The following is a 144,179-nucleotide window of genomic DNA, read 5'->3' on the forward strand; positions in this document are numbered from 1 at the left end:
TTGAGTAACCACTGGGATACACATCAAGTGCAGGAATAAGTTTACAAGTAACTTGATTGCTATAATTTTAAGATGATCATGGTGGTACATAAAATATATTAAAAAAAACAATCCTTCACTAGAAAATATGTTACATGGCTCACTATGTAAGAAATAAAATCTGAAATTCAGCTCCAAATCTCACTGTGGTATTCACTTAAAACAGGTGAAATGCAGTCTTGAGATTTGTTTCTTGTTATAATACAAAGGACATCATTCTGATCATAACACCATCACCTGCCTTTAAAAGAAAAAAGTACAAAATACAAAATAGGACAGGAATCTATTCCAGGTGTGATGAAAGTAACCATTTTTTCATCATTGGGAATGTCAAACAAGAGTCTTTGTAACACTGCAAACATGAGCCCAGAAGGTTACGTTGACAATGACATTTAAAATGGTCGTTTACTACAAAAAAACTCACTTATACCCTAATCTATGCTTCCTAAAATCTTTCTGTAAACCCACAATTACATGACCAAAGACACACTTTAAAGAGCTCCATATAGCTACAATTTTGGTTTTTGATTAGTTTTAAATTTTTTTATCTCCATTTTAAGATAATACCTGAAGCTCATCTAGTCCGTCCAGATCAGTCCCACTCCTGCCTGACATCCCATTTTTTTCACTACCACATATTTATTGCTCTCTACAGCGTATACAGTATATTGTTCTGGCTGTTACTATTTATTATGTACTGTAGCATTTTGTAATGTACTTTCTGCATTGTGTGGTGTTGTCCATTGTACTGTGCATGTCCCAAGAGATCGGCACAGATAAGAATTCTAATGTATCTACCTCTATCTCCAACAGGCATCGCACCTCACCCCCATCCTTCACCTTGTGGGCAGCAAGCCCATTAAAAGGCTGAGTTGAGGATTGCTCTCTCCAGGTGAGGGGGAAACAGCTGCCACAAGAGGAGCAGTTTAAGTACTGCAGGGTCTTGTTCACGAGTGAGAGCAAAGTGGATTGTGGGATTGACCAGCGGATTGGTTCAGCAGCTAAAGTCCTGCTGACCCTGTACCAAACTGTTTTGGTGAGGCAGGGGTTGAATTTTCAGACAAAGCTCTTGGTTTTCCAGTCGATCTACGTCCCTGTCATCACCCATGGTCACAAGCTTTGGGTAGTAAGTGAAAGAATGAGATTGCGGTCACTAGTGGCAGAAACGAGGTTTCTCTGTAGGGCTGCTGGGCTGACTTTCTGTATTACGGTGAGGAACTTGGTAGTCCAGGAGGACCTTTAGAGTAGAGTTACTGTTCCTCTGGATCGAGAGGACCCAGCTGAGGGGAGATGAGTTCTCCAGGGTGCCTCCCACTCGAGATTTACCAGGTATGGTCCACTGAGAAGAGACCCCAGGGCAGACCCTAGAGACTCTGGAGGAATTATGTCTTCCAGGTGGCTTGGAAGTGCCTGGGAATCCCCCCAGGAGACTTTTGGGGAAAGGGAAGTCTGGTCTGACCTGATCAGCCCATGACCTCTTCAGCCCTCATCAGGTATAAGCAGTTAAAAATGAGATGAGAGGTTTTTACCATTTAATCCAAAGTACTTACATAAAGGGATCAAGAATTAGAATTTGCTGAAAATAATCATTTGTATACTGACATCACTCAGTATTACCTTACCCAGAAGCTCCAACAGTTGGATCCTTGTTAATATCATGCTACCAGGATATACAATCAGGATAAACATTTCTATAAAGGATATAAATTTGCCAGCAGCTACTGTATATCGCCCTGCAATTCACAATAATCCGAGTACAGTTAAAGACTTGTTTTTATTAAATATTGCTCAAATCACTTCCTGCTTATTTATGTCTGATGATGAGTACTTATCCACTTCTTTGTTTTTTCTAGAATCAGTCAAAAGTCTCCAGTGCGGGCTCATGTCCTCACAGTCAGTTTCTCCTGTCACTTCTCTGTTGCAATCACTGCACTAGTTACCTGTAAAACAGGATTCTAAAATCTATTAATTTACCAAGGCTTTGCAGAGAGATCATTTGAAGACATATGCTCTGTCTTTCACACCTTATGGTGAGCAGCTGCTATTCAGCTGTTCGTAACACAAATTAGGTTCAAAACTATGGGTAAGCAAGAATTGTTTTCTGTTTATGTACATAAGCCATGAAATTCTTGTCCAAATTTAAAATCAGTAAATATTTTTAAACTCATCTACTTTTATTTTATGAAAAATCATTAAACCAATCTTAGTTTTCTTGTTCTATGTAAATACACATTCTGTTGTTTTAAATGCTCTTTTAATTACTTTTTATTTTCTGTATTCCTTATGGCACTTTAGGATGCAGGTTAGGAAATGCCACCTCACAAACAGAATTTGATTGGAATAAACTTACAAGATAGTCCAGGATAGTAGAAAGGAAAGCATTAAAACCTTAGGACAAAACATATGAAAAAGCAAAGACAAAAAATGATATTGTTCAAATTTATGTTGAGGAACTTTCAAAAAATAATGATTTTAATAAATACAAGAAAATGTTTCTAGAAATTATTTTGCTAACAAGGATGTTTAAATCCCGACTGCTGATTATTGAGGCATTATACAATAGTTTTTAGTGCTCACGTTCCTGCTTCATGCACTGCTGTTATGCCTTCAAACAAGGTGCTTCACTCTAATTGCTCCAGTCCTCTCAGCTGTGTGAGTGGTTACTGGCATTGCAGGGAAAGCCACACTTTGTCCCTGTACCACATGGAGGGATTACACCATGCATTTATTAGTTAGCTTAGCTTTGAGATGAGGTCCAGCCTGATGTCCCTGGATACTTACTGTATGCATGAAGAGTTATTCTTATCAAATCAGAAGAATTACCATATACCTATATTTAAGTTTTAATTGACATGATGTTATGACATGTTGATATAGGTAATAAAACCGCAACAGGACACCAAAACGCACATGAGAATGCTGCCAGCTGTTAATTATTCTGCCCAGTGTAAAGGGTCTTTGTACAGAAACAGTTCCTTGAAATTGGACTGTGACAAGATGGAGAAACTTTGCTCTGGAAAATGCTTTACAAATGAGATTTTTCAGGAAATCCCCAGGAGATGTGCAGAAAATTAGTGAATGACAAATAATAAACCATGTAGCACCACTCAATTCTCAGAAAAATTAAACAATGCTTCAGGGAACCAGATAAGGAACCATGATAGGGTATATACAGTAGTTATATAATATACATTCAGTAGTTATTCATTGGTTTAATTCGTTACTTAATTTTCAAGGCTTTCCTGTGTTGTGGTCGCCATGATAAATCGCTGCCTCACAATTTCATTTTACAAGATTTTACAAGATTTTCATATTCTTCTGGCTGACAGTAAAATGACTCTGTGACTGACTTTAGGTGCAGTGGAGGTGCAAAGATACCAAACAGTGTTGTTGGGACTTAATTGCATTCATTTTCTACTGCTGGGGACCTGTGTTAAACCTAAAAAAAACCTCCTCTAGCTTGTCATTCAGTTCCTTGTGGTTTGTGATCAAATGTTGCTCCATATGGCTAGGTCACATTGCATCATTTCTAAAAGGAATGATGAACTGAAGGAGCTGAATCACATTTTGCAAGTCAAATATGATGTACTTTTCATTCTATAATCTTTTCTTCATCACAAACCTTTCTACAAAATGGAAATATTCTTCTAAAATTACTTAAAAATCTGCAAACAACAAACCCAGTAAATATGAGCTCACTGCCAAACTTATACACAAATCAAAAAGATAAGCGACAGTCTGTATGCTGTTCACATCCATCCTCCGTCTGTATTCTCTCGCTCACGGACCCCAGTTACTTAAAACCAGTGTGCCGAAAGAGAAATCCAGCATTGATATTCTCATGAAACAGGTTACTATTCTGTCCAGTAACCCGGTGGGCCTCCGTCTCCAAAAGTGAAGAAAAGGATGGAACTACATAGTCCTTCATTTTGCCAAAGCATCCTCTCCTGTCACGACTGCCTCTTGTGTTTCCCCTGTACCCTGTTTCTTGGAGTCCAAGTAGGGGGAAAGAGGACAGGGTGCATCCCCTGGACTGTAGCCCTCTAGGTCTTGAGTCCATAACACCTCCAGCGTCCACCCCCATCCCCTGGGAATGGCGCTGGTTAAAACAGGAGCATCGGAGGCTTTAACTAAAAGGTTACTGAAGACACGAAAGGAACACATCAAACCTGTCAAAAACAACGGTCATTACAAGCACACTCGAAGTCAGTTTACTCCCCACGCTGCTGCCTTCAGAACTACAAGCTACTGCCGCAGCCACTCTTCTGTTTTATTGAACTGGCTTGGTTGAATTCTGGTTCAAAATGAGCAGTCTGATAAAACAATTCGTTTTGACAGGCCTTTTTTTTTAATTTACATGTCGTCACAGACTTTTAAAATTACAGATATTTCTATTTCATAAAATGCTCTCTAGTTTGTACCAAAGCATAAATTATCTTTCCTAATAAAGCATTAAGTTTGGCACTAATAGTTTCCAGGCTGCTAAGATGGAAAAAGACAGTTTGTCTGTGACTGCTGTTTCACCATCTTGCCCCATCTTGTCTCATTAGCAGGGACTGATTGGGCATGAAGGTGTTCCTTTGCTGTCAGTAGATAAAGTAGATGCCTTTGGCTCTCATCTGTTCATAATTCTCTTTATCTCATCATCTGTGCAAGCAGAGACTTTCACTACAGACACGATATTATACGATTAATTCAATCTGTTATCCTCTGACTAAAAGTTTAACCTTGAATATTCTGTTTAAGATAATGATTAGCACTAATGTGCATGAAGAACACTTAAATAAAGAGGACTGCAGTTCTGAGAGTGTATTGAGGGGAAAAAAGAAAGGGGAAAATGTTACAGTGATCATTAGTTTCACAAGCCTTAGGAGTCTCTGCTCCACGTCATAATAACCACGATGTTCAAAGCCACAACAGGCACCATCATTGCCTTGTCATATACTATAGTTCAGGTGGGTAGTTGCGTCAGCATGCGTAGGCTGCAAAGGAACAAGTAATAGGTTTATTCCATGCTGAAAAGAGAAGAAAGAAAACACAAGGTTTCAGCTGTGGAGCCTTCTTTGGGTGTAAGAAAGATAGGGCAGTCAGCAAAGATAATAAAGGATGGAAAACACAAGCCAGGAGAGAGGAGGAGGTGGGAGCAGGGGAGAGAAAGAGTGGCCAATCGGGTTGTGCGAGGTCGAGAGAGGTGAGGAGAGGTGTGAAACGAAACCTACAAATGAAGAGAGAGAATTAGAAGCAAACAAGTCTGTCGTTGAGAGAAGGGGGAAGGTGTGAAACAAATTTCAGGATAATTTTAGTTTCTGATGTCTTTCTGCTGAGGGGGTTAAGAAACCCTTGTTTGAGAACGCAGACGGAGAGATCAGTGTGATCATGACTGTTAGAGGTGAAATGAGAAACTATGGGCTTGGAGAAATCTTTAATCTTCACAGCCCTGACATGTTCTCTGAAGCGGTCTCCGAGTCTCCTTCCTGTTTCCCCAATGTATATGGCTAGGCATTTACCGCAGGAAATACAGTAAATAAGGTTTACTAACTCCAGTTTACTAATTTTATTCTCATAGGTTAATCTGAGGTAATTCAAATAAACTATATTAAATAAACCAGTTATATTAACAAATCAGACGCTAGGGAAATCAGCTCATTTAGCTTGTCATCAGCTTTTAAAATCTAAAATAGCAGTTTTTAACCACAAAAGAGAGTCCATAAGAATAAAACGGGCATTGCTAAGTTGAATTACTAGGCATGGATAAGGAAGATGATTTCAGTAGTAGTGCGCAGTAATATAAAACTTCCATCCTGTTTTTCCACATGGAACATAGAGCTAATAAAACATGTTTTAAAATGTATAGAACTATACCATAGGTGTGAGTCTTTGTGGATATGCTTCCTCAATTTTTGCACAGAGGGCTGGTGGAATTTACACACATTCGTCTCTGCAGTCTTTCTCAGTCTTTGTCAGTTTGGTTGAGGATAATTGATGGACAGCAATTTTCATGTCTTGCCACAGATTTTCTACGAGATTTAAGTTAAGACATTGGTCAGGTCACTCAACGACATTCGCTTTCTTGTTAAGCCACTTCAGAGTAGCTTTGACCTTGAACATTTATCTTTCCACAGATCAAAGGTTTATTGTCCCGTGGAAAGATCAATTTTCTTTCCCGTTCTTGGTCTTTAGCGGACTTAAGCATAATTTCCACTACGATTTGCCTGAACAATATTCTGTTTTCTCCTTCAGTAGTGATAAGCTTCCATGTCCCTACTGATGAGAAGAAGCACCATAACGTCACACTGGCACCATCGTGCTTGATAGTAGGGATGATGCTGTCTTGGTGATGTGTGGGGTGAGGTGACTGGGTTGAGTTTGTGTCAGATGTTACACTTGCGACAGCCCAAGAAGTTCAGATTTGGTCTCATTTCAACATACAGTACAACCTTATGCCACATATTTTTTGTATCATCAAATGGGTTTGTCATTCCACAATTGAGGGTAGATGTGTGGGGTAACCAGGATATTGTTAACTCATTGACATTTTATCCAAACCCAGTCATTGAACTATGCAACTTCTGTAAAGGTATTGTTTAACCTTATAACCTCCCTAACCAACCAGTTTCCTCCTTGCCTGGTGGCTTGGTTTGGAGGGATACTCTGATCTAGGCTGTGCCTGATTGTGGCGATACACCCTCCACTTCTCAGGGATCGATTTCACCATGCTCAAACAGACAGTCGGTGTTTTTGAAGTTTTTAGACCCTTCTCCTGATCTTAGCCTTTCTGCAACATAATAAATGACTTGATTTGAAAGCTCCTTGGTCTTTGTGGTTAAACATGTGCTTGAAATTCTGCACAATGCTACAGGGAAAGGTGCGTTTATTCCAAAATTGTGACACACTGTTTCTGCACACAGACAGAGGCCATTCAAATAAGAGTGTGACTTATTTTTATGCACCTGAACTAATTTAGGCTTACTGTTGCAAAGGGGCTGAATACTTATGCAATCAACATATTTTATTTATTTTTATTTTTATTTGCATCTTTTTCTAATATTTAAATAATTTCACTCATAAAAGTGTTCTCAGGTTCTGCTTTGAAATACTCATGTTAAATTAATGTGCACACTTTTTTGTCATTTAACAAAATGGGTAGGAGAATTAAACACAATTCATTGTTTTGAAATAAATCAAATTAAATTAGGCTGTTATGTTTCCAGATACACTCAATTCCATGCTTGATGCTAACGCCAAAGGTCACATTTTACTAATTAAATCACTATTAAGTGATGGCGTTTGATATATATGTAGCTGGTTGAAAATTAAAGGTTGAAAATACCTTATTAATAAGATCAGAAACACATGATATCCCTGTTTATCAGATGCACAGGGTAATGGAAATGAGCTTCAAACAATTTTAATTGTAGTAAAAAATGTAATAAATAATATAATGGTGAGTCAATAATATTTTTCTTAACTGTCACTGTTGGGAGATTTCAAAGCTTAAATTATTTTGATTGATTTATGGAAAACTCAGCTCCAACACTTGAGCACTGGATTTGAGCCTGAAGAGATGCACTTAAAGTCGAAACTCAATAGTCAAATAATACTGTGTGTAGCTCTTCTGCAGCCTGGCTCTCATAATTGCCCAGAGAGGCTAAATATCCTTCAATAGACAGGAGGGGTAACAAGACCCTGAACAGTTCTATATTGTTAAATCACACAAATATAAAAACGACAAGGTTGTGCATTACACTCTGTAGTAACAGACAAAAGCTAGCTTCCTTTACTGCAGGACCCATGATCTGAGCTATGGCTACTGGGAAATTTAAGTACCTTCTACAGTACACAGGGTGGAAGCTGGGACAGATGCTGTATATCAAACCCCACCACATTTGAATTCCTAATGAAATGTTGTTGGTTAGAACGCTCTGCAAATATTTGTTATTGACCATGTGCTAGTATATATACTGTAGCCACCTTCAATGCAGTGCTTTTGCAGTCCACAAGTGATGCTGTAGAGACGCGGATTGACTAGCCTGAGTTCATCTTCAACAGTGTCACTACACAGGCAGTTAAGATTTCAAACCCTCTTCCGTATCACTAAACATTTGTGTTTCTGGGACTCATCTACTCTCCTTGCTGCTTTGTGCAGCAGCTAACTAATACCATGATGAACATCTGTCGACGTCTGCAAAAAGACAACCCCTTCATTTGGAAAGGAGACACAGACATTCTGATGTCACAAACCACTGATCAGGATTTGCTTCTAAACATCAATGCTTGAGATAAGCTGAGCAGGTGCTTCCATCTTTGCTTTAGCCTGATGGGCTGTATAACATACTATAGCTTTCTACAGAGCAGATCTCAACAAGGACTAAATACAGTGGTGCTGTATCACTTACACCACAATCTTTAACTCTGTTCTCCAGCAAGGCTTTGGGAAATAGCAGAGATAGTGTGGAGAATAGAGTGACCACCTGTGCATTTGGCACAGAGTCATAATGGGTCTCGTTTATTCAGAATCTCTTTTATACCAGCCTTGCGTGACAGAAACCAGGGAACTGCTCTCGTCTGTGGGAGACCCCTGAGTGAGACATTTGGGGAGGAGGGAAGCGGGCATAACAGGGGATTTAGACCTGATCCTCGCAGGGTATCTGCTTTCACAAAAAAAGATAAGACCCATCTACTCCAAAAGAACGAAGAATGAACACATCTAGATGGCTGAGAGTTGAGCTGGAATGAAATCCTGCAAATTCACTGACCCTTGATGCCCACCGTTGCAAAGCAAGGTTGTAAGCTGTCTGCAGACATCTCTCTGAAAAGAGCTGATGCTGTAGTTTATGGGAACAAAAGGAACAACAGACCTAGGAGGGGTGGCAATAGCTGGGAAGAGCATTCCATTTGTGATTTCTCACCTCCCCCAAAGCTGTCTGTGCAAATACTGGACACGTCTTCAGCAGTGGCACTAGAGGGGTGGTGTGCTGTAACCAGGACTTTGGAGTTCAGCCCTTGGGAATTCATTGCTTAAAGTCACAACCACCATTGTGCAGAATGTTTCAACAAACAGTAATACATTAGCCAACGAAAACCCCCCAAACTGTACTATTCTTATACACATGCTTGCAGACTTTAAAATTAAAAGCCATATGATACCTCTCGAGTCTGTGAATTTTCTATACCAAACACATGCAGACATTCACTACATTATTATTGTATTAAAATACAATAAATAAATAAATAAATAAATAATAATTGTCTGGGTCATACTGTTTTACAGCAGATTTTTAGCGTGTAATGTTATAGCACTATTTTGCAGCATCCTTTGCTCAACCAATGCTGTAGCTGAATAAACAATTCATTAGAACTTTGGACTTTTTTTCAATTTTTGCTATTTGAAATATTTAAAACATTTCTCTACATCAATACAAAACGACTCAGTTTGAAAGAACAATTTCAATAACTACGACTGAGGTCATTCCTTGATTTTTTTTTTTGCTTGAATTGGAAGAAGCATGAGAAACTGAATTGATGAGTGATTACTGTGTAGCAATTTACAGAGACCAGAACTTTTATAAGTGTGCCCAGAAGGAGGTGCTATAATTGCAAGAATATGCAAGACAATAATATTTCAGTAAATTGCTCGTCATGTAATGCATTCTAGTTTCCACTTTTTGGCCTAACTTTTACTTTGTTTCTGTATTTTGTGCAATGGAATGAACTCAAGCAGCTCTTCTATCCTGGCCTTTGAGCACACAGACTATGAGAACTTACAAATCTAGAGAAATAAAGTGTTAAAATGGCCTAATTAACCAAATAATGAGTTCCCTGAGTTCAGCTTGGTGAGAAAATAATTAGTAAAATCAGGCAATTAAAATCTCAGGTGGAGTGGAAGTCAGAAGTGTCTGCAGCCCTCAGGGATCAGAGCTGGGGAACAAAACTTAGTAGATCAATTTAATGTTTCTACTTTTAAAAAAGCCTTTTCCTGGGGGGAAATATACTCATTCTGTAACAAGTAGATCACAGGTTACATGAGCAAAAATGTTTCTTCTTGTCAAGAATGAACGAATGATATTTTGTTGATTTTTTTTTTCCTTAGGCGAGTCAGTTTGCAATAAAGAAGGATTTTGATATTTCTGTTACTCATTTAGGTTACTCAGTAAGTTCAGACCTTCAGCAGGTTGTTAACATATTATTTGTATAGCCCAGGGCTTATTAATTTGTGTTCATGTGACATAAGAATGTAAAAATGACTAATCCAGACGCTTTTTAAAAAGATCCTAGTGTCTGACCATAATCCAACAAGCTGGGATGCCTGTTCACACAGTCTTTCGGTAAAGAACTGTTTCCTGTTCTCCGTAGTAAATATATTTTTACTTTCCTGTTGTAGCCTTTGTTACCTGTTAGGGTTTTATATACTTCAAAAACATCCTCTCGATTTCTTTGTGTGGAACTGAAGAGATTTAGCTCCCTTAACCAGTCCGTATGCGGCTCCTGCTGAGACAATTATTCATTCTCATTCCTCCATATTATAACCCCCCTTTATTATAACCGTATCTGCTGGTTTTGTAGAGTTAATTTAATTGAATTCATGATAATGTATGAATTAGACTTTTTATTTTATTAAATCCTATAAATTGAATTTAAATGTACATATAAAAGCATACACAAGTAACTTAAAGACAGCAACTTTTAAAGACGGAAAACAGTTAAACAAGTCGTACTGCGTCAATTCCGTTAGTTCAATTTAGCAACCGACAGACCAGCTTGAATGAAAACCAGCTGATACTAGGGTAGTGAGGACCTACCTTCCTTAGCTGGTAATTACGTATTTCAATCACCGCTGACCTGCCGTGTACTGTTCTTGCCATTAGATGGCGATATGGGTTTAAATAATGGAAATTTTAGCATCGTACCCTCTTGAGTTCTTATTACAAAGTGCAGTAAAAAGTAAAAGCAGTGACCAAAGAAAAACGTTTCTTTTGGTCCGAGATTAAATATTTTTGATTACATTGTATGCTTATTGTTTATCTCGAAAACTGTCCCTACATTTCCACACACACACAAAAAAAAAACATCAAGATTTTAAACTGAATTTCATAACAAGAGGAGATAAGAAAGGTAACAAACGAGAGAAGGTCATTTTGCACTAGAGATTAAACTAGCAATATTGGTGTTTTTGCTCTCATTCAGCCATATCTTGAAGGAATCCGGAGTATGGGCTTCAACTCCATGCCTTGGCATGTGTTCTATACTTAACCACCCTTTTTTCAAGGAGTAGTGTCCTTTTAGATTCACTTTAAGATTCACTTTCTGGGATTTTCCACTTGTGTCCATCTTCATCATAGTAAATATCAGTTCTTCTTACATCTTGTATTCTTTTAAAAATCATTCCTTTAGCTTTGTTCTACAGTACTTCTGCCACGTAATAACAATTTTAAAGGTCTGTAGTAAGAACCCCTTTGGATTTGCAGACATGAGAGATGGCCTTAACACTCGCTTTTCAAACGTCTGTTACGTTTTGCAACAAAATACGTTTCGTAAATATTCAGACTTTTGAGAGAACAGTTTGTTTCAAATGCAATTCTCTCGGTTGTCAATATTTTCACCTAAGTAACTGTAGAAGTGGCAACAATTATCTATTTAATGTGTTGTCCCTTAAGAATAAGAATATCTTTAAATATAGTAATAATTATATTCTTTTCCAATACTTATTTTTATTTTAATAGTTGATTTTAGCACGTAAAAATGATCGTTTTCCTTTAAACTAAACAGACAACCAATGACTAATAATCTTTTTTATTTAGTTTTAAAATATTTCCACGCTTACAAATGTATCTATTATTGTATTTCTACACTAAACCTCGAACATCTGGTGAGAACAAAAAGTATACTCCGGGTATTTTGTTAACTGACTTCAAGTACTTTTAAACTTTTTAAAAGCTGAATAGGACATCAATGTATTACATTGTGACTGTGTAATTATACATATTAAAGTACAGACAAATCAAATTTTCAGATTTCCCGATACATTTTTACGAAATTAAACTGCTAACCACACGTCTTTTCCTATGATACCTCCACATAGAAATTTAAAAGTTCACCCTGATGCTATGAAGACAAATCCATCCTTCTGTCCATCCACAGAGAGAAGTTATTTTGCTCGAGGTAATCTTTTTAATTTGATCAAGTAAACCCCTCCCCCAATTCACATATACTGTATACACACACACACCACCCTGCCGGCCAGCGGAGACGAGAGAATTCTCTCTTTATGAAGTTGAAGCCGCAGTAACAAACGTTCCTGTTCAAAGATGGTCATTCCTTGATCAAACGAAGCACCCAACTGTTATGATAATACCTTTCAAAACAGGTTCTGTAGCAACTCTCATTTGTGAATCTATTATAGAGATTAATAGATTATTTCTCCCCCTTCAACCAATTCTCAGCGGAAAAATTTAACCATATGGTAAGATGAGAATTAGAATTTCATCACATTAGAGTGAAGTGTAATGAAAAGAGCCTAGCACCTGGGGCCAACACTGAAACACACAATTAAAAGATTTTTAATGAAATCAGGGGAACAAACACTTTCACGGGGGCTCCTCTTCTCGTTCGGTAGAAATGAATTTGCTCGAGGTGCTACGAACTATTTATTTTACAGATGTCAGAACAGAAAGACCTGCTTCAAAATGTCACTCGTTTAACGGTATAATTAAAATGCAACAGAAGACATAATAATAGTGTACGTACCAGTATGTTATGGCCAGATAAAAACAAAGAGCGTACCCCGATTTTTCTTCAGTTCAGTACTAAATATAGCGAAATAAGTAAATTTAACAATATCAAGATGAAACTGCTTGCTTCGTGTAATGCAGCGAAAATTTAAAATCTTAATCGGTAGCCTAAACTGTCTTGGGTACAGTGACTTTTTTTGCTCCACGCATCACATCTTTGGGTCTTTACGAGCATTTTAAAGCATTGTCATCCCATCATTTACATTTTACATCCAGCAGCACTTTACATATTCTTGCAGTTAGGAAGTAAAAATTGTATCTGTCTTGTAAACCGCTCTAGGAAGAAACTGAACAACAACAAAAAAAGTTGATCTTTTTACATCTGTTAATAAGAGTTAAAATGTTGCAATCAACTCGCACATCCCAGCCGTCAATAATTCACTCTTCTTTTGGTCATAACCGCTATCCTCAGTATCAGAGGCGTTATGAAAATCCTTATTTCCAAAGAGGGCATTTAGTGTGCTCACTGAGGGGTGAAAGTCGCCACACATGTCAAGCTAAAGGCAGTTGTTGGGTTACTAATAGGACACAACGCCTTGCAAACATATGTATTAAGTTGTGTATACAGATGGCAGTGCGAATAATAGACCCGGCGCCTTTTATAAAGCTGTAAGCAGGTCCCTCTGATCAGAACAGGGAGTAGAGACCATCCAGACGGAGGGGGCAGATAGCGCCCAGGATTGTTTGTTACCGTTTTAATCCTATTAATTAAAACGTTAACCTGATTGGGTAGAAAGCTCCGTCCCAATAGGCGAATCTTCTTCATAATAATAACCTGCTTTGAGATAATGATGTAAAAGACTCCCCCGTCTGCTGCTTCTGATGCTGCTGCTGATCGCTTTCGAAATCTCGTGAAGGTGAATCGAAGCAAGATAAACGCCAGAGCAGGGCATTTCGCTGCGCGCTGCCGCCTCCACAGTTTAGTCGACAAGTAGAGCAGGCGTCAAGATCAAGTTATAAGACAGAGCCTTACAAACATTATCAGATCTAACAACCCGAACTGTGGCAGGACAGAGGATCCCAAAAGGACTATGGACAGGAGTATGAGCATGAACGGAGCAGAGGGGGACCTCTTTCACAAAACTCTCAGCGCGGTTTCCAACAAAAAGATGGACTCTTTCAGATCAGCTGCCAGTATCGATCTGGCTTCCCGGGATCGCCAGTCACCGATCAACTGTTTCGATCAGAGTGACTCAGACCCACTCCAGCCTGGGGGTCTAGGTGGCGGTCGAGGAGGCGGGCTTGGTCTTCCGACCGGATCTTTGTGTGTGAAGTACGGGGAAAGTGGAAACAGGACTTCGGCAGCCGAGAGCAGCGGCGGGGAGCAGAGCCCAGACGATGACAGCGACGGCAGGTGCGAGATGGTACTCATGACGGACGCGAGGACAGCGGCTTCTGGGGGCAAATCTGAAGGCTCCTCAGGTAAGAAAAACAAAGAGCAGAAATTACTGAGGCTGAACATCAACGCCCGGGAGAGAAGGAGAATGCACGATTTGAACGATGCGCTGGACGAACTGAGAGCTGTGATCCCCTATGCCCACAGCCCCTCGGTGCGGAAACTCTCCAAAATTGCGACTTTGCTACTAGCCAAAAATTACATTCTCATGCAGGCGCAAGCCCTGGAAGAAATGAGAAGGTTGGTGGCTTACCTCAACCAAGGCCAGGCTATTTCAGCAGCCTCTCTGCCAGCAACGACAGCCCTGCCCCCCGGCTTGGGTGCCTATGAGCAGCCGGCTGGTTACCCCTTTCCCGCTGGAGTTGCAGCGTCCTCCTGTCCCGAGAAATGTACCATTTTCAACAACGTCACCTCCAGCCTCTGCAAACAGTGCACTGACAAGCCTTAAAAATCAGCAGAACTGCAAGAGGTAAACCACAGTAAAGCACAGCAAAAAAAAAAGTGCAGAGACGAAAAGAAACGTTACATTGGGTGAGATCAAAAGTCCAACAACCCTGTGCATACGGAAAAGGATGCCGAACGAAGCTGAGAAACTTTTTGTTATGATTCACAAAAAGGCACCCGAAGTGAGAGCCTCTATAACACACGTTTTTTTTTTCTTTGAATATACTTGATTGTGTAAATATAAATTATGTTCCAAGTGCTGGCGAGAATGGAAAACAAAACCAAACAAAAAAGTTTATGCCTGGTTGCAAACGTTAAATTATTTGAAAATCATTGTGCACTTTGTAACTGATCACTTACCATGATATGGACCCGAAGGAATTACTTGTTTTAACGACCTGACAACATTCAGCCATCTCCTTTTTTCACTTTGAAAAGACACATAACCCTTATGAACAGTTGCTAATTAACATTAACAACAACGCTGCTGCTTTTATCCAGTTTATTCTCAAAGTACGTATTTTGTTTTTAAATCGAGGTCATTTCTGGAACTTGTAAGAAACAGTGCTCTTTAAAAAGTACGTGATTAATTGACAAGACGTCATTACTGTATGACAATAGGAAATAGGACTTAAGGTGAATATCCTAGGTTTGAAATTTGGAATTTGCAGAGTACATAACCGCTTAAAGACAAAAACCTGTACAAAATACTAGTATCTTTCACGGTTCTGTATTACTTGCCTTGTCGGTTATTTTTTCTGTGTATGGACATGCTATATTTTGAAGGCCCTGTTAAAGGTGAAATTCTTTCACTTCCATTGCATAATTTATTTATTTTATGACCGCATGACACTGTATATTTTCTTCATCGCGACCTAGACTGGTGTGAAGTATAATTCATAATTTTCCTTTTTCGCACTCTTTCAGTGAGGCTGGAAAGATAACCTTTGATCAGACTGGTTGCCAGGTCAAGGATACAGTACGTGGGGTAATATCGATATCCATTAGAATTCAGATTATGACTGCCATTTGGGCCATTTGTATGTGTTGCTGTATTGGAAAGCTTTATTAAAATATTTTGAACAAAACTAATTATTCTGTGTGCTGCTTTCTGGCTTTAAAGTGGTGCAATCGCGTTTTCTCATTGTATTAGGGTAGGGACATACTGTATATTTTTTAAGTTTTCTTTGCAGAAGAAGAGAATGTAATCTTAAAATTTACGTATCTTAATTTTCTGCTTACTCTCTTAGATTTCTTATAGAAACAATAAAACTAGTAGTTTTCAGGGACCAGAAATTATTGTTAGGAAGCGTCTTAAGCCGTTGGTCTTGTTAACTAAAAGGGTGTTTTCCATAGAGCTGGAATGTAGGTTCATTAATTAACTGGTAAGTAACTTAACCAGCAGTTTGTATTTTTGTATTCTAATATCCACCTAATTGAACTGGAGGGGTATGTAGCCACCTTGTCAGTGTTAATTTGTGTGCCCTTGGTGTGCTGTTGGTTGTAGTACAGGGCTTATTTTAAAAATATCCAGCGTAGTTGTCTTCGGAACTTCACCATATGTCCTCGATGATGCTAAATGTGGAAGAAATAGAATGAATATTCTCTGCTCCACTTGCCATCGGAAAGATTAATCAGAACCTGTAACTTTTCATGAAACATAATTGTGAAGTGCCACAAAGCCCAGCGAAGACAGGCCAGACGGGATGGAAAACTGAAGCCCCGAGGCAAAGGAAAAATGTCTCTTAGCGTTACATGACAAAGCCTGGGTGCACCTAATTATGATTATTAAAACAATTTCCATGACGATGTCTAATATTATGTTAATTCGAAAACAACTGTGTATGAAAACTGTCGACTATAATACCTAAATTCATTTAATGAAACACATCGTTAAGGCAATTAAACCTCCTGGATGTGATTAAGGAACATAATTACGACACTGTTCATTGCCATAATTGGGTGTCTTTAATCACAGAGCGGAGTGATCAGCAACACAGCCATTAGTTTGTATTGTTCTGTCTCTGCTGTCCATCACGATGATTAGGAATTAACCACGGCCAAGGGGCAGCTTTCTAAAATGGTGGTGGCATTAATTTTAAACAAGAGTCGTCGCTTTTTCGCTTTAATTCAAACGGATAAATGTAGATCATGAAAATCGAGCTGGCCTCCTATAAAACAACGGTTAGAACAGCAGTCCTTCTAACTTCACAGCGGGTGGCGTAATGTGCTAATTATTAAGTAAAAATATTTAAATAGGTTCAGAAAAAAAACAGGCTCGTGATTGTGAATTTTATCTGTACCTTATGCTTCCATTATCACAGTATCTATTTATATCCAGGGTCTGTGTTTTGATGGTGGAATTATAGTTTATTGATGTTGATGTCTCAGATATCAGGAAAGGTGATGTGCAGTGTCACCGTTTTAACCTTATATATAAGCTATAATTATACAGATGGATTAGGAATTAGAACAAACCAGCGGTGTCTTCAGATAACTTTTATATTGTAAACTATACTAAATTTAAATTTTACTGAGCATTAATAACATTTAAGCGTTGCTGTTCCCAACGTAACATACTGTACATCGTGAACAAAATGCTACATTTTCTGACAATTTTACGTTAAGTATTTTGATTGCAGTTTCATGGCAACAACCAATTAACGAAGTCAAGCATAGGAATATAGAAATTATAGATATGTTGTTTTCAGCTGTTTTTAATTTACAGACCTCATACTTGCACTGTAGATGACTCACCTTACAATCTAGAAGGACATACACATTTATTTTAGGATTGTCCCAGCATGAGTGACATTCCATAACATAGTGAATTATGAAAATATAATAATGTGCTAAATAGAATCCTCTGTTTAACTGTTAGTGTTATATTCCGGACACCTTTATGTATTCGATGCTATGGTAATGTAGGACCATTCAGAAATAGATAATACGCTATCAGTCTAAAAAGTAATCAGAAGATTGGACGCCCAACCTGATCACAGCCAAACATACGCTGAAAACACAGATGACTACTAAAATTAAATGACAAAAACGATCTTTGGTTTCCTTTGAACCAACTTTTGGTTTTAAATAAAACGTTTTTATGCGAAATGGTTTAAAACACCAAGACGTTTTTTCTACTATACTTCGTATAGTCAAAGACCAGTAAAAACTTTCTCAGCACCGCACACTTGTGACAGACACTGTCTAAACTAGTATTTTTCTGAAGGTTCTACAGAATAGTGTGGGAAATGAACTCTTTATCTCTTGAACTCTTTATTTGTAACTTACCTGTCTGGTACAATGCTTTTTGATTTTCTTCATAACCTAAAGTCCACTGGGTGATCGTTATGCTTCAGATAGGAACAGGTCATACTGTATATTAGTGTCATAAGTAAGACTAATTTTCTCCAAGACCTTGATCCAGCACATACACAAACTTCCTACAGTTTATTTACTTCTCGAATTATTTCCTTTGGATTTCTGCGAGTTTGTGTGTTTTTTACAGGGAAATAAATAACTTAAATCAACAGACCACGGAAGTTAAAAATAATTCACATTAAATATTTAGAAAAGAAAAATGACGCTTCTGAATAATACGAAAGCTAACTTGGCTTCTTAATTGCAACTGTATTACCTTAAATTTTATTTACCTTGTTTTGTTCTCTATCAAGATTCTAACTTACATTATCATATATTTCAGTATGATGTAATCATACAGCATATTGAAGTGCAGACTTGTCTTTGTTATAAGAAACATACTCAAGGCATGATGTTTCAAAAACAATTAAATTTCTCAATGTGTAAATACGGATCTAATTTTCAAATCTTAGAGAAGAGGATTTAAAACCTAATGTTAACAACCCAGCAGCTCAAACTGACCAAAAGATAGATAGTCGAACGTTTAAAAAAGTACTGGTAAAAACTTTACAACTATGGTCTCCGGTTGTCTTATGTGCAGCGCACTTTTTAAGTCGTTAGTTGGGGACGCCTTTTTATACAGTACGTGGTCTTTAACTATAAAAATATTTATTCTGACCTATTGCGCGTAGCTGTACGCCATTCACCCCAGGCGACAGTTAATAATATCATTAGATATAACGGAATATTGTAAATGTAAAAACATCAAATACATTGATGTGAACATGTCTAGGGAAAAAAAAACAGCAGTATACAGTACAGTAAAGCAGTAAAAAGCAGAAATAGTACAAGATACGATATGGTCAGCCATTGCTACTGTATATACTGTGCTGTGTATAATCATTACTTCACTATGTGTTCTCTTAAATGTTCTCATAACCTCTAATGCAATCATACCTGGGGAAATTGCATAAGAAATTATACCAATAATCACGGCACAACTTGTCAAATACATGAATGAATGAATCTGTCAACCAACACATCCGTTTACTACATGCAGGTTCAGGAGGTTATGAGATAGTATAGCAATTTCATTTACGAAGGCTGGTGATGCATTAGAAGCTACATCTTTCTGACTAACTTTTGTTATGTTTACGGTATCAACATCGCTACGATACCACGTGTTAGACAGCATTAGGTATTTCAGTTTGGGACAGAACAGTTGTGTGATTTAACACTGTCTAAGCCACCTGCAAAGCGCATTTCAGCACCGCGGACAGCGGACTCCAGAGCAGCGCCTTCAAAGAGGAGGGGGAGGAGTCCAGTTCACTTCTGCTTAGCCTTTCTCAAGCCTTTCCTTGAGTTTATATTCTCACTGTTTCAATGCTCTTTCGGTTTTCACTTAACTAAGCATACTTTTACTCCTTTTATGAGTTTGGCTGTTGTCAAAATTGAGGGGTTTCGAAAGTTTATGATACAAGCCAAACAACCAAAGTTGTTTCGGACGAGATCTTGTCCGATTCTGTTCTGTACCGTAACGAAGTACAGTATTAACGAGACACAATAGGTTCTAAATTAAACTTGGTGTGTTAAAAATAGTTTAAATGTTTCTCTTTTTCTAAATAACATAATGAAAAACATTTTTGTAACATACAGCAGGTTCAGAAAATGAACACTCTAGAGAGGGAGAAGTTGAGGCCTTTCACAGGAAACCAGTTATTGCTAAAAACGTACTTAATCGACACTTAGAATGCAAGTTTCATAAACATAGTATTGTTTTAAAACTGCAGAAAATGTATAATAACACACATATTACAATACGTATGTTATTATGCATATAAAAGACGGCTTCTCGTACAAGACGTCAGCAATAGTATGTAAATTTATTACGTAATTTTCCTTTCATACCGAGATACATGTATGATAAATGTATGTACAGTACTTCACTTTTTCTGATTAGGATACCTATTTGCATACACGCGTTTTGATAAAGAGCAATTAAGATATATATATATACAAGTATATATAATGTATGAATGTATCTGTGTCAGGCGCTTATAGAAATTACGGATGTACAGCAGACAACAACATATTAACATTGGTGATAACTTAAGTTGCAGAAATTTTATCTGACAACACATTGAAGTTGAAGTGAAGTGAAGTTCGTAACATCTTTTATGGTAGGACCGTAGCTGGATCTAATTCAGAACATACAGTATATCCAGTTTTAGGTATTTCTAGTTGTGAAAACTATTTTTGTAAAAAAAAAAACAGGACATACAGTAGCATAAAAAGTAAAATGAGACTTTAAAAGGAATCCCTTTTTTTACGAAAGATTTAGAAAACTGCAGCAAACAATAATGGAGTCAATGGAAATTCAGTAAAAAAGTGTTCGTATTAAACGAAATGATTGAATTGATATAAGTTATTATTTAATATTAGTTATATATTAAATAGTTATATAACTAATATTAGTTTATATTAGTTTCCAGAATGAATAACTAGATTAAGGCCAATGTAAGTCTTAAATACATTTCAAGAATATCATCGTGTAAATCGTATGTTTAGCAATTGTGATCCAATGGTTTCATCATATTTTTACTGTATATTTTAGTTTCTTCATTTGTCCATTTCTATCTCCAGAGACTGAGCTAATACATAATTTAAAGAACTATCCAACTCGTTGTCATGGAGTATTTGAGACTGTATGAAATCCACGATGACAGAGGCAGAACTTTACAAAAAGATACTTTTATTGATTTGGTAAAATTGTGAGGCCCTGCTGTAATATGTGAAATGTTTCTGGACTGTTCTTCAAAGGAAACTTTGTTGCCATATCACAATTCATCTATCCAGCCATTAATAGAAAGCCTATTCCTGTTAAACTTTCTACTACCCAGAACCTGGCCTGGAAATCTAAAATGCAAGGCAGGATATACACCCTGGATGAGACACCGGTTCATTGCAGGGCACAGACACGCACATTATTGAGGGACACCTACCTGTAGATGCAAACTAGACAAAACTAGTTTAAATCTCCTAGATTCGGAAGGTAGTAGGAAACTAAAGCAACTGGTAAAGACTCACAGGAACGTGAGAGGAACATACAAACTCCGCACAGAAGGCACTCCAATTGGGAGTTGAACCCAGAATGCAAGAGTGCAAAATGCAATAGCAACACTAACCACCTCCCATATCACTACTAAAAGGTAAATAAGTAAAACTGTATAAGCATTCAAACAAGTCATAGAATAGGGAGTCTGTAGCAGAGGCAGGATAACAAAAAATGATTTTATCATCATGTAGAGTAACTGTAATGTGGAATCTGGGGTTACAGTGCAAGGACCCCTTTCTCTTTCTCCAGAGAATTTATACATTTGACACTTTGTTGTAGTAACAAGTTGTAAATTGGTTATTTGCAAGCTGAGGGATACCTGCATTCCATTCGGAAAGACTCTCTTGAAGATGGCCTTGATGGCCTGCTGAGTGATCTCCACAGAGAATTTTAGGGGCGTTCTTTAAATGTCATTTTCTACACTTCATTGTCTACTGTGTGATCCCTTAACAAGCAGCAATTCAGGTTGTCAGTAAAGTCATTTGTACTGTCATACCAACACCCACGGAGTTGAGGGGTGGGCAGTGCAGCATAATGGGTCAGACTCTGAACTCTTAGCTGTCGGCTTGTAAGCTGAAGTCCCTGCTGCAGACGCTGCTGTTGCACCTTCAGCAAAGTACAGTATGTTAGCCTGATTGCTGCATTCCAGTCAGCAGTATAAATGGGAACCAACACTCTGATCACTTAATGCCTAGAAACTAATACAAGCTCTGGCCTGATGAGCCATTGTGTGTGGCTCAAATGGAATTTCCCTACCTATTCTTGGAGTACAAAGAAAATAATAGTCATCTATAAGAACACAACAATGGTTACAACTGAGAGAAAGTCATTTGTCCCATCTAGCTCATTCTTTGAGTATCTACTGTAACTGATACAAGGATTTCGCCCAGGAAAGCAGAGCATTTGATTCAGATGGCTGGGCAGCTTTTTTCATACTCCTACAGTACACCCCTTTTGTGTAAAGATATGCCTTCTGTTCTCAGCTTTCCATACAATAATCAGATTATGTAATTGATAGCTTTTTGCAATCAAAGACTACACACCTTTTAAAGTAATACCTGTCATTCCGATTACGTGTAAGTTCAACCTTTAAAACAAGTATTAACCTGTTTCAGCACAAGTATTAAAACAGTATCTTACATGTGTGTTCTGTCTTCCTTTGGCGAGAACATCATCTGTCAGATGGTGATGCAAATACAGGACTTTCCAAAAGTACAGAGACTGCCAAGTCAAACTGTTATTTTTGCTTTACTGTCAAGCAATTTGTATTAGTGTTCATGTGATAAATATGACAGATAATATAATATACATTAATGTTTGGTTGATTCCATGTATACATTTGATCATATTATATTTTATGAAAATACATACTATTCATAATGGGAAACATTCCCTTTAAGTAAATTTCCTATAGTAAAAGTCAGGATTTTCTTGTATTTGCTGCATGATGCCTCTGATCCATTGATCTCACCCAAAATGTTGTGTAAGATGGTTTTCCAAGTCTTTTCTGAATTCCTCTTTAAGTTCTAGTTTGTTTTTGGGATGTTCTGACTTCAGTCTTCTTCAGCATGTCAATTGGATTTAAATCTGATGTTTTACTTGACTAATCTAAGATTTTTCAGTTCCTACTGATGCACTCCTTGTCTGTTTGTTTTGGGTTATTTTCGTGCAGCATGACAAAATGTCATTCACAAAGCATTTAGGCTTATTCTGTATTGCAGGCTAGGCAGCAGATTTTATAACCTAGGAAGCAGTTTGTTCTAAATAAACAAACAAAATGTTTCTGAAAACTTCAGAATTTATTCTGCTGCTGCCATCAAGATAACATCATATAAACCTATTCTAATTATAAACTACTACCTGCTACCTGTTCATTCAAAGTATATGACAGCTTATGCTCTACCTGATTAAGTCCATTCATTTATTTACTATAAGGAAATGTTCAAAAGTGTTTGCTGTTTTTCCTGTAGGTGTCCACTGTGACAAGTGATTTAGGTTCCTTTGTTGTCTGTTACACATTTTGTATAAAATGCCAGTGTAGCCTTCTATCAAAATCTATGTGGCAGAATGTCAATTTATCATACACAGTAGGGCTGTACTTCATATTGTACTGCTGTGCTTTCTTCTGAAAAAAATGAATTCTTTTTTTCAGATGTACTGTACATTGTAAGGCTATATACATTTGTACTTTCATGAATATCCTCTCTCTAGTATTCTACAAAGTCTACATCTATATACTAGAATAATTCAGGCAAATAATACCATATCATAATGACCAAAATATTCCAGATAGTTATTTTTTCTGTTTTATATATACATATTGTAAATATGTTCACAGCTGTGAAATTACCATAGATTATTATCTTATTTTATATTATTATCACTTACTTTTGTTTTATATTTACAGATATATAATAATAATTTCAGGTTCATTTTAGTTTTTTTTAGTCATTTCACAGAACATTACAAGGGGCATTCTAAAATCATGTGTATATTTTCTGAAAGGCTGAACATAAAGTATTGGCATTATCCCTTCACAGTATGTGGTGTCCACATTCCCACAAAAGCCACTTACCTTGGCTCTTTGGGTATTGTGTAAAATTCTGCTTTTATTGTTATGTGATTATTAAAAAGGCTATAATGGAATACCTAGACACAGATGGGAGATTTTGCCTGTTAGGTGATGTGTTATTATCCTGCAATACAAAACTTGATTGATAGCATTTATATTGCTTGTCATTCTAAAGGATCCCTAAGTATTTTCCATAGGTAAAACAAACCCATGTAATGCACCACAGATCCTTCTGTAGCCTGGATCTCACCTGGATGTTCAGGAAGTGCTCCATTGACTTACAACTCATAAAACTGTGACATGTGCAAACACCAGAATCCAAAACCATATTATCCTGTGAATGTACTCTAGGTTTCAGCACTGTTGTGTAATTATAGGTTATTTTGCATTCCCATGAATTTCACAATGATGATGCCCCAGAACAAACTATTGTCTTCTGTTTGTTATTGGTCCAGCAATACTAAAAAAATCTTTATTTTAGACTAGTCCAAATAATGGCACTGGCAGAGGGAATTTATTCTTGAATCTTTTCCATATTTCCCTCATGATGATTATAGACTACAACTCAACTATGACTCTATATCTTCTACAATTCTGCTATGTCCTCAGCACACAGAACGTCACTCAAACTCTGTTATATTTTGAAACCTGCAGACAACAGTTTTTAGAGTGTCTAAAAACAATTTAATTCAGACTGCACTTGAGGATCTGAAAAGCCATCATTTAACTGGTAAGAAATCTCAATCAGTGCACATCTCTGAGTTTCTTTAACCTTGACATTATGAAGCTCTGTTCAGCTCACGTTGTAAAATCTGCTGCCTAGCCTGCAATACAGAATAAGCCTTGTGACCCAAAACCCACTGGTCTGAATCCTGGCTGTGTCCGTGGGAGTGGTGACTGGCCCTTAACCCCACTGTTTCTATTCCAGTTTGCTGTATGGAAAGAGGCAATTAATCTAACAACATGCACGTTTGAAGAATCTGTGTGTGTGCTTTTTTGCTCCCTTTAGGTTATTTCAGGTAGTTGTTGGAGAATAAGAATGAGTAACAATCATGACATTAATATTTGAGTATGTAACAGGAAAAATACAAAACCTATATTATTAGAAATGAGATAATCTATATAATTTTATTATATATTATTATAGTACTGTATATTGTGTCACCTTGCTTTCTTTTTTTCTGCACCATTAATTTAAAATTTCTAGAGACTAGATATCTCTAGTCCTTAAGTACACATTTTCATTGTTCCACACGGTGAAAAGAGATTTTATGTTTCAGTGTTGTTTTTTTTACAAGTTTTAAACAATTTAACTTATGGAAGAAGTATTATAACACTAGACAAATGCATTTCAGCACAGAAGAGTTGTCAACCACATTGTTTTCTCACAGTGAAAAAGGAAAGCATTAAAAATAACAATACTAACTACATTTGTTGCCTATTTTTACTATTTTCCTTTTTGTCTACACAAATGAGTAGCAACTGTTTCTGATTCAATGTGTATTCTTATAGTGTATGTTTTATACATGCAAACTAACTTGCCAAGCACTGGAATAAGTTGTTATACAAAGCCAAAATTGTATTATATTTTATCAAAATATTTCAGGAAACAAAATAAGGTATATTACAAGACAGGTAATTATATTGCAGAATATACGACTTTTAAAACTCAGTATATCTTGTATACAGAAACTATTGCTACAAAAGTAAAAAGCAGAGTATGAGTAGACTTAAGGATTAACACTGTTGTTGAACTAAAGATTTCTTGGTAAGAGCAGACCAAGAAAGCACAGTGCATATTCAGGGTTCAAACCAGCTCAACAAGAGGGGCAGTGGCTCTGTGGCTAAGGATTTGTGCCAGTGGCTGGAAGGTTGCTGGTTCGTATCCCGCGGCTGGCAGAGGAATCCTACTCTGTTGGGCCCCTGAGCAAGGCCCTTAACCCCATCTGCTCTTGGGGCGCCGTATAAATGGCTGACCCTGTGCTCTGACCCCAAGCTTCCCTCTCTCCCCACCTGTATGTCTCATGGAGAGCAAGTTGGGGTATGTGAAAAAGACAAAACTCCTAATACAAGAAATTGTATATGGCCAATAAAGTGATCTGATCTGATGATTGATGGGATCTCTATAGAACCCCATCAACCCACTTTCAGGACACCAAGGAAACATCTACTTTACACAGAGTTTTCAGACGACACTCATTATATTCCAAAACAAAAAAAAAACAAGTTTCATGTTTTGCCTTTATAGCACCATTTTTACAGCAGTCTGACAAAATTGCACGATTATTCGCATTTTGTTCCAAAGGGAATGGAATTCTATAGTCCCACTCTGACATTAAAATAACTTTTTTCATGTATGTATGTTTTAGAAAAATAAAATATAAGGTGTTTGGATAGTTATTGAATGTTTTTGACATCATTCGTGATGGGCCACAGTAATGTGAGAGTGAGGACTGGGCCCAGGAGTCAGATGATTTAACCTGAGGAATGTCAAAACTGTTGAAAGTAAGGAGGAAAGACACATAAAGAAGTCCGTATTACCCATTTTTATCAAGAGAACAATAACTTCACGCTATTTATGTGTTTGAGGCTGGACTAAGTCAACTCAATGCAGTTTCCACCCAAACACAGTCCATCAATGTTAAGGCAGGATCTGAGAGACTGGGGTCAGAGCACCTCACCGAGACCAATGGGGAGGCCCAGATGTGAAGGTCTGGCACGGCGAAGGTCTTTTCACCAGTGAACACTTGCAGTGATTGATGGTAAACTGACGGCACGGTGCTACATTGATCAAGACCTGAGATCTCATTGCTGCTCTTTCTGCAGGCTCATCAGCACATGACAACATTCCAGCAGGACAACACACTATCTCACGCTGCTTGTGTAACATCATCTCTTACGAGATGACAATTAATGAATGACCTACTCACGAGACCCCAGCCCCGTGCTGAACACTAGTGAAATGAGCTAGGACACTATGCAGCATTTAGGGCTCAGAGACCAGTGAACAGGCACAATTTTGACCTGGTTTTATGAGAGGAATGGGAAAGAATCCCACAAGACAGTAACTGTATTTGTAGCCTGGAGCAAAACATGCATTGAAGATTCACAGGCTGTATTGGCTTTAATGGCGGCCCCACACGTTACCCCTGTGACTCTAAAGAAAGCCCCATGTCAATCAACTTCGCTGATGACAAATAATCAGCAGACTGAAGTTCTACTGTATGTTAAGATAACCATTATATGTGATGTCTGCAATAAAATGTCACTGTACCTAAGTCAAAAAGGATTGTAATTTCCCAGATAATTCTGTCATTTTGTTGCAATTGTGATGTTTCCTTTGATGCTCGGTATACATACAAATTATTATTGAGATAAGTCAAATGAAATAAATAATTTCATGATGCAAGATGACAAACTTTAAAAGGCCAAGGATGTAAAGCAGGGATCTGAAGTAATCCATTTGTTGAAGATATCTGCAATATGTTTCTTCTGATGCCCACTACGGTATATTTTCCATTCTTTCTGCCTCTCACCCAGCTGTTCCTAATCACAAACATTACTGAAATTAAATACACATCTATATATAACGCAAACATTTCCATTTGCTTTTGTCTGAAGCATCCCTCTTGCCCATTATTTCTGTCTTACAACGACCTCTTCCTTATCTCCTGTCTCTGAATGGGGTTCAGGCCTGCTCATCCTATGGCTGAACAAAGCAGGTTGAGCTCAAACATTCACAAAGCATCTGATTCTTGGATATTGTTGTCCCTTGTGAATTAATCCAATGAAACGTCTGCTGAAGGTATAACTGTGTTAAAGAAGTGCTGTCACCTCCTGAAATCTAGACAGTGCAGAAGTTTCCCATGGCAGAAAGCTGCTGCTGTGGAACAGGTAACTGCAGTCTGTGGTGGTGTGTGGGCTTGGAGCCCATGAACGACCGTGACTGAACCCTGACAGTGAAAGGAGAGCCACAAAAGGCAAACTGTTCATGCTGGTACACTTATATTTCCTTTTCCATTACTATTATTATTGTAGTAGGAGTGTTTGTTTTTTAATTAAAACCTTACCTTGTTATTCCACACAAAGTCCCTTCAAAGATGCGAGTTGCCTTTGCCAAAGCCCTTGAGGATTTTGAATATTCAGATCAAGTACCCTCATAATATTCACTATTTAAGACTGAAATTGTTCTGTTCTTTTAGTGTGTTAGTGTATAATATTCCCGTAAACACTGAATTGTACCTGGTTGCCCTTCTCTGACTTGTTTCTAGAGCAGTAATATCATCACTGGAAGATCACCAAAACTGTACAATCTTAAAAACACTGCAAATGTATCCTACCATACAACATTAGTAAACGTACAAAAACTTTGTTACTTTAATAATAAAACAATCAGAAAAGAGCCAGTTTTTTAGATTTTATTAAAACACAAAAATTACTTTTTGTATTAATAATGAGGACAACAGGCAAAGAAACATAATCAGAAACCTTTCCATGGCTTAGAGATGTATGGCACACAGACTTTACTGAAATTACCTCACTTGAATCCGATTATATTTTTAAATGAAAAACAATTTGCCCCTTTAATTAAAGGGCCTAAACATTAATGATCTCTCTGGAATCTTCTAGAATTGTATAGTACTGATTGTGTAAAAGTTCATATGTACGACCTACTGACTGACAAACGTATTAATATTTAAATAAACTTACATTTAAAATAATGTGGTCCAAGGGCTCCTTTTCTCTTTCTGTTGCTATTTTGTATTTTGTTTGTCTGCTGCTTATCTCATTGGGACCACATCAACCTCCAGTCTCTAATCCACAATCCCTTTCAAAGATCTGCCACATTTCTAACTTTCAATCACCAGTTAAGTTCTAGTTTTAAATTACTTCATCTGAGTATAGCTGTATTACTCTGTCGTTTCCAATACACAGTACCTAAATTATCTGAATCACCAGAGATGAATCATGAAGCAAGAAGGATGAAATAATTTCGTCAGAATGATATTAGAATGTAAATATTGCCAGCAATTAATGTTTAGATGCCTGAGCTACAAAAATGTGAATCCAAGGGATATAATTTCCCAGTATGACTACTTTTATTCCATTTTTGATTAAGGGAATATCTCAAAACACCACTATCTAGGAGTATATGATCATATTACACTCTTTAATTGGAGTTTTAACTTGCTTAGAGAACAGACTGAAGTCAATTAAGAGAGATGTAATACCAGCCTTTATTTTCCTATAGTACCTTTCCTGCTATATCATCTCACAATGCTGATTTTGTGTTTGTAATACATCCATGCTTTCCTACTAGTAAGCTTTTGGGAATTAAGTGTAATAAAATGTTAAAATGTCTGCACAACCTTTGTAAACTGGGCTTCAGAAATTTAAATAACAAATCATTTATCCATGTTAAACAGTTAGGTACAATAGCTCAGGTGTAATGACTCCTATTTCTTAATTCCTAAAATCCAATGATGTCTTCTTAAATGACAAAGCATACAGAGCAGGAAGCAGCTCTGTTACACTGAATTCTTATCTTTATTTCAACATTGTAATTATAAACATTTATTAATATTGTATTCCGTATTTCTATGTTGGTATTTCAGACTATGGTAACCAAAACCTTCTCAAAGGTTATAAGAAGAAATACAAGATCTATATAATTTGAAATTAGGTAATGCTTCTAATTCTATTATATATTATTATAGTACATTGTGCCACTTTGCTTTCTTTTTTATCTGCACCTTTAACTTTCAATTTATAGAGACAAGAAATCTCTACTACACATTTCATAGTTCCACATTATGAAAACAAAGATTTTTGTCCCAAGGTTTTTAACAATTTAACTAATGGAGAGCTTGATTTTATAAATTGTTAAAAACTTGGATTAAGAGTTGATAACAACGTGGGTTAAAATATAAGTTAAACGCTCCTAAAAATGTTTTACAATCTGCTTTCATCTGGTTGTAATTCAAAATGAGAACAGCTTGACAACTGTCTTTCAGAGATTCACAGGCAGGCAGGCAGATCATAAATAAAACAAAGATAAATATCTCCAATCATAAACCACGAAACATCTCTTTCAGGATATCACAGGTTTTCAGGACCTTGTTTAATTTTGAAGATGAAATGCATGTTATGGGTAATAAACAGCGAAACTCAGTGAAATACCCAAAGTAACAGCCCCTGCAATATTATGAAAGACATAAAATCAGACTCGGGTAATCCGAGAACAAAACTGGTCATAAATTTTAGCCCCCCCTTTTTTTTATCCAACAATGTGACAGATTTTTGCTTTGTTTTTGCTGCAGTATGTCCCTTACAAGAGAGTTTCTCTGCGGATGATTAATTTATTCTATAAGGTTGTAAAGACAAAAATGAGACACTCCAGAGTACCTTAACCTGAAACTCCTTTGTTTCGGCATCCATGCAGGATGCTCATAGACACAACCGCTCATTGCTCATACTCACTGGAGGAGTGCTGAGCGTGATGGTGTGGGCCAGAGTGAGGCAGCTGGATTTAGCCCAAGGATCAACAAGCTTTTGGGGCCTTTAAAATTCAAGGGTAAATCATTCACAAGTGCCTCTCAGGATACAGCTCTAGTTATTCCACTCAAATAAATGCATCTGGAGAGGGAACAAATTAAACCTTAGTCCTGATGCCAAAGGACTACAGATGTTTTATTAGTCCCATTATTTTTTTTATTTTCTCATAACAGGAAAAACTCATTCAAAAAACATCACCTTCCAAGTCCTAGGAAGATATACAATCAAATATCTATTAACTGGCACTGCTGTGTTTGACTGTAGATGTTACATTTACATCTACAGTCTGTGAATGATTTACCCTTGAAATTTAAAGGTCCCCAAAGCTTGTTGATCCTTGGGCTGAATCCAGCTGGATTTTAATTTATTTACTTACGGTCAAACAAAACTTTGTAGCTCCATAAATCAAACCACCAGTTCTGTTGATTATTAATTTTCTCTGTTTGAAAGAACTAATATTTTTTTTAAATGACAAGACGTCAAATATAATTATGACCTTTAATTATATAGGTTTGTCCCTTACAAGAGAGTTTCTCTGCAGATGATCAATTTATTCTATAAGGTTGGAAAGACATTACAACCACAACTCTCTTGTAAGGGACATACTGTAGCAAAAACAAAGCAAAAATCTGTAACATTGTTGGATTAAAAAGAAGGGGCTAATTATATAGGTTTTTTTAGCCCTGTTGAGTGCTATTTCTTTTTTTGCAATTCTCAATTTGGACCTGACAGTCATACCTTTACATTTTGTTGGATTTCTTTCATAATGTTTATGACATTCCTGCTGCGGCAGCAGTCATACAATCAGTGTAGATATTAACTCAGACAATCACCAAAATCTCACATAAATTCAATCATTCAAGCATGTTCACCTTAAAGGAAGCCATGTTAATGAGGCTAAAGGGAATTTCAGACTCCAGAAAAATAATGACTATTAATTCTAGCATCAGATCATGTATTTTCTCTCTTCAGAATTAAACGGGGCCAAGTGTACTTTCACTCGATAACAAAAATGTTAAGTCTTTCTTTTCCAGTGATGTTTTCTTTGTGGGATAATCAGATGATCGCTTCTTGAGGATTACAATTCCCATCAGACACAGGAGTAATTTGCTGCACTGTTAAACTCCAGATCAGATGCACAGCTCAGAGTATGCGCATATTGTGTGTTGAAGAATATGTGGCATGCCTCACCTTAACAATTTCTAACCCTGTAACAAAAATGGATGTCAGAGTCAGGTAACAGGATTCCGAGACCCGCGCGACTGTTGTCTAGCTTCACTTGTGCCTCTCCTGGAACTTCTTCAATCTCAAAAAACAGCAGCAGCAGAGAGAGAAACTGCTTTATTTCGTTCACTGCTAAATACCTGCCAGGACATTTGGTAGCCCCAGAACCAAATGGCATCCAGTAATATTTCAGTTTCTGGCCGTGCTTATAGAAGTTGGTCTTCTCCTTCCCACCTTCAACAAAACGGTCAAACTTGTAGATCTGTTTGGGGGAAGGAAGAAAATCAGTTCAACATATTATGCTGAGGTGCTTCGAACGAGCAATACTGACTAAAATCCATTTCGAAACATGATACATTATTTCCATTCATTTAGAAAGCTTACAAAACTAGGAAACACAAGAATGAATTTAATTAACACAGTATAATTACATTATTGCATTTTAAACCAAGGAAAATGCTAAGCACTTTACAAATTGAATTTAAATTGTTCATAAGAGAAATTAGACATATATTTCAATATATAATTGGCATGCAACTCCTCTTATCTTTTTAAAATTACAGTATTTCTATTGCTCTAGCTAGTTGTTGGTGCTTGAAAGTTTATAGGAAGCCGGGAATGAGAATGATCTGAAATCATTTGCATGCAGGTGGTAACCCTCTGAAGCCACATTAAAGCCGAGCCAGGGTGGATTAATTTCTAGTCTTTGATATTCATTAACTGTGGCTTCAGAAAAATACAAGGAGATGACACAATTACCCTCAGAGCTTCACTGCAGTTCAATAGATCTACGATTTCAAGTTCACACTGCCATACCAAATGATCAGAAAGTCTTGGGGAAGGAATGTAAATTTCACGCAGCAATGAACAGTACTCTGATTTCAGCAGATTTATTTAGTCCTGTTTTTAATGATGGTTTGGGGGAAAAAAAAATCCTTCGTGATCAAACTAAAATGCCATTTAAATGCATCCTTTCTGGGTTCCTCAATCGGCCCATTTGCTTAACATTGGAAAAAAAAGGTTTCAAGGGAAAGAAAGTTTCAAGGGAAGGAAATAGCGTGTTTAGGGAACTTAACAACAGCCACTGTAATCCAGATATTTTGTTTTATTCAAGCCTTAAATGATGTGAACTAAAAGACCATTCTATTGTGCTGGAAGAGTAAAATTTAGTTCCAAAAGGAAGAGTTACTGTATGATTTGGTTATTCTGCCTAGAACAAGTATCTCAGCAGTGAGAGGTGACTGAAGCACACAACTGAAAACACACACTGAATGCTGCTCCTACAGTACCTCTGGATCCTCAAAGATCTCTGGATCCATGTGCATGCTCTGGGGATAGAGCGCTATAATATCTCCCTTTCTCACGCCAACAGACCAGTCTTTGTCAAGCTCCAGAAAAAAGTCCTCCTGGGCAATACGGATGTTCATAGAGGCTGAAGACAGGCGCAAACTCTCATTTATCGCGCTCCCTAAATTGGGGGGAGAAGTACATCAGTGATTTGGATTACGAGTTGCTTAACATTTCTAGCCAATGACACAAAATACTAGCTCCACTGTCTTCTCGCGGGTTTTCCAAGGGAGGCTGCCAGGGCTGTGAATACCTGCCTCTGCCACCAGAATGTGTGGTAACCCATAAATCAAGAATACATGTCATTAAGTAAACGTGAGCAACAATAAACAGCAACTATAAATTAATTCATACAAAGCATGTTATGATTTAGTTCAAGTAGGGAGCTGTGTCAGCATGCGTAGGCTGCAAACGAACAGGTAAAGATTTATTCCATTCTGAAAGTGTTCACACCTGAAGAAGGCTCCACGGCTGAAACATTGTGTCTTTGAAATGCAATCATCAACTCCGATTCTTTCTGACCCAAAAATATAAAAATAGGGTTGCAGTTCCTCACAGTTTTTCTGTATTTGTACAGGACTTTATGACTAACCAGTATGAATACTTATAAAAATCCATAAATTGTGTTATCCTGTTTCTCACTGCTTGTTTGAATTGGATTACTTGTGTTTTAATCAACAATGAATTTTCTGGAGTAAGAAATAACCCTGAGCATAATCTCAAATGATTAGATGCATTTACATGATGCTAAAGTCTGCTACCAGTACACATTCCTAATCAGTCATTAAATGAAGGTAGGAACAATATAATCCCACACATTGCTCCAACCATAAAAGACATTACCCACTGAGAAAGTATTCAATTAAATCTGTAGATACTGTTTATCCCTCTCCCATGCCATAAAATGCGCAAAGCCTTGATTTTACCATCTACTGTATAAGCCAGATAAGGCAACACCAATCTACTGAACAGTGCTCAAAAATAAACAAAAGAACATGGGCATCAACCTAGGAAGATCAACAAAAATAGGACCTTAAAGCAATTTTATAGAAACACTCCCAAACATAGTCTTTCCTTTGATTAAATCAGACTAGAGTGTATAATAAAATACACAAATTATCTTGGTTCGAAGAATGCAGAAACCAAAAAGTAAATGACGAACGGAAATCCACATCCAGGTCTGTGCATAAATCCAAGTATCACCCTAGGTTTATAAGCACCCAGCCCAGTGTCCTTGGTTTCCCTGTGGCCTTCACCTTGTGCTCCCTGCACAGTGAATTTTATGGTTAATTTCCGGCAATTTATCCTGGCAGTTTCAGAAGAAATTCCTACGGGAATAATGTGCATAATTTGCATAAATCATTCTGATAGAATGCATATCAGCATGTAGCTCCTGTCTAGAGCTGCAACATTTACTTTGTAATCAAAACTGACTTTTTTTTTCCACCAGCACATCTAGAAGCTGTGCTATGCTGCTTGATTCTTTCTCATCAGTCCTGTGGGGTGGGGGGGGGGGGGAGAAAAAACACACACAAAAAAGGGAAGACATAAAAATCGTTAAGAAATCGTCTTTTAACAGGTGACGACTGATCGCTGTGCTAATCTCTAGGACTGGATCCAGGAAGGTGCAGGATGGCCCAACAGACACTGTGCCACCAGCCATGGTTCTTTTTTATCTATCAGCATAAACACACATAATATAAAGAAAACAACAACTGTTCTCTCTGTGAAAATTAGATCTACTGGGGTGTGCAAAGACAACAAAGTGGCATTCAGCACACTCTTGCATGAGGCTTTTCCTTAAGCGTGCATTTGTCTAAAGAAATGAGGTTGCGGTCAGCTTTGTGTGTCCAGCGCAGTGATCTAATGTGACGTACAGTAAGTCTGTGCATATTCTTTTCGACTGCCTTCGTTACTATAATCAGGAAGAGTCAAATCGGTTTTGTTGGTGACGAAGCTAGGGAAAAAAAAAAATGAACCTTTTGCAGAACGCGGCCCGGCGCGCATGGCGCGGCGCATAGCCACGAGGCACCTGACACGATAAATTTCAATTGGCAGAAACTTTGCTGCGTGCTGGAAAAACAAACGGACGAAAACAGGACCAAACCCCATCCATGCGCCAGCCACAGAAACACGCACGGCTACAAGGAGAAAAAAAAAACTGAGGACCCTGCCATGTGAAATAAATATGGTAGGTGACACGTTAAACTTTGCTTCATTCCAAGCAAATCAATTGCACAAATAAAAAGAAAATCCCCAAAGTGCAATTATGAGCAGGGTTTCCTCCAGCAGCACAATAAACACGGCTGCATCCTATTGGTTGACATCCTTTCTTGCTGCATGGCAGAGTCTGATGCAGTATCACAGATGACAATTGGGCAAGCATCTCTTATGCAGAAGTTAATCACAATAATAGAGCACAAAGTGTAGCTTCACGGTCGGACCATAAATGACAAATCTGTTTTACCATCCAGTACCAGCTACATGTGGGAGGTGAAGTTAACACAGCCTTTGAGCATTCCTGATGATAATTATTCAATGACAGAAGTCACATTATGTTCATCTGCACTGGGAAAATACAGTGTGGTAGAATAGTTTTTCTTCCTTAAATGAAGATTTTTTTTAACAGAATGAATGCGTGGCTTCCATGCACAAGCACGCAGATTCACATGTTATGAAATTGCCTGTTTTTTCTTTCGAGTATCTCATGTTGGAGGAGCTGTTCCGTGTATCTGGCAGGATAGCTTGCTAACATGGGAGGTCTTCCATTATGTACCAAGAGGTACAGTAAATTATCCAGTGCAGTAAAGCAACATCTGTTTCCATGCAAGTGCCGAGCAAACAAGGCATTTTAAGGAATACCAAGGGATAAGCAAATAAACAGCCCTGATTCATCTCCCTCTTCCACGTAAGAATCAGATGCTCAGCTGCAATTTCCATGCATTAATAGCACAACCTTTTGATACTGCTTAGCCAGGGAGGTTCAATGCAACACTCAGTACCCATCTGTCTGAAATCTGTAATAATTTATTTTTCATTGACCTCCCAATAATACAAATTAATGTGGGTCAAACATCCCGTGAAATAAAAAAGATATTACTACAGTATAACGAAAAATGGACACAACGATGGCTCGATGGTTAGTCAAAATGTTGAAACATTTTTAACATGAACGGAAAATGTACAACAATTACTAGACGTTCTTGTAGATTTTCAAACACAAAGAAGGAATAATTTACAATTATATAACGACAACAACAACAGCCATATGGGCACTGTTGTTATATTATTTTCATTTTCAGCATGATTCCAAGTAACGATTCTGAAAAAATAGCTGTGTTGCTTATAATATTTTCTATGGGTATTACAACTTTTTGATGGAGCTAAGCTAGGATTTCGAGAAAATTCGTTTAATTCTCCTTTTAAAATATTAAGTCTAAACATTAAAAGTTGGTGACACTACGACATGATTAGGGAACGCACTGGCCCACTGGGTCACACTGTTCTGATAAAATGCACATCTTAAACAAAACAGTGAGAGCCAGAGGGTGGGGTGGTGGCACTGATTCATCATGATACACACAGGAGCCTGCCAGAGTTCCTGGGGTAAAGCAAGTCTGCACTCAAAGTCAGTCCTGGTGCCTTTGTCTGCAGTAATACAGCAGCACCACAACCGTCTGCTAGGCCTTTACTTTTTGCAGAGTTTTGGAGCATATTTACTACATACAGTACGCACATCTGTATACAGCATTTTGGAGATTATGTGTTGATTGGAACTAATATTAGATGATAAAATAAGATGAAAACAAATGATTTGAAAGTAGCCAAGTCTCGGTAGGGTGGAAAGAAAAAGAAAGTGAGGGAAACACAACAGACAGGCCAATATCAGCGGAGCCAAAGAGCAAATCGAAGCAAACTTGCAAGGTCTATCCGAGTCAAAGCTGAAGTCATGTCGATCCACTTTAGTGTTTCTCGAATGTTCTCAATACACTAATAAATATTTCATCTTTAATTCCAGTTTGCTCCCCTCTGCACTCGTGCCTCCAAGCAGTTGTCTTCAGATTTCAACTGAGTAAATGTGCTCTAATGAGAAGAGGAGCTGCCCAGGCAAAGCGGAGCGACTCGAGCAGGGCCCGCCACCATCTCGGTGATAGGCAGGCAAATTGACTTAAAATGAAAAGTCTTGTCAGATGAAGCACAACATGGTAGCCCAATGTCCAGCTGTCAATCACCACCCACAACAGGGAACTCTGAGAAATGAAAAGGTCACTATAATCATTTAGAAATATTAATGTAAAAAATTGACTCTTATTTTTCAACAGAAATTAAAGAGAGATGGTTTTTATAACAAAGAATCACATACATTAAGCTACTAAGGCACCGTTTTATATGTTAATATATGAGTATAGAATCCTCATATATTGTCTGGGTACATTTTAAAATCTGGTGCACTTCATATGAAGATCTTTTCTATCATCCAATCAAATTCTGTAATTCGTGTTGCACCTTCATGACAAATGAAGTACACATCCCAAAAAAATTGTTTACAATTAAAACCGACCCACTCTCCAGAACTGTACAATTTTATACATATTTAACTGCACCCTAAACTGGATTACTTTATTTCTGCTTAAAAAAAAACATTTTGACTTTTGACTTCAAACATTTTTTTTTTGTCCTTCTAAAACAAATTGAGGTCGATTAACACATTCGCTCCCGGACTGGCTGGACTCGGTGGTCATCTGCTTCCCATTTTCATCTCCCACACACACAAGGGATCAAGCAACTCAAATAACACAAACGGGCAGTTTTCTAACTTGCGGAGAACTAGCGAGTCTGCGAGGCGCACAAGCACCCGCGCTGAATAAAATGCAGAATTCCTCCAGTGCTTAGTTCTCACACCCAAAAATGCACTCAGGCAGGACTGAAAGATTCAGCTCTATCCATCAGGAGGAAATGAAGAGATAAATAAATTACCTAAATAGAGCAGGCTGTCTAATTGTTCTCTGGTGAGGATAATGTCCTGACCACGGCCTGATTCTTCACCTGTCAGCTGGAGAGCACAGAGGATCTCGTCACGCACTGCTGCAAGGGCTTGTGGGTGCCTCACTAGGTAGTACATGGCCCAGAAGGTGGCCGGAATGGTATTTCCAACGGAGGCCCACAAAATGGAAAAATGATGTGCTGGGAGAAATAAGTGAAAAGGAAGATTAATAGCATTTATTACACTGATTAGATTTGCAGTGTGCTAATTAAAAGATGTTAGGACACAGACCCAGCCAAGGATCAGTGAATGCTAATGAGGACCAATAGGCTTCTGAAGTCTAATTTTCTGCTTAATGAGGATGGTTTAAATGTAATGTTTTGTGGGAGGAAAGTGGGGGAGGGGGAGAGAGGGTGAACACAGCTCTATTGCGATCTTTCTCATTATCACCATTAAGCACCGTGTTTTACAACCTCAGCAAAAAAAAAAGAAAAAAATCAATTATCTTAAGGGGTTGTTACAAGTTAAAAAACATTTTATCATTAGTCAATTAATAGGTATGTTAAAAGTCTCAAGGTCACACTCTCTCGCCTTACAACATGATAACCGAGCAGCAGAAAAGCAGAGAGATGTTCTTGAACGGAAAAGTACATTACCTGCTTTGTCAACACTGCCAAGTAGCTCGTACTGCTCAAAAAGCTCAGCTCTGACCTTAACGAATTCTGATGATTCTTTCCAGTGTGCCATTCTTTCTGGCAAAAAGATGTTGATCAGGTCTTCCCTGATTTTTTTGGTGGCTCCCAGGAATTTAATCGGGATTCCAGCAATCAGCAGCGGGAACATGGCGTCAAACTTGTCAAATTTTTCTCTGAAGGAAGCCATATCTGCATGCCTACTGGTGTGGCCGGACTTCCCAAACACAGTCATGAACGTGGCCTCGAACATGATCTTGCTGCAGAAGGAATACATCTTCTCCGTCCTCCACTGGGGTTCCTTACTCAGGTAGTCTTGCCGAAACAGAAACAGCAGGTTTTTCATCATGTTCTCAGTAAGGGGGCTCAGATTGTCGCCCTGCAGTAGCTGGTATCCCCTGTGTATGTGCTCGTCTATTCCAGGGAATTTCGGATTCCTGATGGGAGGATAGCCAAATGTCACGGGCGCAACCTGGTCAGAAAAGTCACGGAAATCCAATTGTTTTCTGTGCTTAATGACACTTGGATAAAGGGTAGGGTCCATAATAAAAGTTATGTATTTACCTGAAGAAACAAAGAAAACAAAATTACTGTGTGGGGAATAAACAAGACATGTAAGTAAGCAAACAAAAAATAGTGGAACCATTAAGAATTAATTGAGTGATATACTGTAGCAACAAATTGTTCTTACTGATGGGTCATTAAGCATCTATACTGTATATCTGCAGATGAGATGCTTATCATTTTCACTCACACTAATTAATTATATACTGAACTGATCTGACAATAAAGCCATTTTAGACACAGGAAAAATACAATCTTGGAAAACTGACTCATTACACTTCTTGGTAGAGCACAGGTAAAAATGTCTGACAACTGGAAATGATTTTAATATTTCATTTACTGATTACTGTTTTAAGCCTCTTTTTGATTAAAAAAAAAACACTGTGGTAATGCTGTAGAGGACGATGCTAAAGAAAATAAATTTGAAAAAAATCACTCGATAAGAGGAATCCAAGGCAATACTAAAAATATTGAACATAAAGTTGCATATTTATATATACCTTTTTCAAGTGTGGAAAGATTTAAATAAAGTTGCACACACAAGGTACTCAGGTGGAATTTACATACAATAATGCAAAGCAGCATATTATGGGAGAGTATTATCATCAAATAAAGCATGTGTGGTTTATTGCAACTGACTTGTATAAACCAGCATTTTATGCCAAAAGTGCATATAAACTATTTAAGCAAACTGGGTTTTCATACCAAGTTTAAGGAAAATGTGTTTTTGAAAGAGGCGAAATAAAAAACTCTTATACACAAGAAGCTGAGTGTAGATTCCTGGTGGGAGTAATTCACTGTGTATAAAATGTCAGTGGTAAGGTCTCAAAACATGCTTGAATTTTTAGAATATGTTCAATACATTAAGTAATAAACACGTGAAAATTCAGCTTCAATGGGTAGCACTTCACTAAAAATTGCTTTAGACCAGAAGAATATTTATTAAGATGCTTGTGCTTTCAAAGGATTTTCATTGAAACATTCTGGTTTATACACAATAGAAGAAAGCAGCAAAATGTAGACAATCACTTTTGACACTAATCCCCTGTAATTTTTTGTCTGTGTATGTGATTGACAGTTTATAATCCGTTCCAAAGCTCTTGGTTGCAGAATAATAGAAGTATAACAATCATGGATTACATGACAATACAATAATTTATTGTTCTGCAGTGTAACAAGTCTCTTCATTTACCAACACAACCGACACAGTTCATGTCAATTTAATTTAAACCACTATGAACTGTAATCTAATAGCAATGGCCAGGGACAGTCCAAAACCAATTCAAATAATTTCTGCCAGGGTACTTTAAAAATCTAACACTAATATGTATAACTGTAGAAAATGTGGTAGGAATGCCCACTTTATTTATGACAATGTCCGTGACAAAGGATCCCCTTAGTATAGCTGTGAAAGATGAAGCAGCTACAAAAGAAATCACTTACTGTATGCTGATGGTTAGCAATTTTCATTTGCCTTTTCTTGTGCCATTTTTGGAGATGACTGAACAGCGTACAAATTTGAGAAACTCTAGTGTTTACCTCATAAGAATTAGTTGATATTCTAGAAAATCTCCCAGTGTTGTAACAGGGGTTTATTCCTTAGCATCCCTTAACAGTAATGAACCTGCAAGACTGTACCGAATTATGCATGTCTAAATCTTGTATTAGAAAACACATTAATATTGATATTTACCAAATCATCTGTATAATTCTCATTTCAAGAAATTAAAAAAATGATAGCTTTTCTTTTAGTTTATTTTCACTTTTCATTCACTATATTTTTGGAGGCATTAAGAATTTGTTTAATAGTAATTAAAGGATGTTCTTTTTCAAATCCTGCCAGGACATGCATTATGTTTCCAGGTACTGTACCTCTTTGAAGAATTTTGGCATGCAAGCATTTTGCAGCATTTATTTTAATATCAATTTTAGAAAGAAATGCAATGCACGCTTCTTAAAACTGACTCCTTAGCGATGCTGATAACTGGACCTCTACCACCTAATGTTGGTGTAAAGTTTTGGGAGCTCTGAATGTACTCCTTGAGGTGGAATGTGTCATTGTATGTTCTTGAATTCCTTCTTTCACATACATGTTTTCTTACTTTTAGGTGCAAGTTCTGAATTGAAATTCACGTTCAGCATGTTTCTTTCTCAGTCCCTTCAAATGGAGTCAAAATTTCTACTTGGGCTCTGTCGCATACAGAGCCAGGCTTTCTGTATCTGATGGAACTGAGACTTGGCATCTTAGCATGGTTAATATACCACACACTATAACACAGAAACCTTTTATTCCCAGTCAGTAAATGCTTACACAATTAAGATGAGAAGGCTCCTCACATTAAAACAGCACATTAACAGTAAAATGTGATGCTGATTAAATGCCAGTGACAATATCACTGTCCTTTAAACCCTTCATAAGCTTACAGCAGGGCCTTTTAGAGCCCATTAATCCAACCAATCATTTTCATGGATATGTATTTAATAAAGAGCGATGCTCCTGAAGAGTAACTTTTTCCCATTTTGATTAAGAAATGAATACATATATATAAAAAACAGAATAAATTATAATAAGAACTACTCATTTAGCAATAAAAATGACAAGTGTTTTAACAAAGTAACACTTAAAAAGTGTACTTCATTTTGAGCAGCTGAGCACAATTCTTAATAATTCATGAAACCTTAAGTGCTAAAAACTGGATTTTACACAGAAACCTCTCATTATAATGTGAATTGGAAGTAACAACTGATTTAATCTATATCTAAATCAAAGTTATACTGTACATATGAAACACGATATGCATTGGATTTGAAATTTCCTACATTTTATTCCAAAAAGACATATATAGTACTGTACATTTACCTTCACCCTCAGATAGAAAAATTGTCCATGATAATATACAGTAGCGCATGAAACCTGCAGATTCCTAAAGAATGAATTTCTTCATTACATTTCTGTGGTCTAGTCTGGTGGGGGTTTTTTTGCTGGCAGTGTTAGTTTTGCAAGGCGAAACTGTTTGGAACATCTGAGCCTAGTTCTCACCTCCGCTTCATCAAAATTAGAAATGTAATATTAGTCTCCTTCAAAGTTTCTCTTTTCAACCTGGCAGACAAATTTTGTTTCAAAAAAGCAAGCGAGTGCCCAGAAGAGGTCTGTCGGTGGATGAGCATTAAACTGTTTTTTTTTTTTTTTTTTTAGATGAACACGTTTATGTAATCTTTATCCTATTAGGAAGATTCATCTGAACTGCTGACAATGATGTACAGTGGTGCTTCACAGAAATGACGTCTGAGGAAAATGATTCTGCTGCACCACCACACAAAACCAATTAGAGAACTATTTTCTGCGACAGGTCAGGAATTTACATTGTTTCTCGTGGAAAGATGTGCCTTTTAATTTCTTTATTAAAATGACATCCATGTCCCTACGACTTTTCAGCATGGCAATCATTGACTCGTCACGCTGGAAATGGCCATCAGTGAAATCGCAGTACGGGTACAAGTTCATGCCCAAAACTATAAGCATCGTTTTGCATTTTCCAAATGAACTGCTTCAAAAACTAATAATTGCAGTCGACCTAAATGATAGGACTCTTGTCATACACTGACAGAACAGTTGGGATGTCCAAAACCAGAAAGCAGTACAGTACAAAACTCTTGAAAAAACCTAGGTAACTTTGGCTTTTAATGGTTTACTGAGGACTGATGTTTTTGTTATCTTATTGTTTATTTATTTCTTATGGTAAAAGTAAATCTTTGTTGGGTGGTACAGTGGAATCTACTGTATATAATAGTCTTAAAAATGAAATTAACTTGATGTTTGTCCACCTCTACACCCCTTACAGTCTGTGGAGTTATATGTATGCGGTATATCTTTTATTCTTTCAGTCAAAAGTTAAAAAATAAATGACAAATAATGGAAAGAAGAAATTAAATACCTACCAGCAACATATACAGTAAAGATGTCCCCATACTTTTCCTTTTGAGCATTGAGAAATTTATAGGGATTTTTACAAAACTCCAGAGTCTTCCCAACATATGGAATCCATCCTGTAATTAACGGTGGCTCCCCATTTTGCCTATAAAAAAAAGTATATCACATAAATATTTTAACGTCAAGGGAAAATGGTCCTGCTTGCTCATTTTTGAATGAAACTTCTTGAGTTCAGGGTTATGCTACTGCTTTTCCAAAGATATACATATTCACCAAATATGAAACAAGGAAAAGAAAGTACATTAATTATTATTTTTATTATTAATACTGTGTTAGTAGTATTTCTAAATAGAGTGGTACTTATGGTTCGAGATTTGAATTAGATTATATTACAACAAAACAACTACAAAACTTATAGGAAAGGTTTCCACTCTTAGTCTAGCAAATAGCTACTACTTTACTGTGTAAAACTGCAGTATTTGCATCTGATTTAAGCTCGCTAAGATGGAATAAGTCTGCTGCAGATGAGAATGAGGCAAATCTCTTCAAATAACACAGACACTACATCCCATCTGTGAAGGTGACTTATAGTACATGCAGAACAACCCATTTTGATTAATCACAAGATATTTACTGGCTCAGATCTAATCAAAGATCAAGGGATCACAAGCTTTAACATCATACAAGGCATGGGAATTTATGCAGTGGGATTCACCTGTCATGTTCTGTAGTTGTGTTTCTAAGTGTCTGTTTAAGGAATAATAATATTCAAATTACTTCAAAAATTGAAATTTAAAATTAAAATTGTGCATTTATCATAATGTAGTGTTTGAAATGTCTCACATGTAGAATGAGTATCACGATGCATTAAAATAAGAATGAAATTAATCCTATGCATTATCAGGTTTGCCACAAAAGCTGCTTTGTTTTTTCGGCTTCCGACAAATTTACAAGGAATCACCTCTGTGTGTTTTCTGTGCTCCTGAACCTGTTATCTGTCATTCGCCTTGAAACGGAGCACAAACGTTTTCACTTTAGTGCACCCCTAGCATCTTAATTTTCAGGCCACGAGCAAAATAAGACAAAGACTAATCCAAGATTATAGAGTATATGATCAAATCTTGACCTCTGACAGTTTTCAGCATAACCTTAATTATCCTCTCTAAGCTTGTGAAGATTTCCCATTTGCAAAAAAACCTACAAAATAAAATCAAGACAAGATAACCAGTGCACTGTATGTGGTTCCACTGCTCACTTCAAGGAGGGTGTGTGTGTATGGGGGGGGGGGGCGTCCCACATACTGTACAGTAGGTAGCATTGTGACAAATTTAGATAGTCTTTTTGTCATATTCTAATTTAATGCATCTAATTTCACTCTCCATGCTCTGTCATTTGGTCAAAAGATGTATTCTTCACAACCTTTCCGCGGGGTAAAAAGCAAGCATCTCACAAATCCAGGGGAAAATTAACTTAATGCTCCTGGTCTGTGGGCTCACATCAGGAGATATTTTACTATCACCCAGATGTAAGGTTCATCACTCACTACAGTCATGTGAAGCTTAGGAAGCAATAAGCAGACCCCTGCTAAACACCAGGTCAAGACCTTGTCTACTTAGGGAAGCCAAAATAACCCAAATTCAATTGAAGACTTACTGTGCATGCTTTGAACACAATCTACCTTACCTGAACTCCTTCTGTTTTAGAAAGAGAGATCTGCAATAAAAGTCAATTCACGCTCTCCAGCTACAATAGAACCAAAAATAATACACATTTTCTGGGTAAACAACAATACCTTTACACTGTATAGTGTATGTACCGCACATACATTATGTTTTAATTGAATCTAAGGAAAACGAATAGTCATCCTATTTTTTGGTGATGTCATTTCTGCCCAGTGTAAATTCCAGTTGGTTTTAGTAGTGAATAGTATTTAGTATTTATTTTGTTTTACTTTTCAAATTGGTATTTGTCGGTATGAACTCTTGTAAAATGCTCTCCTGTTAAATTCTATTTTAAAATGCAAAAATGCTCTTCAAAAGTGAAAATGTAATAAAGGAATCACTACCAAGTTTCAAAACATTGGTTCAACAGTATATGCAGTATATGTGAAGTGTTAAGCAGGGGTAAATGGCTAAAAGAAATATAGCTACTGTATGTAACATACTGTATCACGAATTCTGATGGTGAGGTGGCAAAACTACCTGTATCTGAAGAGACATCTAATACCATTGATTATAAAGTCAAAGTTAACTTGATTATAAAGTCTCTTCAGATGGATTCATCAGCAAGGAGATACAAGCAGTTTGGCTTTTCTATGGGTTCCCTTATTCTTCCAGTGTTTTGTACTATTTATTTTTATGTTAAAACTTATTTGCATAGTCATTGAAATAATACACTTAACAGGCACACTAACAGGTTTTACACTTCTATTACCAAATCAATTAAAAATAAATGCTGACATTTTGAAGATTAACCTTCAGCTTACTATTGTCATCCCTTCATTTGGACAGCTTTATCATTAATTTCTATCCTACTTATAAAATATAATCTATGTCTACCAAAATTATACAGCATATTGCCTTGAGTAATCTTTGGTCTGATCTCTACATAATTTATATGCAGCAGCTATGTAATCTTTAAACGCAAAAACAAAGACGAAAGAAAATCATTATTTTGTCGACAAGCTGGTAAACATACTGGGTTAACCAAGAACATTATTATTCCCTAGATATCCATGGAAATGTCACTCCCCAGGATTCTGTAGTGATTCAGCTGTGTTTCGTTTATTTTTACACAGCTAAAATGGATTCTTAAGACCCCCAAGAGGGGTTTGTTATTTCACTGAGTATCAGTGTCTTGAGTGTTTTAAAATCCAATTGTTCCTGAATTTATGGGAAGTTTAGAAATATTATAACAACGATTTATAAATGTTTGTGTTTTAAGGAGACTTCTCAGATGAATTACTTATGCATTTTCCTGCCACCAAATATTGTGGAATAAATCAGACGTTTTACATCTGCTACTTAAACATTGTCAGTACCAGTTGCTGTATTCCTAGCTTTTTCCATCCGTTTGAATCTAACAGTAATGGGGAAACTTATATTGAGGAATAATATTGTATTTAAACACCATAAAAGACCAACAAATACCTGCACTTTGCATGAAAGTACAAGAGAAATAAATAAATGACTTTTTTAAATTAATAACTGTTGTGTGGTGCTCAATTATCCAAAGTTTGATAAGCATATCATTTTTATTATGAAACAAGTTAGTGACGGACAGTTATTATAACATCCAGTCATTTTCTAACTGCTTTGTCCAGGACAGGATCACAGGGAGCCAGAGCCTTTCCTAGCAAGCAATGGGCGCAGGGTGGGATATACTGTACCGCGGACGGGATACCAGTTCACCGCAGGACACACATAGACACAGACACAGACATGCACACACCCATTGCAGGGCCAGTTTTCCCTGAAGCCAATTAACAAACCAGTATGTCTTGGGATTGTGGGAACATATCGCAGCACCCAGCGGAAACCATTGCGAACATGAATAGAACATACAAACTCCACGCAGAGGGGTCCGGGATTGAGCCCAGGGCTCCAGTGCAGCGAGGCTGCAATGCTAACCACTGTGCCACCCATGACGTTTATTCTTCCGATGAAAGAAATGATAGGGAAATAAAGCCAGCTCCCACGTGATGGAATCTTTCTTTTAATTCTGTCCCAATTATGACAAATTATCATTTTTAACTGTTTTGATAAACATTCAGGTCCTTCAAGTACGTTTTCACTAAAATGACTTTGGAATTAAGGAAACACTGATAGGGCTCCATGTTGTCTGGTGCCTGTATCTCTGTGAAACGTGAGCCTTTCCGTCGTCTTCTGGAGGAGATGTTTTGCCACTCTGGCCAGTCAAATCAAGAGCAAAGGGCTCTAATTCTGATGGCGTAGCTGTCGTCTGCCCTATCACTCAGCCGCTTGCCGAGAGTTCGGTGTTCTCGCTGAAATGTAACAACGTTAATTACATTTGCCTTTTTAATGGCAGTCCCCAAGCTCTTGCCAAGGATTCACAAAATCCGTGCCACTTCACAAATTTCACTCTCAAAAAAAATAAGGGCAGAATTCAAAGGGTATGTCAATATGTGCTCGCATCATTGTGCAGCTGCCTCATGTGTATAAAGGCAGGCACCAGAAGGGTCTGGGCACAGGTCCCTCTGCTGTAAAGACTCCAGCTCCATACAGTCGAGCACACGCTACACAATTTCAGAGGATCTGTTTCCTCCAACATGGTCGTGGAAAACGAAAAACACAGAAATAAATGCAACTAAATACAAAGGGGTGATATGCCTAGTCAAAACAAGAGAATAAATGACATGTGAGAACGTAAAAAAGGTTAAAAACAAGAGGAAGCTGTTGAGCACCTCTATCCTCATTAGAAGTCATTATTGTTATAATAATATTTATTATTAACTAAACAGCTTTAATACATTTAACAATAAAAAGGTGTTTTTTCTCTTAGAATCTCTTCTTATCTTTAGACCTTTAGTTTTGATTTCAATCTAAATTCAAACCTTAATAACTGTGAACCCAGTCTTATTATAGCCATATGTTTTAATTCATCTGTTTTTTATTATTTTTGTGTTAATTATTATCCTCATGCACTGGAGGATTCTGGGAAATACAGTTATCTTCTCAGGTTCATCCGAACCTCATTTGTTGCTTATGTAATTTTTTTATCCTACACAAAAATAGATTTAATTTTTTTTTTAACTAAGACCATGATACTGTACATTCCCGCTAGAATTTGTCCAATATTTTATTCCACTTTGTTTTCCACCTGAAATATTATATATTCAGCTATGATGGTATAACTATTTGGGGATTCTAAATCTGGTATGACAGTGACAGCAGATACTGCTAATTGGCAATCTAACTAACTAGTCATTCCTTCTAGAAGGTCATTTTATAGCTGATCTGTAGGACATGAATCTACTATATACTTAAAGATCTTCAGTATTTTCCACTTAAATTACTTATGAAGCTATTTTCAACTACATTCAAAATTTTTCAAACTTGATTCCCCAGAGTATATAACAGGGTAGTTTTGCCTGCAGTGTATTATGTTTATCAAGAATACATAAAAAACACAGTTCTGATACAGTACACAGACTAATTAGTATGTTTCCATTATACACATTCTTAGCCCTAGAGGTAATTTTTCTTTGTCTAATTCTATTCCTATATACCATACTCGTAAAATACATAAAACATATCAGGGACAATATGGAGACATTTCGAGACAATGAAAGGGAAATGGTTTATTTGTAAATGAGTGCATGACTTAGTCAGTCAAAGGACACACTTCTGTATTAAATAGTAATAACACAGAAGAGGACAAGTGTTTCAAGTGCTATAAATCCATATTAAGATTAATACGTCTATAACAAAATGGCAAAATCTTAGAAACAAGTTAAAAGCATGGAATTTAAATCAGGACATCTAATGTATTAGTGTAAGACAATTTAGACTACAGTGCATAATTTTGGTCACTATGTTACAAAGAATATAAAGTATTGCTGCTCTGGAATCAGTCCGAAGAACGGCAACCAGATACATACACAGTGAAGCATAAAATAAGTCTGAAGTCTGAAAGTCTGAAGGCACTGAACATTTTTTAGTCAGGGAAAGAGTAGACTGCAAGATAACCCAATCCAACTATTCAAAGGCACTTACAATGTCAACCCAGTGAACACCTTTAAAAAATGTGTATCACGAAGCAGAAGCAGAAGACAAGTTTAAAAGGGAGTTTGGACCAATCTGCCTAACCATGTTGTTGAAGCCAATACCCTCAATACTGTAAGTTATCAAATGGGCTATACGTGCCTTCTCGTGACTGAAACCTTTCTTACATTCTTACTCAAACATTATCATCCACATTGTTGTGAAATGATGTGTCCACGGAACAATCTTTCTCTATGCTACATTTGATCTATAACTTTGCCGTACTAAATTATCCACTTCAAGAAATACTAGAATATAGGAAACAAGTAAAGGTTTATTCCATGGAGAAAAGAAAAGAGACACAACATTATGGCTGTGGAGTCTTCTTCAGGCAAGAGGAAAACCAGGAATACTAGAATATGATTTTAAAACAAACACTGCTCATCATTACAGGAAAAATATACCACTGATTTTCAAGTTAGGTTACCTGGAGCATTTGTTAGGATTTTTTCTTTTTTTTTCTTTTTTAATATCTGTGACAAAACAAAACACTTTAGACATATATTGACAGAATTTAATGATCATTTTTTTCTATTCCACTTAATATTTTGTTTCAGTTATTTCATAATCAATACATTACCTTGACATGTAATGCTCATTAATTTCCAAGCGCTGCCTTGCCACAGTGCTTAAATGATGTGACAAAAAGATTTTACATATGAACTCTGAGAAAACTTGTGCTGATTGTCTCTCCTTTTCAACTCCATAACTGTGTCATCTTTACTTTAACTATTTATGGTATTAGAATCAGACTTAGGTCAGGAGTCTTAAAAATGCTTTAACCTTCATAATAGTGTTTTATATGCATTCATGTCTCTCCCAATCCGATACAGGAGAACTAGTGTGTGCTTTTGTTTTTCTCCATGCTTAATTCCATTGATGCAGTATACAGTATCTACAGTATATGCTAGTGTATCTGAGCTGGTGTTTATTTTTCTTTGTAAATAAACCCGAGGTTCAAAGCCAATTTCCAGCAATGCCATTATCCTGAAGCAGTAGTGTTAACCACCACATTACCATAAAACCCCTTGTACATGATATTCACTTTATAACCTCAGAATATAAATTTCATGGCAGTTGCTGTTGACAGGTGTTTAAGGTCAAAGTTAGGGGGGTCCACCTTACCACAATAAAGTCAGTATTAATTTGTGCAGCATTTGCCGATATGTTACAGTCAGCATGGCTTTATTATGTGTATACAGACTGCATATAAAGGCAGTATATTTGGTATATTTGAAACTATGTCAGACAAGCATATGTGTTATTAGTTTAAATCCTAGATACGAAACAGGTATAATTAAGTTACTGTAAATAATTCAATAATAAAAAAGTCTGAATTTTCAGCATACAGATGTATATAAATTATAGTCAAAGTGCTTTAAACCAACCTTCATCCTATTTATTGTGACAGATTTGTCATGCGTACAGTGAAATAGTTCAGAATTTTTCAAAATGGTTCATTTCAATGTTGAAATTATTCTAGACCCACAGAATCCTGAAGGTATCCAGCTGCACGATGATATGAGAGTTTAATATAAAACAACTTCACCTTTAAAATAAACTTTGGAAAAAGAGTTTGTATTGCAGAGGACACAAAGGACAATCTGTTTTTAAACATGCCTGTTATCAAACTTCATTTTATATTTAATCGTCCTTCAAGTGTAATGCAATTCAAGCAATGAGCCTCTTTTTCCAGACAACATGTAAATATTTAAACAAACCACAGTTTTCCTTCAACTACAAACATCCAGAAATGTAAAAATGAAAAAAAAAAACAAATGACTTAAGGTCGATTCATGTTCTAAAGAGATTCTGTCAAGTTGCTTGTTTTATACATTTTCAGTTTTAAGCTAAATGTTGTAACTGCATAAAAAAACCTTTGACATACAGTAACATTGTTGGGTCAGAAACCACATTCATTTAAATAATGGATTTGCAATATGTTAAACACAGCTGTCTACACACCAGAAATGGAAAAAGTGAATTATAGAACACCCCTTTGTGAAAACCTGCCGCTGCTTTTTATTTTAACACAGACGTTACGCTTTGCATATGAGAACATTTATAATAATAGAATAAATATTGATAATGATAATATATTCTTGCACATAATGACTTAAAGAGAAAATTAGGCTCTTTCCGAATGACAGCTGCTCATTAAATCCTGCACTCTCAGGTTATAAGATATTATATTTAATTCAGGATTTGTATACTTTCCTCTGATTGCAACATCTGTTTGATCCCACTGCCAGTTTCTTGCATCACTTGTTCTGTATTCAATAATTTCTATTCCCTCCCTCAAGAGATAATCCAGATGAAAACATAGCGACAACCAAAACTTCTTCATATACATTAAGGATTGTCATTATGCATTAAAATGAACATTTTAACCTTTAATCATAATTCACAAAATTATAACTTATAAAACCTAACTTACATAGCATATAACGTATCATATATACACAGTATAAGGTATAAACAGACAATATATAAACAGTGGGTATAGAAAGTATTAATCCCCATTGTATTTTGCCACATTTTGTTGTGTTATACCCGGAAAAATTGATAAACCTGTATATTTTCCCTTTCATACAACAATATGGATCTACAACATCAATGTGTTTAAAAGTTTTTAGCTAAAGTTTATCACTGAATAGCAGGAATATTATTCTGGGTATCTGGCCACACTGGTGGTGTTTTCTGGCCTTCCTAAATACTCCCCTTCATTTTATTGGTAAATTTATTTCTCATTTCTCCATCTAAAGTTCTGTGTAGTGAGGCTATTGACATATATTGATCACCAGGTGGAAGCTGCCGATCAGTATCCCTTAATGGCAGTCTACAATGGACTAAGCACTGCTGAGTTTGGGTGGGTTTGGATCATGCAGAGTATCATGGGTTTACCATTCAACAACTGGAAGCCACTTGACTGGCAAGGACCCTGTGAACTCCAGTATAATAAATAAGATCTACATCAGTCTTTCATTCCCTGTTAAATGGAGGGAATCACAGTGTGAAAACGGGTGGTGAATACTTCATGGAAGATGCATACATTGCCTTCATTCCTCCTGTGCTTGTGACAGAGTGCTGATCTAAGTGCATCAATAATAGGCAGGGCTATGAGAAGTTCTTTTTTCTATTTGTCCCTTTTTTTCTTACAAATTAATTATGTTTTAGTTCACCATGAGGCTGATTTATTCAGTTTTCTTTCAGGTACATTTTTATAGCAAGGTCCTAACATTTGTGAAGGTTCGGTGCAGAAAACCATCACAAATAGCTAAATTACATATAATCATGTCCACCCCCATACTGTCATGTAATACTGTCGTGTAATGCATGGTTAAAAGACATAAGAAACTCACACTTATATGAAAAAAGTACTAATGCATTGGCTTTAGGTTAAATTTAAATAACGTTGATCAACTAAAAAAAAACAGTAATCACAAACTTATTAACATGAATCCCTCCATCCAGTGTCTGGCGGAAGCCCACACTTTCTCTCTCTGCCTCTGTGATTAGCAGACCGCCCTGTGATGAAAAGGGCAATGAAACTCTCAGTGAGCCTGTAAAGTCGTTTCCAAACTGTCATTCCCCACACTGCTGACACAGAACCTGGAGTGTTCCCTATAACATATAGACAAAACCAGCTTTTCTAACATAACATCACTTTATTAGCCCTATACAATTTCTTGTATAAGGCATTCGTCTTTTTGCACACCCCAGCTTGCTTTCCATGAGACACACAGACGAGGGGAGAGAAGCTTGGGGTCAGAGCACATTGTACAGCACCCCTGGAGCAGTTGGGGTGAAGGGCCTTGCTCAGGGGCCCAACAGAGTAGGATTCCTCTGCCAGCCGTGGGAATTGAACCGGCAACCTTCCAGCCACAGGCACAAATCCTCAGCCACAGAGCCACTGCTCCACCTTGAGATTCTGGAAGCTGGGTAGTGGATACCTGAGCAGGGGATAGGGAGAAGCTCACTCACTAATTAGATACATCTCTGATCTCTCTCTGCTGTGCGGATAATTTGAAAGTTGCGCTTCACAACCTTCACATGTGAAATTTGCAGATGCCGAGACCCTCCCATATATTAAAAAACACCATTCATCATTGTTTTATTTAATCTAATAAGTGTATAGATGCATTTATTATATGAAATCTATATTAAATTATGCATATATTAAATATGTACATCCTTAAATATAACCTTATCCGTTCTGCTTTGGAGTTTCGCATACTGTAAAGGTAATAAGTCAAAATAATTTAGGAAGGGAAAGTGTAATTTCTCACAGAAATGGTCATGTGCAGTGGCAGCCCCCACTAATTTGTAATTAATTCCCTATTTACACTGCACACAGCTTAAACCCTCTATAAAAATGCCACTTACTGTAAATCAGCATAAAAAGTATTAAATCAGCAAAATGCAAAAAAAAAAAGCTTTGGAATGTTGTAAAATTCAGCAATAACTCAAAACGCAGGCTACTGAAAGAGGTTTTATGTGCATATTCATAAGCAGCTAACACAAATTCCAACTCTAAACTAAAATCAAGCATTTTGTACTTGGTGCTTTAGTGAAAATTGAACAAAAATCATATTCAGTAGAAACCACAGATTTCATTGGCAAAGTACTGTATACCGTACTCCACTTTAGCTATAAACTCTACTCTAGTATATCATGTATATTTATATGTGCTCTCTACCTGTATTCTATTCTATGCTAATTTATCACACATTTTGTTTCTATCTCCCCTGCACTGAACATGAAGGGGATGCAAAACAGTTTTGCCCTGTACAATAAAAACATATTTTCACTGTGACTGTAATTTATACAATTATTGATAACATGTTTACAGCACATCTAACTGTTAGCAATGGAGGTGATAGAAGCTTCTTTTTGCTGTCAAACTAATCAAAGACATGTTAAGACAGTATCTATAAACAGATGCTGTCCAGTGACAAACCTGTGAGGACAAGACAGTGAGGCCAAATGTTTGAGTGACCTTCGCACCGAAGAACCTGCTGACATGGCGTTGATTTAGATGGTTGTTGGCAGTGGCCTCTGATCCAGTGGATCCAAAAACAGAAGGTATAGAAATTTAATTTTTTCTTATCTTTCCCCTTCAAACACAAAAACTGAGACTACTGGTCAGTAGGGCTGATGGCTGTCAAAGACGCTGAATTCACAACACAGAGCTGCCAGTAGGTATCACATCAAAACAGAGTTACTTGAATGAACACGAACATCTCCAGGCCCTGCCACTTTGCATCGCTCTCAACTTTCAACAGCTGTTTTTTGAGAGAATACAGATGCAAAATAATGTTAATAGCAACTACTTACAGCCCTGTTTTTAAGAAAAGGCCCCACCCAAAAAGTATATCTGTGTATGATTGCTTATGAAGCAGCGAGCTGGTTGTTCTGTTGCAAATGGAACAAGTTGTTTTTCATTGTAAAAAAAATATTGAAAAAGCATGAAAAGAGGCTGATTTAACCATATGCTACATATGTTCCCACTTTTTAATAATTACAGAGCAACAACAACAAAGCAACCCAATGAATATACATTAAGAAAAAAATAACTCAAGATAAATGCAATCCTTTCTGAGAAATGAGAGCTAAAAACACTTAAATCACAACCCTGGAAAAAATAGCTCAATGTAATTTTCACATTCACCAGTGTCCTCTGTACTATGGATTATGAAAGGAACAAAACTATACCATCATAACACTGCATGTAATTTTCAGCCTGCTAGAGCTCCATTCAGTGCTGGATATATTAGCATTGGCGAGATTTTAAAAAGGAGTATCGACACCATATGTCACCCAAGCCATCAGTGCACAAATGAGACTGCAGTATGGAGTGCATCCAGATGATACCATTGAATTTTGATTGCTGTGGAAGCGTGGCATGTCACAACTACAGTACCAGTAAAACGGATAAGCATTTAAAAGAAAAAAATACAAGTTTTAAATAAATACAATACAAAACCTGTTCTGAATTGTATCCTAAATGGATATTATAAATAGAAGAAAATTCGTTTTCCACACTTTTTCCTTTTAACCAAAGTTCATACAAAATAGCTGGAGAAAAAACATCGCAACTTCTGAAAATGTGAACTCCAAGGCAAAATACACTACTGTTTTCAGCTGATGACCCTGTATAACAAGAAGCCTAAAGGATTCTTGCATTATTGTACACTTGAGGTAATTTAAATAGCTCAAGGAAATAGTTTTCTTTCAAAGCTGAACTCTAAAGAATTGTGCAACACACCCCTATCTGAAAAACAGATACAACATTATGCATGCTATAGATGGCCAAATGCCCTCCTCTCATCTGTAACCTTTCTTGTTTTTTTACAGAAACATTTTTGTGCTCATGTGTTCTTTAAATAATTTTCATAATGGATCAGGTAATGTTCATTAATTTATTTTCATTCTCATTTAAACACTAATGGCAAAACAAATAGTTAAAAGAACCATTGGTTACACAAAATAATGACAAAGTGGGTATATGAAAACACAATTTCAACATTGTAACAGAGAAATTAAAAGGTTATAAAAAGAAAAGATGTTTGCATGGACTATAGTATAATCTTTTGTATATAGGTTCAATTCCTGAATGTTTTGTGTCATTGTGTATTGTTTTAAGTCGTGTGGCATTCTCTTAATATAATTTTCTTGATAAAATTGGGCATTTATTAGAATTATTTATTCTGGGTTAGGATATCACATTCAGCGTGTCTTTTATGGTTGATATAAAGCCTATGGCATTTTGTTGTTTGATAGGTGAATGCAGGAGTTTGTTCCAGTTCATACAGTCGCCCACGGTGGAAATACACACTCTGCCTCTACTCTGAGCTCTTAAACCATTGTCCATCATGTCCTGTTATCCTGAGTGCTAAGGGAAAGGCTGACAGGACCAGTCTTAAGCAAAGATATCCTTCTTTCTGTGACTATGCGGTTTCATTCATTTCTTTATGACTTTCACAATGTTTGATTACTGAACCTTGGTATCATTTTTTCCCTTTAGCTCATTAACACCAGCATTAAAATAAATGCTTAACAAAAATTAAACTTCCTTGTGAGGGTGATTTCTAGTCCGAAACCTGTTTCAATGGACATAGATTGCTGGCACTATAGGAACCACCCAATTTAGTACTAAGTCCTAAAAAACAATAAAAATGCCTTCTAGTGTAATAAAAATGAAAATAGAAACAAGAAGACTCCAAAACAATATCACTTTCACTCTCATTGAGTCATGTAAGAATGAATTATGTAAAATACTCAAAAAGACTTAAAAAAGAAATAATTATAAAAATCGAATACATATTTATATAATTATTTAAAACTTGTTACAAAGAAGTCATCTGACAAACAACTTGTGAGAGTCCTTGAAGCAATATACTGTACAGTATATTCAGGTATATTCTGTATGCTCGAGTCCAGCACACACTTTCTATTGCTACACCTAAAGACCGATCACTTAGCAGAGCTTGCATTCTTTTCCTGGTCAGACACAGCTCCTCCTCAAGTGGTCAGAAAGTAAGGAGATGCACAGTACTGAGACACCATAATATACCTCAGTAACTCATTCACAAGAGAAGGCTCAGTATTTTCAAGTACTGTACCTGCTGCTACACTCTGGTCCTTAGTATAATGTGAACCAAGAGCTTTCAAGTTCTCTTAAACACTCAACTCAAAAAACAAACTGCTTATTAGAGTTGTTTAATAATGATCTAGGCACAAATCATATTCTTTTTTATTTTATAGTATAACATAGTATTCACGATGTTTACAAGAATTGGCTAGTGAGTACACAATCCCCCTACAAATAATTTTCCATTTAATTTAGACCATTTCATTTTAGTGAATACAACCTATCACACAGTTCCGTTCCAAGCCCAGAAGCTTCTGGGAACTAAAGAACATGAAGCAAAATTGTATAATCAAGTTAGAAAGAAGTCTTAGGTTATATACAGTAAAGGTGAAAGAAACAAATGCAATTTCTTATTGAAATGTACAAGAGAATGGATGCCAATAGAAACATACTAACATATGTTTCATAAGAGTTGTATTACCCTATTTATGGATGTTTTTAATAAAGAAAATTGATTTTGGTTACTACTTAAACTTTTGGCATCATTTTTATTAATTGATCATTCATGGCTGACAACGATATAATAAAATGCCTTTGACAGTTACTGTACAAAGTACCTGAGTGCGAGAGTGGTTTGGACACTGGTGATGAAGGTATCTGAGCTGCTAAATGGCAAGTCTGCTGAAAGTTATGGAAGAAAACAAAGCAAGGAACAACTTTACCCTGTTTATTGAGAAAACAATACTGGGTTGCATGTTTGTGTCTGGGGTTTTCACAACCAGTAATATCTGAGTTCATAAGGCTTTATAGTCTGTAAATGATCATCCGGGTGACCACAAGTCATGACACCTTTCCAAGATCAATGAGGACGTCCAAGTGTTACAGTCAAGGCGGGAGTGTCTGTTGCTACAGAATCCCCCTTTCAATGATTGATGGCAAACTGACTTCATACTGTTATTTGATCAAGTCCTGGTACTTCACCTGCTGCCCTTCCTGTAGGCTCGTCCTGATGTGATACCACTCCAGCAGGAAAAAGCACATCCTCATGCTGCTCATGTAACAACAGCTTGCTTGCAAGATGAGAATGTGTCAGTTATGTTATGGATGTCCTGCTCATCACACTTAAGCCCCATTCAACATCTGTGGGATTAGTTGGCCAACACGTGTCATCTAGAGTTCAGAGACCTCCAAACAGGCACATCTTTGAGAGGAATGGGACAGAATCCTACAAGATAGCAATTTGAACCTGCTGCAAAGCATGCTTCACATATAGGCAGTTTATATTACTACCAACAATTAACATGTATCTTTCACAAAAGACCCAGTTCAAAAGCGTTGGTGATGACAAATGCTAATTATTAAAATCAAATGTTAACCTATGTCAGTTCTGTTCAGTACAATGTCATTGCACCTGCTACAAAAAAGGTTCCAGAATTTTCTTGATAATAGCTTTATGCCACCTTTTCTTCTGACAGTTAGTATACACATAGTGTATTTTCATTACTGAAATCTGGAAGATCAAATAAATTGATACTTTTGATACTTGGTGCTCAAAACGTATCTAAAAGCCAAAGATCTTAGATCCTAGATTGCAGATCTAGGTCTTCACTCATTTTGCCTCATTGGTCACCCTAAATCATACATTCCTAAAGACTGGGAACCCTTTAAGTTATTGAGTAATTAAGTAAGTTATTTGTTCAATTAAGGGAAATATGGTCCTTGAAGGCAAAAGGGTATTCAGATTCCTGTTCCAAATAATCTCTTATGTGAACACCTCTGATTTAACTGGTTCTGGTGAAATCAAGATATATAATTAAGATTAATTACAAAAAAAAGAAAACTAGAGCTTCCTAGGATTGCTTGCTTACTTACCACAATCATGTAGCAGGTGCTCCTAAACTCTTTAAGCTTTTTTTTTTTATCTTGAGCCAACATCCATAATAAACTGACAGGTATTATTGTGCTCTGAGAAAAATAGCATGTATGAAATCCCAGTTCTGATCAACACTGGAAATTTAGGATACCATTAAGGATTACAAAAATTGCTGACCTTGATGACATAGTCAAATGCAATGCATATTATGAAATAATCAGTTTTACCCAGACTCTTATGTACTATTTTAGAAGTTTTCTTCTCATATCACTTTTTTTGGAACATCAAGTTTCTGAAGTCTGTGTAATATGGTTGTGTAAATTTTGTTTCCCCATTGCTCCTTTAATTAAAAAGATAACTTTACAATCTCATGTCTTGCCTACAACAAAGCAAGAAAATTCACATTTGTCTTCACATTTCTGTTGATACTGAAAGGGATGTGATTCCACCCCCTAACTAAGATGGCAGATTGGATGCAAAGCTCACAAGAGACTGGACGCCACCAATCATCACAGAAGCAGGCATCAGATGTACACCTTGCCACAGGCCACATAGAGTTCCTGAAACAGGAAGTATTAGAGTCAACCAGGAGAAGATTTTAGTAGATAAATGATAGAAGACCTCCATCTTGTATTCACCTCCACACAGGCCGAGAAGCCTCTGGGCTGAGGACTCCGGCTATCAATCTTACAATCCCAGCCTCTGGGCTGACGAAAGGCTTTCCTGTTGCCACAACAGCCAGTTTGACGCAGAGCAAGCTGTCTGTATACTTTTCACTACAGCTTTGGAGGTGTAGACCTCAGTCTATAGGTTCCTTAGAGTCGTTCTTCTCCAGGCTGAAGGAAGGCTTTACTGTTGCCACAACAGCTACTTTTACGTAGCGAAAGTTGTCTATATTTCCACTACAGGTACACAGTTGCAGACCCAAGTCATACAGCTGCTCTGCAAATGTCTGTGCTGAAGAATGGCTGTACCACTGCACCAGCCATGGTAACACAGCTTAAGCTTCTGAGTCCACAATAAAGCTACCGGGATGAAATCTCCAGCCCCTTGACTGGTTTCACCAACCTCCGGGCTAAGGACTGGCTGTGCAACCACTATAGCTGCCTATTTACAGTGCAGGCTGCTGGCTCAGCAACTCAGATACAGGGATTTAGGTTGCAGTCTCAGGACACTTTTTGCATGTCTCTGCTACCCCTTGGCTGCCTTGGACAGGACTGCTTCTACGCTGTACATGAGGCATATTATATAAATTTCCGTTCAATAAACAAAAGCCACAGATCTAATGTAGGGGTCTTCAATCACATAGCCTCACTGGTTGCTCTAAACTACCTATTTACCTTTTGCTTACTGCCTTGTCTCTCTCACACCTGAAGAAGGCTCCACAGCCGAAACGTTGTGTTTTCTTTCTTCTTTTTTTTCAGCATGGAATAAACCTGTTACTTGTTCCTTTGCAGCCTACGCATGCTGACGCGGCTGCCCACCAGTACTAAATTACCCGTGCCTAAAGACAGGTAACACTTCATGTTATTGAACATTAAGTAAAGAAGTAAGTTATTTATTTATTGAATTAAATTAAATTTAAGACATGTACTGTATGGGGTGTGTCTATGATTGGGGTCCCGCCTAGAACCTGTGGCTTGTTGTGAGCCGCCCCACACAGCATCACACCGTACAAACAGTTCTGCTCAGGAAATTGCTTGCCAGATACCATGGCAGTTTATTCTAGGAATGCAACTTGGAAGAGAAACTTTAAAAAATAAAAAGAACAGTTCTCAATGACATATTAAAACAAATGGTATACAGTTTAGAAGAAATAAATACACGAATCCGATATGCTCAATGCCCCCTCGTCTGACACCAATTAAGAAACTGTTAATTTAACGATGTACAGATTTCCTTTTAAAATCTATTTTAGTTTTTTTTTTTCATGCCTAACTGACCTCATCGCCTTTCACAGATTTTCCCATCGCTCAGAAGCATCTGCTGCTGGGAGACAGGGCTGGAGTTGCTTCAGGTTTCTGAAGGCTCATGTTCCACTCAGTGTCTCAGTATAAAAGAGCAAGAATCAGAAAGGAATTTTAAAATGCGTCTCAATAATAGAAACTTTTTTTCTTTTTTTTTTTCCCCAATTTTAAGTAGGTTCTTACCAACCATTACTAACTAAAGCCCCCGTCTTGTTGTGTGTGTTGCAATTGATTTATAAGAATACCTGGAAACATTCAAATCATTTTTTGTTTTTCTCATTAGCAGTTCAAAGAGAGAATAATGATATGGACTCCAGATTCTATATTCTAGTATATTGCAATTTATAATTAATATAAGTCTTCTGAGGAATACTGAAGGCACAGGGTAGAATAATAATGTGAATTAGATGCTTTTAATTAAGTTTAAGTTAGTATTATATACACTTCTTCATGGAAAAACATTTACGATGCCAATGGAAAACATGAAAAACAGTGATAACATGTACAGCAAACTGGTTCCAGTACAAAAGAGAATTCTAAAGACAAGTACTTAAAAACCATCACTGTAACACATACTGTATTTGGCGAACCTCAAGAAATGCAAAAACATGAAAATGTTTCAGAAAGAGAAACCAAGTGCAGTAATCATTTACAGGATTTTTTAAAAACTGAAAACTGAAAAATTTAGAAATTAGAAAAATAGAACTTGTTTGTGAAAATAACTTTTCTGTTATATCCAATTCACTAAAGACCTCTCCTTTTTCACACTCTTCCCAATGGCTTGAAATCTTAAGGAGTATGAAACAAAAGGTTCAGACCACATCAGTAACCCAGAGAAGGTGGACATTGTACCTAGTGACTGCCAGATTTAAGTCCAAATTACCAGACTAAATCCAACAAAATGCCAACAGCACCATTTTCAGAATCTGTGCTTTTGTTCTCAACTGTGCTATCAACAGTTTAAGATACATAAATGAAGTTTTTGATGTCTACAGACTTTCCTTTAGCTCTCATTGTTGGATGCAGCCCAAAGACAATGTCGATGGAGCACTGAAACACTGGTCCAGATGTGGGCTGCAGCTGGAGAAGCAGGAAGCTGTCTCTCTACGGAGATGTGCTTCACTGATTTGTCAAAGGTACAGCTGGCTTTAGCACTCTGGACAGGAAACAGCAGCATAAAGTAGGCTAAAGTGCCCAATTAAACTACCAAAGAAAGAAATTAAAAGAAATATAGTGACAAATGAAATCTGTCATTTATATTGCAATCGAATAAAGGTAAAATAATAATAAACTATTTGGCCGGCATTCATATTAAAAAATAAAATTAACCTCCTATAATATTTCTTAAAGGTCATAATAACTATGGGTATTACAACCAATAAGATGAAATACATGAAATAATATTATGTGATTGCTGATATCTACCCTGCATGGATTGTATAGTGAAGTTCACATGTGAAAACGTTAAACAAATGAACAAATCTTATTTTCTTTTATTCAGCATGCAACAGTATTTATTTAAATGGAGCCAGTTACAAATAGTTATTTCAAGCACCATTAGAAGTCTAGAAAATTAAATTATTTAATGTAAATTGATACATTCGCTTTGGAGGCTTTTATCTGGTAGTAGTAGTACTATGTCCTCGTGGTTTTATTCTGAAGCATTCGACTTTAGTAAAAAAAAAATTCTGTCAAACATCACTCATTTTAATCACTTAATTTAAAGCTTCTCGTGTGTTTTAAAATTTCAAATTTGGCATTTAACTCATATACAGTATGCAGATCACCAAAGTGCTTTTCTGTGGATTGAAGGCCCTGTGTGCCTATTCACATTACAGACAACTGATATCAGTCTTTAATGCTTTCGCGAACTCTCCCAGAACATCAGTCAAACACTCCCTAACTCCTGTTGTGGAAACTGGCTCTGTGCCCTTGGCTAGATGATTTCAGGTGAAGTGATGACATGTGTACATATGGGGGAAACTTGTGAGATTGCTGCCACTGGCCACATTAAAGAACTACTGTATAGAGCCCGATACAGTTGATGCTATTTATATCTGAGGTTTAGAACACCAATCTTTATACGGACACCAATTTCACATGAAAATGCTTATTATCTTGTGAAAAGGGAATGGATAATTTACCTTTGAGTGTGTCTGAAGACCCCCAAATCTTTAACCATTCACTCTTGCTCTTTCATATTCAAAGCCTATAGGTGGCTCAGCACACAAGCAGTGAAACCCCATATACCCAAAACTGCCCTGATACTGGGGATTATTAATGTTTACATCTTCCACCAATGGACTTGCGTTACTTGTAACTGCATTATTCTGCACTTTAAACATCAAAATATATTATTAAAACATCAAACATCAAACATTATTTAGACATCAAAAATATATTAAACATCAAAAGAAACTAAGAAAAAATAAATTTCATAGTTTTGGCAAAATCAAGACCACTCACCAGTATGTAAAAAGAAATAGAATTAAAACAGCATATGAACAGCGTGAATACAAAACAGTGAAGGAAACAGTAATGGAAGATGGTCTGTTTTTCATGCTTAATGTAAATAAGTGCAATGAACAGATGACATTACTAGTTTGAGAGTAAAAAACATAAATATTATACAGTGTAGTAGTGACTGAAGAATGTAATGAAGAGCTGAGGGATTGCAGGTGGCATCTAAACAGATGGGCTTGAGCAGGTGCCAAAATGTGGCTCTGGACCGAGCACTTCTTATGTCTGGGGGTACTTCATTCCACCACTGAAGAGCGAGGGTGGAGAGTGAATGGGCTTTGGATCTGGGAGAACGGAGAAGAGGCACAGGAATTCTGGCAGACGTGGAGGAGCAGAGACGAAGAGTGGTTGAGACAGCAGCAGGTAAGAGCTAGAGGTTTCAGACACAGGTATCACTAGGGAGCCAGTGGTGGGTTTGGAGTAATGTAGGATGAGAAAAGTGAGGAAGAGAAAAGATCCTGGATCGCGCCCTAGAGGAGCCAAACAGAGAAAGTGTGAGGAGCAGAGACAGAGGTTGAACTTTGCGATCTGTGAGCCAGAGGGAGAATCAGTAACACCAGAAATTCCAATGTCAGCAGCAAGTGGTGAGAAAATAATAGACTGATGCAGCATTCAAGGGGATAGAAAGATCAAGAACAATGAAGACAGAGCAGCGTCAGGCAGCTAGAGCCGAGAAAGGAAGATCAGTAACAAAACTGCAATATAGCGTGTTGATCGAAAACCAGACTGTAGTTTTGCGGGTGGAAAGTGTGGCAGGAAGAAAGCTGACAGCTGGCTGTGCACTGCCCGCCCCAGGGTTTGAGACAGAAGTGGAAGAAAGGGGTCAGGGCGAGAGGGATCAAGGGTGTTTTCTTCTTATGCAGTCTTGTTTTAAAAAAAAAAAGAGGAAAAGCAGCTGTGAGTATAGAGGTGTTAAGGAGAGAGGAAATGCCCAGAAGAAGTGAGCAGGCAGAGGGCAAAGAGCAGCAAAGAGGAGAAATCAGCGTGAGAAATGGGTGCGAAGGAAGAAAGGAGAAAGAGTTTGAACTAGTGGGGGAATAGGAGGAATAGAGGAAGGTGCTACTCTACTACTAGAAGCATCAGCAGAAGTGTGTGGAATGGCCTGACATTTTCATTATGTCGTGCTAGTGCTCATACAACAAGAAACACATGATGCGCAAAAGATCTTGAAGCTTCAAATAAAATAAAGGAAAAAGTTGTAAGATTGTATTTGCGTTTCATAGAGACATCAGTGACGTGTAGGTTCTTAACAGACGTCACCTAGCTTTTGGTGAACATTTTCACCCCTAGGACTCCATTTAATAAACCCACTGTGGAATACCCTGTTCTAAGGGGAACATAAAATAATTTAGGAGATACATATAGAGGAAAATAATTGACCGGGGAGTAGTTTCAACATTTAAACTGTAAAGAACAAGAAGAGGTTAATTCCATGCTGGAATATGAAAAGAAGGCCATGGAGCCTTCTTCAGGGGGTGTGAATGTACTGTACATATGTACATTTACTAAACATCAAAAGAAAGCATGAAAAAATATTTAATAATTTTGTCAAAATCAAGACCATCTCCCCAACGAACATGCTGATTCTTCTTGAAGAGCACAAAGTTACCTCTTGCCTCTCGGTGGTGAGATACTGTACACCATTACGTTACTGCTCACCATATACTAGTCATGCCACTTCTGAGCTCAACGCTAGGAACTGCACCATCTCAGGCACCCTGTGACCTTCTTCAGGGCCCAGTCCTGAGCAACATCCTGCCCTCTCACTTAAGCAGAGGGGATTACACCAGAGAGCAAACGGGAGAGGTTAATTTCCAACCCTAGCCTGCTGCTATATGAGCATCTTTCCAAACCTCCAGCTCCACGCCTTATGCCAAGCCAGCTATAATCACAATGTCAAGGAAAAACTGCAGAGGCCCTGTAGCAGCAGGAATCAAACCAGGCAAATCCCATCTAAAACCACACTCGCATCGCAGATCCATCTCCATCCATCTCATCGGGGGCCTGTCCAGCAAACTGACACAGATGCGGCTTTAAGGGCCACATCAGAGCTGTTGAGCAGCCTAATCAATGACTCGTGTCGTTGAGGAATACCCCCTGACAAAATGTGGTGAGCTGCTGCCTAAGCATAAGTAACAGCACCAAGAAAATAAATCTAGAGTTTCATACCCAAAGAAATCACAACAAACTGGAGGAAACATGCTGTTGGCAGTGGTTTTGTTACTTATGTCAAGTGATAATGGGATTGTAAGAGTGATTAGGCCCCTTGGTAGCCATGGTATATATATAGCACTTGGCATCACCAAGTCTGCTCCTGGAGAGTCCCACTCAAGCAGATTTCATAGTTAACTATTAAATCACTAATTATTAAAAGCTTGGAAAAATTTACCTGCGGTCGACACTATGATTTTAAAATGCATTTACAGATCAGTTGGAACAAGTATTTTTAACCCTCTAGGACAAGAATTTAATTTGCTTAACTGATCTACAGTATAACTTAAAAGTCATCCCAATCTTTTCAAATGGGTCATTCGGATACAGGACAGGGAATCTCCAGGACCTGGGTTGGCTATGTGAATGATCATGAGATGATGTTTAATCAATTTGAAGCTTTTATGTTTCCATGTTTTTAGATACAGTATGTATGTAGTGGTATATAAATATAGTACACTTATGTAAATGTAAACAACACACACACAAATATATACATAGCACACATTACTGTCACCACTAACCAAGCAGATAGTTTCCTCATGTGTTTTTCATAACATATTAACTCTAAAAATCACAAATGACCCAGGTGAACGTCTTGTATTTAAAAGAGAAAGATGTTTCAGAAAAAGTTTGCAATTGTTTGTCTTTCATCTAGATGTTAAGGCACTTCACCTGAAGAAATACGCACTGCCAGCCCTGAATTGTGGCTGATGTCCAGCTCTTGTCAAAACCGTTATGTGTCAAGACCATCACAGAGAGTAGCAAAATGACAGCTCACAATGTCTGCATAGATAAAGCCCCGGGAAAAAAAACTGAACAGATAGGAAATTCATGCTTCTAAAGTACATCAAAGTGACTCCTGTCAGCATCATGTCAAAAGGAAGAAAAAGAACTGTTCATTTTTACAGCTCACTGTGCATTCTGTAGGGAAATGTGAAGGCAGAAATATATTACAAGAAATAAGTGATGAGGGCTGGATTTGACTGAAATACCATCAACCTATCAAAGAAAACCACGAGGTGTTCTGATACATGAATGCCCTAATGTTTAAAACTGAAGGAGTAGGTAATTCCATTAAAATATAATATATGGATTTTATGTTCATAGACATAACTAAAAGTTATCCCAGTGTTGTCTTGTAGGATTATTATACCTATGTTGTTTGCAATCAGAGACAAGTGGTCCCTGAAAAACAAGCTTTCAGGCACACGCTCACACTTGCACTGATCGCAAAAACAGCACAGGTTTTATGCAAGTTTCCTCTTGCCTTAATTACAAGCAGCATATTTTGTATGAAAAGGAACAAGTAAAGGTTTATTCCTTGCTGAATAGAGAAGAAAAGAAACACAATGTTTCAGCTGTGGAGCCTTCTTCGGGTGTGTCACACCCTTTGCAGCCTACGCATGCTGACACAGCTATCTAATTGTATTTTGTATGAGTTGCACACACTATATATTGTATATCTGTATTATTTAAACAGTGCTAGTGAGTAATAATATAGAACAGCGTCTTTAAATTGCATATTTATCACATTTGCGATTAGTACTCATAATTGTAGGGTCATTTAATTATACAAAGGCCCCATTAAACGTTCTACTCGAAATTACTAGAAATCTGCTCATTCTCTAGTGAAAATGTACATACATGAGAATTTAATGTGAGATCTATAAGTATATGTACACAAAAATGTTTTAGAAATCATTGTTGATAGTTTTAGAAACTTGTTGTTTTAGGTGGTGGAAACTTCTGAGGGAAAGTTCACAACATGTATGGTCAGTTGCATTGTTAAGCGCCTTGGGTCAACCTTGTTGTGAAAGACGCTATATAAAAATAAACTGAATTGAATTGAATTGAAAGTGCTGTCATAAAGAGGCATTGTAGCCCTGGCTTAGGCTAGCTGAGGTTGCCGTCTCCCCCCGTAGAGCTAGGCTGTGGATTTAGCCCTGGATACTGAGGTGGGCTAGCGAAAGGAACGTAAAAATAATAAAAATTAAGTTGCAAAAAAAATCTGCCGATTCCAAAATAAAATGAGATGCTTTTCACTGAAAATCACCGCCACTGGGTGGTTTGACTCATCAATCGCTCAAGGAGACTTGTATAAGTAGTGCTGATCACTGACCCCAGGGGGCCAATTGAACTCCCATTTCAACCATTTAAACTTGGATTGTGTTTGTTGTTGTTTTTTAATTAAAAACATAAATCTGCAAACATTTCAGCTTTCTATATGTCAGCCAAAAGTGCTGACTGCTATTCAGCAAAAGCAAGTATTGCACTTTTCAAAACCTGCTGTCAAGCTGGCTAATTATTTTTACATTGAATCAGAATGCAAATACTGTAGCAGATCTTAAAAATTAACAAAACAAAGTCAGACAGGCATGCTTGTAACTGTAACAATACAGAAGGATTTCCCAAATGACCTAAACTTACCTTAAAATGGCAGCACTTGTCACTTTACCAATTGTGTGCTTCCACTAGACCAGACTACAAGCATCAGTCAATATGTTCATGTCAGTTTCTAGGATTTGTTTGCTGTAGTAAGCACTCGCAGGCTCAAGTTGTTATCACTACAGTATGTATTTTCTATATGTATCTGTTTTATACACACTATTGTGACAATAATAGTGGAATACACCCACCCCTATTTATTATGAAGACATAGTTTATGAATCTTCACTATACAAAGCGAACATTTTCATACTCATTTTTGTAGTTAAAAAGAGATATTTGCTATCATCTGGGTGCTTCCTTTCAACAGGGTTTCAACAGAGAAGAAGCCTGACACCTGAGACTGATACTTCTTTTGAAAGGTGTCAGGGGTTACAGTCTTCGGCAGACTATCTGAGACTATGTTTGATCTCAAGAGACTGAGGAAGAGAACAGGCTCACTTCAGTCCCGCAGTTAGCCAGCAGGCAGCTATCAGCATTCTGACGCTTCAATTCAGAGTGTCCTTAGGGACAGGCAGTTTTGTGGAAACTAGTCCCCAAGAAATAGTGTGGTTCCTCAGCAGGGAGCCGAGAGGTATATCCCCAGTTCCTCAGCAGGGAGCCGAGAGGTATATCCCCAGTTCCTCAGCAGGGAGCCGAGAGGTATATCCCCAGTTCCTCAGCAGGGAGCCGAGAGGTATATCCCCAGTTCCTCAGCAGGGAGCCGAGAGGTATATCCCAGTTCCTCAGCAGGGAGCCAGGAGGTATATCCCCAGTTCCTCAGCAGGGAGCCAGGAGGTATATCCCCAGTTCCTCAGCAGGGAGTGGAGAGTTTCCCAAGAAAAAGAGGATCAAAATCAACAAAACTCCTGGAGGAAAGTACAACAGCACATCAAGCAGGAGCTTGCTGCTACAAAGGTATATTTCTCAAGGTAAGGGAAAGCCAGGAGTCCAGTTTCTCAGAGACGAAGTCTCTGGAAAAGGGTTAGAGATGGTACTGTAGGTATACCCTCCCCAGAGACTGGGGTGAAACAAACCCTGAATACATTCCACAGAAACACCATAGTCAAGAAATTCATATCGGTCGATTACTATCTTTCATGCAGACAGCACAAAAAACGGCGTCTGACTCAGTAACTCAATAACAATACTTTAGCCCAATGTTTTTAAATGAAATTCAAATGAAAGTCTTCATGAGATAACATTATGCAAGATATTTTTGTGGACATTTTGAATTTGGAATTGATGGAGCATTTTTTTACACCATGGACGATTTCTGTCATATACTTCAATCCCCAGACTTATGGATTAATATAAAATAGAAAAATGTCTGTACATGGGGTTTCCTGACAGGTCTTTAAATCACAGACTTGACGTGCACTGCTACTGGTTTTAAATCCTTAAATCTCTAGATACATTACTTTGTTCCATTATTTATTACTTTAGGGATTAAAAATATATAAATAATCCCAATTAAAGCATTTTAAAAGCTACAGATTTCATTTTTAGATCTCGGTTGAATGAAGTGCTTTCAACCAGTGTATTGTTTTGTGAAAACTTGTGGTTTAATGTGACTTTAGAACCTTGAAGTGAATTACAAACATGAGAAACAGTGATTAAATATGCTGAATTAAGCGCACGGCTTTATCATGAATCGTGGTAAAAAGAAACATTACCTGCATGAGCAATAATTGATCATTCTAATGGAATAGTCAAAAGTAGAAACAGATTGGGAGGGGCTAGTTAAGAAATAAACCAATTGTCCAAGACAATCTGCCCTATCGGTGTTGAAGAAAGATATAAGATGTGAAAAGAGGGTTAACTGATTTCTTTCTGCACAAAGACATTCCATGCTCAGGCACCTTTGAGTTATGGCTGGGATGGGAGTTAACTGATATGAAATTCCAAGTGCAAGATGGAGACTCCCTAACTAACGAAAGATAAAACCGACCGTTAAAAGTGTTCAAGGTCTTGGGAATGTCCAAACACAGGTGCCCCCCTCCCATTACCATGGTAACAAGTTGTGACAGAAGCGTCTGAAATTTGCTAAATAAACTGGAAGATTTGAACCTATATTTTGAACAATACTTTGGTTTTATTGTTCCTTGCAAACAATAAACTCAGGTGTTTAAACTTCGTCTCAGGTTCTAGAACTTATTTGTCTGTGACTACAGTGTAGATTTCACACACTTTCTGCATCAAATGGCATCATCCTAATGATTAAAAGTAGAAAGTGATCCCATTATCATACTATTACAGCTTTGTTGTAACATCAATCCATTTCTAAATATGCTAGAACAAATGGTATAGTATAATTACTAATAAAAGTATCATGTTAGAAAAAGATTCTAAAAGAAAAAAGAAAGAATATTAATCGTAGCAGAGGCATATAGTGAAACACTTAAGAAACATAATGAAAAGGGAAAGAACTACACATACTTTATTCTTCTGTTTTGGTTTTGCTTGAAATATATATCTAATGTTGGAAGAAGGGTCTTCCTTGTCCTAGAGGCCCTGGAACAATAATTCATCCATAAAGTAGTTTCCCTGAAGAAAAAATCCCAACCTAAATCTACACATCCTATCACAGACAATATAACTGCAGGAGCATTAATGTCTTGTAATGGTGTGAATATGTGAGGATATAATGTTGCTAAAGACACAACTCTTTAAACATTATATTAAACCACAAGGAAAGTTTTGACTCTCTACTCAACTTGAATTCAAGCCACAACTTTATTGTACATAAAAAGTGTGAAAGGCACTAGCTTAACTATCAAACTTTCTTGTGCGTGCTATCACAAAATTATGGGATAAATTATAACTGTACTTTAATGCTAAAACAAATGACTGGACAAACCTTTGCAATGTGAGCAGAAGGAGGCAGAAATAAGAGAATTTGAAAACCTGAATTTTGACAGATTCTAGTTGTTGTGCTTCCTGGAATGTGGCTTGGCAACATAAAGCCTATCCTGGACAATTAACCCAACAAGAATCTTGTCCAAAGGGGCAAATATAAATACAGGAAGACCATGCAAACTCCTCACATAAAAACCGCATGATGGAATTTAACGCAATTCCAGGAGGCAGTAGCATTAATCACCATGCAATATTGTTCTAAACACAAACAATATTAAGGCAAATGTACAACATACAGCATATTATGTATAATTTATATAAAATATATAGGCTATTTTAAAACATACAAGGGCGTATACTTTAAAATTTAAACAGGAGGCAATTCCTCACATAAAAGTTGTAGGAATACAAGATCAAGATTCCCAACCATGTTGTTAAAGCTGATGCCCTGGATTCTTTCAAGAAACCACTAGATGAGACTCTCTGATAAGTCGCTTACTAGCAAACAAAATCGACTCGATGGGCTGAATAACCATCTTCCATTTTCTAACCTTTCGTTTGTTCTTTATACTATTTTAATGATCAACAGTACCCCCATGCCAACGTGTTGCTGGGTGGTTTGTATATGATGTATTTCAGAAATTGTGAGCTTAATATTGTATAATGGAAAAGCAAACACGAAGCTAGAAAAAAACAGATTAAAGCAAATACGTAGGAAAGTATAATGATAAAACAACGCGAATCAATATGTAATTAGTAAATGATAAATTTACTACTGGAAAAAATAAAAAGGGGAAAACTATTAAAGACTGTAAGTACTCTGTAGTAACTAAAATACCTTGCATATTCCAAAAGGTATGACGTACACATTTCATTTCATGGTTCAAGAACAGCAACTGGATTTGGAAAAGCAGTAGGTGGTTAATGAAACAATCTGACAACATAAGCTAATACATAATCATACAGTGATCTGAAATTGAACACCTGTTTCTGGTATGCCAAATCTAGCTTTTTTTATAATTTGTTAGAATATTAGAATCTACTGTATAGGATTCACTTGCAACCCTTCAGAATCTGTCAGGAAATTTGAGAATAAAATGCTAACAGGAGTATTTCAGCAGCGCAAAGTCTCTCGTTACCATCCTAAGAGTAATGAAAACTTCACACATGCATGAAGCTCCAATAATTATTTTAAACTGCCTTCTGTTTTCCCCCTGAGGAACGAAGTGGTATTTGTTCGATGCAGTTTAATTAGCATCATGGCAATTAATGCTATACTTTTGCACAGGCTGAAAATCCTCATCTTAACACAATTTAACTCACTACACAGAGTTTCACTTGCAATTTTGCTGATCCATTTACATACAGTAAGGGGATATGGGGAAAATGTATTAATGCAATAAACCTTTCTTTCAGGAGAGAAAAACAAAACACTGATAAAAAATAAAACCATCTATCTCGTCTCTTAATATTGTAATTGATTCTTTGACCATGTAAACAATAATACTAGCCCTACATGGGCTAGGACAATAACTGTCAAGTAGCTGTGAAGAGGTGAGCAAATTGTTGTGTCAATTACAATACAAGCTATTAATACCAAATTATACACTAACAGAGTGGGAAATACTACGCTATTCATAGTAAAAATTGATTGAAGGTTGAATTCCTAGCTATCTCTGGCATTCTTATCATGATATGTTATTACACAAGCAGCAGATCTTACTCACTTGCATAAGTGATATACTTAACATGGCTATAAGGTCTTGCAGAACTGAGGAGAACTGCAACTTGCAAAGCAGCAGGAAATGGTTACAGAGATAATATTATCAGATGTGACTGCAAGATATCACAAGCTCATTATGTAATTTAAAATTTCATTTTTAGTACACAGAATTTCTGAATGAAACCATTAGTAACAATTAAGTTAAGGCATCTTTTATACATGGATGTGCTTCTAGTTATTCTAAATTATGAATAAACCACTATGCTGCAGATTGAACAAAGCATCTTCTGCAAATAACTCTGTAGTTAGGGGTACGGCTTAGGCTATGGTCAGAATTAGGGTTTTGTTACTAACATACAGTATACATACTGTACAGTAGAGGCTGGTTGTTATCACATTTAAGTCATTCTTCTACAATGATAGAATGTCCAATTCTGGTTCTGGAAGGCCAGTGTGTCTGTATGTTTTCAGGGTTTCACCTGAAGTTATTAAATTGGTCCAGGTAAGTCAATAATGGGTTGATTTGGATTGTTAAGGGCTGGGCTGGATTGAAAACCTGCAGGCACACCATCTTTCCAGGACAGGATTGGAGATTCCCACTCTAAAACTTTATTGATATATTCTATTTATAAAGAGTTAAGCATTTGTTGAAGAGTAAAATTTGCCTAGCTCGCAAGTCTTTACGCCTTTATGCCTACATAAATCTGGTCCTATCACTTCATTGTTTGTCGTTAACAATTAACATTGGCCAACAGAAATGTCAGGCATGTCAATCTCTCCTGAATGACTGTGCCCTTGTGATCCTAAACACAGGTGACGCACTGGGGACAAAGCTTCTCTCTCTGACGCCTTCTTGAATTTCTATCATGGCACCCCAGGTCCTTGCAATGAAAGGCCCTCACCACTTGCACCCAAGGACTGGGTTTTAGAAAGAAGTACTGTACATCACACAATAATAATGCAGACAGTGCAAATAATTGTTACCAAAAAAACAAACAAGGCAGGCCTACACATTGCAATTTGCACACTTGTAGCTTTTTTTTACCTTGCAATACATGGATTTCAGTCTATAAAATACCATGTTATTAATAAATTAAATATAACATAAACATACAGTACATGCAGTGTATTCTGTAAAATACAGTACTAAGGAATATGATGTGTGTTTGGGTGTCTTTTTTCCTGGTGTCTCATAAGAAACCTGATATGCTCAGGCAAACCAGAGCTCATAGCCCTTAGTTTCCACGGAAACCGAGCACATTTGCACGAGGAGTTGAACCCCTCTTGGGGCAGTGTGCACTCACTCAGGCTGATTGTCCGAACCTCCTACCCCCAATTAATAAGTACTTAATTCCATCCACACAAAATATTCAAACTCTGATCTGCCCCTGATCCAGTGCTCTGCCATTGAGCTACCTTCAAACCTGGGTAGTGTTCGCTGTAGGAAAAGCGCACTTTTCAGAAGGATACTGAGCCTGAATCCTGCCAAAGAATATCCATGTACAAATTTTGTTACAATTTTGCAAAAAAGGTGATGCTCTAATGGAATCCATCCCAAAAAATGACCTGGTATATTCCAAAACTCAAAGAAATGTCCTTTGCTGAAATGCTAAAAGAACTGTATGTTTTTAAGTCCTGATGCCGTGATAAAAGAAGACTGCAAGAGGAAACATAATGAAAATCCTCAAAGCCATCTACAAAATCGAGAACATACTGTCGTAGTGCGCCAGTATGCTCACAACACATTAGTTATCAATGTGGAGGAGAACAGCGTGATGAAGCCAATTCATAGATGGGGCCAGTTATTATGATTGGTAAAGGCCAGGGGGAAATTTGGCCAGGATACCAGGGTAACACCCCTACCCTTTTGAAACACCCTGGGATTTTTAATAACCAAAGAGTCAATACCTCAGTTTTACAGCTCATCCGAAGGACAGCGCCTTTTTACAGTATAGTGTCCCCGTCACTATACTGGGGCATTAGGACCCACACAGACCGCAGGGTGAGCACCCCTGCTGGCCCCACTAACACCTCTTCCAGCAGCAACCTTAGTTTTTCCTACGCTGCCATATTCTTGAGGCTTATATTATGTCTGATTTCAAGAAAAGGCTTCATGTCAATCATATACTAACAACCAAATTAAGTAAATTGTCTGAATTCAGCTAGCTGAAAGGTCTCTTCTGATTGGAAAAAGTTTCTTAATTTCTTATGTTCTAAATTAATCTGGGTGATGAGTCCTGGCCTCAGTGGACACCTACACAGTTGGAATTGCTGTTGTACATCAAAGCTAATTAACTCTGACCATTTACCCTTGTAAACAGTAGTTCCAGCATGCATTTGGAGAACATGTTTTCAAATAGACACATTTCAAACACATTTTGTGTTTCAACAGTGTTTCAGTACCACTTAATTAAAATAAAAATAGCTTCAAAGTAATCAAAATAGTCTCATTTATCAATGAAAACAAGAGGCATTTTATTCTTAGAAATCATTATGGTAGTGAATAAAAATTAGGTAAATGTATAAAAGTATAAGTGAAATTAAAAGAACATTTCAGGTGTGAGGGAGAGAGGGAAAATAGCAGTCAACTAAAGCAAAGGAGAACAAAGGACAGAGTAGTTAAGCAGGAGCAGGGAGAAGGGAACAAATGAAAAAAAAGTACTTGTGAATTAAAGTCTTATCAATAATGGAATTTGATTTCTACTGTAGCAGAAATACTGTTATTGTCATTCCTTGAAATTACATACCAAGAGAGTTAGTAGACATCTGAGAGCTATCTCAGCTAATTTAGCTTATTAATTCCCATCAGCACCTCTAGCAGATGTACAGAGTATTTGTGAAACTATTACGCACACATGCTTACTACTAATCTGTGTGATGCTGAAGATGAACCAGGACTGGATCACCAAGATGCAGATGCCAGTGTTGCTAGCCAAGAACTTAAAACAAATCAGCAACAGACCAGACTAAACCTGCAGACACACTGGTCCCCCAAGACAAGGACTGAAAACCCCTGTTTCTAAGGCAGTAAATCAACTTCTGTGCATCATTTAACTCTAGGAAACAATGTGAAAAGAAGCCTACTCACAGTTCTCTCTCCTTGACTAGTAGAAAAATAGAGTAGGTAGGTCCTGTACAGAGAACTGTTGTGAATAGCCAAATTCACATATAACACAGTCTACCCCAATACCGTCACATTATGTACTACAGTATACGTTGTCCAGTAGCACTATTGTGAAAAGACATAAGTAACCCTCCCTTTAATAATAATTAAAGTATTAAAACACTATTGACCTAACGCTAATTTAACTAACATTGACCAACTAAAAGAAGCAACAGTGATCACAAACGTACAGTAAATAGTTCAAATAAACAACATGAATCACCCCTCCGGTGTCCAGCGGATCCCTGCACTGTCCGTGCCTTCATGATTAGCAGACCCCACTGTAATGAGACAGGCAATAAAGCTCTCAATGAGCCTGTAAAATCATCTCTAACCTGTCATTCGCCACTCGGGCGACGCAGACTGGGAGAGTTGGTTACATGTCATGTCATTTGCCAAACTGCTTTATACCATACGGTGTCGCAGGAAGCCGGAGCCTACCCGGCAAGCAAGGGTACACCCTGGACAAGTGCAAGCAAATCATACATGGGGACAGTTTGGAGGCCATGGTAAAGGCCGAGGGGGGAAATTTGGCCCGGACACCGGGATAACTCCCTACTCTTATCGAGAAATACCCGGGGATCTTTAATGACCACAGAGAGTCAGGACCTCGGTTTAACGCCTCATCTGAAAGACGGCGCCCACTGCAGTATAGTGTCCCCGTCGCTATACTGGCATTAGGATTCACATACACTGCAGGGTGGGCGCCCCCCACTGGTCCCACTAACACCACTTCCAGCAGCAACCACTGCTTCCCAGGAGGTCTCCCATCCAGGTGCTGACCAGGCTCAACCCTGCTGAGCTTTAGTGGGCTGCCATTTGAGAGCCGCAGGGTGATACGGCTGCTGGTGTGTTGGTTACAGAATACAAAACTCAGACTACGTTGAGATGCAGATGCTGGCTGGGGGGTACCTGGGCAGGCAGCGGGGGTGGGGGCTCGCTCACTGGCAGCTACAGTAGATTCCTTTCAACAGTCCTAGTCTGTGCTGCCACTAATTGGAAAGTTGCGCTTAACAGCCATTAGCTAGGTTTCATCCCACTTTGCTCTTCCGCCCTCCAAGACCCCGTCGGTCAGACTGGATTGCAAATAAGCGAATCTGCGAATGTTACATTTGCAGATGTCAAGACCCTACTGAAAACCCCAAAACCGTTGCCCTGCGATCGCTCTGATGCACTCCCCAGTGATCATGCCTAGAGGATGAGTTCGCTGTTACAGCAAAGGTGGATGGTGCTTGTCCCAACAGAACCATTCTTCTTCTTTCACTTCACCCTGACGTACACTTAAAAACATCTCATTTGATCTTAACGCAATGAGGCTGTGCCAAAGCCAGCGGTTGAAAATAGCAACCTTAATCTCACTGCTGGAAACACAGCTCTGTAATGAAAGAGAAGGAAAAAAAATGTTAAAAAAATTCTCAAACAATATGATTTCAAATCATACTGTACATAATGTGCATTGGAAACAAACTGAAACTGAGATTCTGCGTCTTAAGTTTCAGCTGTGTACACTCATTTTATTAACCGCTGAATGCAAACAGACTGAACATCTTGCATTACTTTAAAAAATACAGAAATGAGATACAGAGGAATTGTGGAACTCTGACAAATTACAAAAGCTTAAGGGAATAAAGATTCCAGGGAAACAAAATATGTTTTTATCCCAGGGCCAGAGTGTCCTGACCTACAGGCTATTTGTAAATTTAGCATTGGCTGGTACTGCAGAAGCACAATTACCCTCGAGAAATGCAAAGACTCTTTCAATCCCATCAACAGCAGTGTTTCTATATATACTGTATAATATATAGGCGCACATATGTAGTACTGTACATGCACACGTACAAACATTAACACTCCATACAGATTTAGAATCCCTTTCGGTTTTTTGTTTCTCTTTTGTGCATTACTGCATGCGTGCTTCATCTACTCAATTACCGTTTCCCCCCTTCCTATACAGCCTCTGTGATGCTGCCATTTCTCAAATGAAATGATTAATGAAAAAGAAAAACCTCTCGCCAAAAGGAAATTTCTGGCATCATAACGTAGATGCTGGTATCCCACTTAAGGAACTCCATGCAAAGTTCAACAACTGTGAAAGAACTATTAAAGAGGACACACAAACGAGTGACCTTGACTGACAAGCGCACTTCATTTTGGCAATAAACAGCGGTAGTGCTGATAAGTGTTCATTGGCGCAGAGAGTAATTACCTATCTGTCAGCGTTGCTGGTGTGTGTGAAGTAGTATAAATGAAACATACATAATGTACAGCAATAATACCGTGCATGCAGAACCTAATGTATTATCATCATTCTTGGGCTCAGGTTTATGCGGCTGCCATCATTGGGTAAATGCCTTCAGGCCATGATAATTTCATTCTAATCTCTGTTCCATATTATAATTTTCATAGCCAGAAAAATACTGGGAAGCAATACGTTTCAATCAAAGGCTAAATAGAACACAACCTGTAACTAGATATTTTATATACCTATATTTTTTTTTTCTTTCGCAGAACTTCAGTCCATTTATGATAAGAAGGGAATAAGCTGTAAATTTATGGACGCCGACCGGTCTCTCTAGCAATGTCACAAGAAGACAGGCTCCTGAGAGGCACGAACTCCCCCACCATTGTCAGAAAAACAACACAGCACTGGCGCTGGGTATTACTGTTCTACACATTCTGATATTGAGCTTGTGTGAGTAGCTGCAATTTAGTGGAAAACCCCAATATAACAGAACACACAGACATCTATATACTGTAATAGTAAAAAAATAACACTATCCAAAATCAGTATACTACAGTTTTTTTACTTTTTGAAATGACACAATGGGATGAATTAACAGGCATAAAACTGTTCCAGCTATGAAAGCTGTTATACTTAATCTATACAATGTTGCAGAACTGCTGACCATGATGGGCCTAAAATGAACAAAACCACCAAATAATATAATTTCAGTTTTACCTTTTCTTTTTTAATCTGTTCTTGCTCTGTACAGCATTGACGTTTTATGTCTGATGCATAAATTAAATGCAATTTTCAGGTTACACTAAAGAGATATGGTAAATACACATCTCGATTCTACATACCAGACAAAAAACATACAGTATTCAGTCCTGGAATTACTACAGAGCTGTTATGCTGTGTGGGAGAAAGGCTTGGAAAACTAGAGTACCTTTGAGCAATTTGCTGTTGAGACAGTCCTTCTGAGTAGCAAAACCCAACCTCTGGGCTTGAAAAAAAAAAAGTTCACTCACTAGCCAAAATAAAAACAGAAACACAAGCACAGTAGGCCAATTTGAATATCAAAACTGTGTAGTGGTATTTATTAAAAAGACTTTCTTAGATTTATTAATGGTTTCCAAATTGACACCACTGGGCACCACAGTGTTGAATTCCACCTTATCTCAGTTTGTATTGAACTGCATTTTGGACAATGCCGGGAAAAAAAACAGGAGTTCCTTGGTATATCAGGTATTAAGGCATTATACTTTAATCCTGAGAGCAGTGTACTATTGGAAAGTATGGTGGCAGCAAAAGTAATTGAATACTGTTGTACTATATAAAGAGTATCTGTACCCAGATTAGTTATATGATCACGGTCATGTTTGCATTAGGCAATCTTGTTACATTCCCAATATATTACAGTAATTAAAAAAAAAACCAATTAGCTAGGAAATTTAAGAAAAGAGATTTCAGAGGCTTCTTCTGCCTTAGCATAGAGAAATGCCCATCCATCCATCATCAGAAAGCTGTCTATTCCTAGAAAGGATCTTGGCAAACTGGAGCCTATCCCAGCAGCACAGTGCACGAGATCAGGAAATCTATTCAGTTTGTGTTTGTGGGTAGGAAGAAACAATCAGAACAAACATGAATACAGAAGTAAATTCTACACAAGAGGAGACCAGATCCAGAATCGAACCCAGAACCCAAGACCTATCAAGTAGTGGTATTAACCACCAAGTTGCCAAATACAGAAAATGATTTTAATTAACTACAGAGATTTTAGAATTCTACTTCAATCCTTATTGAAGTAACTCTGATGGAAGCGCTTCGTGCACTGAGACAGTAATCTTCTAGTAGAGGTCAAATATAAACTGGCAGTTCAGTGTCTGACAAGATTGACAGCCTGAAGAAATACAGCATACAACAAGAAACGACAGTAAACAACTCCCTGGGAAAACCACGGTTAGCTTGGTTTACAGGCTGTCTGAATGCACCATTTGGACAACTATATTCCCGTTACTGACAGTCTTTATCAATCCTTGACATTTTACTTTAAAAAAAAAACAAGCTCCTTATTCTTCCCTCAGCTCATGGAAAATATATCTTCAAGAAAAAATGCATTCCGCTACATTCAGATACCTCTTTGAAAGCTTATCGGTGAGAGTTTTTGCTTATCACTCTTGCAATATTTGTTGTAACATGACAATGGTTGCTGGCTTTATTATGCCTGCGTGGCAAAATATTTTATTTAACATTTATCTACACATCTAAAATTATTAGGTCACATTTCAACAAACAGGAGGTTCTTACGAGTCTCATTCATTAAATGCCTACTCTCAGAGTGCTGTGGCAGAGAACTAGATCATGAAGTAATACAGTAAATATAAATTTACAGGGACACAGCAAATGTAAAGGGCACAAGGAACGTACAAATAATTATTTTTTGAATATTCTAGTCTGGTCTCTCCTTGTGCAGATAAGAAAAGAAAGTAGCTTTCAGTCTACAAGTCTCACACTAATTGAATAAGTCATCTTGCTCACAGTCTGTCCTCACCTTTTCTGCAATTAATTGCATGATTATTTATTATGAACGATCCATTTAAAAAAGCATGTAAACATACAGTAGTGTCTTACTTTTTGGCTTTGTAATTTTGTTCTTCAGTTAATGAGGCCTTGTGAATGACTCTACGCTGATACTGCCTTTTCACTCTTGTTTTGTGTTTGGGAAAAAAAAAAAACATCCAGACAGTGAGGAAAATTTATGGCTGCCAAAAATCTGCTGTAGATGTTAGAAAAGCTTCTTTGGCTTGTTCAGCGATAGACACTGAGTCCAGTAGTAGGAGTCCCAGATTTCCATAACAGGTGGCCTTGTCTTAATGCAACATACCCAGAGAAATTATTTATTCCATAAGTTCTACATTTAGCAACTGGTGATGCAACATGAAGAATTAGTAAAAGAATGATATCAGGGTTAAAACTAAAAACTATAACTATATAATTCACTACTACTGTTACATTAGTTGACCTTAATGATAATTATGATGTTCAATACAAAGAAAAGGTCCAGTGAATCAAAAACAACCTTGATAAAATTATATCCTAGAAAGTAACAAAAGTACTCACAAACATCTTCCATACGCATTGCACTTTTTTCAGTTTATTCACTTATTTATTCAATAACTGGAACCAGCTACGTACAGTATGATCAATATGCTGGAAGATCAGTGAAAACACAGGAATTAGAATCAGAGAACCGGGGGAAAAATGTGTAATTCTGCTAAAAATGAAATGGGTACCCAGCAGTATCAATATACAGTGCTTAGAGATATGAGGGGGATATTTTTTTCCAATTTAACATGTCAGAGATATAATACAATTCAAACCCTCTGTGGATGAGGAAAACGTTTTTGGTTTTAAAAATTTTCAACATTTTCAAAGTTGTTTGAAAATTCAAAAGAAATGTCCTTGCAACTTTTAAAAAGGTACTGTATGTGACAAACTCAAAATGAACAGCCTATAAGCTTCGACACCACTTGAAAAAATACTGGCAACCTGTTTAAACTTTGCAGAACAGCAGGCTTATACATACCTTCTATTCTCCAATAGCTTTTGGCTGGATGAAAGCAATACAGATTTCTTCCCCAAAAATGGAGGAAGAATATGCAAAGCATTTAAAGAAAAAATCCAGTGCCTACTGACATCCTGTAAAGGGAAGTGGGTGCATAATAATTCGGTCTTGCTTAACAATGCAGTGCATTGGAGTGGCATGTTTTTTTTTTTTTAATTTCACCTCAAAAAAGCCTACAAATACCAAAAGGAAAACTAGGTTTCATTTTATAAGTTAATAGGCTGATGAGCTAGAATATGACATCAAGCATCAAGCATAAACACACAACATAAGACAATGGTTAAAAATCTAAAGGAACACAAAATAGCTATTCCTGTACACATCTATACACACATTTAAGTATAAACTGTCTAAATTTCAGTATGTATGACATAAGTATGACTTTCTTTCAGACCATCAGCATATACTATATGATGTAAAGGTGTCTGTGTCTGCTCTGTTCTGTGCTCTGTGTTTTGCTGCAGTTGGACTTTGTCTCACAGATCCTTATCTGAATATGACAGACGTGCACAGTGTTTGATAACTTGGCACTGTGCATAACACAGGGCCTTATGCAGATGGTCACACAGAAGGCTGATTTTTGCAACACGGATGTGTACGCGTTGGGACAGACAAATTTAGATTTTGGTCCTCATTGGCTAGCTGGGGATGCTACTAATGAGAGTAAAATAAATTTAACCTCTTGGCTAGACAGAGAGGACCTTTTGTAGAACAGTGTTCCTTCTTTGTCCCTTGTTTTTTTTTTTTTAACCGACGTTTACAGTAATTACGACTAACCGGTCGACGTAAAGAAACGCACTGTTTTTTTTAGTTCAACGATGGGAACAACTGACAACTGTGTAAAGACTGGATTCTCAGGATGAGAAACCCCTGGCAGTCACTGGCGAGTGTAACAGCTGACAACACGCAGCCTCTGCTTGCCCTTTGTCGTGTGTGTGCTTCACCTCAAGAGCTGTCAGTGACTTGTCAGAAACAATCAGAAAATCTGATGGTGTCTGCCAGCAATGTACAAGTTTGGACAGGATGACATCAAATTTCTGGCGCTGCGTGTCAAGTACCATATGAAAACAGATGTCCTCATTACTGCATTGCAAGTGCTTAAAAGAAACCATTCCCTTTTTTAACACAACATCAGATGCACCACATTTGGGGAGCATTCGGAAAAGCCTTCCTTTATTTTTAGGTATTCCAAATTCTTCATTATAGAAATGGCAGCCGCAGAATCTCTATCAAAGGTTGTTAAAGTGAAAACACAACAACTCATTGTTACCTTTTCCTCAACAACTGCTTCCACACTTACCTTGAACTGACTCTGGAAAACCTTCCCTTCAAGCTAAAACTGTCACATTGGATAAGCTAAACATAGCCCAAAGTCACAGCCTTATAAAAGTGTTTTATTTCAATAATCATATTAAATAGAAAATGTAATAAAATTACACAAGGGATGAATAGATTAGCCTTATGTTAAAAATGTGACAAATCACAACCCCCTGTGATATCTGAAGCCCTCAGATCCTAAATGACAAAAGTTACTTTATTAAATAGGACAGATTGCTGCTTGTCTGACTTACTTAATCTGTGTGATTGAGCAATGAGACGCCTTCGGGTTCACAAGTCCTTCAAAGGCAGCAGATTTCGCTAATAAAAAAAAGAAAAGCCTTTCACCAATATGCTCCAAATGATCGGTTTTAAAGATTTATTCATTGGCTTTAAACATCCTTATCCACTTGCTACCACCCAAGTCCTTTCACTTCATCAAGCTTCAACAAAGACGGTTAGCTTGGACAATCTGTCAAGTGTCATTGTCATTGATTACAGGACATCCACGCACACAAAATGAAAACTTACTGAAATAACCCATAAAAAGCACAGACTTCACAAATTCAGAGGAGCAGCCCTGCTTCCCTCTTTTCAATAGAATCCCATATCACCAAGCCCTACATTCATTTGCCTATAGTCTGCCGTTTCATTATTGGGATTTAGCTTACATCTCCACCCACTGTCTTTTGAGAGATTTACAAAACACAAAGGAGTTGTGAACATCATTGTGCTTAGTTTGAACTTTATTTTGCTGCCCATATGGTTCTCCAACTCGTCTTAAAGCCAAATGTTTATGCTTAGCATCACTTAGCCAGCTAACCGTTAAAGGAAACAGGACTCTATAACTACACTTTCTTTTGTGCATCTTAAAGTCAGAGACAAAGGACCAGATCATGAATGCAAGCTTTTCAGTCTATAGAACAATAAATAACCTCGCAATTCAAGTGAAACTCTACATCAAATACAAGTGGTTTCATTACAGCAAGATAATAATATAACATTTCACAGCAACCAATCCAAAGAGCCTTAACAATTTCTGAAGAACACAGTTTGAGACACTGAACATCTCATTCTCATAATAAAAAAGAAACAAAAAGTTGGGTTTTTTTACAAGCATTTCTAGTGAGGTACCAGCCTGAATGCTCCTAAGAGGGGTTTGATTCCCACAGAAATAATAAAAAAAAAGATCCAGATTCTTTTAAATAACTGAACATTAATGAATAATAAAAATGTGTAATCGGTGTACTAAAGGGCCTCTCCTCATGTCTCCATAAAGCAAATGTATAATCACATACTCTGAACATTTTATTTACATAAGACATTAGCACGAACAGTACAGTACAGTGTAACATCACTAACGTTTGAGCAAAAAAAAAACACATTAGGACTAACACAAGTGTGCTAGAGTTCTGACTTTTACTTTTAAAAGCTATGAGAATGGTGTCTTCAGCTCAGCCCTTAGTGACAATTCATCCACATCACAGACCCATCGCCCATAATTAGCTGTGACTCCTGACAAGCAGCTCAGCAGAAGATCAGCAGAGAGAAGTAGCACGTTGATGTCTATGTTCCCTGAGGCTAAGGCACAGCAGCATTAGCAGACCAGTGTGTGAAAGCCCAGAGCTGCATTCTGCCATCCTGTACCTGCATTGTCATCAACCTTTGGAGGAGAGAATCTATAAAAATAATGTCATTGTGCAGCAGACATAATATGCTGTACTCCTCCAAAGGCAACGTTTAATATGACTGATCTACTACTTGTTTCAAAACAGCAGCACATTACAGATCTAGTAATATAGATACTGAATATATGACATATTAGACACTATATTCTTTTACTGGTTCTCTTAAATAGTATGTAAGCTGTTCATATCCACTATGTAAGGACAGATTTTAACAACAAAATTCTAAAATTAAAACATTACATCAAAGCCATTAACCATGATCTTGAAGGAATTACCACAATGTCTGTGGTGTGCACAAAGTCCTAATTGTGAGGACAAATTTTATAATTTGAGTGACGCAGAGTATGGTAAAATAAAATTCATCCTATTCTATGCAAAAAAAATAAGTTTTCACTTATTTTTACTTAGTTATCACTTATATAATTGTTTTCACAATTATAAGCAGAGCTACTAGAACATTATTACATGCAAAATAATGATCTTATTACTGCCATTTGAAAACTCCACTATTAATGCTAAATTGTGACATTTGGTGTTTAACATATTTCTACATTTGTGGTGGGGATTGTAGAAGGGAAAAGAATACAAACAGACCTTGTTTTCAGTAATAATTTTAAAAGCATCTGACAAAAAACTGTCAAGACCTTTTTCATCAAACAAACTAGATAAAGAATACTTGTGGCAACATTTTTTTTTATAATGCAGTTACCTCATTACAACATGAGCTTTATCAAGTCCCCACATAGTCGGCAATTTAACCTCTGTGATTCCGGAATTAATTAAGCAGGAACAAATGAATAAACTACTTAATGAAAGTGGCAAGTTGAAAACAAAGTCATAAACTAAAAAAGATAAATGGATCACTAACTCTCTTTTCTTCCAGTCACCTGGAAATAAGCCCTACATTCAGCTTAGACCCTCTACTGCTTTTGAGTCCCCAGCTGCTCTTTCAGCTAGTAAATAAAAGTGTTCATGGAAACAAAATCATTCTACACAGTGAGCTGCAATAATCTGGAGAACTGCAACTTTTTGAGCTGCTAAAAATAAGTGCATACACCCTTCCTATTCAACAAAAGCTACGTTACTTTATTCTCTAGGTATAAATGAAGCATCCAATTTTGTGAAGAGCTGTGAAGATAATAACAGCAACCTCTGACTTGTTAAAAAACACCATCAGCAAATTACCAAGTTTTTCTCCCACCTTGTTACAGTATATGACTCAGTATAAGGAACAGTTAAAAATGAACACTAACAGTTTGATTATTTTCAGATTTTTTTATGATTTTAAAAGTCTAAATAGCTAAATAAGTATGGTTTCATTAGTAAAAATAACTTGAGTCAATTTTTTACATGAGAAAATATTTGTTCAAGCAAATTTATGAATGAAAGTGGGCACCAGTACACAACCTGCTGGGAAAATGCAGCTACTGTGTTATTGTTTTCATGGTGGAGAGCAAACAGGATGTTAATAAATCAGCAATAGATGTAAACCAAACTGAAGCCACTAGCAGAACAGGCATGTTGGCTAAGCGTGCAGTACAAGGCAGAGATGTGCCCCCTGTGAGGATGTTTAAAATCACAATCACACTGCAGCCATATCCTCACAGTATTACCAACCATTACACGATTGCAAAGGGATCTGTTCTCATTTTGTTCATCATTCTACTGAAGCAAACAGAAGGCTGATTAGTACAGAGCTCACAGTAATTCAAAAGAAACGCCTAACGATGTTTGACTTACTTTAGTCATGGCGATGTTTTATTAATGTACAAAACTTATTTTGGTTGAAAGTTTAGAAGATAAAACGTTTGACAATGGATAATCACAACAATTTGTCGGTCTATAAGTATACCCAGAATGCTGCCACTTCATGAATATAGAGCACGCACAAAACGTATATCCCACTTAAACAATTATTGCTGTCTCTTTTGATTTTAAGATGTCACTTTGAGTGGTTTTTCCATTCTATTTCTTCAGTACACTAGAAAATGACTCCACGCGTCTGGCGCAGAAACACGTATTGCAGCCAGAAAGGCTTAATGTTTCTGTGATACACGGACGATAAGGCATAGAGATCTATGTATACAGAGACTCAGGAGTGAGCTCCACAGAACAGTGATCTCCGACCAGCTTCTTGTCTCTTACACATTCATCAAATCGATATTCACATCACTTGAGCCCTCCGATTCCAAATGAAAAGATGTGCAAAATTAAATACACAATAAACCTTACAAAAGTACATGTTTTACTCTAAGGTCGAGAGGAAAGCATGTCACGCAACAACATAAGTCAAGGCACAAAAAATTATGGAAATAGCATAGACTGCATATAATAAGAAATAAATCCCTCCCCAAAAATGTGTTATGCCTAAGACTCTGCTGGCTTTTTAATTTGGAAATATGCTGCCAGATTGTGGTCACACTGCCAGGACATTATTATATTTTAAGTGTGTCATATTCTGCGCTCCTCGTCCTGCACACTCTCACATGCTTTGCTGGCTGGGCTCACCTTTATTCAATCCCACTGGCATGCAGAGAGCCCTCTGGCTTCTAACAACCTATCCCACTGTGGTACATATTGGAGAGCATACAATTGCCTTAAAACCTATTTGCATCCACAATAAAGTCACCATCCACCTTTTCAATGCAATCAATCTGACTGGTACAAACAATAGTTTGATTTTGATTGCCCTGCAGTGTGAGTGGGCAGCTCTGTTGAATACAAAAGAATCTCTTTGAAAACAAAGGTCTGGTTCATCATTCAGGCCAGTGCTATTCAGGCAGCTGCCTCTGCCACACTCACGCTGACAAACGTCCAGAAAAACAGATGGTTTGTGCATTCATGACCAGTTTAGTGGAAGCCCAAGAGTCAAGACTATTCAGGGGAGTTTTTTGTCATCCATTTGATAATAAAGCTTTTCACTCTAGTAGAAAATTAGAAATGCATTTTAAAATCGTCCTTTAATTATTGAGGTCAGCCAAGCTCTGTATGAAAAAAAGGGGGCTCAAGTATGAGCTTTTAGTTCACATGGCTGATGTGAAAAGATTTAAGGCGGGATCCTTCATTTCACCTTTTAGAGCCGAATCACAATAAATTTACATAAATTGCTCAATTTGCAGAAAAAGGCAAAGTGTCCTGCCGGTAAAAATTCCCTTGATTCCCTTGAGCTTTTGATTTTTCGGTCTTCCCTGAAATACAAGAGTTTCGCCATTCTAAAACAGGATAAGAATGATACAGTATACAGAAAAAAAAAGAGTTGTTCAAAAAAGCTGTGCATTCTTTGCAATTTATAATGTAATGCATTACAATTTATTTTATTCATCGACGCCTTTACTTTTACCCCAAACCAAAATAAATAACTGGATGGATATGTCACCATACTGTTTTAAATCGGAAAAGCCAGACTTCATCTAAGCATAAAGGGAACATCTCAAAAGTCAAATAAAGCACATACAGTATACTGTAAACAGCATACAAAAAGCCAAGAAACATTCTCAGCTCGGAATCTTAACATCCTAACCTTTCTGTAAGCAAAAATAAATATCTTTCTGGGAGGTTTTTCTTATTTGGACATGAAATCAAAGACAAAAAAAAAGCATTCCGAAAGACGCCATTGACAAATATTCTGCGAAATTCCACTTCATCACTTTTACCTTTTATTAAATAATAAAGGTGATAAATAAAGGGAAGGCAAAGGGTTTTACAGCACAGTCTGACCATTACAGAACTGAATTTTTGCACATCTGCATTATAATCGATAACAGATGAGTAAATCCCAGCCGCTAAATCATTCATCAGCTCGGCACTCTTAAGTACCAGATGGTGATGCCATGGTCCTCAAACTAGGAATATAAAATTTGCGGATTTTGGGCTCCGATCTGTGGCAAGAGGCATAAGAGTGCCTATAGGGGAGATGCTCCTATCAAGTGTCACCAGCTTCTCCGCTCAGAATTCTGCTGCAGCTACTGACGCTCAAACTTTTGGGCTGCAGCCATTATTACCACAGAGCAATCTTGTCAGTTACTGATATGTAAATCTCGATGATGGAAAATAAAATAAGTCACTGGGAATTAGATTGTCACTAAGCATAAAACTATGTAAAACTATGTAATTTAACAAATTATTTATTTTTTGGCATCATAAATTCAAAAGTGATATTAGCCTAGATCAATCAGAAAGAATGTCAGTTGATGTAATGCTATACTGTATATATCTACACACTTAAGCTCCTATACAACATCCACTGCCTTGTGTCAGATAACGAAAGCACTTCCTAGTATATTGATGATAAAAATACGCAACACTAAATTTCTTTCATTACAAAGAAATAAAACATGTTCTCACATTAAAATGGAATTTCACATCTTACAAAAATAATCGCAGGGATTTATAAAATGTTATTAACTGGTAAAATCAAAGTTCATTTTTTAGGGGAAAGTTTTATATATATACACACATTATATATTTCTTGCTTCTACATTATTTTTCTGGAAAAACATATGATTTGAAGAACAGCACCTCCAACCACTTTTGTAGAAGTCAAAAGTACAGTAATTTTTATTTTGGTACAAAGCCAGTTCTATAATATTATCTCAAGAAAATGTTAGAAAAAAACGTAGATCCTAAGATGATATTTGTGGAGTGGTGACCCCTTGTAAGAAGGTTTGTACTGAAGGAAAATTAAAAAGAAACCTTCAGAGTTTAAATTTAGCATTGAATACATACTGTATAAAATAACATTTCAAATACTCATTTCGCTATTCAGTTGAGCAGTTACGTCAATAAAAGACGGGACAAGCAAAATATAATTTGAACCGAATCAATTAAAAAAATTCATACCTTACTTAATTTGAAATAAAGGAAACACAAAATTATTCAAATTGAATCGTCCATCAAGCCAGTCTTTGATCAGTATTTACAAGATAACTGAGAAACCTCAACTGCTAGACTCCGCCACAATCCAAAATGTACGCTTACTTCTTAAGCACTGCCCTCTTCTGACGATAAACAGAACTGCATAAGAATTTCTCACAAAAGCCAGCAAAGTGCCTCAAAAGCACAATATGCGTGGAAACGTGCCAGTTTTTTCTCTACTTAATGGGAAGATATTTGTCTCTCAGAAAATACTTTTAAAATTAGGAGCAATGATGCTTGAGATTTAAAAAAGGATCCTGACATAAGACATATATACCTCTGGAAGTATATAAACCAAAACATATTTAAGAGGGAAAAAAAATCACAGACTTTCAGAGTCTTAAAGAAAATGATCTTCTCTGAGTACACCTATGGGAGTATAACAATTCATTTCCTGTAAGCTCTCCGTACAAACAGGAAAAAAACAGCTGGAAAAGAAACGTCAAGACAAAGTACGAAAATGAGAAGATTAAAACAAGAATCCAGAACAAACATGTTGTGCTTATTTCTCCATTCACAGTTACTTTGAACAACACCACAGACAAGGCCTTTCAGGCTTTTCAGATTACCAAACCTCGATGTACAGTAGGCATTAAGTAAATAAACTAGTATAAATTTTGACACTCCATGTCTGCGAATGGGCTCCTGGTTCTTTGACCACCACCAGAAATACTTGATTTCAAAGAAGCTTTCTGTATAAGCAATGTAAATGAATTTCTGCACACTAACAAAATATTCCTCAGTTAGTCAGGTTTATCTCCATAACAGTGACATGGCTGAACAACTGTGAGAAGTATTTCTAGATTCGTTTTTGAATCTACCCCCCACACCCTTTACAATTTCAGGACTTTTTTTCTTTCTTGATTGTGCATACAATGCTCTTTTCCACTTGTTATTCTGACACAAAATGTACAAAAAAACATTTCATTAATATTAACACAGACTGGCAGGAACTGTGCTACGAAAAAAAAATCAGGAGTTACCTGTATACCCAATATTGAAATTCTAAAAACATGTTATATGCAATATTCTTTATACTTCCTCTGTTCCTTTCACTCTGCCTTTTTAAAAACTCTCTCTCTAGCAAGTGGCCGATATATCAATGGAATTCCTTGCATTTGTAATTCTGTAAAATCAGAATTAATACTGTACAATGATGTGCTTCTCCCCCTAATGTAAATTATTACTTGCAAATGAGTAACCCCTCAAAAACGGGAATGTGCAAGAAGCTGTGTGTGAGAGCAATAACTGCAGTAAAGACAGTTAAATCTGGAAAGCTTATTATTTTTGTACTGAACAGCAGTTTCGTTTTTCTAAGCAGACATTGGCAAATACCGTAGCAATCCTGGGAGAGCAATGCTCTAGGGAGACCAGAGTGAGGTAACGGGTGGGTCAGAGGGCAAAATCCATTTAATTGCACAGATTGCAGGCCGTTAATTTTTAGACAGACAACAACATTTCAATTTTGCAATAGCTTGTCCAATGTTACATCCCCTCTCTGATTTCAGTTTATACAGAGAGAGATCAACAGTTCCTCATATCCATCTTACGATGTGTGCATCTGGTTCTGTTTGGCCCCCTACCTTACTCTTTCCTTTTCTGAGCCACAGAACAAAAATGTCTGATCCTGTATAAAAATAGAAAAAAAAACTAACAACAGACAATACACAAACAAGCTTATGAAGAAACATGTGTGATCAACTATGAAACAAAAAGAACCCAGCTTCCATAAAACCACAACACTTCTTTCCCGATCATAACACTGTTACAATATTGCAGCACAGACTGTAGCACTTCTGAAGTAAACAATTCACCCTACAGTCAAACTCTCTGCTAGAACTGAGTTTCAGAGGTGAAACTTATTGATATAGAGGATTCAACCGAGCCATGAAATTTACAGTTTTAACTGGCTGTGCCACAAAGTTCTGAGGGGCTTTGGGTCTATGTGTGTATGGTTAGGATGGAACTTGGGATCAGAAGAATCACTGTTGTTTTAGCAATAATTGAATACTGCTTAACTATTTTACCTAATAAATATGTTGGTGTCCATGTCCTGTATAGGTTACTGCATGGGATTAAAAATAGCATCTGCATGTTCATGGGTTTTTGTATTGGTAAGAACATACTGTACAAAATGTTACAAACAATAGGACATCATTCGGACAGTTTCGCCATTTGGTAGGTAGTACTTAATTGATCTGAGGATCTCATCTAGCTACAGTATATTTTGAAAGAAATGAGGGTGTCGGCTACAACAGCATGGCTGGGCAGCTCGTCCAACACTCCCACTAAACGCTGTCCATGCTCCCCCACAGTCTGTGGTGGGCTGGGCTCCTTCAAGGATGAAAACTGGAGCCCTGTGTCTCAAGCACAGATTGCGTGTGGAATTCCTTAGTAGAATTCCTCTTACAGACAGACTTTGTTTTCTGAGAGGTTATCACATACACACAATTTCTAAACACAAGCGGTAGTCAAACCAGGCAGAGTAATTCCAGACCCCAGGCTGTGAGCATAGTAGCATGCTAAAACATGGCAGGGGAATGTGCAACAGCTGTAGATATGATCGTCTGTTTATTCTGGCATAAGTACTTTTTCACCCCCACTGTAAAGCTGCTTGAGAGGTCTTTGAGAGGTGCTACAGTATGTAAAACAAGATAATAAGAATACTATGATAACAACGCAGGGCAAAAGGAACAGGTGCACCTCAGTAACACAATAAGACAAAATAACAAACGTCACCTACGGTTACAGTGATGATAATAACTGCTAACATCTTCCTCACATATACAGTAAGAGAGTACCTATCTCATGCAGCGCTAAAGTGGAGCACCTACAGTACTTTGGTGACACACAGCAGTTATTACGCACCAGAAGTCCCACTGCACAGCACATCAGCTGAAGGAATTCGAGTTTTTAATCATCAATTGTTTCGTAGACCTGATGAGATCAGGCTACAAAGTGGAAATGCTGCCGCTTTTGTATGTAAACAACCAATAACCAGAGCTTTTTGATCCTTTAAGAATATATTGCTTGTGACAGTTAAAAGGCTAAGCTGTTCATTAGTTCAATTAACCCGCAAGAGTTACCTAACTGTCTTATTAAAAATTCCAGTGGGGACCTTTTCTGTGTGATCTGTTTTTTCTGTCACTGGACTATTAAGGAATACAGAATATAACAAAAGGTCATCTGCACTTTCTTTTTCCTAAATTAATTCAAAATCACACTTGCACACAAGGGTCTGGAAACCCTTGCACAAAGTTGTCTTTACCAAAAAGAGACATATTATAACTTATGCTAACCTACAGTATTTCAAGATCTTTAATGTGTTTCCTGGTAGAATTAACTATCATAATATGCTACTAAATATTTGTTAACGTTTGTGTATGTAACATGTAAAAATCATGAAGTCTCACCTGAAAATTGTCATTTTGTAGTTTACTTGTTACTTGTTAGCAAGACAGCATAGATGCGTGTCTTGTGGTTTGTAGCTTCAACCTCTGCATCATTGGCCGATTTGAAGGTCGAGTGCCAAAATGCTTTGCAATTGATAAACTGTGTATTTACAATGGGCAATCTTAAAACAGTCAGTGCAGTAACCCAAATACGCACTAAACATAAACGTTAATGTACGACCTACTGGATATGAAAAGGGGGTTATTCAATTGCTTGAAGTTCATGTAGAAGTAGATGAAAAGGCAAATCCATATACAGCAAGCCATGCATTTTGACTCATGTTTTACTCATTTGAATCCTTCAGGAAATGGCTGGATGAGGTGCTGGGATCAATAAGCTGTCAGCAACCAAACAACCAACATAAGCTGGAGGTAGTTTGAAACCTTTTTTTTTTAATGTTCCAACAGCTGCTGAGCAAAGTTCAATGCAACTGATTACTGATTACTGTTACTTTGATTACTTATCTGTCAGTGCACTAACACCAGCTAAACTACTATACTGTTTTCATAAGAAGGGTGAAACACAGTGGACAACATTTAGACCTTATTATTTGCAATTTGTTTTAAATAAAGTTTTATTTAAAGGGGAACCGCAGTCCCAATTTCTCAGACAGGTTATTAAATCTTGGTAACAGAATAAATCAATACATAATTTTACAAATTCCAAACTATGCAAGAAATCATGAACTTCGTAAAAGTACTGTATGGTCTCCATTTTGTCACAAACCACTGGTCTCGCCACAAACAAGAGCAAGAGTTTGTGTGAACTGCGATGCAAAGCGGCCCTTCCTGCTCACTAGTCAGTGTAATGACTACACGCAGAGTTATCAAGTCAATTGTATTTGTTAGCAAAACCGTCTCAAAGCCCAGAGCAGTATTTGTATTGAATTAAAAGAGATGTTTTCACAAGCCTCTTTGTTTACAACGTAACAAGGTCACTTTACCCCGCTGAAAGTTATGTTACCTCGTTCTGAATCCCAGAATGTGGCGCTGGTCATACTGTACCTGGAAATATAGTCTATCTTGTGATGTAAATGAGAGGTTTTATACATGATTGTGTATGTTGGGTTTATAGATACAGTATGTGATTGGAGGAACTAGTTGTTTGGCAGACATTTATCACTTCATTGTTCTTTTAGTGTGTGTGCAACATAGATCTAAAAAAGATTGATGAGTCATAGAAAGGTCTGCTAAAGACGCACTAACTGCAGCCCCATCTCTTATTGTTTTTTTATGTAGTTATGTAAGCGAACATAACAAATTGATGACGGAAATGTTCCTTGATCTGTCGATGAAAGGAAGCAGCAGTCCTGCTGTAAGGAAAGAAAGAAATAGACAACAGACCGTAACGAGAAACGTCAGTCACCGACTGACCAGTTGAACAGAAACCTGCACAGCTACTGGCCGATACAAAGGATGCATTTAGGCAAAAATGGAGGTTTAGTGAGATGGCTTGCCCCAAATTTTACAAGGCACACTCTCTCTACCATATGCGATTTGTCCTGAGGCGAGGGCAGAATCACAACGTTTTGAGGAAAGGAGAATCTCATCTAAAACGGAATGGAGTGAGTGGGCAACTCCAATAATTCCAGTCCTGAAAAGAGAAAACGCTGGCGACGTGTGCAATTGTGGAGACTTTAAGGTCAACGTAAGTCCTGTACCCCACAGTGTCCGTTACCCTTTACCTCATATTGAAGACATTTTTGCAATGTTAGCAGGGGGTGAGCACTTCTCCAAGACAGACTTAGTCCAGGCATATCTTCAAAAGGAGATTGAAGGATCGTCAGATAATTTATTTTGATAATTTATACCCACAAAGGCCTGTTTCCATACAATCATCTAGTTTTTGGGGTGTCAGCGGCCCCAGCTAGATGGCAGACGGTGACGGAAGTCCTGCAGCGAATTCCAGGTACAGTACATAGTGTAATCAGGACAATATTATTGTGACAGAGACACTCTGAAACGGAAAAATAGAATAGAAACATTTGAAACAGTGCTTAGCAGGCTCAGAGAGTGTGGACTGGGAGCTAATGAGGCCAAGTACTGTATGAATTTCTTCCAAGTGAAATCTCGTATCTCATATACAGTATGTGGTTGGAGGAACTAGCTGCTTGTCGGATATGTTTGACTTCATTGTTCATTTTGTGTGTGCGCGCACTGATCTAAAAGTTATTGATGCGTCATAGAAAGCTCGGCTAAAGACGCACTAACTGCAGCGCCGTCTCTTATTGTTTTCTTCATGTAGTTTTAAGTCAACAAACATAACGGTGTACGTTTAACTTTCGTTGTCTTCTGAAACGCACTCGTCAATGCCGATTCTTTCTAACCCCGAAATGCAAACATACCGTTGCAGTCCCTCTTTAAATGAGTTGGGGCTTCAACCAACCATTAGATACAGTACAACCAAAGACTGCAGACTTTGTTAGTGCTTCAACAACAGAGAGGTCAGGCATTCAATTCACCTTCACTTTGTTATTAAGTGACTTCATAAATATAACGAGGTTTCTGCTCAATCGATAAGGTCCACTGGAGGTAGATACCATGTCATTAAAATCAGCCCACACGTCTGAAATACACTTCAGCACATTGCTGAAAAAAGATGAAGGAGCTGCCAAATACTAAGCGTTTCCTATTATATTTCTAAATCAGACAAATAACTACTCGCCTGACATTCGGTTGCTCTGTACTGTGTTAAACTGAACTTCGCATACAATTCTAATAGAGCAGAAAAACGTCCCGTAGTTTTACGGTCTACACATCGATACCTTTTACCTTCAAAACCTGCGAATACCTGTACGAAGAGAATGCTTCGTTACTTCTTCAGCTTTTTATTTTCATAAAAAATCGCCTCATTCGACGATATAACTACCGAGTAAATGAATAGTTAACGATTCTGTTGCTGGCAGAAATAGGCAAGAACTTGATTGAAGCTTCACGGGTTATCTGCAGGATAAGCGCTTTGACGACAGCATTCATGTTTTTTTTTCCCAGAAAAAAAAAGTAGTGCGCAGTAAATCACTTTTCTTTTACTTACCTCTTCCTCCCGAGGAATGTGCAGAAGAGGCAAAAGGAAAAAAAGACGAGACACATTGTCAGAGCAATTCCCAGCAAGTCCATGTTGCCTGTTGCTTCAAATTAAGCCTTAAAAAAAGGAAGTTTCTGCGTACCCAAGTACTCCAATTTCCGGATGCCTTGGGAGCAATCGAGAACTGTCAGGCGAGGTGATAGCTGCAGCTCACCACATTCAATGCAATGTATTGCAAAGCCGAGGTTTTCTGGACAGAAAAAAAAGTTTCGGAAACTGTTATGTGGAGCCACCCAAATAGTCATTAGCAGTAGCTTACAGTAAGTTTCCTGATAGAAGATGTTGCCATTATAAAGCCACTGTACGTCGTGACGTTAGCGAGGATATGACTTCGTTTAGTTTACTAGATTTATTAGAGAGTACAAATTCATTGTGTACAAAAGTGACTGCCCTACAGTATCATTCACTTACCAGTTTCTAAAAGCGTTATGCATTGTACAAGAAATTGTCATTTGCTTAATTCGTCATTTTTGTGTTCGCTAATTCTTTTAAGCAATGTAGTGTATTGGAACTTCGTTCAAGAAGGAGCCTGTGCCTAAAATGACTTTTTGTAGTTGTTAAACGTGTTTAAAATTTGAAAGCTATTAATTATTAATTAAGTTATGACAGAATCTACACAAAATATAATTGACTTTGCAGCTTTCCTATGTTTGGTATCCTACACATTTTAGAGTTTAACCCCAGCAGCAATGTGTCCAGGTACCCTTTGAACTTTGACATTTCCCCCCTTTTATTCCAAGCTCACGCCCTCCCCCCCCCCCCTCGCCCTCTACAAAAGGGACCCCCTGAGCTCCTGTCTCTTTTTTTTGCGCTAGCCCATGCTGCGCAGTAGTAACCGTTTCTCCTCTCCATGCGAAAAGAGTAATAGAGACGGTGAGCTGCAGTTTCTTCTCCTGTCTTTCTTCCTACACCAGCAGCCCTGCAAGTGGAATTAAAGTCGCTATTTTCATATTTCGAGGTTAGAAACAGTCAGCGTTGACGAGTGCATTTCAAAAACCGCAATGAAAGTAAATTGTGCACAGTAACTTGTAAAACTTCCAATTTTCATCACAAAATAGACAAAAAAAATGCTTTCCATTTCAAGACAGTTTTGCTGATAAATGCTTCTTATTTAACTCTGCATGCAGATCACATTGCAACATTTCTGTGGTGAAATGACTGCTGCACAACTTATACTTACTGTACTTGCTCATACAGTACATCACATTACCTTAGTTCTTACAGTGACTAGCGAGCAGGAAGGGCCACATCACAATGTGATTGGTGTGAACTTGAAGGCAAGGTTGTGACAACATGGGGACTTGCATCACTTTCACAAAGCTTATGATTTTGTGCTTAGTTTGAAATCTGTAGATTGTTTTGTAATCAGAGAATTTAATAACCGGGCAGAGAAATAGGGGCTGCGGTTCCCCTTTAAGGGGGAATCACGGCGACCTCTTACGAGTGGAAAATGCGAAGCAAGGTTCTCTGGCGTGAGCTGTGAAAACCTGAAGGTGCTGCCAGGGGCGAAATCAAGCTGTTAAGGAAGGCTCACAGTCATGGTGTCCGACCATGTGAGGTCCTCCATTCTGCCACCCGAGACCTGTCTGACAGTTGGGCAACAGGGGAACTGCTTTCGCCGTATGAACATATACAGTAGGTAGGTCAGTGGTCAGGACAGTCTGGGAGAGGAACTCGGAGGGCCCAAGCAGAGAACAGAGCAGGCACATGCGGGAGTTCCTTCAGCAGACCTAAGCTGAACCAACAGCTGGTATCACATTAACACCAGCGCAAACACTCCCCACCCGACAGCAACGTCACAGGCTGACTCCAGCGAAGCGGGTAGCTGCAGAGCGCGCCGTAGCTGAGATGTGTGAAGCTGGGATTCTAGAGCTGCCTGATGGATCGTGGAAATCACCTGCAGTGTTTGTCCCGGAGAAGGATGGAACCTGGAGGTGTCGAATACTGGACTCCTTTTTGTTACCCTGGATTGATGAGTCCCTAGACCCTAGAATGTCGAGCTGGATCCAGACGCACGCCCTAAGATGGCTTTCTTCACAAGCCAATGACTGTGGCAATTCAAGGTCATGCCCTTTGGTCTATGTAACACCCTTTTGAACGCCTGATTGAGTGGGTCCTGGCACCAATATCCCCACTCAATGCCTCGTGTATCTAGATAATCTGATCTGGTCCAAAATTGCTCTTTCTAGGATGTCCTCCATGCTCTCTGCCAGGTGTTAGAGAAAATAGTAGCAATGAGCCTTAAGTTGCACCCTGAGAAGCCAAATGCCTTGCCGCAAAAGTCTAGTTCCTATGCTACCGTTTGAGTGGGGCTGGATTCCCCACATAGGAAGATATGGTGGCTGTGGCGTGAAACTGGCCAACGCCAAAGGAGAACACAACTGCTGTGTCACTAGATAGGAGCTGTTGGCTGTGGTGAACACATTGGAGCACTTCATGCACTACCTGTGTGGTCTCCCATTCACCATCTACACTGACCACTCGGTGTTGCGCTGGCATACGTCTTTAAAGAAAATGGAGGGGTAGGTAGCCTGGTAGATCAAGATACTTCTGTAGTACTGTACCAGTACTCGGTGCAACACCAAGGTGGTGCGTGTCTGCAGAGAGCAGATGCCCTGTCCGGGACAACCTTGTGCAGGTTGTGCCCACTGCAGGTTCTGTGAGCTGTGGGAGGCAGAGTGTTGTGCCTCACCTGTTACAAGCTGTTACAATTCCAAGGCTGCTCCCAGAACTGCGCTTGCCGTCCTGAGCTGGCCGCCAAGGAAGAGGCACCATCGCTCCCGACCCTCTGCTGATGAAGGAGAGGCCCCACCCTTCGCCGTGTTCCTGACCCTCAACGCCCAGCCTACGTCTCTCCCAATCCCAGCCCAATCCCTGCCCCCGTCACACCCGACATCCCTCCCTAGAGGGCGCTCCACTGCTCCCATTATTGTCTTTGTGATTAAGCTCCCCAAGTGTACCCTCTTAGGTGTATTATTTAAAGACCAGCTCCTCCAGTCCTCGGGGCTCATCATTAGGGTAAGGATGTCGTGAGGCCCGCCTGACACCAGGAAACCCTGTGTCCGTCTCCTGAGGGCATAGGCCTCATCCCCGATACCTCCCGCTTCCTGAGCCCGGGGTCTGGAGGATCTCGCCCCGTCACCCTTGGACCACCGTGTTTAGTCTGTCTGTGTTTTTCCCCTTCCCGGGGATTTTAACCTTGTAGCGTCCCAGGATGGATTACTTGCCGCAGAACTCCCGGACTGTCCCCTGACCTGCCTTTGGGCCTGTTTGGATTTGGATGCTGTCTCACAGATTGTCACTATTATTTTGTTGCACTATTAAACCCCTGTGTGTTCCCTTTTACCACGCCTCCTGTTTTCTCCAGCTCTTACCGCATCGCATAGGGTCTACTACAATACCTGACACGGATTTCAGTCCGTGTTCGTAACACCCCCATCGACAGAGAAGGCTCCCATCCCACTTCCGGGGGTTCGAAGTCACCCTCGGGGCAAGGGAGACAGGGAGGTGTAGGGATTGTCTGTTCTGTCCAGGCACCCTCTGAACTTTGACCCTTTTCTCCTTTTTGGAAACTCACTTTCCCTCCCCCTGCTCTCTATAAAAAGTTCAAGTTCAAGTTTGTCAATCCAACCATATACTGTACAGTACATGTATACAGAGGAGCAAGACATCGTTCTCCAGGTCTAAGGGTCTCCTCTCACTATTTTTTCATACCACCTTGTGGTGCACAACACAACAGTAGCCGTTTCTGCTCTCCACGTCCCCCTTTCCGAGAATAGCACACCCGTGTAATGTTGCAAACTTCAGTTCCCTCTCCTGCCTGTCTTCCTACAGTGTCGACTCTGCAAGGGGGACTATAGGGGAATCACTGTAATCTTACAAGTGCATTTAAACTCGTATCCTAAATCTAATTACAAACATAACAGAAATAGGTCACTTTCAAAAAGTATAATCTACAATACTCGATGATTTCCTTGGGCCGTGCACTGGGTGTACACACATTTCTGTGTTTACAGAGAACTTAATTTTTGTTGTGTGATAAAGACTGTGATAGACTTCCATGCCATTACTGTGTAACGAATAGAGTCATTCTTCTTTCTGTTCAATTGTTACACTACCCATCATGTAAAATACCCTAGACAATGGATTACCAATCACTGTAATTTTTATAATGACTAACAACAAGCACAGTAAAGAATTAACTTAGAGACGTGATTAAAAATGCTTATTATGTTTTTAACAAACTTACCTCAAATCTACAAGAACATGTCAGTCCTTCTAAGTGCATTGAAAGGCACAGGAGTATCCTGTCCTCCTTATAAGACCATAGCCTATTCATGAAAATACAACAATCTTATCATCAAAAAACTATAAAATAGATTTTTCTCATTTTCTTCCTGTCCGGTTTCTCTCTACCTGTCTAGGTACGCCCAGCTGTTGCCGTTCAGACATACCACACCCCCTCGTCTCCAGGCAACAGCTTTTCAAGTCAGCGAAAGGAGACAGATAAACATTTGATAACTTCTTAACCTTTCTTTCTAAGGTTACCCTCTAACCTGGAACAGGTCCACCTGTCTAAGACTTAAGGAAATACACAAACCACTTGGTGGACTGGGGTTTTACTAACAGGATAATAAGAGTGTAGTGGACAGGTGAGTCTTTTTTGCCAAAACATTCTGATCTTCAGTATAATTTTCTCCTATACGTATAACCTGCTGTGATGGACTGGTTTCCTGTCCAGGGTGTATCCTGTCTTGCGACTGCTGCTTGCCAAGATAGGCACTGGCTCACCCGCCACCCTGTATTGCATAAAGTGGTTAGAAAAAGAATGGATGTACAGTACCTAAGAATTATGCTTCAATTTAGGAGTTTAAATATTAACTTACAATAGCATTTTACATTAGCATTCCAGTGCAGGTCTTTTCATTACAGTCACCTCCTTACCTACAGTACACTATGTAAGAGCTAATGAATGGATTAGAGTGCCTGTTCATGAAATGTGTAATATCAGCTGTGATATACAGTAGCTAATTTTCTATTGAGATTAAAAGAATTTAAGCAGTTTTGCTGAAATGTGGAGCTGTGAAAACTTTTTAAGAACCTATGGATAAAATAAAAGAAAACAAATAAAAACAAATACAGATCAAGCTCTTATCTGCCTGAAAATAGATCAAATTCATTTTCTTCACACTGCTGCTGATGAAACATACAAAACAAAGAGCCTTATTTTCTGTGGTTTTCTGGAGCATATTCAGCTTTTTTTTAACTCTGTGTAAGACAAAGGCTTTTTAAAATTGTGTATTTCAACGCTGTGACAGCGTGTACCATGACAGAAGCAAAAAGACAAAGGGCATCCTTGATTTCGCAGGGCTTGTGTGCTAGATGACTCTTGTCATGTGGTTTTGTGGTCCGGGTCTTTTTCTGTGGGTGAGAGTCAATGGGCCCTTTTGAGCACGTTCTGTTGCTTTCTTATGTTTTTGAGCTTATGCACTGCAAAATGGAATTGCAGCCTTAATATTGCCAGTGGGTATGATTATTTAACTTTTCTTTTAGTCAGGAGACAGATGACAATGTATAGTGTATCACCTTCCTCATAACACCTAATTTTATTTAGAACCTCGGGGGTTGGTTGCATAAAACACTTAAGTATTACATAACTTCAGCATTAGCCCAGGAAACATTTCTCCATGACTGCCACACTGATTATATGTTTGGCTACTTTGTGCAGCAGCTGTGAACCTAAGGATCTCACTGTAAGTAGTAAACTACTGAGGGGAGTTAAATCTAAGGTGTCTCTTTGTGGGTGGCAGCAGATCTTTTACCAGTCTTATCTGAGAAAAAATAAGTAACATGAAAGATTTCTAAGTTCCACCTTCATCTCTGTGGCAGAAGCTTCAATATTTATGTATTTTTAAAAATGTGCTCTTCTGCACTTCCAAAACAAGAACTAGATATTATATCCCTAACCTTAAAATTAATGACTAATAAAAGTCATGGTTAAACTATACAGAATACCATCATGGGTAGAACATGTTAATGCCTCTTACTTTTTCATTTTAGGTACTGCCATACTTTTCTGAGTCACAGAAGATAATTATTGCTAACAACATATCACACATATTTAAATGCAGTCTGACACAAGCACATCATTGCCATTAAGATTTTCTTGTTAAATCGTATCCTACAGCTGTGCAGAAATCCACTTTCTGACTATTTGCTGATTAATGAGAATCATTTAGCCCCAAGGAAACCACTGAGCAATGTAGACTGAACCATGCATAAGCAGAGGACAATAATGTGCCTTGTCTGTACAGTCACGAAATGACTGCTGCTTGGTTAGCTGTAAGCTTCATTTTGGGACCTTTTGCTCCCATATTTAATTAAACCATCGTTATCACCTTTCCTGCGTACTGAGCTGTAATACTGCGGGCACAATATAGATCTGTTTCTTAATTGGTCTAAAATGGGTTAATTGTATTTCACAGAGGCAGTCATTACCAGCATATTAATAAAGCATTGTGACTCCGAGAGTCACACTGACTTTAATTCCAATGTTCATCAAAAGCATCATGTTGCTTTTTTTTACACGACTGTGTGGTTAACAGACAAAAACAAAATAATACTCTGCTACAGAATGGTTAAGCTAAATCCGCAAAGAAAGTCTCAGGGAAGGTGTGAGCCCCCCGAAAGAAACACAAAGGGTCCTTTCTGTAGTAGCAGCTACTGTAGTGATCAATTTTAAGTTTACTCAAACAACATAACGATAAAATTCTTCACAGGTTGGTTCTTTCTTGTTCCAGTAAGCCACACCTTACTGGAGTGCTGCAAAACAAACATAAAATGTAGACTATACTGTTGTAATATGTATGCCCAGAAATACAGAACAAAATACAAAATAATTTGTTTGCAAATCAATCAGGTATCGAATTGCAGCATTTTACTAGGTGATGAAAGAGAATTTGCAGCAATCTCTTTATTATTACAATTCTATACATACACCAAACAAACAAATGTGATATTTCACTCTTTCCCAAGGTGAGTCCATTGCAGGGCACACACAGAGACAATCACACACACCAGGGTTCATTTTCCCACAAGCCATTTGACCTACCAGTCTTCTTTGTACTGTGGAAGGAAACCAGAGTAACTAGAGGAAACTCCCACGAACACAGGGAGAACATTCAAACTCCATGCACATGGCACCTGGGAATTGAACCCTAGTGCTCCAGCACTGAGGGACAGCAATGCTAACAGTGCTCCAGCATACCACCCCAAGTGGGACATTGGTTTGCAGACTCTGGTCTAGCACAAACAGTGCCACCTACTGGCCCACAAACACCACCTACTGCAGCAACCTGCGTTCCTGAAACGAGCCGTCCCTTGACCTGTTCAGCTTCTGAAATATTAAGTTCAGTTTACAAAGTGGTAACACAGCCGTTAGACTGATGCATTGCTTTTCCTTTCTCTGTTTCGAATTGTTTGTGCCAATAGGTCTTTTGAAGAATTTGCATGAACTTCATGTGTTTAGAGCATGTGCACTTGGGATAACTAAAAATAATAAATATATGCCATACAAATTCCCACCATGCTGGGATCAAGCGAATGGAATCCGTAACTGAGTTCTTCTAAAGTCTCAGTGTCTTTGTATTGCTCCACAAAGAGCCCCTTTATTTGCTGGAGGAGTTATTGAAGTGAATTCAAAGACCTGTTCTTCAGGGGGGTCAGTGAGTGTGTGTGTGAGAGAGAGAGTGTGTATAGAAGTGTGCATAGGTGGGGAGTTTAACAGGGAAAGTATCCAAAAAAGCCACACCACCAGTGGCCTGAGAGTAGAGATATAGGTGAGACAAAACTGTTTGTTAGGAGCAGAGGAAGCTCAGTATGTTGGTAAGTGTGCTGGGAAAGCCATGAACATCACAGCAGGGCTACCCTCTGACAGGAGAGTAAACTATTAATTAATCGAGCCTGATTGTAGGGGTCTGTTTTATCATTGCGGTGGCTGACAAGCCAGGGCAGCAGTGAGCCTGCTAGAGAATCCTCAGCATGTCTGCAGAATGAAAAGGAGCTCTAAGAGAAGAAAGCTTTGAGATTTTGTTTGCCCATACAAAAAAACACAGACTTCAGTCATGAATTATGGATCAAAATGCTAATGTCATGGAACGGTACCTTACCAGAGGACACTGGGACGCTGTGTTCAAGGGTAAAGCTGAAACACAGCCACAAATTTGTAACCAGTCTGTTTTGAAAATACTGGGTTAATATGGTACTGTTGAAACATGTCACCAAAGGTGATAGGTGGGTGACAGACTGAAAAATGCATTAGGGAAAGGAATGGTCGGAGAGTGGGTTTGAATTTTCTTATATTTAATAGGCTTATGCTATAGGTACTGTATATAGTAGAGTATAGATAGATATATGAATATCACAACAATACAGAAACGTGATTGAGCCTTTCTTGGTATGTTTTTTTAACTAATTATTTGTGTGGGCTTCCCAGTGCTGTGTTATACATGCTAATGCCAAGTGTAATAGAGCCACCCTCCCACAGGTCAGGACAGGTAATTTGGTTAGAGGGCACTGTAGCTTCTCTGCAGGATAGGTTTCACAGGTGTTTAGCTGACCAGTTGGATCAAAGACCAATGGTTTGTCCAGCTTGCCCACCCAATAGAAAGTGTCTGGTCAGGCTGTTTGCCCGAAGGATTGACTTAAATTGACTTTAAAAAACCCTGAGCCGTTTATGTAATGACTTCATTTGGGTGTGGGCTAACTCCTGCTGGGCATCTATTTAGGGTGGTAGGTTCTTCTGTACCCCACTGGCCTCTTTTTGGGCAGCGTCTCTCTGCACTTTCCCCACATCTTCCATCAGGGGTAGGTTCCTTGCTGGAGGTGGAGTTTTATGGTTGTAATTTGTTCAAGCCATCAAGATGAGTTGTATCTTGGGTAACGTGAATGGGCATGTTGCAGACTCACAGCCGGACCTGTGTTTTACCTACCAGCTGGAGCTGGAGGCCAGTTCACCCTGCCTGCTCACCCAGCTCTACTGTGTGCTTGGTCTGATTGCCATGAAGACTGACTGGGAAGGAGAAGGCTAACCACTACTGGGCTGCCCTCAACCTCTGTTCTGCCCTCCTCGCTTTTCAGATTTACAGGACTGGGGCTTCACCCGGAGCACGTGGGCTTGAGGTTAACCATCCTGAGAAGAAGGGTCAGAAAGCATGCTGTCCTTGGGGTGTCCACTTGCCCAGAGAGTTGGGTTCAGTGCCATGCCAACTTCCTTGGAGCTCTTAAACATGTAAAAGAAAACTGAGGTTCTCCTCTGAGTCTCCTACTGTAATAACTGTACAGGAAGTAATTTGCAGTTGAGAGTATTTTAGGATTTCACGTGAGTGTCCATTTATTGTGCTTTTGCTGTTGGTTTCTTACTTTTGGGAAAAAAGGGATTTAGTTGCCAAAGACAACTCATTTTTTTGTCAGTGCCCTCCCACGGCTACAGTCAAACCTTTTTTTCCCCAACTAGTTACAATGTGTATGCAGTTAAATAAACTCACCACTCTTACTATTTAGCAGAGCAGCTGTAGAAACACCTGCTCATCTGTTTACAAGAAATAGTACAGGCTGCATTGAATTAAGATGACATAGAAAACATGTACAGTACATAACATGCATCAGGTAAACACAGAAATTTGTAAAACAATTGAGCTATGAGCATAAAAACAGAATCTGCCTGAATCAACTGTTTATCAGAAGCAAATGGAAATTAATTTCAGAAATGGAAGAACAAAAAGGCACCTATTTTTAAAAGAGCGGACTCCTGTGGTTCCTGACCTTTCATTTTCACAATGTTCGGTCAAGGATGAATGCCAATGGTTCTAAAACCTTTAACATCAGCTTGTTACATGGAGTCCTCAATCATAACCTTGAGGCTTCTTCTTGTTCCATTCATGTGGAACAGCGTTAACAGAAATCACCCTGCGACAAACATCCACACTGCGCCAACAGTTATTGCAACAGAAAAATAATTCCTCTGCATTTTGCAATTGACCAAAAATGACCAAATTAAAAGAGTCATTACTCTGCACTTTTAGTGTTAGCATAGTGCTGAAAAAATAAAGCACAAAGTGAAAAATGAAAATTGTAAATCCACCCTACTTATAATGCAGAATTTATTACTGTACATCTTAGGAAAACTAAGTTAATTTGATCATAATTTCAGATGGCTTTTATTTTTCATGTAGTTTGATAGTGTTTTCAAGTGGGTTATTAAACACCCTTCAAGGGACTGAATTCAACAACTGAACTGGGATTCATGTATGTCCCTTATAGTTTGTGTACACACGGGCACTCGTGGGATTTGAAACTCCCACGTCTACTTGTCTTTGGAGTTTTGCCATTTGCTATTTTTGAGAATGTGAAATTTTGTTTCATGTTAGATTTGTGTCCCTTTGTAAGTTCCCGTGCACTTGCTTTTAACATCACCAACCCAGGAAAAAGGAGAAAGAAAAAAGCAAGAACCTGGCATCCCTTCATCTGAGTGTCTGAATTACTCAACTTGTCTTCAAAAAAGTAATACAATGGCTCATGTGATGTAATGCAACAGAAAAGAACAGAAAATGTAGAATAGGAAAATGAATCGAATTATGTTAAAACTGAATGCAGGGGTAGCTGGTGTTAGTTTGAGTACATGAATATTTGCAATGTAGAGACAATGATGTTTTTAATTTGGAAGGGATTAGACACATTTTGATACACAATATCATTTGAAAGGGAAAAGAGTCTGCTCAGCAAGGCATTTTTGCAACAGTATTAATAATGAAATACCTCAGCAGCTTCTGCCACACAATTGTGAAAAGAGACATCTCTACAGATCTTCAATGGTCCAAATAAACACCAAAGCAGCAGAGTCTCACTTAACATTTAAATTTTCTTTACTTCATTGTTACTTCAACTAGTGTAAATGTGGCTCCCAAGGCATAAACTAAGTGGCTTGCTGGCATATGGTACCACCTCCATTTGCGCACTAAAAGCTGGATACTGTTTTTGTGAAGCAGATGTTGATGAGCACAGAAATGCGCAGCTGACTCTATCTAACAGCTGGGAATGGTTCGTGACCCATATAGATGGAGGTAACCGTGTGCATGTGTCTGCCAAAGAGGGATGCATTTTCTAAAGTTGGTTTATTTGTTCCCAGTTGTTATTTTTTATCTTGGCTTTTCTGGAACAGGTTATTGATCTGAGGGCATTTTAGAACACTACAGCACATTTAACAGACATTTGTTAGAGAACCTAAGCAGTAGTAACACAGACAGAAGCAAAAATGAAGAGTAGCTATCAGCGCTGTAATTTAATTAAAATGAATTGAAATTATTCTGATTAAGCAGATAAAACAACTGTTTTGTATTTGTGTTTTTGAAGTCAAACTTTTGTACTGATTTCCCAAAGGTGACCGAGGCCTGCCAAAAACGGACAAATGAAGTTTCTTTGGAGATTTTGTTCAGGATGCCAGACCCATTATCTATTCTATTTTGACAAATGCTGTGGCATGAACAAAGCAGATGGGACCTTGCTTTTGGATCAGGAATCTGGGATCTCTTCCATCACAATCTCCGTGCACTAGTATAGGTGCTGGTAAATGAAGTATGATCAGGCTACTTAGTACAACACAGATTCATCTGTAGTTTGGAATGTTTGGGGATTGATTCAGTTTTGACTCATTGTAAGCATGTAAATAACAATTTTATCATCAGCAAAAAAACTGAATTTCCAATTATTATTTCTTTCTTCAAGGTCTTCCAGTTAGGAATCACTAATAAAAATTATTATTATTAAAGAGTATGGGTATCCTCTGTACTTGTATGGCAGTCTACTTCTGTTTCACACTGTCTACTTCTTTTTCACACTGCGGGCTCCATTGAAAGAGCTAGGACATCAGAAGGTGAACAGGTGCATCTCCTGCCAAGAATACAAGTACTGTACCTGATGAAGAACTGTACTGGGCTTCCTGTTGCTCTGGCTGTTATCTTTCAAGCCAAGAAAGCTGAGCCTCACACTCACCCAATGGGTTGTCAGTAATATCAGTCTGAAGATGTGATGGTTATTTTAATCTAGTTTTATCCCACGCTCAACAGCGACAAAACGGGTGCTTTGGAAAAGTCTTTCTCATAGATGGAAATTCAACTACAGAAATTCACTGGGGCCAAAGTGGCACATTGGAGATGCTTTCAGTGCATGAATCCACTATTCTCATCATTTAATAAATTCCACAGAGTCCATTAAAAATGGTCCCGGTCTCTCCACCTGGCTGAACCAGCAAAAGAATTAAGTCGAGGTCAAGGGTTCTTGACTTCATTTGATGGCTGTGACAGGGACCGTCCAAGAGTGCATGACTGGCTGAGCGCTATCAAGATGGACCACTAGGGGTTCTCTTGGATTTTAGTGACACAGCAGTCTCTGTGTCCTCCTGCAGACCTGCCTGCAGTCAGGCAGCGCTGTCAGTGAAGGATGCATCTGTCCTTCAACAAGTGCTGAGCCTGTGACAGGTTAAACAACAGTGACTCAAAGGTCAGTGGGTCGAGGAGTCTGACTACATTCTCTCATTCTTGATCTATAAATATTGATAATAACTGCTTGATGCTTGACCTGAATATTGTTTTAAAAACAACTGAATTTGTAGTCACAATCTCATCAACAAATGATCATGGTATATTCATCCTTCCCACGAATATGGTTTGGATAGAGATAACTGGTTTTTGGTGGAGTTTGTGTTCCTTTGTTAGAACGCGGATTATCGTGATCTGTGAGAATCCCTTGCATGCTGTTAATATCCACAGATATTTCAAAGATCTCCTTTTGAATTCTCCTTTGATTTTAAGTCTGCTTTTGTAAGACCATTAATTCTTTACAACTTGAACCTTTATTTAATTAAACCAAAAATAGTCAATTAAAATGATTAAGCTGTGGTGCAATTACCCGACACTTTCACATTTTCATTCATTATTTTTTGTTAATGCTCATCAAGGCATACCCTGAAGGAATTCCATTTATTTTACAGTGCAAATGTGTTGAAAATGTGATGTACTGGGCCAATTTAAAGCAACAAATCTGGGTTTTAAAAGAGAAACAGAAATAATTGAGTTTTAAAAATCTATTACTTTTTTTAAAAAATCAACTGCCTAAACTGTCATAGCTTAGATCCTTAGATCCTAGGAGTCAAAAGTGAGGGTGGGCAAAGTAAAAGAACAACCAGACTCCCACACGTACATCCACTGGAATACAATGTATTCCTGAAGACAGCACCCAGGGAAGCAGCGTAAGGCAAGAGAGATGGATTTTTTAAAGTAGAACAGCAAAAAGAAATATATTGATCTTCAGGTGCACCTGTATAACTGCACACCTCACCAAAACTATAAAATAGAAGGTGAACACGTGATCAAGGAAAAACAACAACTGAAGTGCTAGAAAAGGCAAGTCTTGTTATCCATTATAATAAAATTGGATTTAATGGACAACACCAGTGCTGTTCTGCAGAAACTGAAAAGGGCTTAGGCCAAACAAAATGTTTACATGGACTGTCTTTCTGTGCATGTCCTAGAGATGTCTTATGTTTGTCCAAACATTTTAAACCCTAAGGCCAAGGTTCTGCTTTTTCCTTTCTTTGGAACAACATTCTCCCAGAACAAACAATATTAACCTTACCATATCCTGGAAAAGTTTGGATATACAGAACTTTCTCCATGTCGACATGTATGTTGATAAATGAGTGAAGCATAATTTGTAATTAAACAAACATTGCGCACTAGGTGTGGATGTAATATTTTAATTTTGGTATGTGGTGCACCTAGTTATCACATCCTCTATGTGAGTGTCACAAAAGTGTTCAGAGGAATGTCTGTCCCCACTGACCCTTTAATTTTTCTGATGTGTGCTGATGCATAAAAGAGTGTTCAGTTGGGAAGGGGAACTTAATTATAATAGTATTAAATTGCATGCTGCTGGCAGTAATAAACAATGGGGACAAATGCTTATTTTTTAAAATATTCCTCCTGTGAATAAGATTTGAAAAGACCTGCCTCTCAGCAGGTTACTGCCTCAGAGAAACAGTACTTAAAAAGTAATTTAGAAAATTAGGATACTCCCAACAGAGTAAAAGAGCTGCAAAAGCTGTAGAAAACAACTAATGTGAGCAGTGAATGCCTAGGGATAACCTCAGAGTCACCTCCTTCAAACCAGCAGTAACTTTTAGTGTTATTAGACTTGAGGCTAAAACAGTCAACATTGTTTAAAAAAGCTCCCTTATGGTGTGCTCATTAATTAACTGAACTGTTTGTTGATTCTAGATTGATTCAGAGAAATCTCTAGAGAGAGTCATGGGACGACCGCACTGCCTTGATGCCGAATTTCATCTTCAGGCCTTCAATTCCCAAGACATTTCTGTAGCATTACGTATAACAGATGAAGCGAAAGAATTTTGTTAGATAAAAATGTTAATGAAAATATTTTAAATTCAGATGTAATTTTTTGAAGGTTCTCCCCAAAGGGGAGTAAAAACAAATCTGTAGCAATTTTGCACTTGACAGGCGGCTCTTCGCAGGCAGAACAAAACCTAAACACATAACATGCGAAGAAAACGAGGAAAATGTTCCTGCTAATTGCTCAAGAAAGCGTTTTTATTGAGTTGTTATAAAATTATTTTCGGTACTGCTTCTTCCCCACCACTCACTAGACAAATTGAAAAAGTTATAAACTTGCCTAAACCTAATTTTTTAAACATTTGTTTAAGATTTAAAGCAAAGATTAACACCAACAACAGGTTGGGTTTCAAGAGCTGTTGGATTCATTAAAACGTCAATTACAAAGCAATGCCTTTTTGTCTCAACTGAAACATAACCAGGGCATTTGTGTTCAGAAACTCTGGGGCATTTTTATGCATTAACAGTGTGATAGAGGGCACTATCTACTGAAAATGCAACAGAGGATCAAATAAGTCTGCATAGCATTCATTTATTTGGGTGGTGAAAAACAATCATAACTACATTTTAAGATCCCCAAAACTAACATTGAAGCATTCAAAGTAGCAAAAGATTAAACAGAGAAAGAGTTTCCATGTGGACCCACTTGGAGACAGACAAGTTAGCACCTAGATATAGTACATGATAAGCTTTGAATACACAGTAGTTGACTTACAAATCCATGTTGTATTCATCTGCATTTTTGAACAACAAAAAAATAATTATATGTTTTCACTGAATTCCTTGAATTTCTTCTGGAAGTCAGAGCATTGGGGTCAAACACATCATTATCCCAGTATATACTGTATCTTTCTGTGTATTAATACTTTGGATTGTTCAAGTATTTTAATAAATAAACCAGGCCTCTGTTACATTTTAAAACAAAGTGCAGCACATTGCCCTTTCTGTAGCTCATTTCCAGAGTATGACAAATAAATTCCTTTAAAAACAGCAACCTAGATCTAGCTGATGCTTAAATCTTCTGGCAGTGTCGTCTCTCAGTTGACATCATTTAATCATGTCAATGTCAGGAAGGCAGTCTTCTCAATTCCTTTAAAACATTAAATAATATACAAATAAATGGAATAAATAGCTGCTGTAGGGGCACATATTTAGAAATGATATATTAGAAAAAAACAGTATTCAATTTGACATAAGGATGACTGTAGGACAGTAGGATTAAGAACATAATTGAATATATATATATCGTATGTCTACTTATTTTTACTTCTGGCTTGCTCAGAAAATGCAGAACAGTTCTAGCACTTTGCCTCTAATGCAGTTTTGCCAATATATCTCTTTCCTCTCACTCATTTGTTCTGACTATCCCTTAAAATGGTTTGAGGTCTATTTATCAGCATCAGTTACACGGTTTCACACCCTCAGAAACATGCTAAAAAAGGAATGCTCATAAAAAGAAAATCAGAATGGATTGTTACCAAAGTAGTTCTACTCTGTAACTTTAAATCCTGTGTCCACGGGAAAAAAATAAACAACAAATAAGGTTGAATAACTACAATCTTATTACAATCTACAATCTTATGTCAGGCATACACTTGCTGTGATTTTTTTTTATATAATCTTTGAAGATTCCAGCCCTCCAGAGACTATTTCCACCTGGAATGGATGTGCCTTTATACATCTTGCATTATCTTGGGAAGTATAGACAGTACAGGCCTGGACGATGGTTTCAATTCAAGGTAACAGATCAGTGACAAACAGAAAACAGGCTGAAACAAACTACAAACACATTAACAATGATGCCTTTTAAAGATTAATTCTTAAATTACATGAGGAATGCATGTAATTGGTTTGAGAACTAGTTAATAAACAGATAATTCAGATAAAGGGGACCTAGTGTAATTAGTGGAGTACCACAGGGATCTGTACTAGGACCACTGCTATTCATAATTTACATTAATAATCTAGATTCTGGAATAGTTAGTAAACTAGTCACATCTGTAACTGTTGCACATAAAGACAATGTGGAAATGCATTTGAAATTTAGGACAGGAGGGAAACGTTCCCCAGCCATGTTGTTGTAGTCAATACTATGGCATCTTTTAAGAAGTGGCTGAAAGAGATCATTGGATAAATTATACTCATAAAAAGGGCTAGATGGGCTGAATGGCCTCTTCACGTTTGAAAACTTTCTTATGTTTTTTTCTTATCATCCAGGTGGATGCTGCACATTGGTGATGGTGGAGGGGTGTCCCCATTACCTGTAAAGCGCTTTGAGTGGAGTGGCCAGAAAAGCGCTATATAAGTGTAAGGAATTATTATTATTATTATTATTATTATTATTATTATTATTATTATTATTATGTTCTTATATGCTCTTATGAGACAAGATAGGAGCTCTCGTGTCTTAACAGTTATTGCCACCTCTGAGAATACTGCAGGAGCATGTGGAATGAAAGAGTCGGGAGAAGCCTTCTGCTTTCCTTACTGCAATTGCAAGACACTGGCAAAAAATTGCAGTCTTCTTGCAGTGTCCATTAGTCAGGCAACTTTTCTCCCCTGGACACTTAAATCTCAGCATCAAAAAAAAGTCTGCCCTAGTACAGTAAATTTACAAGCAAAACAGAAATCACAGATCTTAAATTGCATTATTGCCATAGTGTGCTTTGGCTTTTCCTAATCCTTTTAAGTCTCTCTGTTTTATGTAAATATATAGCGTGGCTCTGAAACTTATTTAAACAATTTTATGGTCTATTTCAGTTCGATATTTTATTTTGTTTTTATTTTGCTGTACAAGGGAGCTTGTACAAACTTTATCTAAAATCTAAGAGTCACTTCTAAGTTATATTTCTAAAGGGTATTCTTTAATAAACAATCTAGCTTTGATAAAAACAATGATTTCCAGGGAATTTGGTCATAAAATGTGTAATTGGAATTCTCACACTTTATTTTTTAAATGAAAAGAGCCAAATTGTTTCACTGCTGTCCCATTGCAGTATTTACTCTTTTCGTGTGGTTAAAGTACCCCTGTCACATACTGTACCAACATTAAGCCCTAGATTTGCCCCACTTAGCTGTTGGTATAAGACCAGGGAGTGAGTCTGCACTACTCACACCTGTCAGTCTGTACTCATCATGTTTGGTTGATGTTAATCTGAGCTTGATTGACAAGTGGCCCCAGAAAAATGGCAGGAGGTCCATCTAAAACAACACAACAAAAAGAGCATCGTGATAAAAAGTGCTCTCCTTTCTTTTCCCCCAGCCAATATCCTCGGAGAAGGTGTGTGCATCAGAAGTCTTGGTTTGTCCTATTAATCTAAGTAGGACTCTTCAAATTGTTAGATTAAACTGTCATAGTTGTTGAGGCTGTCTGACAATTGAGATAAAATAAATTTAACCGGCCCTGTAAAAAACAATGTATCAGCATCCTGAACCATGTCACTATAGCACTCATTTTAAAAATATTTTTTTGTAGTCATTAATATTAATGAGTGAAGTTTGTAAAGGAAAATATTCAGGATTGTGAGTTTAAGAATTAACAGTTATTCAAGTCAAAAGATATTTCATTAAAGAAAATAAAAGTAATCCTAAACTCTATCAGTCAAATTTTATTTTATATAGTATATTTTGTGGAAAGCATTTTTCACAGAGTGCAGTAAAAATCAAATACAAAAGAAAATATTTTAAAAACATAAAAGTAGACAGTAATAGTTACAGTAACAGTCACCTGTAGATAGGGTCTTTTACTGTTGTATTCTTAGGACTGTATGTGTTTTGTTTTTTCTTTTTGCCTAACAGAAAATTTTATTAATTAAATAACATGAATTTTTGCATTTGTAAGTCATGTATAATTACTTTGATTACATGTCTAATTACATACACTATCTATAGTCAAATTAAAGAAGAAAGGAATGAAAGTGTTTTATACTGTATTTGCTATTTTGTATAACATCTAGAGTCAGCTCTCAACCCATAAAGTACAACCATTCAGTTATTTAGAGATAAAGTTTGGTGCAAAGGTACTGTGAAGCCTTGTTAGATCAGTATTAAAGAAACTGAAGAGAAAGATTGCACAAAGACAAAAAAATGTCTATTGTTTATCTGGTCCGGACAGATTCCAAGATGATGTTTAAACATTCTATTATATCCACTCTGCTGCGTCTGGCCTTCAAGGTAAGAAAGACTTCACCTGAAATGACAAGTGACTGGCTTCAGGCATCTCAAAGCTGACAAAGGAATCTTAACCTGCCAAAAATCTGTCGCTTACACAGGTCTTTAAGACAAGCTCAATCTCATCCCCATGTCTGTGTTGAATCACACTGACATCTCAAGTCTATGCCAGAAAACTGCATCACAATAAAATCTGATTCCAATATTGAAACTACTGTATGAGAGAGTACAGTAATGATGAGCAATAACGATTAGAATGCAAACTTGACATGTACCAGATGACATTGCGTCATTATTTCTGTAGTCTTTTTAATCAATATAGTTTTCTTCTGTTTCTAATTTTTCATCATAATAACCTTCTCATAATTGAAGTGCATAATCTTCTTTGCTTCAGGAAAGACACTTTTGAAGGGAGCAATCTTCCAGGCAAAAAGGTTGACATTCTTCAAGTGCCAAGCATGTTCAATCAGATTTTTATCCGATTTTTGACAGTCCCACTGACATTCATTTATTCTTTCCACCGAGATACTAAACAAATCAAATGTAGCTGTCTCAGATTCTCTCCAGGGAAGGCAATATGAATACTTCACGTGGAGGGTACTGCACTGTACTCACCTTTTAAGCTCTCAAAACCCCATTATGTCTAATGATAATCAATGACCCTACAAACGTACCACACCATACTATATGTGGAATGCTTGGCTCATCCCCAGCGTTAGGATTCATACTAGTGATTTGGTTCCCATCCAGTAGTGAGTAGGCATCACTACTTTACACTAGTGGGTATATTCCACTTCTCAGCTGCAAATGCATTTCTACATTATTTTCATACCCTGCAGCTCACAACTAGCAGCCCACTGAAGCTCAGCAGGTGTGAGCCTGGTCAGTACCTGGATGGGAGACTCCTGGGAAAGTTAAGGTTGCTGCTGAAAGAGGTTTGAGAGGGGCCAGTAGGGGGTGCTCACCCTGCAGTCTGTGTGGGTCCTTATGCCCCAGTATAGTGACGAGGACACTGTAAAAAGGAACCTTCCTTTGGATCAGAAGTAAAACCAAAATTTGACTCTCTGTGGTCTTTAAAAATCCCATGGTATTTCTTCAACAGAGTAGGGGTGTTACCCTGGTGTCCTGGCCAGATTTCCCTTTACCAGTCATGGCCTCCTAATAATCCCCATCTATGAATTGGGTTCATCACTCTCCCCATTATATTCTCATCACTATAATGTTCTCCTCCCCATTATATTTAGGTAGGAATAAGAATTTAACCTATATTATAACCTATAGGTATTTAACTGACATAATTTTATGTATGTTTAAGAATAAAAATGGTTGCATTAGAATAATTTGAGTTCTTAGAGCTTTGTCTTCTTTGAACAAATATGTGAGGTTAAACATCGAAAGTATTTTTTTGTTTATTTGGAATTGACGGCAATATTTTCACCTTCATAGACCTTGAAATTATTTTAAAACAATTACAGTATATTGTACAGTATATACAGTACACCACTGAAAAAACTACAGGATTATGTTTGCACATTTTAAAGGTTGCGCTGACCTAGGATTGTGGTCTGCTATTATTTATATGTGATGTAAAAAAATGCCATATGGCCAACGATAGCATTAATCAATCTAGTTCAGCTATCTTATCATAATTATTATAAAATTATGCATCACTTAGTTCAAAGAAGTCACAGTTTCCATGACATTTCTGGACCCCATTTGCCACTGACACTAGTCCACATCGGAATTTCATTTCACTGACAATTTTTTTTTAAAGGTTCACGTTTTGCTGATTGATTGAACGGAAGCTATTATTGGTCAGGCTTTTTCCGAATGGAAATTAGTAACCTTTAGGAGGCCTGAGAATGGAAACAGCAGCAGATGGGCACTAATGGTGATGGGGTTGAGATTGGCTGGAATAAATCACAGGCAGTCTGGGCTAAGGTTTAAAGCATTTAGCAGGACATATATCAGCACATTGTAACAGGACGAGGCTTGCAATAATGGACAATAAGAGAGTGAAATTAGTTGGATTTCCTAAAATGGAATCTCTTATCATGCTTTGTCTTATTTATATTTACAATTTGTCGACCAGCATAATCTGTGGAAACGCAATATGTTGTTTTTCTTGGCTGTTGTGGGAACCCAGTCTTATACGAGCCACCCAGCACATTACGGTGCATTCCTGAAACATCGGAATACAGCGGGCACGTTCTTTCCACAGTCATGGGCTTTCACCTAGCCACTACAAGTATCATTTAAATGAATCTTCCATGTTCTTTTAAATTGTTTCAGAGCTGTTTGTTGTTTAGCATCATATCGAAGCTCATACAATTTATCTGTGGCTAAAGAAGAAAAGCCTCTTCCCAAAGCCCCAATAAATACTGTTTAAGCATAAGTAAAGCTTGATTTGTCCATTCACAAAAAGGAACACTTGCAACTTACAGCAGTAAAAATTGAATACAAACAAGGAACAAGAACTCTGCAGTCTGCTTGGCACCAATATACTTTAAAAGCTGCTTAATAACATACAATTATGCAATTACATAATTCCTTCATTCTGAATACAATGATTTGATTTGAAGTTGAGTTTGAATGTTTTAGTCACTATATGTGTTTCAAAACACAGAAAGTTCTATCACTGAAATATTATGATAAAAAAATGACAGATGCCAAAACCCCACCATATCTATCAACATGTATCCAAATCTCCCTGTATCCAAAAAGATGTTTCTATTCTTCTGATTCTCTATAATATTGTAACATGGTTACAAGGAATGCTCCTATACGTATATGAATTGTCAAATGTATATTCAAATCCCTCCATAACAACCTCAGAACATAACTTAAAAGGTCATAAACTCTGTATGGAATTAGAACTTGACTTAGGAGTCTGTAACAATGTTACAATGCGTTAAAAGTACTCATACAAAATGTGACGGAGATACTGTATACGTAGATCATTTTCACCTATCGAAAAAAACTGTAATAAATAAATAAAAATGTTGTTTATTATTCCTCTCGTTTGTAGATTTTCTTGTGTTCTTAAATTTTATCTGGATTATTTGTAATTCATGTGTAGATCCAAGAATTTATATATTGTCTTCTTCTTCTTCTTCTTCTTCTTATTATTATTATTATTATTATTATTATTATATAGTAAATCATTTCAGTTGGAGGTATCAGATTAACTAAACAGACACAAATAAGGTTTAATCCTTTGGTTTTCTTAAATATTTCAATCATTTTTACTACCATCAGGAATGAATACAGATAGCTAGATAGGCCCTAAGTAAAACTAGTGAAAAGATGCAGTCTTAATAGCTCGTTGAAACTAAAGCATTGGATTAGAGACACAAGTAACCTGAATTAGTTGTTAATACAATAGCAAAGTAGTTGTACAGTATCTGCATAATCCTGATTCTTTCATTATGTGGAAACCAAAATTGCATAGAATAGAATTGTTGAAATAAATAATTATATTCTAAATATCATCTTGTACAAGTGCATTGCAAAATTTTAATATAAGATTTTAACATATGACATGCTTCAGAATAAGGTAGAAAAATCTATTATTCACTACCAAAAAAGGATACAAGATATGTAAATAACTACATTGAAATGACAAAACACAGTACAGTATGTTCTTTTTTTCTGGATGTTATGCAGTAGCTGCAATGCCTTTTTTTATGCTGTAACAGTGGCCGTGGTTGATTTTATTAGCTAGTTTCTGTTGGGTTTCTGGGTAGGACAGGTTATACACAATAGGACCGAGGAACTTTGTGGAAGTGTAGAATTCTGCTCAGGACTAACTCACACGACACACAAGCTGGCAAAGCAACTTCTGTAACTGGGAGCAGAGAAAACTTCTCAGAGATAGATGGAAATAAGAGGCCAGAAATTCGTGCCAACCACTGCTGCATCACAAAAAGAGAAAAAAAAATGAAAGACGCAGCCAAATATAAGAGGCATCTGACTTTCAGAGCTGAAAATAACCAAGTATTCGGGAAGTGTTAAAACGGTAAAAAATGGAAACAAATTCCGATGGAAATTAACACACGAACTGCGAAAAGCCAATTATTATTTGTTCCAAGATTCAACCATGGCATTAGTTACAAGCGCTGCTGCATTGCTGTTCTGTCAAAGTATTAGGTTTTTCTGTTAAACTACAGTACTTGTTTGCAGTATGTTGTTTGTGCTCCTTCCTGAAGATCGACCAAAGCTCTGTGTGAGCTTGGGTGGAACATGAAAACCCCACAGAGACAGCGCAGTCCGGAATCGAACCCTGGACCCAAGAGCTGTGAGGTACCAGTTTTAGCACTGCCACTGTGCCACTCTTAAACATACTTTCATGCATCATGAATCATTTGAAGGATTATACTGTTACTACACTGTTTGGATTTGCATATAAATGTTTGACTTGCTTACTTGCAAGTGATCAAACCACCCAATCCTTATGTTTGATAACAATTAAGCCCTCTGAGAACACACAGCTACCTATATTTTGTCACCAGATTTACTCAGTTAGCTTCCATCTTATCTACTAAAAATACAGCACTGTTAATATTAGTACAGTATATGATATATATATATATTAATTTGAAGTTGAGACATTCTTTTGGAATTGTTTTCTTTGTCTCGTACTGTAAGAGGAAGAAAGTTCATGATCTCATGGAGAGGAGGGGATGACAAATGTCTAATTCTGTAAAAAGCCTCCATTCTGCTAACTGTGTGATTCCTGCGAATATGCTTTATACAGTATTTGTAACTGCTTTCTTGCTGCCAAAAACAACATATTAATAGCAGACTAAAAGGATACGCACAACAACTGAATATTTGCTAGATCTGATACCAGAGGGCGAGTCCTCTTGTGCACTGTGCTCCAAATTTAAAAACAACTGGACAAGAGAAAAAATGTTCATACTCCAGGAAGACCAATATTTGATGAAGGATAAAGGATTTTGCAGAGGTAAGAGAAAATAAAGCTGTCATACCCTTCATTTTTTACCTCCAAGCACATAGTGAAGCAAGGCCCCACTATCTGTTACAGGAGCTGGGTCAGCCTCCCGTTGTGTTCGGTAAAGACCCTATGTGTGACGGTTTAATCCGGAAGAGGCTGGAGACGGATATTGGGGAAAGACACATGAGGGTTTTTAAGTGAGAACAGCGAGCGGTGACAGTCTGTGATCCAGTGCACGGGGAATAAATCAAGGGAACCAAGTCCAAGGAACATCCAGGGGGGTAGTCGAGGAACAGTCCGAGAGATCCAGGATCCGAGAGGCCCATCCGGGACGTAGACAATTAAAATCCCCGGGAAGGGGAAACAAGAACACGAAGAGGATAAAACCTTGACGGGACCAGGCGCTCCGAGCCCCGGCCTCAGTGGTCAGGACGTCATGGAGAAGGCCTTTGCCCTCAGGCCAGCTCCAGGCTTGGTGGTAGGCGGGCCTTCAGATGTCCGTCTTCCAAAGCTGAGCCAGGAACTGCGAAGACGCTAGGCTTTTCAACCAAAATACAAACGAGACACAGCGGGAAATAATCTAACCTAACTGATAACGGAAAACGTAGGAGCGCCCTCTAGAGGAGGGATGTGGAACGTAACGCTAACAAAAAAAAATACTTTCTGCACACAAAGCATACATACCGTACAACATCATCTTGGGAACAGATTATTTATGCGCTATTTATGCATTTTCCTCTCCTGTTTTAACATATCCAGGACAGCCTGTACCTTTTCCCTATTGCAAACTGAGTGATTAGTATTATCATTTAAATAGTAATTTGACAGTTAATTAAAGTGACCTTGGTTGTTGGGGGCATATCAGAAAGCCGGAGTCACATTTGGGCCTCCTATGCATGTGTTATCAGTGGGCCAGTTACAGGATTAAGCCACCTTACTGACAACAGTAAATTAAGCAGCTGTCACCTTTTACCTGCAGAACCCCGCACAGATCAATTTACGATCAGTTAGCGCTCAGATTTTCCATTATTATTGTTTTCGCGATTTATGGTAAGTTTTAATGCTTTCTGAAACCTTCATTAAAATGGTGATGTAAAAACTGGAGTGCATGAAATCATTGGAACTGCGCATTAATGTTTAATGAAAAGTCTGTGGCAACATCTTTAGAGCCCAATGGAGTGTGTTTAACAATTAGATGTGTGGATTTTGAAATGAAAATTGTTAGCTGTATTTATTTTGGATCATATTTTGGAGATTGAGAGTGTAATGCATTATTTAACACATTAGTTAATGTTTCAGGGCTTTTTAAACTGCATCCAAATTATCTTTCAGATAAATGTTAAACCAGCCAATACACAATAAATTTAGATTGCAAAAAAGTACCGAAAAAAAACAAAGAAAACGTAATGTTTTTATCTTGTTTCCCTTTGCCTTTTCTGAATAACACATGTACAATTTAAAAGCAGCCAAAGACTTTGATATTTGGACACTACAGTATTTACTGTACCAATAACTGAATAAATATGTAAAAGCTGTCATTCTGTAAACTGCCTTTACCAAGATCAAACAGCTTTTTGATTATGTACAGTATTCTTTCTCTGTTCTTCTGAGTACATTTCAACAAACTTATTTTTTTATTCAACAAACTTTTGCATTTAAACATTGAAATTGCATTTGCCCTACAATATTCCTGTATTCTTCTATAGTCATCCTTATTTTACATATTAAAGATATCAGTAAAATGATTACAATGAGTCATTAATGCAGATACCTGACCATCTGTGTCTTGGAGAAGATCTATTACAACTTATAAAGCATAGAAAACTCCACATGTACACAGAAATAAGATGTCGTGGTTCAGGTCAGTCACTGGAAACCACACAGGAAATGCAACTGAGAACAGTAGGCCCATTTTAATTGAAAAAAATATACGAATAGCTGATTTATTTCCATATCTCATAATAAATTTATATATATATATAAATTTTAAATATAAACATATATTTTATTTAATCCAATAATGATATATAGTTTATTTATATTTCAAAGGCTTATGAGAGCATGGAATAAGCTGTCCAGCCTTGGCCTCTTTCAAGAAACTGTAGGATGAGATCCTTGGATCAATTTGTTACTGAAAACAGAAATGTGAATGGGCTGAACGGCCTCCTCTTGTTTGTAATACTGTAGTTTTTAAAACTCACTATAGTGAAATGACTGTTCTCCTAGCATAAGTGCTTCAATGGCCACTTTCTGGATATACTGTAGCAGCTATTCCAAACCTACTGTACAACATAAAGTGATTTCTTAAACCGTTACATTGGCCAGTACTGGTAGGGTGTTGCGGAGATGATTCAGGAAGCTGAAGACTTCTTGCACTAAATAAAAAGATTGCAGTCATTCTACAGGGAGAAAGAGAAAGAAAATGCTCGATTAGTTCCTTTATTTGCCCAGGTACAGTAAGTCAATCGAGGACAACTTTGGATTTACACAGGCTTGAAATCTAATTTAATAGGGCAGAGCATTTAAAGGATTAATCTATTCCATGTACTTTGTTCAAGGGTAAAACATCAGCATCTTACATAGGGTTTGTACCCATAAGTCTTCATAGCCCTAGTCACTGTACCACACTGCTGTAAATGCTATGCTAAAGTATTAATATACTGTAGCTATTTAAAGCTATACATTTAGGCATTTAATGTGCTGGACAAAAGTGTCACTGAAAATAGGTTAATGTATAATTCAGAAGCTGATGTGATAGAATGCCAGTGAATTTTATGTAATACTCTCTGACAAAGGGAATTGAAAAGGAATTCCTCCAAACAATGAGAAAAAATAAATTGGGTCTTTTGGCACACTTGTCTTTCTGCAGTGTTCTGATTGCCCTCTATCCAAAGGGAGAGAAAAAAATGCAACCGAACATCTAAAATGATTACATGTATAATCTGATGCTAGTCATCGCGTTAGCATCAGTAAACACTTCAGATTAATGCCTCTAATCAGAAGCCGTCTCAGTCATAAAAATAGCAGTCAGGGTTCTATTAGAATGACTGACATCTGATTCTGTGAGCTATTCACCACAGAAATCAAGTTATTTGCCTTGCGCATGATGATGTCAGCGACTGTGAGTGACACCCTCCAATTTGTTACTTCCTGTCTCAAATTGTCCTTAATCTCTCCTGCTAAACTGTACACATGTGTGGTTTTAAAAGGGCTATCACAACAAGTACCCAGTAATGCTGCTGGACATGCAGAGTGACAGAAGGTAAATTGCTTGTCAGGAGTTCTGTATTTCAATCCTTGCATATTCCAAACAGGGTTCTGTGCAAAGCTCCCTTCAACAGATGCTTTCATTGCTAACTATTTTTGATTTAAATGTCAATAAAGCTCCAGGCCCTTTCACTTTTTTTGGATGGAACTGTCCATCTTTCTGGGGATGGCCTGGCATGTTGAACACTGTTTATCTACTCCTAGGAGCATGTCTTGTGATAATGATTGTCTCTGGAGACCATTTAGAGTGATAGAAATTGCTGATTTGGACAATAGACTGCTGAATCTCATTTCTGCATCAGTGTGACAGGTGACTGCTGTTGTAAACACAAATTTCTCTTGGGAACTGAAGCAGTTTTTTATCTGTCTGACAGCTGCTAAGAAAGTTTTGTTCTATTTTTGAAGAAAAAAGGAAAATAACAGCAAACAACTGTGTGTAACAATCATTACAGTGAATTTGTAAACATTTGCCTTTTATAAACTCTTTAGCTCAGTTATCATGAGGGATATTTTAACAGAACACAGCTCAAAAACATAAATGTCTGCTACATTATATTAATATGAATGTTGTTTGTTAAGCTTGAAGACTTAACAAACTTTCTTATATTATACAATTACAAATATAAGATTATAAAACTATTTTTCAAGCACATTCAAATTAGCATGCCAAAATGTAAAAACGTGATACATTGTTTTTGCAGTCTCTTTCAAAAATACTGAATTCACAGATCAGAAACACAGTCAAAATTTCATTGGGCAATACTACAGAATACAGCAGATTTGGAGCTTGTATTAATCACTCTTTTATTGACCATTCCTGACCTTTAACAGAGGCTGTTACATGGGAATTAAAAGACAAATATATTGATATTGTATACTGTAAACATGTACACATTCAATTTTTAAACAGCATAATTTCAATATCATACAATAGTTCGCACTTGTATTTTGCTGAAGATATTTCTCCATAATTTATTGCATATTAAACAAACCAACATGTGCAATGTGTGTGCTGTGCATACTGTATACCTTGCACAGTTTTTGTTGTCGTAAGACTGTGTTTCTATCATATAAAAAATTGTTTGAATATTGTGCCTCTTTGTGTTCTAACCCCTATGTTTTGTTTTTCAATGTAGGGACACAGTATAATACTGTATACTGTAGGGACACAGTATAATTCAATATTAATTAATAATAATAATAATAATTGCTTACACTTATATAGCGCTTTTCTGGACACTCCACTCAAAGCGCTTTACAGGTAATGGGGACTCCCCTCCACCACCACCAATGTGCAGCCCCACATTGGTGGTGCGACGGCAGCCATAGTGCGCCAGAACGCTCCCCACACACCAGCTTACAGTGGGGAGAAGAGCAGAGAGTAATGAAGCCAATTCATAGATGGGGATGAAGCCATGATTTGTAAGAGCCAATGGGAAATTTGGCCAGGACGCGGGGGTTACACCCCTACTCTTTTTGAGAAACGCCCTGGGATTTTTAATGACCACAGAGAGTCAGGACCTCGGTTTTACATCTCATCCGAAGGACGGCGCCTGTTTACAGTATAGCGTACCCGTAACTATACTGGGGCATTAGGACCCACATGGACCACAGGGTGAACTCCCCCTGCTGGCCCCACTAATACCTCTTCCAGCAGCAACCTTAGTTTTTCCCCGGAGGTCTCCCATCCAGGTACTGACCAGGCTCACACCTGCTTAGCTTCAGTGGGTTGCCAGTTTTGAGTTGCAGGGTGATATGGCGGCTGGCCATAATTCAATACACTGAATTTTGTTTTTAGTATTTTAAATATTCTTTAGATATCTGTTACACTACAAATTGTTAAGCGCATAATTTATGCAGGTGAGCAAACTTTTCTGACATTGTATTGTAACAGTGAACATCCATATTTTCTGGGACACAATACGGTATAAGGATGTGACCACAGTACCTTCAATTGGTGTCTCACAGTTCAGTACCACTTAGGTTGGATCATTCTGTCTGGTGGGATTTTCTTGCCTTGCAGAACTGCCAACATATTAATATGTGACTTGTTTGACCTATGACTATGACCAAAATGGTGGTGGTTCAATGGATTCCATGTTGCAGGTCAAAGAAACAGCCAAAAGTTTGACACACCGGAACAGCTTTCAAAGCCCCCTGTCCACAATCATAGTGATTATCGGACAACAATGTGATCACCAGCCACAGTCTACATCAATACAACTGGCTGAAGAGACATGAACAATAAAGGTCCTTCTAATCAAACACAGAAAATGATCATTGAACACCTGGTTGAGGAGGGTTGTTACCTCACCATCATGGCCATTGGCTTTTACCAGTCATGGCCTCCTGATAATCCCCATCTATGAATTGGCTCGATCACTCTGTTCTCCTCCCCACCGATAGCTGATGTGTGGTGAGTGTACTGGAGCACTATGGCTGCCGTCGCATCATCCAGGTGGTGGTGGAGAAGAGACCCCATTACCTGTAAAGCCCTTTGAGCGAAGTGTCCAGAAAAGCTCTATATACAGTAAGTATTTTTATTACCTCAGACATCTTCTACAGGTTCTCAGAAGAAAACAAACATGTACATTTAGTTTTTACTTTTTACATTACGGCATTTTAAAACTACTATATGCCTGCTGTCTTACCAAAAAGGAATCATTTCAACTAACAATTGCAGACATGTTATGGATGCTTGTTTTTCATTCTGAATACATTTCTTCCCGTTGAATTGGTATCAGCTTGCTTGAATCACTGGAATCGGATTTCTTTGTTCAAAACCACTCTTTGCACAGAGCTCACCACAACACACTAACAATCTCATTATCCAGTTTGCTTGTGAATCCTGTCTACAGTTTTTTCCAGTACAGCAAATTGCATCGATCAGAATTCTAATGTTCCTCAATTATTGTTGTTAAGCACAGCGTACATGAAGCAGAGATAGTGTGATCTATGTACTTGTATTATCTGCGGAGGTTGGAAGGTGCAAAACATCTTGTGTGGTGAAGATTTTGTAATCGGCGTTCTATTCAGCATGGCCTAATTTCATATGCAGGTTCATCTGTCAGGGGACCCAGTGGTCCTTGCAAGCAGACCAGAGCAGAGCTTTCCCATGGGTCCACAGCAGAGCACAGGGACATCTTTCCATCGGCTACCTGCTTCAACTCATCTAAGCAACAATGATAGCCATATGTGAAGCTGCAGGAAAACAGATGCTGTTTTTCCATTTGTGAAATCAAGTTGTTGGAAAAAAGTCAGGTTTATGGGCAGCAACTAAAAAAAATTAAAGTGACAGTATTATCCAGTTTCAATGCCAGTATTATTTTAAGTATTTGGCATGTGGATATAGCCGTAAAAGCATACACAGCACCATGATTTGCGGCCGATGTTAAAAACTAGTGGTGAGATACGTACTTTTACAGTATATGCTATGGTGTGACACAGAAATATATACAGTATACCGCATATACAGTACAGTGCTTAGGTAAGCAAACCCATAGAGTGAAATCTGCCATCTCCAGACAATTGCTGACACCTGAATGAGCATCAACTATCAGAAACAGGTCTCTAGTGGTGCGTAATTTGCGGTTCATTAAAAGAAAATGTTTACATACTGTATGAGAGTATAATGGTTGTCAGAAAAGATAGCTAATGATATTTGCTTTAGCTGAGTTGATTTAAATGGTTAGGGAATTTTGTGATGTTTACGTAAGCAATGTATAGTACTATAAGAGCAAGAATTACCTTAAATTACAACAGTAAAAAACAGTAAAAACTGAAATAATGCCCAGAGCATGATACAGTATATATAGCAATATCTACTATGTGTTGTACTGCATATTATTATGTATACTACTTCATATACAGTATACCATATACTATACTGCATATATTTGTTTATATAGAAATAAAAATTTGTTTAATTACATGGAAAGTGTCCCAGAGTTCACAAGAGACTAACCCTGATTGCAAACAACCACTAAGTTCAATATTACACATGCATGTTTAAACATATACTGTAAATTACCTTTTTAATTAAAATAATAAACTTGCACATGGATGTGGTGCTGTAATAAATGGATACACATATAAAATGTGAACTCCTTTTTCTTGCTCTTTTTTGAAACACAATAAAATTATTACAGAATATTGCACAATTATACTGTACACGCAGGCTATTACAAAGAACACAATTTTCTATAATGACAAAGCCCATACAGCTGTGAAACATACAATAACTGTTCCTTAATGGAGATATATTTGCGTTGATATCTATAACATCTACCAGATGAAATAATTTAAAACAAAAGAGAGAGAATAAGCTTCTGCAAGAGACTTAGCTTCTTGATGTTCTCTGTAATATTCAGTGTGGCAGGAGATTAAACTTCAGCCTATGATCTTCGACACAGTACTATTTTAATAACTTTCTCAAAATGGTATTATCATTCTCAGATGACACAGTGATAGAAACTGTATGCTGTTTCAATGATTGCTGGGTGGTACAGCTTCGTGTTGTTATGATTCCCACCCAACCTTTCCGGCTGTCTGAGTAAAAACCCTGTTGTACTTTCTTCATTGTGGTATTTATGATACAGTAAATCTCCACTTGAGATTGAAGAGAAGACCAAGAAAGCTGTAAGAATCAACCGTCTTGGGACTGACCAGTAATGACCAGTAAAGACAATGTTGACATCTTTGCTTCAGGAGGCTGAGGATGCTTGTCATGTTTGTCTGGTTAAGGTTTTCAGCATGGATCATCTTGTCCTGCCACGTAATTATAAAAATGTATCATGGGCGGTGGGAAACTATTCTGTTTCTTCTTTCAGTTGTTGTCTTTCAATCACATCTCAGTGCCATACGCTAGGATGCTGAGAATGTATGCTTGGCATACATTTTCGTTGACTTGATGGAGTTCCAAGCCCTGTTGGATAGTTGGACAAAAGTGGTGGCTGCTCACTGTATACACAGATTGAGTCTCTCATTCAGTGATAACTTGTCAATCATTGTTGACCATAGCTGAAAATGAAGTGAACCATTTTGAGAAGGGTGTTATCTAGGATGATTATAGGCTAAATAAACACTCCTCGCCCCATTACAACTGTTTTGTTCACAGTGATAGTGAGAACTGGGCAAACACGTGGCCATCTGTTTCATAATGTCTTGAAGCTCACTACCCGTGTTGGTGATAAATACTAAAAGAGTCCGATTGGAATGCACCAAACTTTGATCTAGGACTAAAAGTGAACTGAGCTGTGGAACTTGCAATTTAATTTTCTCTGAAGGTGTATCTCTTCTGTACAAGTGCCGAAGGTGCACTGAAACATGAAAACTGATAGGCATGTGGAATGGCCAAAGAGAAACTGGTAAAAGTTGTAAAAGTATCGCAAACACTTACATTCATTTCTGTTACCAGGATGTTCATTCATTCTAAGGACAGCTAGTTGTACAGAATGTATTCTCAGTGCTAACCCTTTTTCATTCACAGCAAATGTGTCAGAAACCGTGGATATTCCATCTGCAAACATCAAATGTTATCTGTAAGTGTCACACCCCAGTGTTAGGTGTGGGTAGATCTATTCGGAGGCATCACGGATCAAAACTTAGAAATGGTCCAGCCGATAGTAGAACTTGAGTGCAATAATTTTAATGGCTCCTCCTCCCCTGCCCCCCCTCAAAGAGAAACAACAAATGATCCGAAAAAAACAGGTGGCAAAATATTCACAGTGCTGAGGTACAGCATACAGCAACACTCTGTGACCTCTCACACTCAGATACAAACTGATCTGCCTCGTGGCCAGTGAGCAGGCCCCTTTCAACACTGAGCCCCAGCCATGAGAGAACATTGTTTCTGTCCAGGCACCTACTGTATAAAGAGGGCCTAGGCTAGAGGCTGTTTCCTTGGAGGGCCTAAACCAGGAGATGCAAATTGGTGGGAGCTGGTTGTGTGTGAGTATACCTATAAAATGTGTTGGATTAACTTTTACATAGTAATGTTTCTAGTGTACAATTAATTTACATGTGTGCTCTCATGAAATAAATCACGAGGTAGAAAGCAGGAAAAGAGTTAGTGAGATAAATTTGATGTTTGAATATATAAATGGCGGCCTTGCTGTAAAGTAAATGTAATTTTGTGTAGGAATGCTGCAGTCAGCAGGGGATAGAGAATTCTGTCACTGTACAACACACAAAAATATGTTTTGCTTTTAAAATAAATTATTATAAATAGTCTTTTAACACCTCAAAGCATGATAGGAGAAATGTTTGGCCCTTAGACAATTATAGGACATAAAGACAAGCTTACACAGTTGTTCTTTCAGGTGTAATAATAACGTTTGGGCAAATCATTTCCATTACTCGGTGATGCTGACGACAACAGGGTGAAGCACCATCAAGAAAAAGGCAGCAGAGAACTTCATGTGCTTTACGAGGCACGAATAGCACATCACTGATTGAAACAAACGTAAATATTTCAAGGCTGACACCTGTCATTCAAAATAAAAAATAAAAAGACAGAGGCAAACATGCTGACAGTACAGGGTGGACAGCTGATGACATTGAAGTCATTTTTTACAGCTCCATTTTGCTAGGACAATGTAATTGTGTTTGAGTTTGAGACACATTTCCATTTCATTCAGTTAACTACAAAGAACTGTAATTAATCTTAAATGTGTCAGTGAATCAGGACAATAAAGTGATGCGATTACTATGACAAGAGGAGGTTGCTGATTTTTGGACACTGTTCTGCATTTCTTCATATTCATTTTGCTGGTGATGTGCAATACTATCCTTAAACTTTGGAAAGCTTAGGACAAAACATTTGACAAAAAGGAGATGGAGCTGTTCCTTTAACATACAGTATATGATACATATTGTTTACTCTTCTCTTTCTTAGACTTTGAAATTAATGTTATAATCCTCAACAGTTCCCACCTTCTAAGCAGCAGGTGATATTTTGAAGAAGAAATGCTTCACAAGTTGTAATAAACAGATACCATATTAAGAACAAATTAGAAATGGAGGACACAGACCCATTTCACTGAGCTGCGAAATATTTTTGGAACTTCATTTGCGTTCTGGATTTTAGACACTGTCTTGTCCAAGCAAAAACCTCAGTGGTATCACTGGGAAGGGTATCTCAGAACGGAAGCATGAGTCACTAGCTCCTTTTTTCGTGACAAATTTCATTAGCAAAGCTTATGTATACAGCAGATAGTTGCCATCCTAATGAAGGACATAAATTTCAGACCATGTGTGCCTGTGGTCATATTAGAACTAATTACTGGTCGTTTTCCTTTATCTGTTTCCAGGAAAATCTCCCCTGGTTAGGAGGGAGAAAAAAAAAGAAAAAAAATATGATGCTTTATTTCTAATCAGCATAAATTACATGCATCAATCAGAGGAAGTTGAAATTAAAAACCCCATTTGACAAAGCAATATGAACAGTGTGATCTCATTCATGAATCAAAATGACTTAATACTGTATCTGACCCCCTACAGCCAATCATTACTGGTGGTAATAATCAGAATTCTCTGTTCCCTTTTCAACGTGTCTTTTTAAAAGAATGTACTTTTCATGAACAATAGGTGTACCGTACTGTATATTGAATTCCCTAATAAAAAAGTGTGGATTTACAGCAATTCCAAGTTATTTGACTTCGTCATTCTCTCTATTTTATTCGTATACAGTATGTGCTTTTTCTGCAACTTGTGTTCATATTTATTAGGGTTTTTTTTTTGGTTCAGATTGTGTCTTTGAAGAAATCAGTGCATTAATACTGTACGTATCAAACATCAAAAGGTAAAAAATTGCTGAAGGACCCCCCACAAAAATGTTTGAAGAAATCATGTTATAAAAACAAAGGTGTTACAGAAAAGTAGGAATTGTTCAAGATATTTCATTATTTTAATGATTCTGTGACACTGCCACTAGGTGCAAATTATCATATGTTCTTCAAAATTGTATTTAAAAAACACTCAAGAATTTTTCAGAAAATGCTCATTTTATCATGAATAAAAAAAATCACTTATTTTTATCATCCTCTAAATTCACTTATTTTAAGTTTCATAATCATTCAAGAAATTAAGTCAAACAGCACTGGCAATAGACTTCATCATGAATTTAATTTTAATGTACCCCGTACATATATGTACATTACTTATCTACATGTACAATTCTAACTAACATAAGCGTCATTGTTCTTTTTTCGTTGAGCATTATTTTACATAGATTTTTATCCAACACATCCACAATAAATTTTAAGATCACGTTTCAATTGCTGTTTTAATTTTGCAAAAGAAATGAAATAACACTTATGACAAAAATGACACTTATCAAAATAAATGTTGTATATGTAGGCGAAACACTTGATTGCATTATCATCATTCAATTGTGCTAAAACCAATACAATGAAGCAAAACGTTAATGATGACCCCGCTGTTCAGTATATAAAACGTTATATTAATAGTATGGAAGACAGTAAGTTATTTATTCAGCATTCTTCTTATGCTTTTAGTTTAGTTCACTATTTGGCAATTAGTAAAGAAACGTTGCATATGGTAGTGATATTATTCTTAGAACTGGGTATGAATTTAGGGGTAGAGAGTATTACATTAAACATACTGTAAGTATTGATGCAGCTTTTTGTGCAAGATGATTGCTTCTTTCATTTATGTAATGAAACACATTTCAGAGCACATCTGACTAGTAATCTTCATCACTGTTAGTGATTTTGTTGATAGGGTTTAAAATCTGCAAGGCATCCTCCCTTTTAAAGGCTGTAATGAAAAATGTTTATGTCAATGAACAAACTCAAAATAAGCCGTTAATTATTCCAGGAAACACTGAATTTTAGACATTCTTCTATTTCTATTACCAGCATGCATTTGTGCAAGAGTAATTAGTCAAATCCATCCATTTGTTTTCGAACGGCTTTATCCAATACAGGGTAATAAGGAAGCTGCAGGCTATCCCAGCAAGCAATGGGCACAAGGCAAGATAACACCCTTGAGAGGTAAGCATCATTTTTCAATAGATTTTGAGAAAGATAGGAAGTTCGGAATTCCTTAGATAGATTTTTATTTAATCAGTAAGTAAAGTATCTTTGTATTGTACAACAGGATTAACAGTGCCTGTAGTAAGAAGAAATAACTATTTTTTTTTCCAATGGGGTCTCATATGGAGTGGTAATCTCAATTAGATTATATTCATAAAGCAATTTGGGCATTGATCAAGGCTGATTCATTTCTATAATGCCATTGTATCTGTGGGCAAATCTGTAGGATGTGTGGGACCTACTCAGTAGGAGGCTATGAAGAGTGCTATGAAGTTAAGCCTCTGATGAATCTTTTCTTTGGGCAGTTTACGGAATTGAAAAACACATTATTGACACAATATGTCCGCATAAAATAATGCTACATACTGTACAAAGAAGTCTCATTTGGTATTTTGGTGAAGCAAAAAGTATGTAAAACACCCTTTTTGTCTCACACAATACATATTTTAAAATTATTTCAGCAATCATTTATCTGTATAAGTTTAAGGCATGCATTTAAACATTTAGGATACATTTAAAGGTTGGGGTATGCTGTTGTTTTTTTAAAAATGAATTATTTATCTGTATAATTTGCAGACAATTGGCATACAGTACTTATGAAAGACTGTTTTCATTCCTCTATTGGCAGGCTGTTCTGACTGATACATATTCCTGTCTTCAGCTGTCCAGAACTCTGTTGTTGTTATTAAGTTCATTGTTAGAAAGGACTGTTCTCAGAAACCCTTTCTTTTCAACACACAGTGGTTCAGCCGGAACTTATTGCTTCAGTTTACGTCTCTATTGACTCAGAGTATAACATGACCTCTATGTTCCTGATCATGCCACAGCTGGAATCAGATTAATTTGACCTCATCAAATGCATCATTAGATATGTTGTTCTTTCAGAAGAATCCAGATCAACCACTAGTACAATATGTCTGGTTTGCAAGGCAGAAGGAGCTATGTCAAAATGAACATTAGCAAACGGGATTGTGTTCCTTTTAACCCTCTGATGCAAATCAAGTTAAATAATATCCTTATTTAGTACTGATGATTTTGTTCTTTTTTTCTGTGATATACAATGTACATATCCAAAACAACATTCAGTGCCCACTAAATGAATTGGGATAGAGAAGTAAAAAAAATATTATTTTTATTTTAAAATCAAGCAATTTGTATTTCTGAGTGTGAGATTAACATGAATGTAGAATATATGTTTTAATTTTTGGTAATTCCATGCTTACTGTATGTTAATATTAGAACAAAACATTGTGTTCCATGCAGCGATTTCAAGTGATCAAAAGTATTGGTTCAGTACACATTCACTTGAAGACAATATCAGAGAATAAATTATATGTGTCATATCATCACAGTAAAGCACTGTGAAGATGATCCAGAGAACATACTGTACTGTAGCAGCAATCAAAGATCCACACTAAACAAAAGAAAGGACACAAAGAAAACTCCAGGACAAAGCTGAGAAGAAATAAAAAATGACCTAGCCTAAGCCTGTTACCCAAATTTAAGAAGGCTAGGTGTTCATATAATTTGTATCAATACACTAGCCTCTGATAGAATTAGTAAACTAGTCACGTTTGCAGATAAAAGGAAGATTATAAAACACTACAGAAGCATCAAATGAAATTTAAGAAGATTCAGATTCAAGACTGGGCAATCATCTAGCAAACGACAGAAAAAAGTGGAGGGTATTTTATACAGGTAGCAAAGGGCTAAACTGGGAACCACTGTACTTGATATGCTAGATGTGAAAAAAATGTGGTTTATTAACACATCGGCCACATTGTCTAGTTAATGTGGGAAAGCAGTAAAACAAAACAGAATCTATGGAAACCCATCCATTCAATTTTTATCCACTTCATCCACTTCAGGGTTGCGAGGGAGCCGGATCCTATCCTGGCAAGCAACGGGCAGAAGGCAGGATAGAACCTGGATGGGCGCCATTCTTTCACAGAATGTCTAGATCTGTACAATTGAAATGGAAGAATAGGGTGAAACGCTAAGATGTACTTGTAAGACAACACTTTGAATAATGTGTACAGTGTTGGTCACGTGCTCCTTAGTTAATCCAAAGAAGAGCAGACAGTTACTCCTGCACTAGAAACGAACATCATACAGGCTTAAAGATCTGAACCTTATTAGTTTGGAATATTTAAGAATAAATATTCGGGATCTGCAAAGGCGTTGATAAAGTCAACGCCGTGGACCTCTTCAGAATGAACTCTAAAACATGACCAGAGGCCAAACAGTAAGTAGAACCTACCTGGGAGAGCATTTCAAATTCAGAACAGAAACCATTGATTTTGAACATAATGTTTCAGGACTATGGAACGCGCTGCCCCGCCAAGTTGCAGATGGCGTTACCCTGGCTTCTTTGACGACATGGCTGCATACTTGAGAGGCTTGGATCAATTAGCTTCTGACTTTCAAACAGGTTAGACGGGCTGAATGGCTTCTTCATGTCTGTTACCTTTCAGAGGATAATGCGCAATTCTGTTACCCCAGCGGCGGATGACCAGAACCCTAAATTAGGAATAATGCGTTGGTGGTTTTCTAGTCTGAGGAGCTTTGAACAGAAAGAAATGTGCCTCATTTTATGGTAATCAGCTGGAACACAGAAAAGAAGACACTGGTTGCTTTTAACTAATCACATTTGGCCTTACTCTTTTATTTCAACTTAATATTAATCTTTACCTGAAATGTTGCATGATTTCTAGTCCCTTCACCCACAGATATTTTTGCATGTCTCTCCTGTTTTTTTCTTTCTCCATTCCCTGGTCCCTTTGCAACTCTCGGCATGTATCAGTGTGAAGCAACCCTTCTCTTTCTTCCACTCATCCTGTTTTACGGTCTCATGTTTTCTCGTTTAATCTAACTTTAATCTAGCGCCTCTTGAAAACCTTTGCACATAGAGTTGTAAACTGTAATTTAATTGTCTAGTTGTCTGTTTTCTAATGCTAATTTAGTTTAATATGCATGAAGAGTTGATATTTTCACCGGAGTTTTTTGTTCACAGTTTCCATCTCTGTTAATACAAATGAAACACGTTCCCTCTTATTTCCTTTACCTTTAGTGTTGGAGCATTTTTCCACAAGTCCTGTGCTGTACAGGAGCTTCGCCAGTGTTAGCTCATCTCCTAAAAAAAATCCCTTTTAATTCAGATGTTTTGTTACAAAAGTGTTCATCTCTTGTTCTTTTAATGTGTAGATTACACTGCAAGAATTTATTTGATCTTTATGCACAGTATTGCACATGCTGTTATTAATTGCAATTCTTCAACTACATCCCTGTTTCTTTTTAATTACTTTCCTGAATGATCATGTCTTGCAGATCTAGTCTAACACACTGCAATCTGCTGCTTTTTAATACCCCAGCTACTTGCTGCTATCTCATGATATCCCATGCCTCCAGCACGCCTCATAACAACTCTGCTCGTCTTTCCCATCTCCTCTTCCAGCTGACTCAGTTCTTTCATCCGACTTTCCAAATGCTTCGCAGCTTCTTCTTTATTCTCCCTACTTTCTTTTCCCCTCAACATTAACACACTTATCTCCCGTCCTCTCTCATAAGTCTGCTTGACTTGCTTGTTGGCTGCATCTCACAGCTGTTCATTAGCGCAGAACTCACTCCCTTCTGTTTTATCTTTTTTTTGTAACACAAAACCAGTAACTGTTCTATTTCCACCAACAGTTGTAGAAATATTTGCCTTTGTCTTGACTTTTAAAGCTTTCAACACTTCCCAGCTATAGCTGTTGTTTCTTGATTTACTCATTTAACCAGTCCTCACACATGTCTGACTCACAGATGTCTTTTAGATGTATTGTGTACTGTATAGAGATATCTCCATATCTTTTGCAAGGGTACTGTAGTTATTTATTTCCTCAACTCTCCTTTTTGTGAATTCACTTTTTGTTGCACTGTTGAATGGATCTACACAAAGGGCTGAAAAATTATCCAAGTGCACATAATGCAATGTTGTCTTCTTTTTCCTACCAAACTTTGTTGTTCAGGAATCCATCACAGTTCCCCCCTGGTCTTCATAATTGTATCTTTAAATTTCACATATTTCTACAATAATGAATTACAGTATGTACCTCCCAATTGGCTCAGCTGGTAAGGGAGCTTGCGTTAGCTGGGTTCTATGAGCACAAATTCAGACCTGGGCCATATTACTAGTTGATAGTGACAAGGACTTCTCAATAGGTATTACTGGCCCTCAATAGGCATAACCCTACCAAGAGCAGGGTTAGTCGGACAGCTCTCCATGAACACATGATGCATGAACAAAAGGACAAGTAAGCTCTTTCTGCTTACATTTTTGTTAGTTATATATTTTATACTTTAAAATTCTGGTCCCACACCTCTAAAAAGTACATCTTTGTGTACTCAACATAGACTATGATCATCAAAAATCTGTCCTCAGGTCTTTTCAGATGGAGATGCTGAATTGTATTGAAGATCCCGAACATGTATCAGACAGGTATCCACCTGTGTGCTGTCGCTGTGTCTATTTGAATGAACTTTTGGCACTGAAGTGTCAGTCTATTGTGAAATTTTTGTGAAAGTTTGGGGATTTAATTATTGTCAAGTTTCTAAATAAAGAATGTGAAAGTCATGCTAAGCAAGTAAGTAACTGTCCTAATTCAAAAATACCTATTTTTTAAAATGGAAAAGGTTGAAGTTACCATAATACTGTATGGTATATCTACAGTGATGACATGAGCAGAAAAAATAATCCACATAAAGCTTGATGGCTCTTTGGCACTTTCAGATTCTATGTTCCTGCCTCTATGCATGTGAAAGGTTGGCCTGAGCTGGTTTTGGGCATCTTTTCTAGCCCTCCGCCCAACAGAGGTGAACAGAGTAGATATTAAAAAGATCTGCTGGGTCACAGTTACTGTGTAACACATACTTCACAACCCAGCTCTGTGAAGCTGTCCCCCTACAAGCAGTACAAACAGTGAAACCCATGACATTTGATTTTGCTACCTTTATGATGTTAAAAGTCTCTTCTGTGCTGCTTTCATTTCCCGAGATACATCAGAGTCATGTGACTCTGTCTCCAAGGAACTTTATAGTTAAATTGAAATAGAACACAAGGATCTGTTCCTGAGGAGACACTGCCCACAGGTTAGCTATGCATTAGAAATACACACTGAATTGTTAATGTAATTAATAGTTTACTTAATTAACATGAGGAGGTTAGTTACTGTTACCTTTTTCTATATTTGCTGCACACAGATTATTGTAGCATTGACACAGAAAGGGAATTGCTTTGTTTTAACTGGTGACAACGTCTGCAAATTCTTTCATCAGTCAGTCCAGGAGGAGGGGGATCTTTTCCATGTGAATAACACTTGATTAGCTGCGTAATTTTTCCTAGTGCATGTGCATGGTAAAATTTAAACTGGCTCCAGTTTCTTAATCTAACCTCAAGAAGAGGGCTGCCATTAGGAAACAACAAAATGTTCTAAAAAAATATCTAACTGCTATGTCATACAGTAAAATGTAGTATCTGTGTTAATATTTTTTAAAAACAAAGAGGTAATCTAAGGAGTTTTTCATTCTAACCTTTTTGAATCAATATACAATTCAGAAGGCGTTTCATATAGTACCACAGACCTGCAGAGGTAATTTCTGCCTGGAATGATGTTCCCTCAAACATTTTGTAATATCTCTGGAGTAGGGACAGTAGGGACAGTAGCCTAGTTTAGGGCTTAATTTAATTTAATTCTGAAGCAAACCATCAGATTTCTTACAGGTCTTACTGCGTCCACTCATCAGACAGTATTATCAAGGAAAAAAACAACACAATTAAAACAGGTAACAAAATTTATGTTTTCATCTTCAAAGATCGATTTGTCAAGGTTTGGCCCTGCAAAATCGCTGAAAAAGCTTGAAGTCCTTGCCCTATGTCTCTACTAACTTGAATACAATTTTGAGATAAATTAGACAAATCTAAAAATTCTACATCAGTTTTTGTGAAGACTGGACCTGGAACAATATTTCTTGCATACCCTAAAACATGATCACATATTATTGAAAAATATTAAAAAGTTATCAGAGCTAGTGCAATATCCATAGTAAGCCTGTAGCCAGTGCTAGAGGATTTTTCTTTTTTTTTCACTGACTAAAGTTCCTAGCTTACAGTAGCTCAAGATGTGAATTGTAGACCACTGATAAGAAGTTATTACTACTGTTACAGGAGCCGGTCCAGGCTCTGGTGAAGCGTAGTTTAGGACCCTATGGAGACGGTATAATCAGGAAGTAAGTGGAGAAGGACAACAGGGAAAACACAATGACATTCAGGATGGGATGACAGACAGGGGGGCGTGACGACGGTGATCCGGCGCTCAGGGGGCGCGGTGCAGGCGAACGAGTCCAAACAGGTAAATTGGGGTGCAGTCCAGGGTCTGGGTGCCGGGAGAACCATCCAAGACAGACAAAGTTAAAATCCGGGACGGGACCCGGAACAGGAACAAGGAGTTAAAACCAGGGTAACGAGGCCAGGCGCTCCAAGCCCCGGACTCAGATGGTCAGGACGATGTGACGAAGCCTGTGCCGTCGGGTCTCTCCTGGACCCGCTGGTAGGCGGGCTTCCGGGGCGCCAATCTACCAATCCTGAGTGAGGAATAGCGGGAGCGCCTGGCTTAAGGAGTAGCAGGCAAAACAGGGGGCAGGTGCATGTAATCGACTAAAATATGTACTGTAAGGGTCAGAGCGCCCTTAAGAGGAGGGATGACGATTGTGACAACTACGGTACTGTATGTAAACAAAGGAGAGCTCTGGTGTTACAAAAAATTCCTCTCTCCTCTGTAATGGTTGAAAACAAAATGAATGAAAGCATTTTGAACCAATTAGACCGAGTTTTACAAAGGCGGTCAGCCGTAAAAACAGAGATACTCAATTTCTTCTGAGCCAGCGATCGATTAGTAGACATGTATTGGATTTTTTATAACTTTTCTTCAAGTCTAGGGATTTTATATATCTTGGTGAGCTTTTGCTTTTGCCATTTCACTGCATTACTTCACTGTAGTATTTCATTGTGTTATTTTGTTGTTGTTATCGGTTTATGATGACGTTCTTTAAAAAGCTTTACTACAGTGAAAAAAACAGACTTTTTGTGTGTTCAGCTTACATGATTTGATTGGAGATACTTTGCAGCTAGTTTTAGAAAGATAAACAAGTTAAGTAAACAATGATTAGTAAACATTAGTGAAAGCAAAACGAAATATATGTGATGTGCATTACACATTGTATAACCTTTTTGAACCTCTCCAATCTGGCTTCAGTCAACTTCACAGCACAGAAACTGCCCTGGTCAAAGTTATTAATGATCTTCTAATAGTTTCTGATTTTGTTTCTCTTTCTATCCTCATTCTTTTTGATCTCAGTGCTGCTTTCGACACTGTTAACCATGACATCATACTTTCTCGTCTTGAGACTGTATTTGGAGTTTTTGACACTGCTCTGGTTCAAGTCTTACCTCACTGATTGCTGCCACTTTGTCTCTCTTATTTAGGTCTGAAATTGGTCTCATTAAGTCTGGTGTTCCTCCTCGATACTGAGTCCCCTACTTTTCAGCATGTACATGTTTCCTCTTGGTCAGCTTTTAAGATCACATGGCCTCAGCTATCATTTCTATGGTGATTATCACCCTACTCCCCATCTCACAAACTTTGCTCCTCTAATTCTGCTCTCCTAACTGTCCCCCAAGCCCGTCTACACTCTATGGGTGACAGGGCCTTCTCCTGTTGTGCCCTTAAGCACTGGAACTCTCTCCCCAAGGATATCAAAGAGTCACCTTCTCTAAACTCTTTCAAATCCAGACTCAAAACCTTCTTCTTTAGAGAGCCTTTACATAACTGGTTCTATTCTTTACCCCTCTGCTCCTACTGTATTTACTGTAGTACCACCATCTACTGTCTCCTCTGTGTGTTGTCATTGTGTTTATCTTGTGTAGGTTCTATTGTTTATTTTTAATTGTTGTTGTTGCTGTTGTCATTCTATAAAGTGCTTTGAGAAGCCACCTTTAAATGTGCTATATAAAATAAAGTTGAATTTTATTGTTATTATAAAGAGTGCCCCTTCAAAATGGAGATACAGTATAGTGGGATTTCTCCCTTAATTCCATTAGCCACCTACACTGGCATCCACAGAGCAAAAGAGAGAACTCAAAGGCTGTCCCATTGCATTATCAGTCTTAGTTTATATTAAATGGTAAAGCAATGTAATTATACTGTACGTTGTGAACATACAATCATGTTTTGCTAAAATAGGATTATATTGGCAAATTTATTCAGTATACGTGTTTTTGGGGACTGTGTCAGTGTGCATTGGCTGCAAAGAAACAAGTAAAGGATGATTCCATTCCTATCATTTCTGAAAATAAAAGTAAAAAGCAAACACAGGACTACACTTTTTTGTTTCGGGGCTCTTATCCTTCTATCCTCAACTATTTGATTTATATTTTACACAGATTTCAACAAATAATACACAGCAGGGCAGTTGTTCCGATTGCCAGTTGTGCCAACCTATTGCATGATTCTTAACCATCCATGTTAAGAATTGCATGCCATTTATTTATTTTCAAAAACACGGATGTCATAGCAGAACATCTTTCTTCCTTCCACTGTTTATTAAATGACTACTGCCAACTGTTAGAAAGGCTTCAGAAAGGAATTAGCCCCTGAGCTTGTTTTTCAGGGTTTTGAAGACTCTCGTGTTATTATTCTCTATCTTGTTTTGTGGAAGCTTTTCAGATGTCTCGTTCTCACATGCCCTCAGCTGTCTCTGTGTTTTCTCAGCTAGGTCTCTCTGGTCACTGGCCCTCTCCTACTTTACTTTCCTCCTACTTAAGACTCCAGTTGTAGAAATTTACATTGACTGGTACTGGCCTTTAACTTCACTCATCCCCCACAGGTTATGCAAAGTTCACTTTCAAGTTCCCACAGATGCCTTTAGTCCCCTTGTAGCTGAGACTCAAGTGTTAAACTTATGCAAGCACATCTGGAGGACTCTCTGAAACCACAAGCTAGGCTTTTAAATTCACTGAAGATCATATGGATCATAACAATACAAAACTGTTTCAAGTTTCAACCAACAAACTTTTCCTTTATACCTAAATAACTCTTTTTCTTGTAAAGATAAAAATAATATGTACTTTATAGTGCCTAAAGTGATATTGCTAATGATGGTGGTGGTGATTATTATTATTATTATTATTATTATTATTATTATTATTATTATTATTATTATTTCAGATAATTTTACAGTTAAAATAGTTCCTCACATAAAATTGGTGTGCACCCACTGATTAATAAAAGTCATTAGTTTGCATAAGATAATAGAAATTGTGAAGCAGTTTCACATGATTGCCTATTAACATTTTATTTATTATGGAAATTATATTTAATGACTGGAAAAAAATACAATCATCAATCTCACATTAAATCAGATGAAATACATGAAATCATTTGCAAGATTAAAAAGTGTTTTAATCTAGTGAAGTTCATACTCTCATTTACCGGGAAAATATACATCCAATTAATATGCAATTGCACATTTATGTAATGTATACAGTTTATGGAGCATTGTGTTAATTAAACGGGTTTAGGTGACACAGTAAATGCTCTATAAGCAAGCAAAATCTCTAGTGTTGGAAGTGTTCACATTTTGACAAAGTTGATTCAACTTCCTAATTTCCATATTTTCATATCTTCCTGACTTTCCATACAAACATGCATCTCTCTGTTGTAGTTTTGTAATGTCACCATTCAAGACCTCTGTCTCTGACACTAAGCCCAAGTGACACCATGACCTTTATCAGTCCTGACTGGCACAGGCAGACTCACCGTATGATATCATAAGCATATCAGCGTCCATTGGACATAAATGCTTCAGTGTACTGTCCTTCTGTATTTTTTATTGCACTGAAGGATCCATGTGGGACATAGCAGGACATTCTGCTGCCTGTACCTTTTAACAATACAATCTCAGACTGAAGATGGTTAACAGAAAGAGAAACAGGACTGTAAAGGGCTGATACACAGGCAGGACCCATTGTCTGTAAATTGTTCTTTTACCTGTAGGTACAGACACCCTATATACTGTATATATGGATATATACATTAGATACTCTATAAATAGGGACAAAAGAATATACAGTAACTACAGTATCTCTTGGGTACTCCATTCAAAAAATCAGTTATGTCTTATTTTGCTTCTTCGTGTCTTAATATTGCAAAAAGAAAAGTTATTAAGACAGGATTGGTAGATAATAAAGCCATTACATTTTTCATTATACTGTATGAGAACAGTGGAACAAGTATTAATCACACAAGTAATCATTATCAAGAATTAATAATCTTATGAGATAATTACAGTTATTAAGGCTCTGTTAATCTTTTACAGGCTACAAACAAATAGTATGAGTAGCCTCAACTAAAGATGTACCCTTTTCCTTTTAAATTTAGTTAATTGCATAAGGCAAAAACTGGTACTGCAACTGCTCAGAGACAAACTCATCCAATGCCATAGGAATGCTCCTTGAAGAACAATAAATTGTATTCCATTCAAAACCGGTCAGAGAATCAGTCCCCTTCCCTTTAAAAATAATTATCCTACTTGCTGACGTTGGGACCAGATGGCAGTGTGCTTGCTGCCAGTCAGCGGAAGATAATTAGCGGGAGCAGTCAAACCCTGGGTATACTGTCAGAGAGGGAGTGAAATGTCACAATCTACACTTTCGCTCTTGTCACCATTGAGTTGAACGGGGGGATTTCAAGACATAATCCTACAGACGAAGAAGCCAGCAGACCCCTGTATCTCCCTTCAACCACAGTCAGAGAGGTTTCTAGTATTGGTATTTGTTCCATTTTTGAAAGAGTATTGTCTTATCTTCTAAACTGTGTACCCAAACATTTTGAAAACCAATAATAGATATATATATACTGTAGCATACTCTATATGGATAAGAGATTATTATCACCACAATTGTTTTTCTAGCATTAATAATTGATTTCAGAATACAAAGTGAATGGTTTGTTTTAAGGGCTGAAAGACAGCACTGAACTACTTAATATAAGGATTACAAGGTCACAAATGAGAGGCCATTTGGCCCATCTTGCCAATTTGGTAGTAGCTAATTGATCTAAGGATCTCACCCAGTCTTTTCTTGAAAGAAGCCAGAGTATCAGCTTTAATAACGTGGCTGTGCAGCTTGGTCTACACTCCCACAACCCCTGTGTAAAGCCCCTGTTCTTGGTTTTAAAGGTGTGGGTGTATGGGGGATTTTCATAAACTGCAAACTGTTAATAGTTTATGCATTTCGAAATGGGTATTGGTATGCAAATTCATGTATAACGAATGCTGATTTTGGCTGATTTTTTTGTTTAATGCCTGTTCTTCGTCGCTTAATGCTTCTTATACTGTTGAAGTGTTCCAGCAGAAACAGAGAACACTTTTAAAAGAAAACTCATAAGAAGATATACTGGAAAATAGATTTGAATGGCAGGCTGCTATTTAAGCAGAGCACCCTGCAGTAAACATCCAATAGAATATGAGAAAGAAGAGAAAACATCAGTAGTATGAATTGCTTTTTAACAGTAAATGTGCTTCTTTTGGTTTGAATGGTGAAGAAATGGTACATCTAAACAAAGCAATCCAATGCTAGAAAGCACAGGGCTATCGATTTGTGCACCGCTGAATGCAAGTTTGCTTATGATACAGGGGACTTATAAAAAAGGTACAACATCAGTTTAACGATGAAGCTCACTGGTGTGACTAAACAAAACAACCTGGAGTGTTAAATTCCCATCCAGGAATGACACAGCGTCTTTGGGTTTTCACTCCAGTTGCACCACTCAAGTTAAGCTGACTGATCTCACACATGAATCAACTTCACAAATTGATCACGTTGAACGTTTTGGCAGCTTGATGGTTTAAGAGACACGGCTGATTCAAGATACTGTACCTACAAAACACGAAAAGCCCCGAAGAGACGGCCTAAACTTCTCCATTCAATCGTAGTAGATAATAAGACCCTTTATATGAGAACAAAGGTTGAGTGAAAGTCTTTTCACATTGTAGATTATCAGAGCACCTGTGTGAAGGCAACTTAAGCAGCTTATTACAAATGGATGGTTTACAGTGGGTGGGGATAAGAAAGAGAGCAATAGCAAAATACCCAGAAAAGAAGCTAAAGACAGAATGGAAATAATACTGTATAACTGTAAATATACCGTTTTGAAGACTGAATGGTAACCTAAAAGTGACTACTGAAAGGAAAAGATAGTGACGGATTTATTATTCTTTTATTTAGATTTCAGTAAAACAATTCAAAAGGGAATTAACTACTTCAGTCTGGGTCCGATGCAAATATTAACAAGCATCACATTTTCTTTCAGTTCCTAGACAGATGGCATTATAACTTTTACTGCATTAAGAATGTCCAGGTAATAAGTCAATTAAGTGAATACCTTGTATGAATATTTGCAGTTAGATTGCTCAGTGTTGATCACAGTAGAATTCGGTCAAATAAGACAGGAACAGACATTTGTTCACTTTTATCGTTCTGTTGTTTTTTTTTTCCTAGATGCTGGCTGAGTCCAACACTTAGCAGATTTATCTGCCTTCCAATATATCTGTTACTTTGGGGAAATAGAAATGTGAAAGGCTTCCTTCCAAGTTTTAGCTTACAGCTTTACTTCATCCTACAAGTGCTGTGTACTTATAGTGAGCTAAAAGGCATTTTAAGCTTTGCAAACAGCTCCTTGTGTTGGTTCCCCAGAGTTTTGGAAAACACTCTTTGGTAGTTGAAAATTCTGTCTTGAA

At 37.6% G+C, this 144,179-nt stretch overlaps 2 protein-coding genes across 6 annotated transcripts; one reads left to right on the plus strand and one right to left on the minus strand.

The window, feature by feature from the left end:
* The first annotated feature begins 13,374 nt into the window (after positions 1-13,374).
* bhlhe22 (basic helix-loop-helix family, member e22) lies at positions 13,375-15,755 on the plus strand. The gene is made up of 2 exons (XM_015353404.2): positions 13,375-15,180; positions 15,595-15,755. Exon 1 carries the CDS (start codon positions 13,859-13,861, stop codon positions 14,669-14,671), a length of 813 nt encoding a protein of 270 aa, XP_015208890.2. The 5' UTR covers positions 13,375-13,858; the 3' UTR covers positions 14,672-15,180; positions 15,595-15,755.
* Positions 15,756-28,118: 12,363 nt separating this feature from the next.
* Positions 28,119-96,029, minus strand: cyp7b1 (cytochrome P450, family 7, subfamily B, polypeptide 1). 5 transcript variants are annotated; one of them, XM_015353790.2, is made up of 7 exons: positions 95,386-96,027; positions 43,020-43,156; positions 38,481-39,080; positions 37,818-38,024; positions 32,783-32,961; positions 31,634-31,755; positions 28,119-31,477 (listed from the first exon to the last, which is right to left on the minus strand). In XM_015353790.2, the coding sequence occupies exons 1-7, from the start codon at positions 95,466-95,468 to the stop codon at positions 31,462-31,464; spliced, it is 1,344 nt and encodes a 447-aa protein (XP_015209276.1). In that variant the 5' UTR covers positions 95,469-96,027; the 3' UTR covers positions 28,119-31,461. The 5 variants fall into 5 exon arrangements, with proteins under 5 accessions (XP_015209276.1, XP_015209274.1, XP_015209275.1 ...); XM_015353788.2 differs by having other exon boundaries at positions 28,119-31,755; positions 95,386-95,626; positions 95,848-96,022; XM_015353789.2 differs by having other exon boundaries at positions 28,119-31,755; positions 37,887-38,024.
* Positions 96,030-144,179: the final 48,150 nt, after the last annotated feature.

This window comes from Lepisosteus oculatus, chromosome 6 (assembly GCF_040954835.1).
Source record: "Lepisosteus oculatus isolate fLepOcu1 chromosome 6, fLepOcu1.hap2, whole genome shotgun sequence".
NCBI classification, from domain to species: domain Eukaryota; kingdom Metazoa; phylum Chordata; class Actinopteri; order Semionotiformes; family Lepisosteidae; genus Lepisosteus; species Lepisosteus oculatus.

Excerpts from the sequence above, each read along its gene's own strand:
- bhlhe22 (XM_015353404.2), top strand. The coding sequence starts at position 13,859 with ATGGACAGGAGTATGAGCATGAACGGAGCAGAGGGGGACCTCTTTCAC.
- cyp7b1 (XM_015353788.2), bottom strand. The coding sequence starts at position 95,468 with ATGGACTTGCTGGGAATTGCTCTGACAATGTGTCTCGTCTTTTTTTCC. Across the intron at positions 43,157-95,385 it reads ACATTCCTCGGGAGGAAGAG|GCAAAATGGGGAGCCACCGT; the intron begins GTAAGTAAAAGA and ends TTTTTTTTATAG. Across the intron at positions 32,962-37,817 it reads AGACAGCCTGCTCTATTTAG|GGAGCGCGATAAATGAGAGT; the intron begins GTAATTTATTTA and ends CCCCCAATTTAG.